The 138,831-nt window shown below is 48.4% G+C and overlaps 1 protein-coding gene across 5 annotated transcripts; it reads right to left on the reverse strand.

Moving 5' to 3' along the window:
* Nucleotides 1–21,717: 21,717 nt before the first annotated feature.
* On the reverse strand, nucleotides 21,718–117,063 carry SRL (sarcalumenin). 5 transcript variants are annotated; one of them, XM_090023115.1, is made up of 8 exons: nucleotides 116,898–117,060; nucleotides 63,281–65,329; nucleotides 57,903–58,004; nucleotides 54,851–54,946; nucleotides 41,139–41,174; nucleotides 28,510–28,626; nucleotides 27,316–27,549; nucleotides 21,718–26,171 (listed from the first exon to the last, which is right to left on the reverse strand). In XM_090023115.1, exons 1-8 carry the CDS (start codon nucleotides 116,956–116,958, stop codon nucleotides 25,360–25,362), a joined length of 3,507 nt encoding a protein of 1,168 aa, XP_089879241.1. In that variant the 5' UTR covers nucleotides 116,959–117,060; the 3' UTR covers nucleotides 21,718–25,359. The 5 variants fall into 5 exon arrangements, with proteins under 5 accessions (XP_089879241.1, XP_089879242.1, XP_089879243.1 ...); XM_090023116.1 differs by having other exon boundaries at nucleotides 57,906–58,004; nucleotides 116,898–117,058; XM_090023117.1 differs by lacking the exon at nucleotides 41,139–41,174 and having other exon boundaries at nucleotides 116,898–117,063.
* Nucleotides 117,064–138,831: the final 21,768 nt, after the last annotated feature.

Consider the following 138,831-nt stretch of genomic DNA (forward strand, 5'->3'; position numbering starts at 1 on the left):
TGATCACCTTCACCATCCGCCGTAAATCTGGCAAGTCAGTCAGCAACACAGAAGTCCTTGACTTCAGAAAAACCGACTTGAACAAGCTCAGGAGGCTGGTCAGTGAAACCCTAAGGGAGCATGACCCCAGGGAGAGGGGAGTTCAAGAAGAGTGGTTGCCCCTCAAGGGAGCGATCCTCAATGCACAAGCTAAGTCTATTCCAACTTGGAGGAAAGGCAGCAAGAGGACACAGCAGCCCCCCTGGCTTTCTAGGGACCTAGCGGACCTCCTGAGGCTAAAAAGAAAGGCCTACAAGGATGGAAGAAGATCCTCACCTCCAAGGAGGATTATTCTGCACTGGTCTGGTCCTTCATGGAGCAAACCAGGAAAGCAAAGGCTGCAACTGAACTCCAACTAGCTTCGAGCATCAAGGACAATAAAAAGTCCTTTTTTAGATATGTGGAGAGCCGGAGGAAAGGCAAGAGCAACACTGGACCCCTGCTGAACCAGATGGGGCAACTAACAACTGACACCCAGGAAAAAGCCAACCTATTAAATGGGTACTTTGCATCAGTCTTTCATCAGTCCCATGGGATGCCCATGCCTGCTACAGGACAGGGAGGTCTGGGTGAGGGAGATCCCCTGCCCTCCATTAATGCTGACCTCGTGAAGGGACACCTTAAGAAGCTGGATACCTTCAAGTCAGCCAGCCCTGACAATCTACACTACACCAGGGTACTAAAGGAGCTGGCGAGCATCATAGCCCAGCCTCTGGCACGGATGTTTGAAAACTCCTGGCGCTCTGGTGAAGTGCCTGAAGACTGGAAGAAGGCCAATGTGGTGCCTATCTTCAAGAAAGGAAGGATAGTGGATCCGGCTAACTATAGGCCTATCAGCCTGACTTCTTCCCGGGGAAGATCTTAGAAAAGTTTATTAACTAGGCCATCCTTAATGGACTGACTGACGCCAACATCCTAAGGGATAGCCAGTATGGGTTTGTTGCGGGTAGGTCTTGCTTGACCAATCTTATTTTCTTCTATGACCAGGTAACCTATCACCTGGATATCTTGACTTCAAAAAAGCCTTTGATCTGGTATCCCCATGATCACCTCTTGGTGAAACTGGCCAATTGTGGCCTTGGGTCCACCACGATCCACTGGCTGGGAAATTTGCTCCGTGGTTGGACCGGGAGAGTAGTCAACCATCATGGTGTCCTATGACCAGTGGGTCCCCCAAGGCTCTGTCCTTGGACCCATATTGTTCAACATCTTCATTAATGATGTGGACATTGGAGTCAGAAGCAGACTGGCCAAGTTTGCTGAAGACACCAAACTTTGGGGCAAATCATCCATACCAGAATATAGGCGGGTGATCCAGGCTGACCTGGACAGGCTCAGCAAATGGGTGGACAAGAACCTGATGGTGTTTAATACCAAAAAATGGAAGGTTCTCCACCTTGGGAGGAAAAACCTGCAGCATCCTTATAGGCTCAGCAGTGCTACGTTGGATAGCACTACAGAAGAAAGAGACTTGGGGGTCATCACTGACCACAAGATGAACATGAGCCTGCAATGTGATGTTGTGGCTACTAAAGTGACCAAAACGCTGGCTTGCATCCATAGATGCTTCTCAAGCAAATCCCAGGACATCATTCTCCCCTTGTACTTGGTGAGGCTGCAGGTGGAGTACTGCATTCAGTTTTGGGCTCCACAATTCAAAAAGGATGTGGAGAAGCTTGAGAGAGTCCAGAGAAGAACCACACACGTGATCAGAGGTCAGGAAAACAGATCTTACGATGACAGGCTGAGAGCCATGGGGCTCTTTAGCCTGGAAAAGAGCAGGCTCAGGGGTGATCTGATGGACACCTATAGGTTTATTGGGGGGTGACCACCAGTATCTGAGGGAACGTTTGTTCAGAGCGCCCCAAGTGATGACGAGGTCGAACGGTCATAAACTACTACAAGACCGTTTCAGGCTGGACATAAGGAAGAATTTCTTTACTGTCCGAGCCCCCAAGATTTGGAACAGCCTGCCAGCGGAGGTGGTTCAAGCACCTACATTGAACACCTTCAAGAGTAAGTTGGATGCTTATCTTGCTGGGATTGTATTACCACAGCTGACTTCCTGCCCTTTGGGCAGGGGGCTGGACTCGATGATCTTCCGAGGTCCCTTCCAGCCCCAATGTCTATGAAATCTATGAAACCTCAAAGCAAAACAATAACATCTCTCCATTAGTTCAAACTCTTCTTAAACAGCTTACTAGATGACCTGTTGTTTAGCTTCAAAAAGCCCTAAGCGGTCGCTGTTCTGTCTGCCTTTCCCAGTGAAATCAGAGAGAGACACACACAGACACCTCTTTGCATTAGCTAGCATACCACGTGCCTAGGGTTCATGGGGCTGGGTCTGTGCTGTGGGAGATGGGAAGGAGGGAATTCCTGCTTGAGCAGTGAGCAGCAAGCAGGGTAGGGGTAGGGTAGGTGGAAGCCAGGCAGACCCTGCTGTGCCTGAAGTCTCTGCTGGAGCTCCAGTGAGGGAGCAGAAGGGAGCCGCTAGCTCTGTTTTGGAGCAGAGAGCCCCACCCAGCCCAAACAGGATTCTAGGATGTTGAGGGAGTCTAGTTTATCTTAAACCAGCAAGGGGTCTGGGACAAACATTACATAAACTGATTTGGCCAAAATCAGTTAAGTCTGATAATACATTCAACCAGGTTTATCTCAAACTGGTTTCAGTCATTTTCAGACTGGTTTATGAGCACTGAACATCTGTTCTATTACAGATTTAAACCAGTTTCTGATCACTTAAACCGGTTTATGTATAATATCTGTCCCTAGCCTTGAGGCCCAGGTCCTGGTACTATGATAGCATGGTTGCAAGCATTCCCCCTCCCCCAACACTGCTGCATAAAACTGCTGCCCTCTGCTGGGGACAGGCCCAAACTGCAGGACTCTGCCACATCCAGGCCAGCTGTTACTCTATGCTGTTCATGTTGCAGTGACACCCATCAGGGTTGGGCCCCGTGTGCCAGGTGCTATAGACACATCTAACAAAAAGGCAGACCTTACCCTAAAATGTTTCATAGAATCATAGAAGTTGGGTCAGAAGGGACCTTGTAGATCTTCAAAACTGGGCTCAGATGACTCCAGCCAGGTAGGCATCAAGCCTCTTCTTGAAGACCCCCAAGGTAGGAGCCAGCACCACTTCCCTTGGAAGTTGGTTCCAGATCCTAGCTGCCCTGACTGTGAAGTAGTTCTTACGGATGTCTAATCTAAACCTACTCTCCAACAACTTATGGTCGTTATTCCTTGCTATGCCAGGGAGCGCTAGGGGAAATGAGGTCTCTCCCAAACCCTTCTGGTCCCCCCTAGTGAGTTTATAGATGGTCACCAGGTCCCCCCTCAGCCTTCGCTTGTGAAGGCTGAACAGGTTCAGGTCTCGCAGTCTCTCATTGTAAGGTTTGCCCTGTTGTCCCTGGATCATGCGGGTGGCCCTCCTCCGGACTCTCTCAATGTTGTCCACATCCCTCCTGAAGTGGGGCGCACAGAGCTGGACACAGTACTCCAGCTGTGGTCTGACCAGTGTCACGTAGAGGGGGAGGATCACCTCCTTGGACCTGCCTGAGATGTACCTGTGGATGCATGACAAGGTCCGGTTAGCCCTGCCAACCGTGACCTCGCATTGTTGGCCCATGTTCATCTTGGAGTCAGTAATGACTCCAAGATCCCTTTCTGCCTCCGTGCTCTCAAGAAGGGAGTTTCCCATCTTATAAACGTGCTGCTGGTTACTACTGCCTAAGTGCAGCACCCTGCACTGGTCAGTATTGAAACGCATCCTGTTTTTGTTAGCCCACCCCTGTAACCTATCCAGGTCTTGCTGCAGTCTTTCCCTCCCTACTAGCAAGCTCACCTCACCCCAAATTTTGGTATCATCAGCAAATTTAAACAGGTTGCTTTTCACCCTGTCCTCCAAATCACTGATAAAGAAATTGAACAGCGCGGGCCCAAGGACCGAGCCCTGGGGGACTCTACTGCCCACTTCTCCCCAGGTCGAATATGACCTGTCCACCACCCTCTGAGTACGACCCTTGAGCCAATCTGCAATCCATCTGACTGTGTAGGCATCAATGCCACAGTAGCCTATTTTTTTGATGAGGATGGGGTGGGAGATGGTGTCAAAGGCCTTGCTGAAGTCCAGAAAGAATACGTCCATAGCGACACCTGCATCCAATGCTTTTATGACCTGATCATAAAAGGCAATCAGGTTGGTCTGACATGACCTGCCCCTAATGAAACCGTGCTGGTTGCCCTTAGGCTGGCTTTAGGGATGATGCTCATCTCAGATGTGCTCCTTGAGGATCTTCTCAAAGAGTTTCCCTGGGATTGAAGTAAGACTAATGGGCCTATAGTTGCCCAGGTCCTCCCTCCTCCCTTTTTTAAAGATGGGTGTGAGGGAGCGGCAACTAGGGGCGGCCGTGAGCTCCCTAGCGCCGCCTACCGTCACGTTAGGGTGACGTAGCACCCTCAGAACCTTGCCCGCCACGACTTTGATGGTAAGATATATGATGTGGAGGCTGCCAGTTTCCCTAATGGACGGTCTAGTTGTTCGTCCCTATTCCAGACTGGGGATTTTAATAAGCGTCCTGCCTTAAGGGCAATGCGTGCCTCCAAGCCTCCCCCTTAGCACGCCCCAAGCCTCGCAGCTATTCCGGGGGACGCTTGTATGGTCCCTCGCCCCTCGGGTGCCCTTGTTCGCACTCTCGGGCACCGGGGCTCTTCGCCCACCTGGCGCCTCCTTGGGTCGGGCCCCAATCTCTGGCCCGTTCCCCACGCCCTGGGCCTATCACGCTGGCGCCCAGCCACTTGCTGGCGCCTCCCGTGTCGGCTCCACCAGCGCCGCTCACTACCGGCCCCCCCTGGGCCGGGTTCTAGCCGGCGCCTGGCTAATCGCCGGCTCGGTCTGAGTCTGGAGCACTCTCGCCGCCCTAGCCTCGGCGCCTTCGGGCCGGCACGCTCCCTCTCCCGGATCTTGGCTCTCTCGCCGCCCTAGCCTCGGCGCCTTCGGGCCGGCACGCTCCCTCTCCCGGATCTTGGCTCTCTCGCCGCCCTAGCCTCGGCGCCTTCGGGCCGGCACGCTCCCTCTCCCGGATCTTGGCTCTCTCGCCGCCCTAGCCTCGGCGCCTTCGGGCCGGCACGCTTCCTCTCCCGGATCTTGGCTCTCTCGCCGCCCTAGCCTCGGCGCCCTCGGGCCGGCTCACTCTCGCCGCCCTAGCCTCGGCGCCCTCGGGCCGGCTCACTCCCTGCGCCCGGATCTCGGGTCTCTCGCCACCCTAGTCTCGGCGCCCTTGGGCAAGCACTACCGCCGCCCTCGTCTCGGCGCCCTCGGGTGGCTAGCTAGGCTGCTCTCGCCGCGCTAGCCTGGGCTCAATCGCCGCCCTAGTCTCGGCGCCCTTGGGCCGGCACTACCGCCGCCCTAATCTCGGTGCCCTCGGGTGGCTGGCTCTATCGCCGCCCTGGCCTCAGCTCTATCGCCGCCCTGGCCTCAGCTCTATCGCCGCCCTGGCCTCAGCGCCCTTGGGTGGCTAGCTAGGCCGCTCTCGCCGCGCTCTGTCTCTGCCCTGCTCCGGGCCTTGCCCTCTCGGGCTGACTCTGCGCCTCCTGCGCTCCGTCACTGCTCCGCTCCAGGGTTAAACACCGCCCTTCTGGGCTGGGGTCTGTAACCCGCACACTGCGCCTCCCTGGCGCAATACCATGCCCAGCCGCACTGACACTAGTGCCCCCGGCACTGTGCCTCAACTGGGCCCTGGGAACCCCCAAGCTGTTGGGGAGCTCCCCTGAGGCCTCCTCGCTCCCCTACAGCCTCCCCGGTCCTCCGGATGTAAACTATAACTAAACACTCAAGCCATCTGGCTATAACATAAATACAAAGGCTCCACACGCCTAACAACTCCAAGCCCCACCAGGGCTCTCAATCCTACCTCCAGTTAGGGCGATCCTGTTCCCTGCATCATTGCAGCCGGTTAGCGCGATGAAGTAGTAGCCACTAACCCCGGCCGCTCAGCTCAGCCGCAGAGCTCCTGCTCCTGCGGCAGCCAGAAGGGAACTGTGTTTCAGGCTCTGGCCTGAGCTGGTTATAAAGGCCTGGCCCTGCCCCCTTCCGGTCATGTGACCACCTGGTTGCCCCTGGCAACCAGGCACCTGAGCTGCCTGGGTGATTGGCAGCTCTGCCAATCAGCCTCAGAATCACGGGGCACCTCTGTGACTCCGTGACATACCCCCCCCCTTAAGTTCCCAACTCATCGGGGAGGGGTTCTTCAGCCTCTCCACGAACTATCCCACCGTTGGGAATGTTCTCCTGGGGTCACCAGCAGCATCTAATTTGGGTGGCGGAGGTTTTGAGGCGCCCCCAACTCGCCTTTTACCCGGGGTGCACCCACGTGGGATTTACTGGGGTTTACCCGCCACAGGTAGCCCCCCCACGTTAGCAGCCCTCGGTATATGCCCTACCTCGTTCGCTGCTCTTCGGATCGCCTTCCGGGATTTCCACTCGGTGGTCCCCTTTCGGGTTTCTTCCGGCCGGATGTTTCGTCGGGGTGCTCGGCTCTCCTGCTGTGCTTGGGCATCCTGGAGTGCTCCCCAAATCTCCCACTGGCACCTTAGTGCCCTCTGGGCTTCCTCTTTACTCCAGAATTCCACCTTACCTCGGCCTGCGGATCTTCCTCCTGGGCCCTTAAAAATTTGGACCCAGGCCACTTTCCCCACCTTCCTTTCTATGAGGTACTTAAGTGTCCTCCACGTGACCTGTCGGGGTATCCTGGCCATATACAGACACGGCCTCTTCCCCATCGCTAGGTTCCCCTTCCCTGGGTGCGCTGCGGTGCTCTTCGCGCTGCCCTGGGTTCTCTGCTCTTGCTGGGGTGGTGTAACTACCCTGGCCTTACCTCTGGCCTGACGCCCGCGCCGTTTGTTACAGGCGTCCCCTTGTGCGTATGGCCTGTCTGGCCCTTTCACCAGGTCTCCTAAACGTTGCTCTAATTGAGCTAGGCCATGCAGGTGAAGTTCTTGCCACCGGGCCCACTTCGCCGCCCAACATTCAAAGAGGTCTACCTGGGTCTCCTTATGCGCAGCGTAACGTCCCCTGTCTAAGGGATCCTTATCCTGGTCCGGCCCTCCTGCCTGTTCTGGGTCACTGTCCCCCCCAGACTGGTCCGGATTTTCCCTTCTGGGAGATTTCCCTTTTTCTAACCCCTGGGTCTGTGGTAACTGGGGCTCTTTACCTTGGGCTCTACTCCGATTCGAGACTTCACTGAGGATTTCTTTTTCCTGCAAACGCCTTTTTGTAGCTTCAAGCTCTTTCTCGCAGGTGCCTGATCTCCTGGTGGTCTGCACTCCCCGATCCATCAGATCTTTCCCTTCTGTCTCTTTACCTTGCTGCACCCGTACCATTTCCTCGATAGTTTGGCTGCCTACCTCGGAGGACTGCGGCTGGTCACCCTGGCATGGCTGTAACCCTAGCAGCCCTTCCTTCAGGGTTTGCAACTCGTGTAGCAGCTGCCCCTGTCCTGCTAGCAGACCTGTTTCTCTGGTCCGACTCTCCGCAAGGAGGGCCTCCCATGTTTTATTCTGGTCCCTCCATTGTCCTAGATCGCTTGAGCTTCTTAGGGTTTGTACCTCCTGGTCTCTCAGGTCCTTCCCCATCGTCTGGCTACCTGCCTCATGAACCTCCTGAGCGGCCTTATCCAGCCTCTGCAGCTCTTCCCCCAGGGCAAGTAGTTGCTGTTGCAGCTGCCCTCTTTCTGCCATAAAAGATGTTACCTTAACCTGGCTCTCCACCAGGAGAGTTTCGAGTGCTACTGCCTGCTCCTTGAGATGGTCTCTTTCTATCTGCAGACCCTGCACTTGTTCTCTTAACTCCTCAGTATGCTGGACCCTCTGAGCTTCTAGAGCCCGCTGGTCTTTAGCCTCCATCAGCCACCGTTCTTGTTGGAGCTGAAGGGTTTCTAATTGAGGCCCGGTTCGCCTCAGGGTCTCGATAAGTGCTTCCCTCTCTTGGAGTTCCTCTTGGACACCCCTTAGGTAACCCTGTAGCTGCTCCTCTACAGCCTCCAGCTCTTTTTGCAGGCTGTCTGAGCTCTCCCAGGTTTGCACTCCCTGTTCTACCAGGCTCTTTTTTTCACCCTTTTCCACAAGAGCCTTCACTTTGTCATACTGCGCCTCCCAAAGCTTCCTAGACTCCTCGAGTTGACTACGGTCCTGAGCGAGCTCGCCTTGGTACTCGTCTATCACCTCTTCGGCTTTCAGGCCCCTCACCCGCCAAGCCTCCAAGTCCTCCTGAAGGATTTGGATCTGTTCCTCACGGGCCTGGATCTCTCCCCGTAAGGTCTTAATCAGGTCCCTAGACACCTCTAACCTCTGCTGTAACTTTGCCGGGGTTTCGCTGGCCTCGAGCGCCTGATTCCTCCAGCGCCCCACTTCTGCCTGCATAACACCGAACTGGTATTCCCGCTCTTGGCTCTTTTCCCTTTCGAGCGCCATCCGTCGCTCTACCTCCCGCACTCTCTCCGCCTCCTCCATTAGGAAGCGTCGGAGTTCCTTAGCAACCCCACTCTTTTTGCCCGGCGACCATTGTCGCTCCAAGGCGGCTGCTCTAGCCTCTGCACTTTCCCGCCAGATGTTGGCTACCTCTAGTTCCTGTCCGAGCTGGAGCAATCGTTCCTCCAGCTCCTCACACCTTAACTGACTCATGAGGTCGTCCATATTCTCCTCCAGCCCCTCTAGGGCTGTTACTTTCTCGGTCTCACGTATGTGCCCTACTGTCTCGGCACCATACGCTGCGGAATGGGCATCCATGCCCCAACAATGTCCAAGCCCCTCTAGGGCCGTTACTTTTTCTGTCTTACATATGTGCCCTACTCTCTCGGCACCATACGCTGAGTAATGGGCATCCATGCCCCAACAATGTCAACTACCCTAATCGGCTAGGTTCGCTATGTCCCCGTCTGGGTTCACGAGTTTTACCCCGTGCACGGCCGGTGTTCCCGGCCAATGCACCACTTGTGAGGGAGCGGCAACTAGGGGCGGCCGTGAGCTCCCTAGCGCCGCCTACCGTCACGTTAGGGTGACGTAGCACCCTCAGAACCTCGCCCGCCACGACTTTGATGGTAAGATATATGATGTGGAGGCTGCCAGTTTCCCTAATGGACGGTCTAGTTGTTCGTCCCTATTCCAGACTGGGGATTTTAATAAGCGTCCTGCCTTAAGGGCAATGCGTGCCTCCAAGCCTCCCCCTTAGCACGCCCCAAGCCTCGCAGCTATTCCGGGGGACGCTTGTATGGTCCCTCGCCCCTCGGGTGCCCTTGTTCGCACTCTCGGGCACCGGGGCTCTTCGCCCACCTGGCGCCTCCTTGGGTCGGGCCCCAATCTCTGGCCCGTTCCCCACGCCCTGGGCCTATCACGCTGGCGCCCAGCCACTTGCTGGCGCCTCCCGTGTCGGCTCCACCAGCGCCGCTCACTACCGGCCCCCCCTGGGCCGGGTTCTAGCCGGCGCCTGGCTAATCGCCGGCTCGGTCTGAGTCTGGAGCACTCTCGCCGCCCTAGCCTCGGCGCCCTCGGGCCGGCTCACTATCGCCGCCCTAATCTCAGCGCCCTTGGGTGGCTAGCTAGGCCGCTCTCGCCGCGCTCTGTCTCTGCCCTGCTCCGGGCCTTGCCCTCTCGGGCTGACTCTGCGCCTCCTGCGCTCCGTCACTGCTCCGCTCCAGGGTTAAACACCGCCCTTCTGGGCTGGGGTCTGTAACCCGCACACTGCGCCTCCCTGGCGCAATACCATGCCCAGCCGCACTGACACTAGTGCCCCCGGCACTGTGCCTCAACTGGGCCCTGGGAACCCCCAAGCTGTTGGGGAGCTCCCCTGAGGCCTCCTCGCTCCCCTACAGCCTCCCCGGTCCTCCGGATGTAAACTATAACTAAACACTCAAGCCATCTGGCTATAACATAAATACAAAGGCTCCACACGCCTAACAACTCCAAGCCCCACCAGGGCTCTCAATCCTACCTCCAGTTAGGGCGATCCTGTTCCCTGCATCATTGCAGCCGGTTAGCGCGATGAAGTAGTAGCCACTAACCCCGGCCGCTCAGCTCAGCCGCAGAGCTCCTGCTCCTGCGGCAGCCAGAAGGGAACTGTGTTTCAGGCTCTGGCCTGAGCTGGTTATAAAGGCCTGGCCCTGCCCCCTTCCGGTCATGTGACCACCTGGTTGCCCCTGGCAACCAGGCACCTGAGCTGCCTGGGTGATTGGCAGCTCTGCCAATCAGCCTCAGAATCACAGGGCACCTCTGTGACTCCGTGACAATGGGGACCACGTTGGCTATCTTCCAATCATCTGGCACCTGGCCCGAGCACCACAAATGCTCATAAAGCCATGCCAAGGGCCCTACAATAACCCCTGCTAGCTCCCTCAACACCCTGGCGTGGAGAGCATCTGGACTCACTGATTTGAACATGTCCAGCCCCTCCAGAAGATCTCTAACCCAGTCCTCCCCAACCTGAGGTCTGGAGGCATTCCCCTTGAGCCTGTCTTGCATCACGGTAGGGAAGTCCTGGTCCCTGCACAAGAAAACAGAGGTGAAGACTTGGTTAAAGAGGTCTGCTTTCTCCTCTGGTGCAACCACCAGATTGCCGAGAGGATCTTGCAGGGGCCCCACATTTCCTGGTGCTTTCTTCATCCTCCCTATATAATTGAAAAATGGCTTTTTATTATCTTTGATCTTGGACGCTAGTCCTAGCTCTATGTCCGCCTTAGCTTTCCTGACAGCCCTCCTACAGGCCCGAGCAGAGGAGGTATGCTCCTCTTTGGTAATAGCACCCCCCCTTCCACCGGGTGTACACTGCCTTTTTGGCAATCAGGCATTCCTAGATGCCCTTTGTGAGCATGGGGGGCTTTTGGGCACTCTTGTCCCCCTTTCTTCTTTGCTGGGATGGTCACCCCTTGGGCCCTGAGTATCGTCTCCTTAAGGAATGATCACTCATCTTGGGCACTGAGTTCCCTTGCTCTCGAGAACCCCAGCACCTCACCCACTAATCTCAACTCATTGAAATTGGCCCTCTTGAAGTCTAGCGCTACCGCCTTGCTGCAGGCCCTTGACACCCTGCGCTGGATGGTGAATTCCAGCAAGTGATGATCGCTATCACCCAGGTGGTCAAGAACCTGGAGGCTCCTTACCAGGTCATCACCTGTGGCCAGGACCAGGTCCAACAGGGCATTTCCTCTGGTGGGACTGTGCACCTCCTGAATTAAGTGGAGGTCCTGTATCTCGGCCAGAAACCTCCTGGAACAGTCCAACCTGGCTGACTGTTCCTCCCAGCAGATGTCTGAGTAATTTAAATCACTCATGACAACGACATCCCTTGCCTTAAGTGCCTCTGCAAGCTGGCCCAAAAATTCCGGGTCCAGCTCCTCCCCTTGGCTGGGGGATCTGTAGTAGACCCCCGTTGTTAAATCCCTCTCCCCATGGCCCCCTTGTATCTTGACCCAGAGCACTTCAGCTTGCCCCTCCTCTGACCCCATTCTGCTGGCAGAGGATGTGTATTGCTCCTTGACATAAAGCACCACACCCCTGCCTTTCCTTCCTTCTCTATTCCACCTGTAAAGCCTATAGCCCCTAATGGTGACTGCCTAGTCGTGGGATAAATCCCACCACGTTTCTGTAAGACCTATTATGTCTGGGTTTGAACTGGCTATTCTGAGGGCGAGTTCCTCCTGTTTGTTCCCCATACTATGAGCATTGGTATATAGGCATTTAAGGCCTTGCATAGCTGCCATCTCCCAATTTGGGAGACTGTCTGAACCCCTGTTTCCTACCTGGGCACTCCTTGCATTTGTCACCTGTCTTGCTCGGGTGGTGTCTCCTCATCTTCCTGCAGCCCGCTCCCCCAGCGAGGCTAGTTTAAAGCTTGCCGTACGAGTTCAGCCAACCTGGAAGAGAAGACAAGATTGCCTTTAGGAGAGAGGTGAAGCCCGTTCCACCCCAGCAAGTCCCCTGCTCGAAAGCATGGGTCATTATCTAGGAACCCAAGGTTTGCCTGGTGATCCCAACTGCATAAGCACCAGTTGACCTCGCTAATGCAGGCCTCGTGTCACCGTCCCTGCCTACTCACTGGAAGAAGAGAGGAGAATACCACCTGTGTCCCCTTCTTCTTAAGCTTGTCCCACAGAGCCTCGAATTCTTTCATAAGTAACACAGAAAACCATCTGGTGTGGAGGAGGAAGCCAGGGAAGGGAAAGATGCATTAGAAATGATTAGGAGAATTTCCCAGTCTGCCAGACTGCTAGCCTCTGCATTGTCTGTGTTGGGCAGTGTGGGCTATCTGGCCCTGTGCCATAAGGGCCAATGCACACAGTTGAGACCATTCTACTTCCCCTGCCCAAGTAAGAGTAGCATTTTGTCCTAAGTAGGCTCTTGTTCATTCAGTGTTCAGATGGGCAATTTCTGGGGAACTTGCAGGTGCTGTAGGAAATTGTGCTGATCTATCAGAAGATGGAACTGGATCAGTACCAAGGAAATGACTCTATGTGCTGTGCTGCGCTGTGCTGTGCTGTGCTGTGCTGTGCTATATGGGGTCTTGGGGAAATGTGCCAAACCAAGGTCCTGGTCAGTTTGAGTCGCTCTTGATCACATTAATTTGAGCAAGAGTAAGGTATTAGCACCAGAGCCCTGGTCACTAAGGCTGTGCGAAACTTCAGCAGACGTTTCATTTTGGAGATGTTTCAGTCCATTTTCAGCACCTGAAACCCCAAATCCAAATCAGAATGGAAGGCTCCAAAACATCTCTGAAACAAAACGGAAACATTCAAAATGTTTTGGAATGTTTCAGATGGTTCAGAACATTTTGGAGGCAGGTTTGCAGGGAAACACAAACTCAGAAGAGGGAAGAGGAAGAGAAAGAGGAAGGGGAGGGGGAAGGACTGCTGTGATATTGACATCTGAAACTGGCCAGTGTCTGCAATCTGTCCCTGAGGTCCCTTCCAATCCCAGTGCCCTGGGGGAGGAATGGAGAAAAAACATGTAAGGCTGTTTGTGAACTGCTCTCTGCCTTTTGTGAGATCTGCCTTTTGCAGCACAAGCAGCAGAGCACAGCATCTGAAAGGTCTAGGCTGGTAGCAGTAGGTAGTCTCTTGCTACCAAGTTGTAGCCAGCCATTAGCCAATCCTTTCCCACTTACCCTTGCCTACCATCACTATTGTTAATTCCTCTAAAATATTTCTCCTGGAAGCGGCTGCAGTGATCGGCCACTGCAGGCCCCCACACCAGGCATCGAGATCTGCTGCAGGGGGACACCCTCCCCGGGCAGCAAGACTGGTTGCGGGGGGGCACGTGCCCCCCTGGCTAAGACGGCACCAGTCGCCCATGAGCAAGCCCGAAGGGAAGTCCCCCGCTCGCTCCAAAGCCCCTGTCCCCTAGAAGCAGAGGCAAGTCACCCTGGACCAGTGGGGAAAAGGTGGAGGGAAAGGGGGGCACATTCCAAAGACAAGCAAGATCACCCAGAGCATTTTGGAAATGTTTGCTTTGGGTGACCAACCCTTCTCCTTTCTTGAGCAGCCAGGGTTCAGGCGGCTGATGGCACTTGTGGCCCCATCATACCATGTGCCTGCATGCACCACCTTCAGCAGAACAATGGTGCCCTCCCTGTATGAGGCATGCAGGGAGTAGTTGAGGGAAGGAGCTATGCAAGGCAGGTTCACAAGTGGCCTTACACTTCACCTTGGACATCTGGAGCAGTGGGTGTAGAAATCATGCCTACCTCTCCCTCACAGGGCACTTGTGCAATCAGTCACATTGGTGGGCTCTTCTTCAAGTGGAGGTGATGGATGAGTCTCACATGACAAGGTAGATCATGGGGGGCATGAACTGTATGGTGCGGGGGTGGCTCGTTGGGCAGGGCAAGCTCACCTGCAGGTTCATGGTCACTGACAATGGGGTCAATATGGTCAAGGCAGTCCATGATACCAACTTTGTTGGCAGTCGCTGTGTGGCAGACAAGTTCTACCTCATAGTCAGGGACGCCTTGGAGGGGGGCAGGGCTCCTGGTGATGGCGCCATCACAACCAGCCAGGTCATTTCAAAATGCAGGAATGTGGCAAGCTATTTGCACCAGAGCATCAAGGGGGCAAGATGCTATGGGATGAACAGGCAGAGCTGAGCATCTCACAACACAAAATCATGCAGGATGTGAAGACTTGGTGGCAGGGGGATGTGGAACAGGGGGAACCATTGTCCGATGCCAGCACTTCATCCACTAGCCAGTCTTCTCCACCACAGGCATGCCAATGTGGGCCAAGGGCATGGCTTCGATACTGGGGTCCAGAGGCACCAGACCCCAGCATCGGGCAGGTAGCACCAAGGCCTCAGTGGCTACCTATCTCACCAAGGATGTGGAGCCACTGCTTTGTGACCCCTGGGCCAACTGGGAAACCTGCAAGCAGATGTGGCAGGATCTGGTCACAGTTGCCCAGGAACACCTGTCCTGTCCACCAACCAGTGTTCCAAATGAGTGGGTGTTCAGCATTGCTGCGGATGTTGTGATACCCCGCCCTCATAGTCAGGGACGCCTTGGAGGGGGGCAGGGCTCCTGGTGATGGCGCCATCACAACCAGCCAGGTCATTTCAAAATGCAGGAATGTGGCAAGCTATTTGCACCAGAGCATCAAGGGGGCAAGATGCTGTGGGATGAACAGGCAGAGCTGAGCATCTCACAACACAAAATCATGCAGGATGTGAAGACTTGGTGGCAGGGGGATGTGGAACAGGGGGAACCATTGTCCGATGCCAGCACTTCATCCACTAGCCAGTCTTCTCCACCACAGGCATGCCAATGTGGGCCAAGGGCATGGCTTCGATACTGGGGTCCAGAGGCACCAGACCCCAGCATCGGGCAGGTAGCACCAAGGCCTCAGTGGCTACCTATCTCACCAAGGATGTGGAGCCACTGCTTTGTGACCCCTGGGCCTACTGGGAAACCTGCAAGCAGATGTGGATGGATCTGGTCACAGTTGCCCAGGAACACCTGTCCTGTCCACCAACCAGTGTTCCAAATGAGTGGGTGTTCAGCATTGCTGTGGAAGTTGTGACACCCCGCCGCACCTCCTTGGATCCTGGTTTGGCAGAGCAGCCGGTGTTCCTCAAGATGAACCTCCCACTGCTGGGGTTCCCCAAGATCCACATGTAGATGGAGTGAGTGCCACTATCCTCACTACTTCTGCACCTATTCCCTTTTTTTTTTAATACCATTTAATGCTCCACTCTCAGAGCTGGAGGCAACACTCACTGTATCACCAGCCAGCAGGGGAAGAACACTTTTCTGCTGAGCTCCTGTGTCAGGACAAACTTGGAGGTATAAGCTGGGATTATGGGGAAGAAGGAGGCCCCAGGTCCTGGGCATGACCTAAAACTGAACCCTGCCAGGGTTGGGAGGCCTGGCGGGACTGTTAGTGGCATGGCAGCCCCCAGGAGATCCCAGGACTGCAAACCTCCCTTGTGAAAGGCAGGTAGGAGGCACTTGAAAATCTCCAGCCACCACATACATGCACAATCCTGGCTAGAGAAAGCCCAGACCTGTAAAATCTTTGAAAGGCCTGAGGCTTGCTGGCTGCAATGGAGTTGCAAGGCTCCAGGTGAGCTGAGCTGCCTGGGATGCCATGTGCGAGGCATGGGCCGCAGTGTAGCTTGCGAATGGATGTCACCCCTAGACATCAGGGGCCTAAATAGGCAGCCTCCCACCTTGGTAACATCTGAACTGTTTTTCCATCAAAGTGTGGCGGGGAAAAGAGGGGTGGGCAGTTGGCCCAGAAACAAGTGGGTGGGAGCATGCCTGCAGTTTTGACCCCGCTGTTGCTTAACACATACACATGACATGAGTTTTGCTTTCAAGACTTTGGGGTGCAGTTTCCCCAAACCCCTTGCACCTATCTCCTTGAAACTTGGCAGGCTTTGTGCCCTCAGAAGGGGCTACTATTCCAGCAAGTTTAATCTAAATCAGGCCAGAAATGACAAAGTTAGAGGTTGTTTCGACCTTCCCCACTATATCCTATGGGCGAAATGTCGAAACAGGGTCGAAATGGCGAAACAGTTTCAACGGAACAGAATGGAACAGCTGTTTCGAATCAAAACAAAATTCAAAATGGAACACTGTTCCGGCAAAATGTCCAAACGCTGGTCCAAACAGAACACTGCCATTTCGCACAGCCCTAAATAGTACCACACTATACAGCCTGTCCATCAGTTCCCAGATCCTATGTTTCATTTTAGCCATAGGGCTGAGAAGCCCCACATAGACATGTCAGTTCCCTTCCATATTGCATTTAATTAATTTTCCCCCCTTTTTCTATCATTTTTTCCACCTTCTTATCTAGTTCTCTCCTCAAAAAAGAGGGCAGACAAGCAGCCTGACTGGCTAGCAGGGGACAGAGGTATGGTCTTAGCAGCCTGCCCCAGCCATGTTGACCACTGGTTGAGCTTCCTCAGGTAAGACTGCAGTGCTAGAGGACAAGCCTGGGAAGCCAATTGCTTGGAAATGTCCATGCTTTCTATGTGACTTGGGTTCAGTAGTCAAGGCCTGTAGTCCAATACTGTCTTGCTTTGCCAGTGAGGGTTAAAGTTCCCAGTGCACTACCCTGTTTTAGTTCAGAATAGATAAGTGTTATGATCCCTCTTTGGTTAATAATCTGAGGGGTCTTTAGACTGGGGGGTCCAGATCCACCTCCTCCACTGAATCCAAGCCTGGGATCTTGAAGTTATGGATTTTCCATTCCACTTTGTTCATCAGCCTTCCTGGGACTACTTCCCATCTAACCTCCATTTGGTTACACTGTCAGGAGTAAAACCCCCATGGTTCTGGTGGGAGCAGTGTTAATCCAATGCATAGTGTGTTGCTGAACCCTGTTCACAACTCTGTCCCCAGAACAGAAAGTAATTCTCCAAGGCTCCTTTTCCCCACCAGTGGGATACATGTGTGACACTGAGATGGGGGGCAGTATGCCTGAATCAAAGAGAGTTTGTATTGTTTTGAAGGTGTCACATACCCTATAACTTCCCTGTACTATTATTATACAGATGCCAGTCTTCCCCCTGCCCTGTCTTTGCTTCATTCATCCAGACCTCAAGCCTTATCTAGTACCAGACCTGATATGATTGTGCCTTTGCCTCTCACTACCTGGCTGGCCTTACTTTCTTCCTGAGCTCACATACACAGCTCACATCTCACACTTACTCTGTCTCGGATGCACACTCTTTCTCTCTATGTAGGTCATGTCTCAGTTGTTGGCACCTTCTTACCTTTCCATTCCAGGGTGGAGGAGATGCTGCAGGAATGTGTTGAGATCAAGGCAGGAGTGGGGGTGATCCTGGACTGCCATGAAAGAATCCAGTCTCATAGGCTCTGCTCCCTCCCCCTCGCCTCCCTAGGGTTATTCAGTGTCCTTTTCAGAATGTTTGCAGTCATAACCAGACCTGTCTTCATTCCAGTGCAGGGGCTATTCAGGCATGTATTTGCTTGACTCCAAAGCAGGCAGAAGGGAAATACATTCTGTAGCATAGAAAATAAACTTCCCCACCACTGGTGGCTCATCCCTTCTGCCAAAGGGTTTTGCTGTCTCAGAGTGGTTGCCTGGGATCATCTAATGAGGCTCTTTATAAGAACCCACAATACAAGGAATTTGTACTCCATTTCTACAATGACAAACTGCAGCATTTAGAAGCCTATGCTCAGCCTCTAGTGAATACCATGGGGAACAAGCAGCAGAAACTCATGCTCCTGCTTGCAAGCAATAACTTTGACCTGGTTGGGCTAACTGAAACCTGGTGGGACCCTACTCATGACTGGGCAGTAAGCATTGAGGGCTGTAGGCCGTACAAACATGATAGAGTGGGGGGAAAAGGGTGGGGAGGGTGTTACTCTCTATGTTAAGGAGCAATACACATCTATATTCAAGATGAGATCAGAGAAGGGGCAAACTGAGGTACTGTGGATTAGAATACAAAAGAGTCAGGGGGAAAGGGACTTGAAAGTGGGGGTCTACTACAGACCACCACACCAGGAGGATGAGCTAGACCTGGAATTCTCAAGGCAGCTCTCAGAGGCTGTACGGTCAAGGGACATGGTTGTCATGGATGACCTAAACTACCCCGATATCTGCTGGGAGTAGTAAGCAGCCAGATCTAACTGTTCAAGTAGGTTCTTAACCTGCACACAGGACCTCCACCTAACACAGGAGGTATACGGTCCCACTAGGGGAAATGCTTTGCTGGACTTCGTTCTAGCTACAGAGGGGATCTGCAGTTACAATGTAACCTAGGGGTAGTGACCATCAATTGATTGAATTCACTATCCAGTGTAGGGTGGGAAAAGTAACAAGCAGGGCAGAAGTGCTAGACTTCAGAAAGGCTAACTTCAATGTGCTCAGGAGATTAGTTAGTGAGGCATTGAAAATCAACAGCATTGGCAAGATGGGAGTCCAGGAAGGGTGGTTGTTCCTCAAGGGAGCAATCCTTTGGGCGCAGAAGGAAGCAATCCCATTGTGTGTTTCTGAACATGGATCAAGACAAATCTCCCAACTGCATTATAGATAGGCACAGGAGGAACACCAGCCCACCAACGTTCAGCACTGACCTAGTAAAGGGACACTTGGAGGGGCTGAATGTGTTTAAATCAGCAGGCCCGGATGATCTTCATCCAAGGGTGCTGAAGGAATCGGCCAGTGTCATAGCAGAGGCACTGGCACGGCTGTCTGAGCACTCTTGGTGCTCAGGTCAGGTCCCAGAGGACTGGAAAAGGGCCAGTGTAGTCCTTATTTTCAAGAAGGGGAGGAAGGAGGATCTAGGTAATTATAGGCCAGTTAGTCTCACCTCTATCCTAGGGAAAACTGATGGAAAAATTACCAAGGATTACATTTGTGGGAGCCCAGCAGGAAAAATAATGCTGAAGGGCAACCAGCATGGGTTCATAGCAGGTAGATCCTGCCTGACTAACTTTGTTACCTTTTATGACCAGGTCACAAAATGCTTAGATGCAGGAGTCGAGGTACATGTCATCTACTTGGATTTTATGAAGGCCTTCAATACTGTATCTCATCCTTTTCTCATAAACAAACTGAGTAGCTGTGACACAGATGATTACATGGATAGGTGGGTGGCAAATTGGCTTAAGGGTTGCACCCAGAGAGCGGTGATGTACAGGTCAGTATCAGCTTGGAAAGATGTGGGCACTGGAGTCCTGCAAGGCTCAGCCCTTGGACCTGTGCTATTCAATGTTTTCATTAGTGACTTGAATGAGGGCATGGAGAGCACTCTGTCCAAATTCACGGATGACACAAAATTATGGGGTAAAGTAAACATACTAGTGGGAAGGAATTGAATCCAGGTGGACCTGGACAGGTTAGAAAAGTGAGTTCTAAAGAATAGGATGCAGTTCAACAAAGACAAGTGCAAAGTGCTGCATCTAGGGAGAAGGAATCACCAACACATCTCTAGGCCAGGGGGTCAGACTTGATGACCTACCGAGGTCCCTTCTGACCCTAACAACTATGAAACCTGCAAGCAGGTAATGTCCAAGTGGGGTGGAGGCACCTGCTACTTATCCCGCTTTTCTGTGATGGGAATGGAACTGGAAATGTGAGATTCCATCTTTCTCTCCCAACTTACCCCACAACAAATAGCTCTCTGGTGGACTAGTAGCCTGACTCTAGGCACAGATGAACTCAGAAGCTGCCTTCCTGTCCTGGTGTCACCTACATCTGCAGGTGCAGTAAGGGTCTGCTCCTCCTCTCATTTACATGGCAAGGTCAGATGAAATCCAATAATGTCAGTGTAACATTTCAGTAGGTGAGAGGAAATCCCAGCTCTGCTGGCAGAGAATGCAGGAACAACTGGACCGGATAAGACTGGGCACCCATCTAGTCCAGTAAAATCTCAGCAGCAGACAGATGCAGGAAGTTCTGTCTTCATTAGCTTGCATCCTGGTCTGTAACGACTGGAGACTGAATTAATCCCTGAAATACAAGGATTACTGCCTGACCCAAATTAGCGGTAAATGTCCAGTCCCCTTTGGGATCTTGTTCAGTGTTTGGTCTCAAACAGATCTACAGTTTAATCACTCACTGTGTGACAGAGCATTTTTTTATTCAAACCTCTGCCTTTTATTTCCACCAAATATTACTTTGTTCTTGTGTTCAGCAACAGGGAGAACAGAAGGTTTAACTTCTCTAGAGCATTTATAACTTTAAATACTTTTCTTCCTTGTCCTCTCTTTGCTGTCTTCTTTCTCAGGTAACAGTCTCCATCACTAAAATCTCTCATCAGGAGAATTTTTACAAGGCCTCATTCTCATCACCCATCTCTGAACAACTCTAGTTTAGCCATCCATTTTTTGAGATGGGATGTATGGGTCAGGCCCACTGATTACAGGCATTTTAATATTCTCTTTATTCTCCACCCCATTCATTATGCATCTTTCACTGAGCCATTTTCATTGACAACCATATCACTTTCTCTGGAGATTTCAAGGGTCACCCTTAACTCACTTAAGCCCCATACACTGCCTGTCCCCACCTATGTTAAATGCTCAAGCTCTTCTAGGAATTGGTACGTCTGCTGCTGGTTTCTTCTTGTGCTTGGCTCTGATTATGAGCAGTAGAGACAGGCAGTATAGAACAGAGGGGCCAGAAGGTGCTGCTGGACTTCTTGTCCTAGGTTGTCCAACTCCCAGGTGAGTTGCGACCATACTCAGGAAAGCAGAGGGGAAGACTAAGGGAGTGTTTGACCTTGGGGTGGGATGCTTAGGAAAGCTTCTGGGGATATGTTGGACTGCTGCCAAAGGTAAGTGGAGGAGTTGGAACTAGAGGGTAGTCCTGGAAACAGGCTAGGTAGCAGCATAGGCAAATCCCACTGCTCACAGCAGAGTCCACAGCAAATCTTAGCAGAGCAAGTGTGGGTTAAATTTGACCCTAATAATCCCCTCTTCATAACTCCTGGGACTGTAACTGAGCAGTACCTGTGAGGAGCTGAACACAAAGTGAGACCTAGCAGCAAATCCCTCTATGAGGGGGAGCAAGGTGGTAATTCGTGCTCGGTAATTCGGGCTCTGTGCCCTAAGGCCCTTTCCAGGCTGGGTTAAACTATGATGAGAGATGTTTGGTGAGGCCATCCCAACCCTGCAGTTGTGTGAAACAACAAACAGACATCAAGTTTGGGGGATCAACTTACATCTAATGCCAAGCCCATTCACCAAGCCACATGTTTTCAGTGTGGGGGAAGCCTAAGAGAGTCTCCCTTTCTTTGTGGTCTTACAGGAGGGAATATCAAAATTCTTTTCTCCTCTAACATGAGGACATGGTATTGGAAAGGCTGAGAGCCATTGAATTGGGTGTCATGGGATTCTTCCCTTTCCTTCACCATCTCCCCCTTCCAGGTAAGCATAGTCTGTTTGCAGCATGCTGCTAAGCCATGAGGCTTTCTGCTAGCAGGAGGAAAATGAATGGCAATCACATGAAGGCATCTGAAGGCAGCATTTCATCTACACGGGCAGTTAAAGGCATGACCTCTGGGATCTCTTTCCCTTTCTTTTTGACAGAAATTACTGGAAGCACAGCCCTCCCTCTTGGGGCCTACTCCTGCTCTCGTAAGACATTTACAAATGTCCCAGAGCCTGGAGCTCCAGCAATCTGCGGAAAAATAAATGAAGCAAATATATCCCTGGAGTGTGTTTGGAAAACACTAGGTTTTATTAGATGGATTGATGTTCAGAATGACAATTTTATCCAAAGGCACATAATCATGAATATCTAATTGGGAATATATTACAGATATGTAAGTCCTTCTAATATGTATGTCTAGTATCCTGTTAAAAAAAGCACACAGCTGTGGTATTAACAATTTTAGTTTTGGGGGTTTTTTTTAGCAAAATTACAATATCTGCAGACTCCCCATTTTCATTACAGATGCATTTCCCACAGCTCAACAACTTCTCATTCACACCATGGGGTTGTTTGTTTCCAGTAAAGTTAATCTGGTTTCATAAAACAGAGACAGTCAGATTGGTGGCAGGAGTCTGTAGTGATATCAGACTATGCCAGGCAAAGCAAGCTTTGAACTACAGGCCTTATTAGACTAACAGTCCTTTGCTGTGGCTACACAAGTCATGTTGCATGTCAAGATGCTTGGGAAAAAAGGCTATCCAAAGTGTGTCAGACTCCTGGCAATGTTGAATTGTCTTCAGCTAACAGACAAATGCATCAGGCCATTTCCTTTATTTTCTGTCACAGTTGCCTCCCCACTTTCCTTAAGGGCCACATACTATCAGGTGGCAGTGGGTCAAATTTGGGGTGCAGGGTATACTTTTAAGAAAAAAATATTAATGTGAGTTATTATAGGAAGGCTTTATGATGAGGGGAAGACCCATTCAGGGCCCTAGCTCTGGTGCTTTGCTTTTATCTATCGTGCAAAAAAGATGACATCATCAGGTAACACACAAGAGATCATCATTTTCGAAGCCAAGCCAGCAAGAGACATTTACCCAATGGAACATCCAGGCAGGTGTTATACCCTTGACCTTTCTCTCTGCTGCAGTGATTCTGGGCTTATATCCAACTGTGGAATCCCAGGCATACCACGATCCTCACCTACCCCAAAAGGACAGTAGTAGTCTTACGACCTACAGGATGGCTGCTAGTGGGCTAGAAGAAAGGGATGACAAGAACTAGAGGAAACAAAAAGCAAGAAAAAGGGGAAGACAAAGTGAACAGGAAAAAGACAGAGGAACACAAAATTAAAATGGAAGATTTCAAACTACCTGTAATGTGCGAAAGGGGCATTAGATTGTATAGTCTGACCTCCTGCGTAACAAGTCAAAGAATTTCCCCCAGGTATGCTGAACCTAAAGATTGTAGAGAAACAAAAAGGTAAAGAACCAGCAAGAAAGATAAGGCACTCAGAAAAGTCTGATGGCCTTATTTGCTTGCCATATCTAACTCACAATGAGATGCCAGCAGCAGTGACAATATTAGCACATTTCTGACAGTGTTTCTTTTCACTAGCTACTAAGAAAATCATGCAAAATAGGACAAATGAGGGAGGCAGCAAGTAAGCTTAACAGGACAATAAAAGGTGAAAAGAAGTGGGTGAGACGCACAAAGAAGGATATGACAAGAAATGGGCTAATATAAAAAAGGAGAAAAGAAGAATAGAAGTGAAGGCAGCTCCAGTGCAGGTTTGAGACTTTGCTCCATTCTGACTCATCCATGCATTACTTCTCTCTTTTTGCTATTTTGGAAGCCAGTTTCTCTCACGCCTCTTCTTATCTAATTTAGTGCCCCCTTCCTTTCTGTGCTGTGCACAGAATCCCTCAGCATGAAACTTGCCCTTTCCGATTACTCATCTATGTACTTGTACCTGTACTCCAGCACTCAGCCTCCAGGGTCCTTGCTGGATTGACTGCACAGTGCTGCATGGTAGCACATATGAACCAAATCAAGCATCCATGGAGCAATGTCTGCCAGACCTCACCTGGATCATTTCAAGGAACATTTAGCATTGAGGTTTCAGCACAAGGGGAGCTGAGTCACTAGCTAGTGTGGGGTGTTCCTGTTGTAGCCTGAGCTCCATTTCTGTTCAGGTGTTTGGGCTGGACATATGCTGCTCTCCAGACCCATGATGTTCTTATGACAGTTTCGGCTTAGCACCTCTCATGTTCTTTTTTTTTTTTAGAAAACATACATGTCACTTCTTTTGTCTTTCTTGTCTTTCCCTTGCCTTACATGGCATGCTCATGACTTTTGTTCCCAGATGGATATGACCCACTAGTATGTTACAGTAAATCCTCCATTTCCAGTTTTCATGAAGACCAGCATCATCTCTGGTCCATGTGACAGGGAGAATGAGGAGGAAAGGCCATGTAGCAAGCCTCATGCCTTCTAATACACCATTCAACATCTAGGCCAACTTCTGTCTATTTCTTCAGTTAGTTCTTATCTCACCAACCACCTGTGCTGGGTCATTCTGACTAAGACAATATATCCTTAGTTACAAGGCCTCTTCTTTTTTCCTTGTGCTGTATTCACCAGGTACAAAGCCCTATGTATGCAGAAAGGCTGGCACTGGTTCTGATGTTTTCCAAGCAATATTCGTTTATTCTGAGACTAACAGTTTTGAGTGTTGTTGTACCAGGACCGGGAAACAACATGGCAACCAAATTGGTTAAAGTATGACTACAGTCCATATAAAACAGGCAACCTTCTACTTCCTAATCTACAGCAAAAAAGACAGGAAGAAATAAAGGAGACCTATAGAAAATCACACAGTGTCCCTGCATTTCTTCAAATAGAACAAAAATGCAGAGACCTGACTGAGAAAACATGCAACAGTGGCATAAATGAAGTTAAATTGCAAATCAATTAACCCTCTGAGCCCTGGTGAGGTCTGTGTTTGATTTGTCAACATAGAATTTCGTGAAGTTAATAGCATCTGCATACACTAAGCACCCAGCCTCTGGGAGTGACTGATGCTTTCAGCTGTTTTCTTTAGCATTCTTTTACTTGGTTTATAACCCCCGTCTCAACCAGTGGTTATAACCAGTTATCATTACTGATTCAATTTCAGTCTCTTTCTTTTTCCAATCCAGACTTCCAGATCCCCCATGAAAGCATTTTGGATCTAAAAGCGATATGTTCTTAGAGACTGGACCAAACCTATTTTAAATCTGAACCTGTGGTCCTCGGACAGAGTGGGCTAATATCTATGTGAATATTAAAACTCTCAGTTAGAGGTCAGATGTTATCCAAGTATAGTGCATTAAAGCACTGAACCTGATGGCCTACAAGTCTGGGAAAGAAAACACAGATTAGTATTAATCTACAGGGACTTATAAAACCACAACCCAATATCTGCTTCTCACCTGAGTCTCCTTCCCCAATGGTGTCCCTCTCTGATTCTCCAAGATATCAAGGTGAGTCCACCCTGCTGTCATGCCTGAATCCCTATTTCTCACTCCCTGTCTGTTATAGTGTATGCAAAGGTTGAATTGCTTGTTCCATACTTGGGAGCTTCTGTACCAGTGAAAAAGCAGCTACAACTCTAGGTCACCATTCATTTGCTTTTACTTACAGCTTACACATTGCCTTCTTGAAATAACAAAGATAAAATATCAGGAATTCACAGTTTTTACTCTCTTTCCTATGCCCACCCAATTCCCCCCTGCCATTGATGTCAATGACTCAAAGTCCTCGTACAGTAGGTCTTGCCAGTGTGGCACTCAAAGGGTTAATAAACCATGGATTTTTTTTGGACAGATAAGACATAAGCTGATTCACCAATAGGAGCACATGAATTATTACATTACACACCGTGTTATGGTTTTCTATAACGGTTCTTTGGAGTTTCGCCACAGCCAGTTGTGTCACAGGAGAGAATGCTGGGCTTTTTTCCCAAGCCAATATTTCCTAAGAGATCAGGAAGCTCATTCGTAATGGCCTTTTCAATCTTCTCCAAGAAACATCCTCCAATGTAGGAACACTGTGAAGAGAGCAGCTTGAAGCTGGTGATGGGATTGATTCCAAAGAAGTCCTTATAGGCCTCACGGTTGGGCAGGTCAAACTTGCTGACATTGGTCTTTGCCAGAATGGACTTGAAGATGTAGAACTTGTCAGGATCTTCCACAATGTCCTTGAATACCAGCTCCCCATCACTAAAGAAGGTCATTTTGTCCTTGTAGGTTTGCAAATAGCGGTCTACCAAGAGGGCATGGATACGAACCCTGATGGCATGTTGGCGGATGAAGGCAATTTTATTCTCCAACCTGTTCTCAATCACCTGATTAAGGTCTTCCAGGAGTGAAATCTCTTCCTTAAGGAACAGATCCTGGTGGGTGTCTGGCTGGTATTCCAGGGGCCAGAATGAACTGACATAGACCCTGGGTGGTTCAGTGACATTGATCAATGGAGCCAGGCTCCAAAACAAAGCTCCATAGACTCTCATGAGCTCCTGAGTGGCTAGGCTGTCAGCTTTGTTCAAGATGATTCTGATCTGAGACTCACGACCTTTCAATTGTCGAAACAGCATCTCCAGTTCCAGGCCCACATCGAGCTTGGTAGGATCAAAGACGACAAAGATAAGGTCAGCTCTGTCAATGAACCACTGGCACACATCATTGAATGGGTAACCTTTGGGAGAGGAGAGAAAAAAATCCAACAGAAATGGACTGACTTCCATATCTGACACAGGAACAATTGATTCATCTCATAATAGAGACAAGACAAAACCCACAGTATCTCAGGCCCTGTCAGACTCAGACCTGTATTGTGCAGTAGGAAGCCTTGGATTTCTCAGCTAGTAAAACTGGGTAAAAACCCTTGTCACAAATCCCCCTATTGATGCATACTCAATTGGCAATGCTGCCTGTGTTGCATTCTGACCCCAGGAAAGTCAACGAGAGTTTTGCTATTGCATTAAAAGGAAACAAGATGTCACCCCTAGGCTTAAGCTAGAAATTGGAAGGAAGGGTGTAGAGATGCCATTTACTTTGTTAATCAATGCTCTGATATATTTAACGGAGATAATACCAATAGCATAATAATATTATATTTCAATAATACACTGTAATAATTGAATATGATACAAATATTTTATGTATTTTTTCTGCTGATTTTCATCTCTGAGACCTAATTGCTGGAAGAGTTTGTATTTTTCCACTTGTATTGTTGGCCCATCTGGAATTACACCCCTGCTCATCCCCTTCCAAATCTGCCTTTTTTCCTTGTTGCCTCTACTAATTCTCCATGTTCTAATTGATTTCTAAAGCCATGGTTGACCCCATCACTGCTGACTAAGATACTTAGTCTGTGGGATAAAAACCTCAGGATTCTGCCCCAGGTGTCAGATAGATAACTGCTGTAATACTAATATTCTAGTGGAATGTATTCTATTGTATTCTTTAGCACACTGGCTTTGGCAGAGGTCTGCCCCAGACTAACAAGAATATGATTTTTAAAAAGATGGAGAAACTGCAGTCCATGAATAAATAGCCCATGAGCCACTAATCACCCCCATCCTACTTAAGTATGTAAATATTGCACCTCCAAACTAAAGATGAAGTTTTCTGCATATACTCTAAATACTGGGCATGTCTCTTAGGCCTCTGCTTTGCTGCTATAATAACCCCAAGTAGGCACACTTTTGATGCCCCTGAAATGTTAAAACTAAGCCTTTGTTGTTAACCATAAATCCTCTTCACTGGATTTTTGTTATCATCCTGCAAAAATATTGCCACTTCTAATGCTCCTTAAAATGAACAGAGCAAATCACTACCTCGTTCCTGTTGCTTGCGGTTTTCAATGATGCCCGGTGTATCCACAAAGGTGACCCTCTCCAGAAGTTTATGAGGCACTTCTATCCCGATCAACTTCTCCAAGAAGTTCTGCCCAAACTTTTCGAGGGGTGAGAAGGAGCGTGCGCTGTCAGCAGCCATCACAATACCCTCAATGGTCTTCAGCTTTGGGCCGTGCATGATGACAGTGAACTCAGAGGTAGTGGGTTCTGCCCCTGTCCAGAAAGGAGACAAGCAAAACTCAGGCTGTGTTGCAAAGTCTAAGCAACTGGCTAGATTTGGACACGCCCTCTAGCTGAGACTCCCCATGGAAGATACATCTTAATCATGAATATAAAACAGAGGATCCAAGCCTCAGTGATTACCAGGTGGTGTCAAAGCATCATGCAATGGTATGCTGCACGAGTGTAGGAGGTATTATCTTCAGGGCAGAGTCAGGGTTGAGATGCCTTAATTGTAAAAGGCATGACAGAGACCCAAATCCTGCTTTGCTTCCATACCTTGATTATCCCAGTTCACAGATCTCCGTACAGAGCTTAATTCCAATGTTCTATATGTAGCTGTGATTAGGGATCAAAGGGAGTTATTAAGAAGGTCTGGGAAATGTCATTCCAGTTGTTAAAGCAAATTAATTGGCTCAATAAAAGGAAGGAAAGGAGAGAAGAAAAAGGGCAAGTTCCCCTCATTATATGATGGTTCTGTTGCTGGTTGGTAGGTTGCCTGCACTGCAGCACTTCCTGGGTTAGAGGATCTCAGCCATGGTTCTCTGGGCTGTGGGAAGTGAGACTGCTGAAGAGGCAGATGTACTGCTTACTCCCTGATGGGAGCCTCTGGGAGTTATGAGGAGGCTGTGCTGTCAGTCTCCAGGCAGGAGGAGAACAAGGAAACCCATTTCTCTCCCTGAAGCCGCCTCTCACTGTTACAGGAGCAGGTTTCCTGACTCCAGAGAGAATGACTCAGGACCTCTTTGTCCAGCATCATAGCTGTCATGAGAACCTGAAAGGTTGTAATTAGTAAAAATGGAGATTTATGAGAATGGGGCTGAGACCAGCTGCAAGGTAGATTTACAAGTGACGTTCTGGCTGTGACTGAATGAATACGTGGACTTAGAAATGGCAATCACCAGCTTGTACCTTTGCACAGCATAACAATGGAAGAGCCAGAGCACGTACTACCTGTGTAGAGCTGGTAGGGTGTGTCATCCAGGCCTAGGAGGTAGTTTATCATGGTGGATTTGCCAACGCTCCACGGTCCCAGGAAGAGCACCATCGGCTTGGAAGTAATCTCTCCATCTGCAGGCAGGGCAAGTAACAAAGGAAGTAAGCAAACAATTTAATCTTGTGCTGCGTCAGCAGCATTTGCCCTTTTAGATCCCTGCTGTAATGAACATCCTGTACAAACAACGAGGCATTGCTGGGGAGTGTGAATGCTTAGCTACACATTCCAAGCTCATGGAAACATCCCACGGTCCCCACTCTTCAGCCATTCGCAGGAGCAGGGCAGAGCTGCTGAGCTGAACAGGGAAAGGGTCAGTGTTACACATGTACAGCCATGCTTCTTATTCCTCTGTATTTTTGCTTATCTTTTATAACCTGCCTCACTGAGATGAGAGAGATGGATTAGCCAGGCCAGCCCATGCCTATTCCAGTTACCATACAGGTTTGACTCTCTCGGCAGACTTTCTCGGTGCTGTCAGTCATGGATGAGGTAGAGGAAATGAACTGAGTGCAGCTCCTCTCCGCCCTTCGAATGCCTTCTGTCTGCTGCCTGCTTCTGCCCAGTGAGTATTTGATGTCCTGTATAAACAGCTGAGTATATGGTACCCTGGCGGGAGTGCTTTCCACAGGGTGTCATAGCACCAATTGTGGCACATGACTGGGATTGAGGCTTGATCCAGCTTTCATCAAAGTCAGTGGGCAAACTCCCACTTTGTACAGTTAGAACAGACCTTCAGACTATGTCTACCCCATAGTGTGTGTGTGTGTGCATGCTCGCTCAGGGAGGAGTAGGGATTCCAGCCAGGACATATTGCTGCTATGGTGTAGACATACCTGCATGACCAGTGTTTCTGTAGCAGTAACACATGGAAGAACCAGACTCTTCTCAGGCCTTACTGTGTTTGAGAAATCTCTTGAGCAGAGATGAACAAATTAGGCATAATTCCACTATTAGCTAGCATGCGATAGTCAAAATATCACCCAGCAAGAATTTAACTGATTCAATCCCATCTTGGATTAATGCAGACGAGTCTTGTGGGACTGACTCTTTCCAGATTACACAAGGCATTGAAGGGAAGGGTTTTTGTTTTTAATTCTACTTGAAAAAAAAAAACTTATCTGATGAATTTAGAATCAATTTTAGAGACCCCCATTTTTAAAGGCACCAGTGGATTCAAAATGTGCATGCCCCTGCAACAACTAGTACTTTTGCAGGATTGGTAACTGCAGCATAATGGCTTCTCTGTTTTGCACATATGAGTGGTCAAGTGAGAACGTTTGTGTGGAACAGATTCGCAGAATTTTGCAACTGCCTCTTTATATCTTCTTTAGAATGAAACTCAATTTGGATTTTGTCAACCACTCAGCAGTCTCTCTCGGGCTCTGGGATGTCAGAACTGCAGCTAGACAAAAGGATTTGTCATTTTTTCAATTTTGTACAACCATTTAAAATACGAAATGTTATTGTTATATAGACCAAAGTGACATGCACAAAATTCTGGAAGGGGCACTGCTTCTCAGCACTTTGTGAGCAAGGTCAATGCTTTGCCCCAGGAAGGGGATAAGTGCTGGTTCCAGTTCCACCATGTGTCAGATAAAGATCTGTCATTCACTCACCTAGTTTTCCTCCCCAGCCTTTTGAGGCCTTGGTCACAGCTACTCTCCTTCCAGCTGGTCAGATCCCCCTTTTACATATGGGAAAAAACCAAGTGGCGCAAACCCCTGCAGGCTTTGAATCAGGGTGGAAAAAAGATGCTGCTGGTTGCATAGCATGATGCAGCCCAGCATGTAGGACCCAGGGAGAAAACGTGCTGGGAGCCCCATTGAAATAATGAGTTTTGTCATTGACTCTGAAGGAAACAGGATCCAGGCCTCCCCAAATAAGTAGCCCTTATGCAAATAACTTGTCCAGCTGAAGCCAAGAGAAAGCCTTGCAAAGTAGAATAATGGTCTTGTAGGATCAGACCTGAAGCCACCTGCTGAGAGGCAAGAATTAACATCTCCTCTGGGCAGGGTGATGCAGATGCTCAGAACTTCCTAGGGTCTGGCCCTGATCTACCCAAAAGCACACAACCTCTGCATATAGGCAGAGAAAAAAATCACCCCTCCCTGTTGCTGCCAGTGTTGTGCAAAGGAGCCCCCTAAAGAGCCATACAGTTTGCAATAACTACCGTGAGCAGCACGTCAAGTTGTGCTAAAGATCAGCTGTAGCCATCATTCTCAGGTGACCCATATCATATGGCATTCCCTCCTATTCTGCTTATGGCTGGGCCACAGGTAAAGGCTGACAGGTCTGCGACAGCTGAGGCTAGCACATGTGATCCTCGCAAATTAAGCTTGTATTTTCAGTGGTAGAGATCCTGGATTTGATCTTTGCTTTCACTCATAGATTCAGTGTTATGGTAATACTTAGAAGGCTTATTTCCCTGTACTAAACTGAAGCCATGGCATAGCCTGAGCAGTGGAGGGAACATGTTGAAAATAGTTAGACATCCCATCAAATTTATCCTGTGCATATTACATATATTCATTTATGTACCATAACTCAAATAATATATAATACTCCATATAAGAATAAGTGGTTATTAAAAAAATAAAGCAAAATGTATAATGGAATGGATGTCATATTGACAGCATACACAGGGATGGATCTTGAAGAAAATCAAGGAAAAGAATGATTAAAACTAATGTGTTGTTATATTGGGAGTAGATACAAATATTTTCACTAGTGTCTCAATAAGCTTGATAGATATAAATGAATTCACCCTTTTTGCTGACTCCCAATCAGGGCAGCACTTATACACCTACAGAAAGTCCATGTGGCCTCTGAGGGTGGTGATTTAACTTCATATATTGGAAAACAGAGGGTAAGCAGATTGCCTATAGTCACCAGCAAGGCTAAGTGCTGTCAAGAGTATCAGGGTTTTCTCTCTGAGGGGGGCTAAAACTAGGAGGAAGAGGAAGACAGATTTACAGCACAGGCCCCTCACAAGGCACATTTTGTCCCCTTGACCGTGTCTACATGAGATGCTACTGTGCAGATGTTACTGGGCATTTATTTAGTACTTATAAACAATAAATAGTAACCCAAGTTACTGCACAGTAGTGCCAGTGAACACCATTTTTGTGACACTGCTGCACAGTAGCGTTGGATCACGGTTTTTGCCACAGAATGCTATCATGCAGTAGTATCGGGTTACTGCGCAGTCAGTGTCTCATGTAGACACAGCCCTTGTGCCTCGAACTACCTCAGACAGGCTTCCCCCAGCTTCTTCTCTTTTGTCTGGTTGCTCCCCTTTGCTGATCTCCAGAAGGTATTCTGTCCCATTGAAATCATGTCAGTTTTGCCAAGAACTTCAGTGGAGCCTTCACCTCCTCTTTCACAACTCCTGAATCTCAAAAAGTTCAGCTTCAAACTGCTCTGCCACTGGCATCTGATCCCTAGCACCTCACACGAGGTGTTTATCCTGCTTCACATCCCCAGTGACACCAGCTTGTGAGGTTTGGTCTTTTGTGTCTTTTACAGTAGTTGCAGGAGATGTCATTGAGTGGGATATGGAGACTCCTTTCTCCTTCTCCATCTCAATGTCTGATTTTTCTGCTTCTGCAGTGCTCCCAGATTAGGGAATGAAAGGTCAAGAAAGGCCCCTGGAAACCAGGTACACAGTCGCCACATTTATCAGACATGGCCCCACATTTGCCTTGCCTCCCCTCTGCACTGCAGTGCTCACATCAATGCTTTAATTAGAAGCAGAGCTATGGATTCTAGGGGCTGCAAGTAATGAAAAATAATTAGTTCTAATGGCAGCTACTGCTACGTGTGATCAATGCCCAAGTGGCAAAGAGGAAACACACAGGAGACCTAGGGAATGAGAATCTATCACTTGGGAAGCAATCTCAGCCATACGTAGAGCGCTGAGTTACAGGAGATCAGCATTGTTCACTGTAAAGTGCCCATGGAAAGTGGAGAAGTGATCAGCATGTGTGATCCAGCCTGTCACCCAATTCTCACCTTCACCTAATATAAAAGCAGACCATGGCATCCTGCAAATTGCAAGGATACCATAAGACTGCAGCTGGCAGGACATTTAGGGCTTGATTCTCAGAAGTGCTGAGTACCCACTACTCCAGCTGAAGTCTGGAGGACCAGCAGAACTTCAGGCAGTAGAGCTCTTCTGTCGCCTCTTAGATCTCTTCATTCCCTGCTCTGGCTCTGGCTCTGGCTCTGGCTCTGACTCCTCTCTCACATATCTTTTCCTTTCTCCCTCTTTAAACTTACAGAACAAACCATAACAAACAATAAGTATCTAGCAGCCTCTCATCCAGTGTCTGGTAGCTTGGAATTCCTACCGAATGCCAACTACATACTGGGAGTTTTATTATTTTGTGACACACTGTTGATTAAAACAGTCTGAGCAAGTAGATGGAGTTTCTAGTTCTCCAAGGTACCCCAGGATACTTTGTTGGTAACTGTCAGGCCCCCTCTACACATTACAGGTACGCACAATTAATTGTGCGATTACCTTAAGACCAGCTACTTATGCAAAGTACTTATCGCATGATAAAAAGCTCCAACCAGCTTTAAAAGTAGACCTCAAAAATGTGTACTAGCTTTATAGCTGGTAGCTATTGAGCTTTAATTTGCAGGTGTAGCAGGGTCTCCGCTGCAGCTGGAAGCCCCATCAGTTGACAGGGCTCCCAGCTGCTGGCGTACACCATGTCCAGTGTGAAACCCCTGGACCCTGAGGACTGGGCCAGCTGTGATCTCCAGGGCTCAGGGGTACATGAATCCCAGACCTAGGGCATTGTGGCTGCCTCTCTCCTCAGGGCCCAGGGGTTTGTCTCTGTTCTGCCCTGGAGAGTAGGGCTGCTGCAATCCCATGTCTGGGGGTTTCACATACCCACAAGCCCTGAGAATCATTGTTGCCTCTATCCTCATGGCCTGGGCTTTATGAACCCCTGAGCCTTGGAGATTGTGGCAATAAGGTGATATACACCAGCCATAAGGCACAATGGGATCTAATGTGCAATCCCATAATCACACCTCCTATCATGCAAGTATGGTATGGCAGGAGGCCCGATTATGTGGCTTACATATTAGATCCCATAATGCCTTTACCTACATGTGCAGAGGGGGCCTCAACTGCAGAGCAGGGAGAGTGCTTGGTGTGATTCGATTTTTGTATTGCCATATGTTTTCAGTGTGACTCTATCAAAGCTAAAGATTTTCAACAGATGCAGAGGGCACTGGGTTCACTGTATTTTCTCTATTCTCACAAGATGTCACTTTGATAAAATAAAAAAAGAAAAGCAGGGAGATTTGGAGCCACTCCAGTTAAAGGACTGAAGTCAGTGAGCAAAAGAAATTAACACTTTCCAGCCAAAAGCAAGAACAGCAAGTAATCAAACAGTTCAATGGGAGCTTGTAAGCAAAAATGACCCCAGGCAGAGCAGCACAACTTTTCACTTTAACAGAAAACTCTTCACAAAATTGCAGGTTCACCAATCAGGAGTCTCTTAGTGTTTCATTTAGTTGTGTGCTCTAAATGCGTGATGCCTCTGCTAGTTTCTGCGCTGGCATGCACCATGGGAAATCCAGCCGAATGAATTAAACCAGTGGTTTTCAACCTTTGATCTGTGGACCCCTGAGTGTCAGCAGACTGAGTCTAAGGGATCTGTGAAAGATGATTATGATTAATCAAAAGTATGTGAATACCTGCTCTTACAATTCAAAGGAGTCTGCACCTCCATTCAAAATATTTTAAGGGTCCACAAATGAAAAAAGGTAGAAAAACCACTGGATTGGACACTGGAGGATGTTGTTACAGAGCCCACAAGATAAAAAAATCTTGTGAGGGATCAGGAAGAAAGTAGAGCCAGCTGGCTACAGATAAGCTGTATTCAGAAGGAAAGGAACGTGTCTGAACAAGTTATTTTTGCCCCGTTTGACTCTGATTGGTGGACACTGAATTTTGGATGCTTATCCCCATCAATCAGAAGGGATGTTGCACCTTAAACAGAACAGATTTGTTTTGGACCAAAGCAGCATACATATGCACCTGGCCAAAGAAGGCCTCAAGCCCTGTTCACTGTCCTCATACTGAAGCCAAGTGGTAGAGAGGATTGAGACCTGAAGAAACAAGCATCTGCACCGTGTCATGTGTACCTGGTTTGTAAGAGGAAGGAGGGTAATTTCTAAGGATAAAGGGACATCAATGGGATAAAGTAACTGGAGTCATTTCTTCACTGGAGATGAGAGAATGAGAGGTCTCTCTGTCCTGCCCTTGGTGCTTTCAGCACATTTTCAGAAGTGCTTCATATGCAACAAGTCAACATGAGGGGGAAGCCATGATGGCCCTGCTTGGGTCCCCAGGACAACATTCTGGGTGATGCTCTAGGATAAAAGTGCTTCTTTTACTACCTAAAGACTCAAATTAGCATTCAGATTCTTAGCAGGGCCAGCTGAGAAAGTATATCAGCACTCAGCTGCATTTCTGGGATCCATCCCACACGCACATCTGAAGTCAGATCTTGGCCCTGTGGTATGGCCTTGAAATGGGAACTGCAAAGAAGGGGATACAAAAGAAGCAGGCTAGCTTTTAATTACCAGCAACCCTCTTCTGATATCTTGGTGTGGCTTAATAAATCTGTACTTAAGTAGAATGTGGGTATCAGCTAAAACATAGCAGGCCTAGTCCAACTGTGGTCCTAACTGCAGCCTTGAACAGCATAACACCAACAGCACTTTATTTGTCTCATGATTGATGCTTAGGCTAATCCCAAATTCAGGTGGTGTGGGCGTCCTTGCCCTCACAGGTACATGGCAAAGTTCTGGATGTTAACCTGAAGGGTCACCTTCTCTGCCGTAGGATCTCAAGATGCTTCAGGGCCATATTACACGTAAGATGTGTTAACAGCACTTGAAACATGAGCATCTACACATTTAAGCAGTAAAACCTGTGCTAAGTGTTATTGTATCATAGCAAAGATAGGACTTTTTGCAAGAGAAATATAGTTTCATAGTTTCTAGGGTCGGAAGGGACCTGAGTAGATCATCTAGTCCAACCCCCTGCCATAGCAGGAAAGAGAACTGGGGTCAAACGACCCCAGCAAGGTGTTCATCTAACCTCCTCTTAAAGACCCCCAGGGTAGGAGCCAGCACCACTTCTCTTGGAAGTTGGTTCCAGATCCTAGCCGCCCTGACCGTGAAGTAGTGCCTCCTGATGTCTAGCCTAAATCTACCCTCTGCCAGCTTGTGACCGTTATTCCTGGCAGTGCTCAGGGGAACAGGGACATCCCCAGTGTCTGCTGATCCCCACTGACTAGTTTATAACAGGCCACCAGATCCCCCCTCAGCCTTCTCTTGTGGAGGCTGAAGAGGTTCAGGTCCCGTAGCCTCTCCTCATAGGGCCTGCCCTGCTGCCCCTGATCATGCGAGTGGCCTCCTCTGGACCCTCTCCATGCTGTCCACATCCCTCCTGAAGTGCGGCGCCCAGAACTGGACGTAGTACTCCAGCTGCGGTCTGACCAGTGCTGCACAGAGGGGGAGGATCACCTCTTTGGACCTGCTCGAGATGCATCTGTGGATGCATGCCAAGGTGCGGTTGGCCTTCCTAACTGCCTCCCCACACTGCCGGCCCATGTTCATCCTGGAGTCAATGATGACTCCAAGATCCTTTTCCGCCTCTGTACTGACAAGAAGGGAGTTCCCCAGCCTGTAGGTATGGTGCTGGTTGTTCCTCCCCAGGTGCATCACTTTGCACTTGTAGGTGTTGAATCCCATCCTATTCTCATCCGCCCACCCCTGTAACCTGTCTAGGTCAGATTGCAGCCTATTCCTCCCTTCTAGTGTGCCCACATCCCCCCACATCTTAGTGTCATCAACAAATTTGAACAGGGTGCTTTTTACCCCCTCGTCCAAGTCACTGATGAAGATGTTGAACAGTGTGGGCCCGAGGACCGAGCCCTGCGGAACCCCCCTGCCCACATCCCTCCAGGTTGAAAATGACCCGTCCACCACCACTCTCTGGGTGCGGCCCTCCACCCAGTTGGCAACCAATTGACTGTGTGGGTGTTGACACCACAGTCCCCCAGTTTCTTAATGAGAACAGAGTGAGAGGCAGTGTCGAAGGCCTTCCAAAAGTCCAGGAAGACTATGTCTAATAATTTGGTGAACTGATCACAGAAGGCCACCAGGTTGGTCTGACAGGACCTGCTGCTAATGAACCCATGTTGGTTGCCCCTAAGCATGACCTCCCCTGCTGGCCCCTTGTGGATATGTGCCAGAATAATTTTCTCGAACAGCTTGCCCAGGATTGAGGTAAGACTAACTGGCCTATAGTTTCCAGGGTCCTCCTTCTTCCCCTTTTTGAAGACGGGAACCACGTTGGCTCTCTTCCAGTCCTCTGGCACCATGCCAGAGTACCACGAGTGCTCGTAAAGCTGTGCCAGGGGTCCTGCAATGACCTCAGCCAATTCCTTTAGTACTCTAGGGTGGAGATCATCTGGACCAGCTGACTTGAATACATCCAGTCCCTCCAGAAGTTTCCTAACTAGTTCCTCACTAACCCTTGGCCTAGGTGTGCCTCCCCTGGGGCCTGAGGAGGGCCAGAGGCGGGGTGACTGTTCCAGTCCCTGCTTAGGAAAATGGAGGCAAAGAAATTGTTAAACATGTTGGCTTTGTCATCTGGTGTGATGAACAAATTTCCTAACGTGTCCTGCAGGGGCTCCACATAACCCCGAACCTTCTTTTTACCCCCTGCATTTTTAAAGAAGGACTTCTTGTTGTCCTTGATCTGGGTAGCTAGTCCCAGTTCCATCTCCGCCTTGGCCTTCCTGACTGTCCCCCTACATCCCTGAGCAACTGCAGTATAGTCATCCCTGGTGATGGTCCCTCCTTTCCATTGGGTGTACGCCTCCCTTTTAGCTAGGAGACATTCCCAGATGCTTTTGGTGAGCCATGGGGGCTTGTGTGCTCTCCTGCTCCCTTTGATCCGCATTGGGATTACCTCTGTTTGGGCTTGGAGGATCGTCTCCTTAAGGAGCGACCACTCTCCTTGGACACCTGGCTCCCCTCCCCTCTGGGACCTCAGAGCCTCCCCGACTATTCTCCTTAGCTCATTGAAGTTTGCCCTCCTGAAATCTAGGGCTGCTGCCTTGCTGCAGGCCTTTGCCACCTTGCGCTGGATGGTGAATTCCAGCAGGCGATGATCACTGTCGCCCAGGTGGTCGAGCACCCACAGCCCCCCTCTGATATCTCCAGATCATATTAAGTAATATGTGTTAAGTTATCATTGGACTGCTCCAATGATAATACAAGCACAGCTAGCTGACTGTTGGCCCTGTATTACACCAAAGTCTTGAACTGAACCCAGTGTCTCTCTTTGCCAGTGGCAGACCTGGCCCACTCCATGGATCCAGTGGCAGACACAACACTCTCTCCTGGGCTTGGCATCCCATAACTCCCTCCACCTGCCATCAACAGCAGAGACGTGTAATGTCAGGGGCAGGTGTTCTCAGGCTGGGCAGTGCTGGGCATATGGCAGGGAGGGGATAGGCTCCAGGAGTGGGCGTTGCATGTCCTCATGGGTGGATGTGCAAGTTGCGCTGTGGTCAGGGGCCGGGGGAGGAGGGAGAGTGGAGACAAAGCACAGCTGGCTCCAGCCCTATCCAGAATGGACTGAGACTGTAGAAATAATTACTGTGTGACTGCTCAGGTCATTTTGAATATGGCATGATTGTGGTTACTATGTCTCAGATACATGTTAAGTGGCCTGTGTGACATGGCCCTCAGATGGGTGAGTCTTAGAAAGAATTTATGGTGTGCATTTATGATCAGAAAAAAAGCAAGGAAAACCCTGTTGTGGCCTATCTGCTCTTTGCCTCAAGTGAGCCATTCACTGAGTCTGCTGGCAAAAATGAGATGTTATGTCTGTCAGCCCTGCAGCGTGTACTCCACTCTGCCCTGTGCATCCGGAGCAGACTGACATGCTGGATGCTAAAAGGGCTGGAAGGAATCTTTGGCTTTGAACTGCCACTTGGCTGAATTGCACTCAGAAGTCTGATATCTGCTTTTGTCTAAACAGGCCTGTAAGTTCCTGCTTGAAGCTAAGTAGCTTGGACTATGCAGCAGCTCACACACCAAAAAGCTTAGACCTGGGCTAGCTCACAGGCAGTTCATCCTCAAGGCCTGTTCTGGTGCTGGGGCTTTCATAACATGAAGAAGCTTCATTGCATTCTGGTGACTTCCTGCAGCTCTGCCTGCTTCCTTTCCTCTCCTCACCTCAGGCCCTGACACTGCTGAGCTTTCTGCCCTGTCCTGGGCATGAACTCAAAAATCCTGGCAGCGGACTTGAGGGAGAAAGCTGAAGAGTTGATCAAAAATGTTTTTTTATCCTTTATTTCCCAGAATCTCTCCTCTTGACAAGACACAGTGCACTGTGGAAATTCCTGGCCATGATGCAAGATATGCAAGTTATAATCTCACTGGTGAATGCAAGGCGGTGGGGGGGGACACATAAGGCAAATAAACGACAAGTTCCACCAGCCAGCTCTGCCAGCATGTCCAAACTGAAATATTTTGGTTTTCAGGTTTATCAATGCAAAACCAAAATGTTCCACAGAAAGCAGGTGCTTTTCACAAAATTTCATGTAGTTAAGTACTGAATCTTCCCCTGAAAAACAATTTTGACAGATAATTTTTAAAAAATCCTACTTTATCCTTGTCTCATTTTTCACATGTGAAATCCTAGCCAGGTCTTCTGTTGTTGTCCCAAAAGAGACACTCCTCACTGCCTTAAACAGAGCTTAGCTGTTTACACCAAAGATTTGGCCCTAGATCTGTAAAGCATTCATTTTGCCATTATCTGTCTGGTAAGCAAAAACTGCCTTGACTCTGATCCTTCCAAAGTCAATAATATAAGCAGGAAGAATTCAGAAGGAGATCTTTTGCTGTTCAAGGGAGTCCATTTTCCCCTTCATTTTAGAGACAAATTGGTAAGTCATTTATGAAAATAAAATAATTATTTTCAGAATAATTAACAAAGTGCCTTTTAAGAGACAAAGGTAACTACACCCTTTAAAGCTGAGCTGGTGTTCCTCACCAGAATCCCTATACATCCCTTTCACAACACGGTACAGTGACAACAGCACGCCATCAGCACACAGATGCAGAAGAGTTCTGTTGTGTTCTAGTTTTGTGGGGCTACCAGTTTGACTAGCTGTGGGCTAGCAACAATAAATGACCAAATACAATGCATATAAATAGGGCAGGTCAGAAAAATTGAAATTATTTTGTCAGAAAAATGGGATTTTGTATAAATCAAAATGCATTATTTTGCTTTGGACCAGTGTTAACCTCTTTGTCCACCTGAATCACTGTCATAGCTCATGGGAGTGGTAGTTCCTGTTCCCCAGGCTCCTGTTATCTCCTCTGAGCCTTACTAGGTGCCTGAGCTACATCTCCCTTGATACATCACAGTCTCCCCCTGTTGCTGGACTGCTGCTGAGCCTCATGGCTAGTCTCACTCCCACAGAGTGGTAGTGTCTGTCTTTTTATTCCAATCTTAGACAAAACCAAATCTGGAAATATTGGAATTTCCTACAGGACAGAAACTCTACTTTTTATCAGCTCTATGCAGAATATCATCTGTTGCTGTCTTCACTTTTCCACTTCTCATTTGGTTTTTGATTAATATTATTTTCCAGTGTAGCATTAGACTGAATATTGCACAGAGAAACTGTATACAGGCCCTAATTTTGAGGCCAGAATATTGATGAGGGTGGATACAAGGACAAGGAATAGTCTGCATCTGCCTCAGATTCCATTTGCAGAGCTGGCAGTTGGAAAGACCTAGATTTGTCTTGTAAACTGAGAAAACTGGATACAGACATCAGAGAGCAAAATGACCCCCTGCTCCAGAGCATCATTTTTCACACAGCAATGCCCACCTTTACTAAGGCCAGAAGGTTCAGCCTTAGATGTTTCCTTCAATGCCAAGTGAGAATAGGATTTTCCCAACCTAAATCTCACAGAATTGCTCCTGATTCTGGGGGTGCCTCCTGTGCTCTGTAAATGTAGTGAATTTTCAGGTGTTGCAGCCACACCCTGCAAAGCCCTCAAACCACATCCTTGAGGAATTTATCCCAAAGATGGCAGTCCATGATAAAATACCTGTAGCTGAAGCCTTCAGAGTGATTTCATCCCTCACACAGAGCTTCTGTTTGCATCTGCAAATGTCTCTGACTGAATGGGACAGGTTCACCTGACAACACCTACTAAAACACTTATCCTTCTGATGCTGACTCTGCCACTTGACACATACCATGAATGTGTGGTCTTTTAGAGAGAGCCATCTAATGCAAAATATTAAGTTCATACAGGCATATAATTAGATCTAGCTGGTGGATTGGTGCACTGGGTATATAGTTTGGACAGTGGATGTGGGCTCTAGGCATCTGGCTTTGGTCAATGGGTATCTGAAAAGAGAAAGAATGATGACTTTCAGCAGATGTAGACAATGGTGAGAGGCCAGTGAAGAGGTTAGCTGGCTGCTAGTAGCATGCAGTTGGCAGATAGCGATACCAACCTGTGCCTGAAGAGGCAAGGGTGCGTCCAGGGTAAGCTGTTAGAAGGGAGGGGATGGTGAAGAGAGAAAAGGCAACATGAGTGGAAGAGGAGTGGAAGAGAGGTGGTCAATTGGGCCTGACTCAGTGAGGCAAGGGAGCTGAAGGTTGACCTTAGCCTTCTCCTAGACAGAAAGCAGAACCAACTGAACACTTCAAACACTCATGAAAGGCAAAAAATAATTAAAGGTCCACTGGAATTCAGAGTTCTTGCACTATGAGACCTCTACCACTGAGGACCAGCCTTTCCGGCAGGAGGTTTACCCAGGCTCTGATGAAAGCCCCATTCAATAGTGGTGTCTAAGGGAGGGGTTACACCTACAAAACCGAAGCTGGCTGACTTGCCTGTAGCAAGCCACACTTGAGGTTTGTTCAACCGACACACAGGAGCAGACTCAAATAAAATGTCCTGTGTCTCTTCTGCTGGGTTGCTTTTACCTGTTTCCCCTTCCTAAAATTCCTGATTGTGGAAGACACTGAGGTTAGGCATGAGGCACTCTTTGATGTCCTTACGAAATGTCTATGCATGCACAAACACATGGTAGAGCTGTCAGCATATACCGCTATTTGCTGTGACTTCTCTTCAGGCCTGTGTCTTTAGAAGTTCTATTGAGGATGGAACTTGCAGGGCAATCTCCATGGGCTACAGAACGCTGTCAACTGGTAACCCTAACTTGGACAGAATGCACCCACAGGCATGCATAGTCCCAGAGAGGGACTCTTCTCTGGAACCTGGACACTTCTGTATAAAATGTGTAAACAGTGGCCTTGTGTACACAATGGAAATGTCAGTTGTGTGGAAGGAGATGACATATCATACTTACATGCAACCACACTTCAAATTGAAGTTTTCTTTGCAAACACATCCAAGAGAAAGAACACATTGCAAACAAGATGGATTAATACATTTTAGAGAAAGACTTCAGTTTCAGCTTAAAGATTTAAATAAAATCTATTCCATGCCAGAAAATTCTACAAGTGACCTTGTATTCTGGAGAGCTACAGCAGAGGGTGCTAGCATTTTTATAACCCCAAAATGCATTGGTAGCCTTGGATGGCAATATAGGCTTGGTTCTGCTCTCAGCAGACATGGACAAAATGCTTAGTAAAGTCAGAGGAAACTGTAACCCTGTACTAAGAGCAAAATTTGTCCCACAGAATATAAAAAAATACAGGGCCACTGTTTTTAATAGAGGAGTGAAGAAGCTTACTGATTGCTAGAAATGTGTAGGAAACTTACCGTTGTATATTGGCTTACATCTTAAAAGGTCACACACATTTTATGATTCTCCTGCTCCATATTTGTCCCAGCCTCTGGGACCCATCATGAATCTTGTCCAACTGCGTGCAGCTGGGGCTGTTACTGAGCTATATCTCAGGCAATTTCTATTCTATTTTCAAATATCCTTCCCCCAACCCCTTTCTAAGGAAGAGTAATGATGGTATTTAGGACACATCAGAAAAGCATTTTAGACATCCATGCTCAGGGAGTTCGCTGTCTGCCATTTGAGTTATTGATGCAGCAGAGGTAAATGGAAACAGCCAATGTAGCCTGTAGCTTATGTAGCAGTATAACCTCGCCATGCAGGGAAATTGGCAGTAAAGCCGATGTTGGTGGGATGGTAGATGTGAAACCTCTCTCAACACTATAGTGTCATCACCTTGGCTACAAAGTCACTAGGGCCTTTTGGCACATGGGGACACCTCCTAACCTGGCTACAAGGTCTGCTTCTAAATGTTTTACAAAATACTTTGTTCACCCTTGTAATGTGCCATCCATTAGAGGGTATAAGAGAAATGTTCCATAGAAGTGGATCCTTGTCCTATTTTGTCCTGCAGAGAGCTGAGCACCCTTCTTTAAGATTATATAGAGACTGATAGTGGGAAACAATAAAAGCAACCACTAAAGGGAGGCCTGGCAAAGCCTTTTCAGAAGCTAAGCTTTGCTGACTGAGATGGTCATGCTTGCATGAGTTAGGGGATTATTTGGTGAGCTCCATGCATGTGCCTATGTGTGTGTATGAGCATGTTTGTGTTACAGGGAGGTTGTCAGAAGATAGCATTGAGAAGCAGTTGTGAGCATAGCTCAAAAAGGGAGCAAATAGAAAGAGTTCCTTGGAGCACAGAACTGACCAGAGGGGCAAGGCTTGCAAACTGTAAGCAAGCAGCTACCTGTTACTTTTTGTTTCTGCTTTGTTCAGAGCAACCAGACAATGTGTTCTTTTTAATTAAACAGGATTGCATCCAGCAATGTACCTAACTTAATCATCTTCTCCTAATGGATACAGACCTAATGGATACAGAAGGTCATGAATGCCAGCTAGCTGTTTGGCCAGGGGAGAATTGATATTTCCAGGGCACCAAGGGTGGCATCCTGTTCTTTTCTGGATGCCTAGGTATCCAGATTTGGATTTCTTTGTATCCACAAGGGACCTGTGTAGTGGTCTCAGATGCTACTGCACAAGCTCAATCAGAAAGTCTGTGGTATGTGGCTTTTTAAGACTGATGCAATCAAAAAATGCCATGTAGATGATAAGCTCTGTAAGATGATAATGCCATGTAGATGATAAGCCTAGGCCTCCAGAAAAGAATAGAATGATATCCAAATTCAACTCCCAAAGTTCTGTCTAGCAGGCACTGCTATCTGTGTGAAATATGAGAGACAATCTCTCTGGTGGCCTGTTTCTTATTTAGATCTTCCATAGCCCACTGTAAGAATTTTGAAAAGGGGTCTCCAGGACATTACATTGTTCACAGAATGGTCTGTAGAATGATGCCCTGTCTTCACCTCCCAGCTGGTGCCCTTAGGTTGTACCACTGCTTCAGAGCACCAGAACCATTCCACAGGCTGACTGAAAAGATCTTTAGAAGCAAACAAGACTTTTGCAGGGTTGCTGCTGTGGAACTGGCATGACTGAACAAGCTCAGCAGAAACTGATGAAATGTGTCCAGCAGGTATTTTATAATTATTCTTGGCAATGTCAGTTTCTGGGCTCAGACTTATGGCCCACAGGCTGGATCTGGCCCGCCAAGTGATTCTATCTGTCCCACAGCAGGTCCCCTAAGACATGACCAGCCCAGGCACAGGGGGCAACCCAAGCTGTGACACATGCGACCAGTTCCACCAACCCCGTGTGTGGAAGTGCCACCTGGTTCAGAGCACAGCCTGGACACATTTCATCAGTTTCTGCCAAGCTTGTTCAGTCATGCCAGTCCCATGGCAGCTCTCGGGTATGCTGGGAGCTGTAGTCTGTGAGGCTGAGCAGTGTGGTAATGTGGCAGCACTGGCCAGTGTGTTGGCTATCCTGGCTTATCCATCTCACATGTACTGCTGGGAGTGCTCTCCGACTCCTGGGGCTGATTCCCTGACTCCCTTAGCGCTGGGGATGGGAAGTCAGCCCAGCTGAGCTGACTTCCCAACCCCAGAGCGATCTAGCACCAGGGATGGAAAGTCAGCCCAACTGGGCTGACTTCCCAACTCTGGGGCAATCTAGCACTGGGGATGCAGAGTCAACCCAGCTGAGCTGACTTCCTGACCCTTGGGCGATCTAGCGCCAGGGATGGGAAGCCAACCCAGCTGAGCTGACTTCCCAACCCCGGGGTGATCTAGCTCCAGGGATGGGAAGAAGGCCAGATCGGCTGACTCCCAGACCCCAACACCATCTAGCACTGGGGATGGGAAGTCAGCCCAGCTGGGCTGAATTTTTTTTCCCAGCACTATGGTTGAAACATTTCAATTTTTGAAATGTTTTGACTAGCCTTGTTTTGTTTCAAGGCTGTTTTGCAGCCCTTTGTTTAATTTCTATTTTACTGTTTTGACCTTGAAATGAGTCGAAACAATGTCAAAACAAAACAGCCGGCAAAATTTCACACAGCCCTACTGCCCACTATCTGGCACCCCTGGCAGCAGGCATGGCAGATGATTCCAGGGCCAGATAAGATATGATAGGATCAACTGGCATCTCTTCTTCCCTCCTCCCACACCAAGTGGTTTAAACAGCCATGACTGGGGACTGAGGCTGGGTCAGCACCTCCCTCCAACCCCAGACCTCAACAGCTCACCGAACTCCTTAAGTGGCTCACCAGCCCAAATAATTCCCCACCCCAACCTAGTATGTAGTATGGATAACAACTTAATGTGACTGAAAATGTTAGTACTCCTGGAGCTACTCCATGACCTACTTGAATATTTGTGATGCTCTCAGTCATGTTCTTGAATACTTGTCTTGGCAGAAACAGGAGGATAGGCAAGTCTAGATGCCTAAATCCTCACTTGCTATATCCTTCTCTAGCAGGATTCCATGGGTCAGGTGAAGTGAGGGATTAGTTCTGCACTTGTGATGGAGGGGAGGGAGAAATCCCTACTCACTGAGCCAGGGTGGAGCCCTTAGTTATTTGCTATCCCTTTGGATTGGTGTTCTATTTTGTAGCTTAGAAATCAAAAGTTGGAATATGCAGATAATACAGTCATGTCATAACACATGTGCATAGCTGCAGAGCACTTTCAAAATGGCTGATTGCACAAAAAATTAACCCTGGTTAAATCACAGAATCATTGAAAGTTAAGGTTGGAAGGAACCTCAGGAGGTCATCTAGTCTAACCTCCTGCTCAAAGTGAGACCATCCCCAGCTAGATCATTCTAGCCAGGGCTTTGTTGAGTTGGGCCTTAAAAACCTGCAAGGATGGAAGTTCCACCACCTCTCTCGGTAACCTGTTCCAGTGCTTCACCACTGTCCTTGTAAGACAGTTTTTCCTAATACCCAACCTAAACCTCCCTTGTTGCAACTTGAGACCATTGCTCCTTGTTCTGTTATCTGTCGACAGTTTAGCTCCATCCTCTTTGCAACAACCCTCAGGGTAGTTAAGGACTGCTATCAAATCCCCTCTCAGTCGTATCTTCTGGAGATTAAATAAACCTAGTTCCCTCAGCCTCTCCTCATAAACCCCAGCCCTCTAACTATTTTCATTGCTTTCCACTGGAGTCTCTCCAATTTATCCACATCCTTTCTGTAGTGGGGGGTGGGGTGGAAACTGGACACAGTACTCCAGATATGGACTCATCAGCGCTGAATAGAGGGAAAGAATCACTTCATTCAATCTGCTGGCAACGTTCCTATTAATGCAGCCCAGTATACTGTTATACGCCTTGGCAAAAAGGGTACACTGTTGACTCATATCCAGCTTATTGTCCACTGTTACTCCCAGGTCTTTTTCTGCACAGCTGCTGCTTAGCCAGTTTGCCCCAAGCCTGTAGTATCACATGGGAGTCTTCCATCCTAAGTGTAGGACTTTGCATTTGTCCCTGTTGAATCTCATGAGATTTCTTTTGGTCCAATCCTCCAATTTGTCTAGGTCACTCTGAGTCATAGCCCTACCCTCCAGCTTGGTCTCAGCTGCAAACTTCCTGAGCGTGCAATCCATCCCATCTCCCAGATCGTTAATGAAGATAGTGAATAAAACCAGCCCCAGAGCATACCCCTGGGACACTCCACTTGATACTGGCTGCCAACTAGACCTCAAGCCATTGATTACTACCCATTGAGCCTGACGAACTAGCTAGCATGCTATTGACCTTAAACTCCATTCATCCAACCAATCCATACTTTCTTAGCTTGTTTGCAAGAATGCTGCGGGAGACCATATCAAAAGCCTGGCTAAAGACAAGGTATATCCCATCCACTGCTCTTCCTGCATCTACAGAGCCAGTTATCTCATCACAGAAGGCAATCAGGTTGGTCCAGCATGACTTGCCCTTGGTGAATCCATGCTGACTGCTCCTAATTACCTGCTTCTCCTCCAAATGCTTAGAAATAAATTCCTTAAAAACCTTCTCTATGATTTTTCTGGGAACTGAGTTGAGGCTGACTGGTCTGTAATCCCCCAGATCCTCCTTCTTCCCCTTCTTTGATGGGCTATGTTTGACCTTTTCCAATCATCTGGGACCTCCTCTGATCATCACAAGTTTTCAATGATAATGGCCAGACGCTTTGCGATCACATCAGCCAACTCCCTCAGCATTTTCAGATGTACTGCATCTGGCCCCATGGACTTGTACACGTGCATTTTTTAAGTAGTCTCTAATCTGTTCTTTCACCACTGGGGCTGCTCACTAGGGCTGTGTGAAGCTTCAGTCCCTGATTTGATTTGGCAGAGATTTGGCTCGATTTGGTGGCCAAATCTCCAAATCCGAATTGAATCTGGAGACCCTTTAATCTCTCCAAATTGAACAGGAACTTTACAAATCAATTCAGAGACATTCAGAAAGATTCAGCAATTCAGACAGAGACACAGCTTTAAATGTTTTTTCTACATATCCTCAAGGTAGCAGGTGGCTCGTGAATGCTGGATGGTGGAGCGGATGGAGCATCCCACAGCAGTGCAGGGTACTCCCCAGTGCGCTCAGCAGCAGACCCAGAAGTGGACCAGAAGCACTTCCGGTCCACTTCTGGCTCGGCGACTGGTGCCTCCTGGGTCTGAGGGGGCACCCTGGGTCCCCCCATGGCTGATCACCAGCCAGGGAGGCACAGGGGGGAGGCCCTATGCACTCCCCAGTGGACCCGGAAGTGGACTGTAAGTATTTATGGTCCATTTCTGGGTTTGCCACTGAGCACACGGGGGCCCCTGCCAACACGCTCTTGTTAGGATGCTCCATCCGCCCCACATCACAGTGTTCACGAGCTGTGCCTGGTACCTCAAGGTATGTAGAAAAAACTTTTAAAGCTGTATGTGCGGTCATCAGCATTGAATCTTCAGATTTGGCCAAACTGAATTGGAGACAGTGATCCGGATCAATGAATCAAATCACTATCCCTAATTCAGGCCAAAACAGAATCAAATATGGCCTGTTTCATGCTCCCCTACTGCTCACCTTCTCCCCAGACTATGCTGCCAAGTACAGTAGTCTGGGAGTTGACCTTGCCTGTGAAAATTAAAGTGAAAAAGGCATTGAGCAGTTCAGACTTTTCCTCATCAGCTATCATTAGATTGCCTCCCCCATTCAATAAGGAACCCATACTTCCCCTGACCTTCCTCTTGTTGCTAACTTACTTGTAGAAACCCTTCTTGTTACCCTTCATGTCCCTTGCTAGCTGCAACTCCAGTTGCACTTTGGCCTTCCTGAATTCACCCCTGCATGCCCAAGCAATATTTTTATACACCTACCAAGTTGTTTGTCCAAGTTTCTACTTCTTGTAAGCTTCCTTTTGTTTTTAAGCTCACCAAAGAGTTCTCTGCTGAGCCTAGCTGGTCACCTGCCATATTTGCTGTTCTTCTTGCACATCGGGATGGTTTGTTCCTGCACCATCAGTAAGGTTTTGTTAAAATACAACCAGCTCTCCTTCCCCCTCAGACTAGAGTCCCAGGGGATCCTGCCCATCAGTTGCCTGAATGAGTCAAAGTTTGCTTTTCTGTAGTCCAGGGCCCCTACTTTCCTGCTATCCTTCCTTTTCAGATCCTGAACTTGATCATCTTGTGGTCACTGCTACCCAATCTGTCATCCACTTCTACACCCCCAGCCAATTCTTCTGTGTTGTGAGCAGCAGGTCAAGAAGCGCATGGACTCTATCTGGTCTCTCCAGCATTTGCAACAGGAAGTTGTCTCCAACACTCTCCAAAAACTTCTTGTATTGCTTATGCACTGCTGTATTTCCCTCCCAGCAGATGTCAGGGTGACTGAAGTCCCCCAGGAGAACCAGGGCCTGTGATCCGGAAAATTCCACAGGCTGTTTGAAGAAAACCTCATCCACCACATCCTCCTGGTCTGGTGGTCTATAGCAGATATCCACCACAACATCATCCCTGTTGCTCTCCCCTCTGACCCTAACCCAGAGATTTTCAACAGTCCTATTTTCAGTTTCATACTGGAGCTCTGAGCAATCATATGGCTTTTTTACATAAAGCACAACTCCTCTTCCTCCTCTTCTCCCCTGTTCAGGATGCTTCCTGAACAGTTTGTATCCATCCATGACAGTGCTCCAGTCATGTGAGCTCCCACCAAGTCTCTGCTGTTCCAATCACATCATCATTCCTTGACTGTGTGAGGACTTCTAAATCAGGTATTATATTAATGTGCTCAAAGGCAGAGCACCTTAGGGAACTTGTGTTTCTTCCAGGCTTAATTTTTCTTGTGAGCGGCTGTCAAGGGGAAGGAGAGGGAGCTCCCAGCTGAGCTGCTGAATGTCCAGAGCTGCAGGGGAGAGGACATGGAACAGGGTCCCCTTACCTCGTGGCTTCCTTAATCTACCCTAGCTGGGGAACTGGGGGGAGCCAGGTTGGGCCCCTGAGTTAGAGGGCTCCATTCCTACCTCCCCCTGCCCCCAGTCATTCAGCAGCCAGCAGCAGCCAGCACGGACCTCTGGGCTGCTGGTTGGTGGGGTGCGGTGGAAGGGAGCACCTTCACTTCATGGGTTCAACCCAGCTCTCCTCAATACCCTGGACAGGGTAAAGTGCCATGAGTTACTGTTCTCACATAGGCGCATGCACATGTGCATGTGTGTGTATGTATGTTTATCTGAGAGAGATCAAATGATTTATTGTTACACTGGGGTTGTACTTCATGTTCCGCAGTGTCCCAGCTCCCAGGCACTGGCAGGCTCTGCAGTCCCAAACTGAGGCTACTTTCTCCTGTCTGCATAAGATCACATTCCGTCAATACATAAAATCTCTATGGTATCACAGCATTGTGGGCATTTCTCAGTGTTGGAAAGAAGTGAAGTGCACACAGCTCCAGCACACACCCACACTCAGATGTGAGGAGAAAGAGTGAGAGAACAATGGGTGGGAATTAAATCCAGGCAGTTTAAGAGCAAACCATCTAAAATGCCCAAAAAGTAATCATAGCTGAGCATGAGCACTTCCTTCAAAAGGAACTGGGTTGGGAGGCATGGAAATGTTATCACTGAACTAACCCAACCTATCCCAGGAGTATAAGCTATAGACAAATCCAGACGGGATGAGGTAGTGTGATTGCAGCCCACTTTCAGACTATGCTGACAGAGCAGCAGACAGGGACTTTTTCAAGTCTCTGAAGTAAGTAAGAATTGAAGTAAGTAAGAATTACTAATCACTCCCCTTTCTTCCCCTCTCTGCCCAGTAACATGTCCCTTCCCACCCCATTCCCTCCTCCCTGGCCTGCTGCTGCCAGTGTTCCTGGCTGACATGGGGTTGGGAGGGAGTTCCAGAGCCACTCCTGCCCTGATCCAGCTGGGTTGTACAGGGAGCCCAGCTCAGCTAGGGACTGCCACAGCACCAGCAGTTGGTAGATCCTCCTTGGTGCTCCCCACCAGGCTGGGAACAGGCTTAGGGAAGAGGAACCTGCCTGCTGCCACCCCAGTCTACAGCTTCCAATGCATATTGGCTGGAGTGGAAAAGGAGTGGCTCTGGCGCTTCCCCTACACCCAACTCAGCCAGGGACAGCACCAGTGGTAGGCATGTAAGTGGGGAATAGGAGGAAGGGAATGTGCCACTGAGCATAAAGGGGAATGGGAGGGAATTCCGAGAACCACGGAGAGGGCAGATTATTACCTGATTCAGGTACTTTAAAAAATCCCTGGTTGCTGCTCCTGTAGAATGGTCTGCCCACCCCGGGTGGGGGGAGGGTGGCATGAGTCACAGCTCTCACACCCCAATTCACAAAATCTTGGATCTGCCCAAAGCAGGAGCAGAGATGTATGGGGGGTGTCTGGGGCAGTACCTAATGCATGACTGTGAGTAGAGGTCTGTGTTTGTGTGGCCAGAATACAGCAGCACCCCAGGCATCATCAACTATATTCTACAGTGTTTGATCTGTTAGATTTTGCTTGGATCTTTGCAATACTAAAGGTCCAACTACCTTTATGTAAAAGTAGAAAAAGGGGGGCTGCTGGTAGACAAAGGTGGGATTTGTAATTTCATCATGATGCACAGTGCAAGTCTAATCTCTCCCTGTTGAATTTTATCCCCTCCAAGTCACTCAGTCCATCTATACAAGCAAGTGTGGGTGTCAGAGAAACCAGTAATTATACTACTGATCTTTTCAATTACTTTGGCAAAATGTAGTAATAAAAAATCCTTTTCTTGAGGCTGATCTCAGGTAGCGTCCTACAAAGCCATTGAACCTCTGGGTCTCCATGTAAAACCACTGAGGGAGGCCAGGCTCTGAGGGGGGCAGCATGTCCCACCAGATTTTCTGAAGACAAATTGTGACTGCAGGCCATTCAGATTGATGCAGGATGAGGGCTTATCTGCAAGATGCTGTAATGGCAGGTCTGTGTGCAGTGAAGAGTTATGCTTGCCCCAGAAAGGGAGTTTAGCACTGGGTGGAACTGAACACGGCCACGTGGTGTGGTGCCTGGAACTTGCATCTCAAGTGAGTGTGAGGGTTTGCATGAGAGTCATTGTCAGGATGACAAACAGGGTGGTTGGGAAGGCTTCAGCTATAGGTCAGCTCCTTGCAACAAGGCTCTGCTCCAGGACTTAGCTGTATATTAATCCTCCTGTCACCAATACTAAAACAGGAGTCTTGCTATCTTTGTTGTACAGTGGACATAGCATAAATAAAAAGGACATAGGACACACAGAACAGGTAGCAGCAGTGCAAGCATTCCCAGCTTGCCCCATGGAGGTGCCTGAGTTCTAACCTGTCTTACTGACTCTCGAGTACAGTTCAGCTCCCACAGATCCATGCACACCACAGTTCAGCAAGGTACTTAAGAACATGCTGGATTTTAAGCACATGAATTATCCCATAGTATTGGGAATTTATGCCTCAGCTTCTCCGCTGAGATGGTCAAGCAGGTGCACTTCACTATTAGTTCTTATAACACTGAACCCTTACACAGAGGGACCTGAGGAAAGAGGCAGATGGGTCACAAAGATCAGAAGAGCCTCTTCCAGCTTGCAAGCATGGAGCACTCTTCCCTCTCGTGGAAAGAGCCATGAACACCACACCGACATAATGATTAGTGGTGTGCCATGGCACAGACATCAGAGGGGACCAGCCATAGATCACCACTGACTGGCCAACTGCACGTTCCTCATGACGACCTACAATGAGCAGTTCCATGTTCTGTCACCAACTCCCTTAGCCATCAGCTGCTCTGCAAAGAGAATTTAGGCCACTCAGAGCTAAGCTTGAGCGAAACCCAACCAAAAGAGCAGTTGGCACAACCGTGCTAACTGGGTTATGTAACAGGGACTCCCAACCCTGTTAACAACATGGGGAGGGGGAACAGGAGGCAAAAGTGGGGTCCCCAGGGGAACAAGATTTTTGTGCCTTACAGGGGAAGACTACTGCAGCATCAAGCACCAGCAGGAACCCAAACCTCCAGCCCTGGGACTATTAGACAGCTAAAGAGGTCTGCAGGGCAGGGGAATCCAAACAGCTTGTTAGACTGAACAGAAACTCCTGAGTACACCTTCAAAGGTGGTGGTCAGGTGACCGGGCTGGGGCTGACCATCTATGTCTAAGCCTGCAGGTCAAGCAGTAGAGGACAGAGCTGGCTGCCAGGGAAAAGAAGGTACCATGGGGCCAAGGAATCAAGTTGACTCCTCGGAACTGTGGCAACTGTTATGGCCCTAAAGGACTTTTCATAGTTTCATAGTTTCATAGTTTCTAGGGTCGGAAGGGACCTGAGCAGATCATCTAGTCTGACCCCCTGCCTTGGCAGGAAAGAGCACCGGGGTCAGATGACCCCGGCAAGATGCTCATCTAACCTCCTCTTAAACACCCCCAGGGTAGGAGCCTGAACCACCTCTCTTGGAAGTTGGTTCCAGACCCTAGTCGCCCTGACCGTGAAGTAGCGCCTCCTGATGTCTAGCCTAAACCTACCCTCTGCCAGCTTGTGACCGTTATTCCTGGTCACTCCTGGCAGTGCTCGGGGGAACAGTGACTTCCCCAATGCCTGCTGATCCCCCCTGACTAGTTTATAACAGGCCACAAGATCCCCCCTCAGCCTTCTCTTGTGGAGGCTGAACAGGTTCAGGTCCCGTAGCCTCTCCTCATAGGGCCTGCCCTGTTGCCCCCTGATCATACGAGTGGCCTCCTCTGGACCCTCTCCATGCTGTCCACATCCCTCTTGAAGTGTGGCGCCCAGAACTGGACACAGTACTCCAGCTGCGACCTGACCAGTGCCGCATAGAGGGGGAGGATCACCTCTTTGGACCTGCTCAAGATGCATCTGTGGATGCACGACAAGGTGCGGGTGGCCTTCCTGACTGCCTCTCCACACTGCCGGCCCATGTTCATCTTGGAGCCAATGATGACCCCCAGATCTGTTTCCGCCTCCGTGCTGACAAGAGGGGAGTTCCCTAACCTGTAGGTATGGTGCCGGTTGTTCCTCCCAAGGTGCATCACCTTGCACTTGTCTATGTTGAAACCCATCCTATTCTCACCCGCCCACCTTTGTAACCTGTCAAGGTCTGATTGTAGCCTGTTGCATCCTTCCAGTGTGCCCAGGTCCCCCCACATCTTAGTGTCATCAGCAAATTTGAACAGGGTGCTTTTTACCCCCTCATCCAAAACACTGATGCGTTGTAACCAGATGGTTAACACTTTGTGCTACAGGAGAGTTGTGGAGGCTCTTGAGCAGGGTGCCAGGGGTACTCTATACTTTGCAACCAGCTTTGGTCAGGAATGTGTGGGGCTGAACCCAGGAGCCCAATGCCTGAGGCAATGGACCTGGGTTGAGGAGGCCCAGCCAGATAAAAAGGGCCAAAGCTGGGAAGGCTGAGGCCCAGACAAGGATTCGGGGGTCTGAAGAGCTCAGTGTCTGTTTGGAATGGAAGGGCCCCTCCAGGTCAAACAGAGCTATCTGCAAAGCATAGACATGGCTACAGGGGTGGCTGGAGACCACAATTATAGGCTGTAAGGCACAATCAAAGCTGTCTTCAAGTGGTAGTACACTCTGTGAAGTTTGGGGCAGAGTAGCCCCAAGGATTAAGAAAGGGGAGACTAGCCCCTAGGGCTGGACAAATAAGAAAAACACCAAAGAAGAGACTACCTCAGGCTCTGGAGACAGCCTCTTTTTCAATAAATAAATACAAGAATGAATAAAAAAGATGAAGTCATGGCAGGTGGGGGAGGCCAGGGAGCACAGGCTTGTGGGTCTGACCACAAGGGGGCATCAGAGGCCACGGTGTCAGATACCCCGACCCTGTCACAGGTTACTATTTCCTAAAAGAGGTAGGACATTTGCTAGAAAGTCCCTTGGCCTAAAGAGTTTCCTCAGCTTTCTTGCAAGCCCAGCTTATCTGGGCACTGCTGAAGTCTGATTCCATGGGCCTTGTGTGGCTGTTCATATCTGCTTCACATGGCTCCATTCCTTGCCATCTGCCAAAGTAAAGGATAGAAATCTGGTAGCTTTTTATACTCACCTTGCACAGATGTGCTGGCTGCTCCAGGTGCAGACAGTAGTGAGTCTGCCCCTGAGTCTCACCAGATAGGGTAAGGTCAAGGTACTGGTGTCCCCCTTTACATAAAAGGAAGAACTTCTCCTGATTCAGATGACAGTGTCAAAAAACCTTCATGTACACTCCCCCACACTGTCTGTGGACTGTATGAGGCCCAGCTAATGACACCTCTGTATATTTAGGTCTGCTGCCAGGGGAGCTAAATCTTTTGAATGCCATACCCTAGACTAGGCAGAATGTGACATCATGACAGTGCTAGATAGATCTCTCCTTGCCCACAAGCTTTACCTGTGATCTCATGCTGCCTCAGCTCATTGTATCTGTAGGACTGCTCCAGGGGTTTGATAGATGAGTGGTAGATCTTCCTTAGCCTCTGCAGTGTTGCTATACATTTAAAAAGGTGATAAAAACAAGGACAGATCAAAATCAAAAGTTACACACAGATACCATTAGCTACCTGACATCATCTCTCCCTTGCTTTCTTTCCTCTGAACGTGTGGGGTGGATGGCAGATGAAATGTTCAGACTGTTCTCTGCTTGGCTGCTGAAATAAGAAGTGTCTTAATGTACAGAGAGATTGCTTGTCTCAGCAAGTTTGAAAATGGACATGAAACCCCAGCTTTCAAAAGAGGAAGCCACAGAATAAAACGCTTTGAGATGTCCTAGATTAAGTTCTATAGGGATCGCGTGCATTGCTTACTCAAGGATAGTCCTATGAGCAGTAGGGCTGTGCAAAGCTTCAGGTGGTGATTCGATTCAGAGGAAACTCGCCCCAGTTCAGTGGCCAAATCTCCGAATCCGAATCAAATCAGGGGACCGATTTAAAGGTCCAAATCGATTCAAAGCTCTCTGAATTCTCAGAAAAGATTCAGAGAGCTTTGATGATTTGGGCAGTCCCCAGTGGCTGCAGAAGGGAGCTGCAGCCACTCTGAGCTGGTAAGTACTAGGGGCGGGCTATTCTGAGCTGGTAATCTGATTCAGCCAAATCGAATCAGGACAGTGATTCGAATCACCAAATCAAATCACTGTCCCCTGACTCCAAAGCCAAAGTGAATACTAGCCGATTTGCACAGAACTAGGATTTCCCAAAGTGGTGTGCAGGAGAAGGAACCCTCTTCTCTTGCCCTTGTTCCATGTTCAGAAGCCTCCTCCCTCTCTAACTCTCCTGCTGCAGCTGCTACTTTCTCCACTGCTGGTGGGGGGAAGCTCCAGTGCCAGCTGGGCTGAGCCAGAACTGGGCTCAGCAGGGGAGAAGGCAGCAGCAACAGGGTGCCTGGAAAGTACTTCCTCCCACCCTGCCCAGTCCTGGAGCAGGTTCAGGGAAGGGGAACCTCTGTCCATTCCTGCTGCTGGTGTGTATGCCCCTAGGTGAGCCCAGCTCTGGCACAGAGAGCATTTTTATACGTGCTGCAGTGGTGTTGGGTGGCGGCGGAGGGGGGGAGGCGCTTTAATTAGAACAACTCTGAGGGCTTTTATACACGTGCTGTGGGGTGGTGGGGGGTGCCCACAGAGTCACATGTATTCATTGTCCTGTGCTTCAAAATGGTGGCAGGGGCACTTTAACTAAAGCTTGTTCAATGAGCTTTAGTTAAAGCACCCCCATCACCATCCTGAAATGCGGGGACATTAAATACATGTGACATGGATACAGCTGGAATACACTAATTAGCATGCTCTAGCAGATTCAATTAATTGAGTCAGCCCTGACACATGCTAGTTAGTACACATCGGAGGAGAGGTCTATCATGTGTATAGGTGCCCCAGGAGCTGGTCTCATTAAAATGCCCTCAGTGTCTTGTGTATCACCATCCCCACACTTCAAAATGGCAGTGGGAGTCCTTTAACTAAAGCTCATCAAACAAGCTTTAGTTAAATCACCCTCACCATCATTTTGACACATGGGGACACTGATACATGAGACACGGAGGCTGCTGTAATTACAGTGTGTTGGAGCAGCCCCCCTGCACATCTACAGGCACCCTGAGGACAGAGATAGCTGTGGGGGGGGAAGAGGGAAGAGTGAGGAGGGGGTGTGCCTTTGAGCAGGAAGAGGAAGGGAGGGTGGATTTTCACATGCTTTAGGGATCCTAAGACATGCCCGCAGTCTCCTGTGATGTGGTCCAATCCACTGGATCTGCTCCTGCCTACAAGCCATTCCACTGGTATAAACCTATTCCCACGTGGTCACTCTGGACTGGTTATAGCACTTCTTCAGTTTTGATCTACTGTGACACTACCCATGAAAGACACAGAAAAGGAGCTCTTGTGGCTTTGGCATAAGATCCATTCTCGCATCACAGATACGACCTGGACATTCTGTGGAGTTTCTCTCAAGCCTTAGACTTTTTGTAAGCTTTCCATTAGTAATGGAAGACCTGCAGTAGATCCAAAGATTTGGTTCAAATTAAGGATACCACATTCAGGGATGAAATACTGGCTCCCTGATTTTAAAAGCAAAAAACTTACTGACATCAGGATAGGGTTAGGATTTCAGTCCACATGCTCCACCCAGTTTTATCTAAGCTTACAAATTTGCAAGCAAAATTGGGGAAGAAATGTCCTGATGAATGTTTATTTAATTGTTGAAACAGGTTCCTAAAGTGCCCATTGCTGTAAAGTCTGCATGCCAATGAGAACAGGCTCTCTCATGACCTGGCCAGTCCATTCTCATTTTTGCAGGCCAGAATAATGTCGTTAACAGCTTTTCCCACTGTTTTTCATCCTTCTCATGATCCTAGTTGAAAATGGGAAGAGCAGATACTGTAAACTTAAAAAATAAGTTTCTAAAACGTTGCCCAAAACTCTTCTGAGCACCAACAAGTCTTCAGGGTTAGGTTGAACACTTGTGTTCATTCTCATTTCCATGACTGTCCAGACTCTAATGTTAACATTACTCTTACTCCTCATCTGAGTCTTAAATCTGTCTCAAATATATAAAGTCAGAGGAAATTTAATTATTTAAAAGCCAAATGGTGATATCTTCAAGAAACTGCAAGAGAAGGTGAGTGGTACTAAATTTGTATGAACAAGTTTTAAGACCAAAATAGATACTGACTCTTCAACTTATTGGTAAAAACACTGTTGTCTTTTCAGAGTATGAATTCTATTCTTCTCTTGCTTTGAAGGGAAAATTAACTGAGTGAAGCATAATGGATAATTATCCATCATTCACTGCCCATGCTCAAACCCCTTAACGCCCCCCCCAAATCCTCCTCTCTGGGCCTGTAACAGACTGATGCCCACACTACACTTGGTCAGATACTGGCATTCATTCTAAGTCCATGTCCTACCCATGGTACATTCCCTTCCTCCCATCTTTTCTTAAATCTCATTATACCACTACCTGAGTAGTCATCTGCTGGTTTGTCCTCCTTCAGTTTCAGAGTGCTCTCTATATGAGTACGGTCCCTCTTGGCAGGTTCCACAACATCTTCTATCTCTTCTGGAAAGAAAGGAAAGGTAGCATGTTAATTATGTCTGCAACCAAAATAGGAAGAACACTATATGGGCTACATTCTGACTTGATCCTTTTAAGGATACTACTAAGCATCTTTGACCTTCTGCACAGTGGAAAAACTTGAACATTTAGGTTACTGCAGACTTTGGCTCTGAGCTCCATTCCTACTTCCCATCTCTCTCTCAAGTCCCAACTGAGGCTGCCAGTGAAGATAGCACTTGGTACCAATGGTGATTCTGACTTTATATTGTGGATAACAGTTTATTTGGTTCTGGAGAGCCTAGCAGCTGTACTGCTCAGTCCAAGCAGTACATTCCCTATGTAGATGGAATAAGGGATAGAGGTCAATATTATGGATGTAAAACATGCGGTTAAAAGGGGTTTTGACATTAAACAAAATCATTGTGCCATGCATCTGTGAAAGCTCTGATCAAATTGCACATGCCAGCTTGCTGGATGGGAGTCATCCTGACAATGTTGACAGTGAAGATTTCAATATTCCTTTACCTGCAGCTATTCAGACCTGACTCATAAATCTTTAATGAAAATAATATTAAACCCTAGTTTTAATCTGTCTACAAATCACACTGCCTGTCTAATCATCCATCCACCTTTGGAAGACCCACCTACCATCCATTTCCCTGCCTTACAAAAAAAAGGGGAGACGTGCAAGCTCATTAAGCAGCAAGCACTGCTGGTAAGGTCATGTTGAACAGGCACTGACCTAGCCCTCAGGGCTAGGGACAGACATTCAAAAAGCTGAACCTGAATTGATTCAATCTTTTTCAGGTTAGTCTAACCTGGCTAGGCTGAATCAGTTTGTAACTATATAAACATTCCCTTTGGACTGAGAAAATGCAGGCATATGCCTGCAGTGGCTCAGGCTAGAAGCTAGAGAGCACTAGAGCAGCCCTTCCTCTTTTCTATAGTGCTGAGCAGAGGTGGGGCAAGGTGTGGCTGGGCCCTGGCAAGATGCTCTTATTAGAGAGAGGTGTTCCTCTCCACTCCCTGCTGCTCCTGACCAGCCCAGCAAGACATTGATAACAGAGCATTTATCAGCCCATGAAGAAAACAAAAGCCTCTCTCATTAGTTCAAGCTCTTCTTACACATTTTTTCCAAGGAAGGAATGGAGGGATATTACCAGCTACCTGTTGATTAGCGCCAGAAAGCCCTGAGCAGTCACTGTCCTGTCTGCCTTTGCCCTGTCTGTTTTACACAGACACGTCTCACCATTAGCTTGCATACCACATGCTGGCTACAGTCTGTGCTGTGGGAGAGGGGAGGGGGGAATCCCTGCTTGAGCAGGAAGTACTTGGGGCGGGGGGAGCAGGAGGAAGCCAGGCAGGCCCTGCTGTGCCTGCAGTCTCTGCAGGAGCTCCAGCCAGAGAGCAGAGGGGCAGGGACAGCCCTGCTGTGGAGCAGAGAGCCCTGCCCAGGGCTGCAAAGCATCTGAGATGCTGGGGGATTCTGATTTAAGTTAAACCAGAAAGGGGTCTGGGACAGACATTGTATAAACCTGTTTGACTCAAATTAGTTAAGTCTGATACTACATTCAACCAGTTTTATCTCAAACTGGCTTCAGTCATTTTCAAACTGGTTTATGTGCACTGAACATCTGTTCTGTTACAGGTTTAAATCAGCTTCTGATCCCTTAAAATGGTTTATGTTTAATGTCCGTCCCTAGCCCAGGAGACCTTGGTTCAAATCCTGCCTCAGCTACAGCATTCTTGTATATTTTTGGTCATGTCACTTTACCTTTTCTCTGACTAAATTCCCCAGTAAAATGGGGGAGATCTTTTCTTTTTCCCACCTTCTGTCTGTTTAGATTGTGAACTCTTTGGAGCAGGTTCTGCCTTGTCCTGTGGTCCTGATTTTTCTTGAGGCCACTAGTAGTCATAATAATAACAGCGAAGGCTATAGCAGTATATGGGAGCTCAAGGCAAAACTGAGTGCACCCACAAGTGCAGTATAATGTGCATTAGCCTATTTTAGTGCACATTAAAGCATCACAAAAACCCTTGTGCTTTTGCTAATGTGCATTAAAATAGGCTAATGCGTCTTTTTTCTAGTACCTCACAATGGAGGTATTAAATTTAATGCACATTACAAAAAGTGCATTAATGAATGTGTAGATATGCTTACTGTATATGCCAGATATATAGATAAATAGGGCTATGCAAAACAGCACTGTTCTATTTTTACTTGCATTTTAACAGAACAGCGATTCATTTCAAATTTCTTTTTGAAACCGCTGTTTCGTTTCGTTTCATTTCATCAAAACAGTTTTGCTGTTTTGACGCTGTTTTGACGTTTCACCCATAGACTATAATGAAGAAGCTCAAAGCAGCCTACAGCTGTCATTTCTGGGCTGATTTGGATGAAACGTGCAGGAATGGTAGCCCCTTCTGAGAGCATGAAGCCTACCAAGTTTCAAAGAGATAAGTGCAGTGGTTTCAGGGAACCTGCACCTCAAGCTGCAGACAAGCAAAACTCGTGACATGCGTGACACTGTGTGTGTGTTAAGGCTCAGCAGGGTGACAGCTGCAGGCCTGCTAGCCCCTGCTGAGGCCGTGAAGCCTGCCAGCTGTCAAGGGGATCAGTGCAGGGGCTTCTGGATTCTGGGGCTCTGCACCTCTGGCTGCTAACAGGCAAAACTCATGACATGGGTGCTTGTGGGACTGTGTCTGTCTTGGGGCACAAGGGGGGTGAAAACTGCAGGCCTCCTAGGCCCTGCTGCAGCCACAAAGCCTGCCAGCTGTCAAGGAGACAGGTGCAGGGGGAGTCTGGGTTTAGCTTTAGCTGCTGACAGGCAAAACTTGAGTCATGGGTGGGTGACACTGTGTGTGTGTTAAGATGCGCCCTCACTCAACTGACACCAAGGCAGAAAGCAGGGCAGTTCAAACAATGCTGCTGCCTTTTATGCAGTTTTTCCACCCCTCCGCCAGAGCACTGGGATTGGAAGAGACCTTAGGAAAGGATGACAGTCACTGGCCAGCTACAGTCAATAATGAGAGCACTCCTTCCCCTTCACCCTCCCTCCTTACTTTAGTTTCTGTTTCCCTTCAGGCAAGCCCAGGTTGAGCTCTGAAACTCAAAACGTTTAAAAAATTTTGAAACATTACAATTTGCCTCATTTCATTTCGAGGCTATTTCAAAGCTCTCTGGTTGGTTTATATTTTGCTGTTTCAAGCTCAAAACAAACACAGCCCTAATATATAGGTATGTCTCCATTTTATTGTAAATATAACTATTACTGTTCAAAAAGCGTCTGAAATAACAGGGGTCATATGACAATGCAGAAAAGAACGTGCATGTGAGTGTGAGTGAGTGTAGATGCCATAGGGGCCTGAGGCAGCTTCTGCTGCGTTCCATGGAAAAGCTCCTCTGAAGGCAGGAGGAGCCCGGCTGAGCCTGAGACTAGAACACATCTCTATGAATAAAAGCATTCCCAGTCCTTTGAGTTATACTGGGCTACGATTACACTTGACCAAATAAAGAATCTCTTTTTTTCTCAGGCATAAAACTATCCTAAGAATCTCAACTGAAGCTTAGCAACATCATGCAGAGAAAGGCCTTTTTGATTTGCCAAATAAAGCCACAGAGACTAAGCTTTGATTAAATTTGGCCCAAAACATAAGCTTAGAAAGCATGTATGTTTAAAAGTGTAGCAGTAAGCAGTGAGAAAGCATTTCCCCAAGTCATAAGGTCAACCTACTGATAATCACTGACTAATTTATAGAACGAGTTTCATGAACATTTTTTAAATATTTGACAGATCATTTCTCATCATTTGCCCAGCTTACAGATAGCAGATCAGCTGCTGACTGACCATAATGTATAACCTGGAAACTCAGCAGTCCTCACTAGCTCTGTGGAGCCTTCCTGGTAATATATAGGGTCCTGATCTTCATTACGTAGTGGGTAGACAGACAGCTGTGGCCATACAGAGCTCCACTGAAATCAGTGGGGTTGCCAGCAGATGTAGCTTTGTGCTCAATTTCTACACAGAGAAGGTTCAGGGCCTAGGGCTCCTTCTCATTGCTTGGCATTAATGAACACCCAGTTCATCCTCTGACTTTCCCTCTTGGAAAGACAATTACTTGTAATTAAACAAGAACCAGTGAATACCTTCTGCAAATGAACTGCAATCTGTGAAAGGACTCAAAAGACTCATCCAAGACTTCCCTGAATAACCTATCTTTTTAAAACTGATATGGGCAAACAGAGACCACAGATCCCAATCACTGGATTCCTGCTCTAACCTGCAATTCCCAGTATAGCTTATATCCCTTGATTTAATGTTTATCCTTGGAAAGTGCATACACTGGACACTTTCTCCAATCCAGATCCACCTGTTTTGTGTTGTCAATGCTGAATCAACACAAAATGGAAATCATCAGTCAAGAGATAGAGAGATCGAGCCAAAAGGTGTTTGTACTCTTTGGACAGGGTTCTCACTCTCAGGGTAAGTGAATGGGTGTGAATCACTATCATCCAAATTGCAATGCTTGGCATCCACTTGTTCCTCTCTTTGCCCTAGTATAAATGACTGCAAAAGCACTGAGCAATTGAGAATTAGGTTCCTTTACCGTTCAATGTACAATGACATGAATGTGAGGTTGGTGAAATGTGCCAGGCTATATCTTAGGCACTGAAGTCTTGTGTCTATCTACAGGAAAGCACTAGGGAAAAATCCTTTTCCAGCTACCACCTCCATCTCACACACACTGTGCCTCCTTCATTCTTGCTGTGGAGAAACCATCTCTACAGTTGAGAGAGGAGCTGGGTTGTTGTGGCCCTTTCACTCCTTGGCCTGTGCTTAGGCTGCCAACAGGCACTCACTCACTGAGTTGGAGACGGGTACTATGGACAACTTTCTCACTGGGAAATGGGCAGGGAGTATGGCATCCCATTTCATGCAGACTATGGACAAGTTCTCAGCTGGCAATGAAACTGGATCACTGTTGATCATGTTCCAGTGCACACTAACAGTGCAGAGGTGAAAGCCTTCATATGCCTTACCTCTCCCATCCCAGTTTCATCCAGTATGTCTAGTACTGCACCTTCTAACCTTGGCAGAGCATGGGAAGCTGGTTAGAGTTACACACTGATAGCATAAGCATTAAGAAGAGGGCCATGCACATTGCATGTTTTAAGGTCTGCCAAGCTCAGCTCCACTCTACATTTGCTAGTTCACTAGTCAACGCCCTTGGCTCTTAGGCTATTGCTGCTGGCACACCTAGTAATAAAAAAGTCACACCTATTTCTCTGGGCTCAGTCTCAGCAACAGCAGGAGGAGGATTGTTGTCAGGGGTGTTGTCTGTTTCTGCCAGTATCTGCTCACCCACAGGTGGGTTTTTCACAGCAGCAGGGCTATTATTTTGAGAGTCCTCTAGGTGCTTTTCCTCCACTCTGCAAGGTCCATGCTCACAGCCTGCAGACTCAGACTTGGCTTCCTCTCTGTTGAGCTCTTCTTTGTTTACTTGGATGTATTCTTCTGTATTACTGGCAGCTTTCTGAGCAGCTTCTAGGTCAGTGTCTCCTTCAGACTCCTCCTCTGAATTTGCTTGATGAGCACCCTTTTCTTCTGGCCCTACTGAGCTTCCATTTTGGTCCTTTGACTCTGCCAGGTCAATGGCTTCTTCCTCTGACTCATCTAGGACACCACCCTCTTCCTCTGACTCTGCTGAGCCATGGTCTTCTTCCATTGAGTCTGCAAGCTTGGCATCTTCCTCTGACAATACTGGACTATCCTCTTGTTCTTTAGACTCTGCCAGGTCAACAGCTTCTTCATCTGATGCTGCTGAGTCATCAACACCCTCTTCCTTTGATTCTATCAGCTCAGCACCCTCTTTCTCCAACTCTACTGACCCACCATCTTGTTCCTCTGATGCTGCCAGTTCTGTGGCTTCTTCCTCAGACTCTATCAAGCCATCATCTTCCTTTGACTGTGACAACTTGGCACCCTCTTTCTCTGACCCTGATGGGCAATCAACCTCTTCTCCTGATTTTGCTAGGCTGTAACCATCTTCCTTTGGCCCTTCTAGCTCAGCACCTTCTTCCTCTGACCCTGCTAAACCAGCACCCTCTTCCTCTTCTTCTTTTGACCCTTTGGGGCCATCATCTTCTTCCTCTGATTCTGCCAGGTCATCACCTCCTTCCTCTGATTCTACATGGTTGTTACCCTCTTCCTCATTAGAGTCTTCTACTCCCACCTCTACTTGTTCAGGTAAGGCAGCATTTGGCTTCTCCAGATCATTTTCTAATGGGTGGCCATTGGCAAAAGTGCTCTCATTGGGTCTGTCATGATTTCCATTGCCTGAATCCTCCTCTTTGGTATGCATATCTCTGAAGATCTGACTGGTTTCTTCTGATGCAAAGACTGATTTGTCTTGGCTATTCTTATCTTGCTCCTTATCTTGAGCTTGAGATTCAGCCTCTAGGCTACCACGTTGAACCTTGCCCTCAGCTTCCACAGAGACTTCCTCTGACAGGGTCACCTCTTCCCAATGTGCTCCCAAGCCTGCTAGACCAGGTCCAGCACTAGGTGTGGCATCTCTTGATGGGGATAAGCCATCTCTGGCCTCTAAGGACTGCACATTCCTCTGGGATCCCTTGCTCATTTTGCTTTCATTTTCACCAGCATCTTTGTCATCGTCATGACCTGGATGATTCTCTGCTGCTTTCTCCTCCTCAGCTAGTTCCTTTGTACCCTGAGGGATACCCTGCCTCTCTTTTACAGATAGGACCTCGTTCTTTTCAAAATCTCTATTTGAAGGAGAATCTTGTTTGTCCTTCTGGGACTCTTCACTTGTGGCCTCTTCCAGCTTGAGTTCTTCTTCCTTGCTCTCTTTTGCAGCTTCATTCATGCTGCCTGCCTGCTGCTCTTCTGGCACTGGCTTCTCCATGCCATCATCTTCATGAGGATTCTCCACTTCTTCTTCCTCCTTCTCTACACCTTCATTAGTTTTGCTATCAGCAGCATGTGCATACTCTGAAACTGATGAGGAGGCATTTGTAATGTTCGCTTCATTGTCCTGCTCTTGGCTATTACTGTTTGAGCCATCATCAGGGTTATTTATATCACCACCTGTCTTAGGCCCATGGTCATGTGACACTTCACTCCTGTCTTGGGCTGCTGCCTCATTGCTGTCTGCATATTGGAGGAAAATGTTCTTCTTAGGAGGTAAAGAGTCTGCATAAAGTACCCCTTCTTTTTCTTCCTCTAGGGTTGGCTCTGCAGCTGATAAATGACTTTCAACAAGACTGGCGACATCTTCGGTGCCACCCGTGGCAGAAACTTGCAGTTCTAAATGATTAGAACATTATCAGTCAGTTTTATCAGAGCTTGCTTCTTCTCTTCACCTAGAAAGAGTCTACTTGTATCAACCCAATGTGGTGGTGTATTTGACAGTGAGTGGGTATGGATGTGCATGCAACCTATGCATGTGTGTACATGTGTGTTTACATGTGTGCCTGCATGCATGCAAGAAACAGACAGAATTCTGTTACTTATGTTGCACATGAAGACTCAGCATAAGTTACAACAATAGTATTTTGAGACTATTACAAATATAATTAAAATCTATCCCTGTTGATTCAAGGGGGTCATAAATCCTCTTTGATTTTTTCTTGTTTTTCATGTTCCTATCAATAAGCTGGGTGCAAACAGGATCTTTGTTGCAGAGAATAATTATATTACATGACTGATGTTTAGGATATTACTGTAGCCCTAGAAAATCTTACCAATAATTGTTCTTTCTGGACTACGCCTTTTTCTGTAACACTTGCTTTCCTTACTCATTTGTGCCCTCATGCTCTGCCCCAGCAGAAGCAGCATTAAGGAAAGATGTAAGCATATAACTTTCTTTTAAAAGCCAGCAAAGTGGCCTGGGAGACAAAAGCTGAGCTCAGAAATCTGCACTTTAAAAGCCACTTGTGTTTAGCAAATTAAAAAATGCCCTTTCCAAGTTGTTTTTCCTCCATAGCATTTTGAGGTTAGTCATTGTGGGTTTGCTATGGTGGGATTATAGATGTTCTGAGGAGAGCTGAAGGAGGGGATGGAAGGAGCTCTGGGTATCTTGTCACTGTCCCAATAGTCTGCATAAAGTCATTGCTCCAGGACGAGCAATGTCCTTTCCTTCTTAGCACTGGTGTGAATGATTAAGAGTGCACACCATGACACTTTTCCAGCTTGCTGCAGGGTCAGGGTGAGGGAGTGCTATTTATTGTGAGTGCCCCTTCATTAGGAAAACATTTGCTCTGCTGTGTAACTGAATGGAATACAATGAATTCATTTTGCATCCAGGGAGATGTCATCTGTATTTTCCATGGGCCTCTCACTGTAATTTAACATTAGTCAACAGATGCCTAAAATAAAATATTACAAGCTCTCCTGTCTCTGTTACAAACAGTTGCTGCTAGTCTGAATAATCCCCTGAAAAGTCTAATGCCTACATACCAGGGAAGCATTTCAGAGGAAAATAATTCCTTTGTACTCCAGCTGGTTGGCAGATCCCTATCAGAAACAAATACAATCCTCACCCAGGCCAAAGGGAGGCCAAATGGGTAGATCCATCAGTATCTAGGTGATGGCAACCAGGCTTGAAATGGGTCATTCCTTCAGCCTTCTCCCACAACACATTGATACTCCTCCCCAAAGCCACACTCCCAAATGCTGTGCTCCAAAATGAATGGGAGCCCAGCTATGTGTGCCAGGCCCAGCCTCACCCAGCATAGCCTTTTGTCACACTATTAGTAAATGTACTTTGGACTTACCTAGCACCACTTTTTGTCAAAAGATCTTAAAGCATTGCCTTGCCCTGCCCTGACCTGCCCTGCTCTGCCATACTCAGCAGCCAAACAGTGTCCCAGCCAGCTAGCCAGTCACAGCCCATGGAGTACAACTCAGCTCAGTACAGTTCATCCAAGTATTGACACTAGCGAGAATACTATATCCTCATATTGTTCCTAGACAAATCCCAGGCCTATGTACCACAGATCAGGTCACTTTCTTTCTCAAGGTGTCCTTCATTTCTGATCAATATGAACAGGTACTTGGTGAACATCTCTTTTTTCCAGTAGGCCTTCACTGGACATTTAAACCTCATAACTAGCAACTAACAGACAAGTGTTATACAAGGAAAGTAAAGTTTTTGGAAAAGCTATTTGTGAAAGTTTCCACACAGCCTTCTTCAAACTTAGACATTCTTGTGCTGGATTAATTCTGGGGTGTACATAAAAATGGAAGTGTTCACATCTGCAAAAGTGTAAAATCTGGCATGAGCACATAACCAGTAGTGAGCTCTTCACATTGTTTTATCTTCAGCAAAACCCCAGAGAAGTTTAACCTGCAGTGGGATGACATACTCACAGCAATAGGGAAGGCACCAGAATGATGCATGGGTAGTTTCAGCCAAAAAAAAAGTCAAAAAAATTTTTTTCAAATGTTGAAATGTTTCATAGATTTCATAGACATCAGGGCTGGAAGGGACCTCGGGAGATCATCGAGTCCAGCCCCCTGCCCAAAGGGCAGGAAGTCAGCTGGGGTCATAGGATCCCAGCAAGATAAGCATCCAATTTACTCTTGAAGGTGTTCAATGTAAGTGCTTGAACCACCTCCGCTGGCAGACTGTTCCAGACCTTGGGGGCTCGGACAGTAAAGAAATTCTTCCTTATGTCCAGCCTGAAACGGTCTTGCAGGAGTTTGTGACCGTTCGACCTCGTCATCCCTTGGGGCGCTCTGGTGAACAGACGTTCCCCCAGATATTGGTGGTCACCCCTGATAAACTTATAGGTGGCCATCAGATCACCCCTGAGCCTACGCTTTTCCAGGCTAAAGAGTCCCATGGCTCTCAGCCTGTCATCGTAAGATCTGTTTTCCTGACCTCTGATCATGCGCGTGGCTCTCCTCTGGACTCTCTCAAGCTTCTCCACATCCTTTTTGAATTGTGGAGCCCAAAACTGGATGCAGTACTCCAGCTGCGGCCTCACCAAGGCCGAGTAGAAGGGGAGAATGACATCCCGGGATTTGCTCGAGAAGCATCAATGGATGCAAGCCAGCGTTTTGGTCGCTTTATTAGCTGCAGCATCGCATTGCAGGCTCATGTTCATCTTGTGGTCAATGATGACCCCCAAGTCTCTTTCTTCTGTAGTGCTATCCAACGTAGCACTGCCGAGCCTATAAGGATGCTGCAGATTTTTCCTCCCAAGGTGGAGAACCTTGCATTTTTCAGTGTTAAACACCATCAGGTTCTCATCTGTCCATTTGCTGAGCTTGTCCAGGTCAGCCTGGATCACCCGCCTATCTTCTGGTGTGAATGCTTTGCCCCAAAGTTTGGTGTCATTGGCGAACTTGGCCAGTCCACTCCTGACTCCAATGTCCACATCATTAATGAAGATGTTGAACAGTATGGGTCCAAGGACAGAGCCTTGAGGGACCCCACTGGTCACAGGGCACCACGATGAGTGACTGCCATCAATTACAATTCTCTGGGTCCGACCACGAAGCCAATTTCCCAGCCAGCGGATCGTGGTGGAGCCAAGGCCACAACTGGCCAGTTTGGCCAAGAGGTGATCATGGGATACCAGATCAAAAGGTTTTGTGAAGTCAAGATATATGACATCAATCTCTTCTCCCTCGTCCAGGTGATAGGTCACCTGGTCATAGAAGGAAATGAGATTGGTCAAACAAGACCTACCCGCAACAAACCCGTGCTGACTATCCCTTAGGATGTTAGCCTGGGCCAGTCCATCAAGGATGGCCTCCTTAATAAACTTTTCTAAGATCTTCTAGTTTTCTGTTTTGAAAGGGGCATTTTTGGTTTCAAACTTGATCTCAGTCGATAATGATAAAGAAAAAATCTGGTTTCAAATTTGATCTGGTTTCAAACTTGATCTGATCTGGTTTCAAACTTGATCTCAATTGATAATAATGAAGACAAAAATTAAAAGAATTGGATAACCTGAAAACAGGTTATGAAGCCAAAGATGTTGGGTTAATGAACAATGATTTGGGGGAAGGATTTTTTTCATTTTTCAGATTAAAATAAAATTAACTCCCTGCAAATTTGCCACGTTTGTTCCACCCAGATTGAATATTTTAAAAATATTTTTTATTTCAGTAAGTGGTGTAACTTCCTCAGCCTCAGCTCAAGCAGATCCTGAGTTGGCAGGGTCCATGTGAGGGCTAGTGCTCAGCTGTGGTTGCTTTGGCCACCTCTATTGGCTCACACTAGTCAGTCCCTTGAAGAGAAACTCTTCCCTTCTCTTCATCATGGGTTTATATTTTCAAGGTAGGAAAGGTATGCAAAGGGAAAGTAAAGCAGGGGCAGTTGCACAGTAGCAGAGGGCTGCCAGACAGGTAGGGTGGGAACACTGAGGGCATGGGAGGCTTCAACAAATGGGGGAGGAAGGGGTAAAAGAGGAGCAAACCTGCAGAGCCAGAAAGGAGAGAAAAACAGAAGCAAGAAGAGTAGGTTGAGATAGGAGGAGATCAGGTAGGTGTGGAAGAGAAGCAGGAGTAGCCGAGAGGCGGATCAGGGTGACCAAAGGAAGGTCAAATAGCCAGACTGTAAGGGTAAGAGGGACAGATGGGGAGGGTCAGACAGGGTGGAAGGAGCCTCTTAGATGCCTCATGGGTGTGCTGAGCTGGGAAGGAGCCAAGCCAGGTCACAGGATATGCTATAGCTGGTGCGAGTCTGTCAGGGAAGAGCATGTGGAGCTGCCAGCCAGTGCGTGTAGTGACTCCACTATGCATGCCTGCCACCAGTGACATCAGTGCAAATCCTTCTGCTTAGAAAAGCTCCTAGATGGGATCTTTCCAGAAGGGCCCTCCGCTTTGCTCTTTGCTTCCCTACTGCATGGTCCAAAGTAGCCTCGGCCTAGAGACCTTCAGGACATGTGATGAAGATGATCTCTTTGGGCAGACTTTTGGCTGAGGGGCATTGGGAAGGGGCTGTTAGGGAGAACTGGAGGGAAGAGGGGTACTGTGTTTTTTTACCTCAAAATAAATATGGGGCAAAAAAAAATGTTTGCCATTTGGTCTGGTAACTTGCTGCAGCTGCCTGAAATCACAGGCAGCATGAGACAAACCAGGTGCAAGCAACAGAGGAAAAAAATACCTTGAAAGGATTAAACCAGCATCTAAGTTGTGAATTCATTTGCTGCTACATATTTGCCTGTGACCTTCAAGGTGCTATCTAAGGTCCCACCCCCACCCAGTTTCTACCACCTTTTCCCTTTTTTCTCCCTCTGTGATCTTTAAATACATCAAACGTCAAATTGTGCTGATCTGCAGATGGTCACCTGATGATCACTTTGCAGCAAAATGGGCCAAAGGTTATGGGCTTAACACCCTCTGACATTCCTCATCCCAGCTAAAAATATGTCTAGCAACTGCATGGTGGAAACTGAAGCAGCAGCTCCTTCAGACACAAAATAATAACAGGAACTAACCCATCGGTCACCTTCCCTGCTAGGGCTACCCCACATCAGGTACACAATTGAGTCTATATCTTACTATCAAAAATCACAGTTCAGACAATAGCATGTAATGATGGCCTCACCATGCATCAGCTGGGAGGATACTCGACCTTCCCCAAGCAGATGGTAGAGAGATGGGAGTGGGGGGAGGGGAGCAGGGTACAAGTAAGAACATCTCTCAGATGTGTCCTCCAGGTCCATTGTAAAATGACACTTGGTATATCCCAGGACTTGGAGTTCTGTACTGTATGTTGTGGTGCCAAAGCGCTGAGTGCAGTTACAGCACCAAGAAGTTATTTAAGAAAATGTACCTTGCTTGGATCACCTTGGGGACTAAATTACAACAGAAAAGAAAGGCTGCCAGATAGCTGTTTGATAGCTCCCAAGAACTTTGTTGAGCCTCTCTTCATGCCCACCCTGTAACATGCTGCTCTCCTTCTCGGGCTAACTTTGGAAACAGCAGGGCAGAGAATACTAGCTTCCAGACTCACACTCACCAACACAACTTTTCTACCACTGCTGAAACAACTGTGTTTCAGTCATAGTCACTGTGGCCATGCATAGTTGAAACAATTATGCTTCCCTAAAATGGAAGAGCAGACTTACTGCCGCTCAGAGTGTCAGCTGGTCTGCTGTAACAGTTTTGTATGTCTGCTTCTATCCCACAGTAAAGTAAACTAATCTGGGGGGGCGTTAAACTAGAATGAAACAGCTACTAAATTACCAGTTTAGCTTCCACTTACTACTGGGGAGAGTGGATGCACACAGAACATAGCACCTTAGGGCATGTGTAGGTGATATGGGAGTTAATGTAAACCACCCAAAAATGTTAATGTGGCTTTTTTTTTTTGGTGTGGTGCATTTTTTTTGCACAAATAGCAGTTTTGAGCGAGTTAAGCCTCCATCCGTCATTCCCCACAGATGTCAGTAGAGGGAGTCAAATACCAATTTACCCCCTAGAATGTCTTTCCTACTGTATAACAGCAGAAGGCGCATGTGAACCACCTGGGCTACCCAGTCCCCACCCCTGGGCTCTGGTTGGGCAGTCCTGACTCTCTGGGAGTCTCCCCTGGGCATGGGCATGGTCACCCCAAAATCCTTATCACTTGCACCCACCTATGCTCATTCGGTCTGCATACACAATCGCAAGGACCCCATCCCAATTCCAAAATACAAGCCACGTGGGTTAATCCTCCCCTCCCGTTCGCTCCTTTCCCTTCCCTTCCACCTTGGAATCCTTCAGTAACGTAACAGCTTAATAACTACCTATATCATAAGAGTAGCAGGTGGGTGGGTGTTTGTTGCCACCCGGTTGGTAGGGGATTGCTGCTTATGTGTTGGTGGTCTTCTGTGTTTTTGTTTGTTTGCTTGTTTGTTTTGGACTACATTTCTCAGCATTCCTGAGCTCACTGATCTTCGTACAGTTTCCAGTGGGAAGATGTGTTGTGAATTGTTTTATAAATGTTTTTGGAATGTTTTTCAAAATGTGGGTTGCTGTTCGGCTTGTCCCCATGCCTTTCAGGGGCTCAGTCAGGTGTGGATGATGGTGCATAATCCCCTCCTCCCCACAAACCACTCACAGTCTAGAAAAGCAGTAAACCCCTAGCCCAGTCCTGATTTCCTCCCCTTTTCCCCTTCTGTCCCCTGACCGTCCCCCCTTCTGCACCCCATCCACAACACCGCACACCCCTGTAGACAGATACAGATTTTAAAGCGTAAAAAAAAAATGAATTTATTTTAGAACAAAGCACTCCTAGAGGTTGTTGTCAGAAATGTATCCTGCAAGGCAATTGCGCACAAGGACCACTCAACCAGCCTCTCCTTGAGGATATCTCCTCAGTCCCTGCACTGCTGCCCCATGTCTCTGTTGTCTTGCCACTGCCTGTCACGTTTCTTGTTCCCATGAGTCCTTGAAAATCTCTCCACAGCTCTCACAGATATTGTGCATCACACAGGCTGCCACAATAAGGGGTGTTAGATTTTCTTGATCCATGTTGCGCTGGCATGTAAGTGCCCTCCATCATCCTTCCAGTCGGCCAAACGCACATTCCACAGCCATCCTGCAACTGCTGAGGCAGTAGCCAAAAGCCAGCTTCTGCAGGTCAGTGGCATTCCCTCCGTAAGTCTTCATGAGCCAGAGATTTAAGGGGTAGGCAGAGTCCGCTAATATAACAGGGGAACAACAACACCACAGAGCACTCCCTCCTCCACACCAGGTGCATAGCGTCCTTTCTCCACAACGGCAGCCAGAGGGGAGTTTCGGAGCATGCTGCTGGCCCACCCTGTAAAAATGTTCATGAAACAGCTCCATTGGTCCACCATGGCTTGCAGGATCAAGGAGGCATATCCTTTCCTGTTTGTGTAAAGCCTCCCACTCCTTGCAGGGCACAGGACTGGGATGTGAGTGCTGTCTACAGCCCCCCACGCAGTTCAGGAATCCCTTCTCATTAAAGCCATTTATGACTTGCTGTGGATTCACCAGGCAAATAAGGAGATGGATTCTAACAAAATTAAGCAGCTGGCATACCTCACAAGTCACCTGCCCCACTGTGCAGGCAGCCATGCCCAACTGGTTGGCAATGTAGTGGAGGCTGAATGGGCTGGCCAGTTTTACGATGGCCATTGCAACCCTTTGTCTCATGGAATGGCCCAACACATGTTTGTGTCCTGCCTCGTGATGTGTGGGCCCAGCATCGAGACAATATGGTAGAATGTCTCCTTCTTCATTGGGAACATCTCCAACCACTGCTGGTCGTTCCAAGTGGTCAGGTCAATACGCTCCCACCACGCTCTCGCGGGCCCACACTATGCCGATTCTGCTGGTCCGCCTCAGGTTTCTCAACAAGAGCCCAGTCAAATTTCACTTGGTCACTTTGCTCTGTGTGTTCCCCTGAGTACCCATTGTATCTTCTTAACGTTGTTGCTGTTAAAACAGGAGCGCAACTTGCCGCTGAACAGTGTAGTGTGCTACTCCTACTGAAGTGTTCCAACAGTAATCCCCAGTTAAACAGCATTTGCCGTATTGCCACATCCTCCTCCTCCACCTCCTCCTCATGTTCCATGTCCTTCATCAAGTCCTCCTCCTGCTCCGTGTCCTCCATCATGTCATATACTTCATCCTCGTTCTTCATTTTGCCCCTCTCCCAGCAGCAACCTCTCACCCATCTGCACCAAGCAGGGTGGCAGGGACTGTGTATGTGTGGTTAGTCTGGAGCTTGGTGTAGCTGCTTTTTCAACACTTCACCCCAGCACCCTAGGGCATTGTGCCTTCTGCACGAGCTTTGCAGCCACTGGTGTTGTGATGTAATCAAGCTTGCAAACAAAAAAAATATTTTGCCTACTCCTCTCCTGGCTATTCAAAACTTTTGCCAGTTTAAGGGAAAACATAAGGCTGTGCTTCTGTAATAAAATTATTTTGCCCGAGCAGGCAGTTAGGTATCAATGATTTTTGCAGGCATCCCAAAGTACAAAAGCAGTTGCATCAACGTAAATGGGAAGTTTCATTCCATCTTCCTGGACTTTAAGAAGGTCTTTGACATAGTTTCCCACCACATTCTCTTAAAAATAACTTGGTGACTGTGGCATTGATACCTACACAGTCAGATGGGTGGCAAATTGGCTAGATGGTCGCACCCAGAACATGGTGGTGGATAGGTTGTTTTCGACCTGGAGAGATGTGGGCACTGGAGTCCCCCAGGGCTTGGTCCTCAGGCCTGTGCTATTCAACATCTTTAACAGCAATCTGAATGTAGGCATGGAAAGCACTCTGTCCAAATTCATTGACGACACCAAGGTGTGGGGCGAGGTGGGCACGCTAGAGGGGAGGGACAGAATCCAGCTAGATCTAGACGGGTTACAGAGGTGGGCGGATGAGAATAGGATGGAATTCAATGCAAACAAGTGCAAGGTGCTGCACTGAGGGAGAAGGAACCTGCAACACACTTATAGGCTGGGGAACTCCCTTCTCAACAACACAGTGGCAGAAAGGGATCTTGGAGTCATTGTTGACTCCAGGATGAACGTAAGCCACCAACGCAAGGAAGCGGTCAGTAAGGCTAACCGCACCTTGTCATGCATCTACAGATGCATCACAAGCAGGTCCAGGGAGGTGATCCTTTTTCTCTGTGCAGCATTGGTCAGGCCACAGTTGGAGTACTGCATCCAGTTCTGAGCACCACACTTCAAGAGGGATGAGAGGGTCCAGAGGAGGGCTTCTCCTATGAAGAGAGGCTAAAGGTCCTGAACCTATTCAGGATCCACAAGAGAAGGCTGAGAGGGGATCTGGTGGCCGTTTATGAATTCACCAGGGGAACCAGCAGAAATTGGGGGAAGCTCTGTTCCTCCAGGCACCACCCAGGGTTACTAGGAATAACGGCCACGAATTATTAGAGAGAAGGTTCGGGCTGGACATCAGAAGACATTACTTTACAGTTAGGGCTGCCAGGCTCTGGAACAGCTCCCAAATGAAGTGGTACTCTCTCCTACCTTAGTGGTCTTCTAGAGGAGTCTGGACAAATATTTAGCTGGGGTGATATGTTCCCAGCACCTGTTCCTGCCTGGGGTCAGACCTGATCTGTTTAGGTCCCTTCCAACCCTAAGTACTATGATACTATGATCTACACACGCCCTTAAAACAGTAATTTTCTCCTCTGCTCCATACCCACCTCCCAAGATGTAATACTAATAACATGCCAGAATGGGAATTAGCATCCAGGACTAGAACTGTTGGGGACAGGGAGGATGGCAGAGAATGGAGAGCTCCCCACCCAAACCATTCAAGCATGGGCATCTCTTTCCAGTTTTCTCCAAGGTCTTTGGCTCAGGTCACAATCGCTCAAGAGGGCTGGTGCAGTGGGGCTGCTTCAGTGGTGCCCGTGGTTAGTTTGAGCACTCAGTAACTTGTGCTTAGTTTCTAGAGTTGGCTGGGAATTTTCTGCTGACATGTAGCATTGTTGGATTTTGGGAGGGGTTGGGGTGGGGATGAAAATAGCTTTTCTGCCAAGCTTAAATTGTTCATAAGAAAATGATTATTTTGCTGAATGTATTTAGTATTCTGTCAGGAAAATCCAAATGTTGGGGTTGGCTTTACATTAAAATCAACATCCCCCTAAACTGCCACGTATGGTGGGAATTTAGCTCAGGTACTTCTTGACCTTAGTTTCCCCTAGGCCTAAGCAACTTGGCTAAACTGTATTGCCATTGATATATGGTTATCAAGCGTTCCCCTGATGCACTGTTGTTGCTCAGCCAGAAGGAGAGGCTGTACTGTACCCTTGAATATACAGCCTGGCCAGGGAGCCTGGCCAACTTCCAGGAAGAGTGCTTCTAGTAACAAGGACACTGAAATATGGTGTCGGACTGTGAGGAAATGCTGTGGCCCTTCCCACCACAGGGATCTGACAGAAGCTTTAGGTGCTCTGCATTTCTGAAACCCAGAAATTAGCAGCATCAGCTTCTGTACCAGACAACTGGAGCAACCCAGATGCAAGGTCACTTCTAAGTACATTCACTGGGCCTTATTCTCTGAGCCTCAGCTTCTCCTTCCATAAAATGGGGCTATTGGTGCTTCTCTGCTGGGTTTTGCTGGGCACATCTGCATGAGAGGTTTTACTGTGCAGTAGACTGATCTATTGCACAGAAAAGCATCACTATATGACTGTGCACTGAGCTACTGCACAGAAAAATAAGCTAATGCACAATACATCTACTACCTGTATATACAGGTAGTAGATGTACTGTGCAGTAGTGCACATGTAGATGCTGACCAGGAGCAAATTTGCTCCCAGTCAGCCAGACCAGCAGGGGGCAGCCTCGGAGTAATTGTATAAGCACCCAAAGATTGTTGACTAGAAACTGTCCAGAGTGTAAATGGTCTTGGGTGTGCGCTGTGGGCTTGGGGTTTGCAAGCAGCCATCTAGGTACCCTATTGCGGGGGTGGGGAAGTATCAGTCAGTAAGCATCTTCTGGACATGGTGCTCTATCCACTGCTATTGGGGAGAAGGTGAGGAGTGTCCATGGCGCACACACCACATGCGCCCAGGACATCATCCCTGGCCAGGCTGAGCATTTCCCCCTCTCCAGAGACCCCTGCCAGGCTGAACCTGTCCCCTCTGAATACCCCTGGCACCTAGTCAGCTGCATCTGGAACCTACAGCTCTCCCAGACTGCTCCAGGAGGTCAGAGCAGGGCAGGAGCAGTCCCGGATCTGCTTAATCCTATAAGGAATAAATCTGCTCCCAACAGGGTGCATGGGAAGATGCTTTTCCAGGGCTGTACTGAAATTACTGTGCAGTAATCCAAACACCATTAATTGCACCTGTAGATACACCTACCGTGGGCTACAATGAATGTATTTCCAGCAGCCAGGCATCCTATGCTTCTATAGCTATAACACTTCATGGAGTTTACTTCTCCTCCTCCTCTGGCTATAGAACAGAGGTGGGCAAACTATGACCCTTGGGCCAGATCCAGCCCCATGGTGGCTCCCTTGGTTGTGCCTGGCCAAGGCACGGTCCAGCCTGTGGCACGTCCTGCTACCCCTGGGCATACAGTGGGGCTGGTGTGGCTCTGCAGCTGGACTGCATTTCTAGGCAGCCCAGGTGGCAGTGGCTCTTTCCAGCTGCCACTGCCACTGGCCCCAGCCCCATGGTATTGGCGGGGACCCATGCACACTGCTTCAACCCCAGCCCGCTCCATGTCTGCTCTGGACCTCCTGCCCATGCTGAGCAACAGTGGGGGCCAGGCAGAAGCTGCTGTTAGGCACAGGGGAAAAGCAGCCCTCCCTCTCACTGCTGCCAAGCCCTTCTTGCTGCAGCCACCTGGAGCCCATGCCTGGTCTGCCCTGCAGCTTCTCTCCACTGCCACCTCTGCCCCACTGCAATGACAGCAGCGGAGAGGAGCTGCAGGGCAGCTGGGATGCAGCATCCAGTTGGCTGCAGCAAGAAGAGCCCAGCAGCGGCAAAGGGGAAGGGCCACTTTTCTCCCATGCTGAGTAGCAGCTTCTGCCCTGCCACTGCTGCTGCTCAGCATGGACAAGTGGGCCAGAGCAGGTGAGGAATGGGCCAGAGTCAGGGATGCATGCCTGGGTTCCAGCTGATCCTCTCCAGCTGCGGTGAGTCTGGAGCAGGTGTGGGGTAGGCCAGGGTCAGGGCTGGGGCTGTGCGCAGAGCTGCTGCTGGGCGCTGGTGGCATGGTGGCAGGGAGGAGCCACAGGGCATGCAAGCTCCGGGCTCTTGGAGGGGGCATGAGTGCTGACCAGGCCATGACAGTTCCCCAGAACTGACTATGTGGCCCATGGGCCCAAATAATTGCCTTCCCCTGCTGTAGAAGAATGCTGTCTATGGCAATGACACTCTAAATAGGTCTTCTGTCCTTGGCACTATACAGACCCTAAAACCAGACCAAGTAACCCTGCCAAATATGTATTTGTTTCCAATTCCAATAGCACTAAGGCTGCCGAGGAATTTTTCCTTCAATTTGGAGCTACAGGCTGAAAATGTTGAGGACGAAGGAGGGTCTGGTCCTCTATACAACAGACTGGAACAGGTGGCTGGGCTAAAGAGACACCCCACCAACAGAAATAGAAGCATAAAGCATAGGGTAGGGGACACACAGCAGAGAAGGAGCAAGAACGGACATGCTCCGTTTTACTCTGCAGCAAATACTGTGCCCTCAGTGTGACCAGCGAGATATTCTTGTCACCAGCAGCTAGTTTAGAGATCAACATGTCTGCAGTACACTGTCATTGGCACAAAATACAGAAGTAAGGAAAAAAAATGTTACTGAACATTGATAAAGAAGTTTACCAAGGCAACACTTCAGGAACTGATCTGAAACAAAGCATTTGTCTCTACAGCCAAAGAGGCTCTGAGTGGCTAAGCAAACCTGCATCATAGCTTTGCTTTGGCAAAACCTCACTAGGTGGATTGCAGTTTTTCAAAATCCGAACTTATAGTGTAGGGTCAGAAGGGACCTGAGCAGATCATCAAGTCTGACCCCCTGCCATGGGCAGGAAAGAGTACTGGGGTCAAATGACCCCGGCTAGGTGTCTATCTAGCCTCCTTCTGAAGACCTCCAGGGTAGCAGCGAGCACCACTTCCCTTGGAAGTTGGTTCCAGATCCTAGCCGCCCTGACAGTGAAGTAGTTCCTCCTGATATCTAGCCTGAATCTACTCTCAGTCAACTTATGGCCATTATTCCTTGTTACTCCCAGTAGTGCTTGGGGGAAGAGGGAGTCTCCCATTGCCTGCTGGTCCCCCTTGGCAAGTTTATAGGTGGCCACCAGATCCCCTCTCAGCCTTCTCTTGTGGAGGCTGAACAGGTTCAGAACTCGTAGCCTCTCCTTGTAGGGCCTGCCCTGCTGCCCCCGATCATGTGAGTGGCCTCCTCTGGACCGTCTCAATGTTGTCCACATCCCTCCTGAAATGCGATGCCCAGAACTGGACGCAGTAACCAGTGTCACATAGAGGGGGAGGATCACCTCCTTGGACCTGGTCATGATGCATCTGTGGATGCATGACAAGGTGCGATTAGCCTTCCTGACCGCATCCCCACATTGGCGGCCCATGTTCATCTTGGAGTCTGTAGTGACTCCAAGATCCTTTTTTGCCTCTGTGCTGATGAGAAGGGAGTTCCCCAACCTGTAGGTATGCTGCTGGTTCTTCCTCCCTAAGTGCAGTACCCTGCACTTGTCAGTATTGAATCCCATCCTATCCTCATCCGCCCACCTCTGTAACCTGTCCAGATCTGATTGCAGCCTGTCCCTCCCCTCTAGCATGCCCACTTCTCCCCACATCTGTGTCAACTGCAAATTTGAACAAGGTGCTTTTCACCCCCTCATCCAAGTTGCTAATGAAGATGTTGAACAGTGCGGGCCCAAGGACCGTGCCCTGGGGGACCCTGCTGCCCACATCCCTCCAGGTCGAAAGTGACCCATCCACCACCACTCTCTGGGTGCGGCCATCCAGCCAGTTGGTGACCCATGTGACTGTGTAGGCATCGACACCACAATTTCCTAATTTTTTAATGAGCATGGGGTGAGAGACAGTGTCGAAGGCCTTCCTAAAGTCCATAAAGACTACATCCACTGCCACACCTGTGTCCAAGGATTTTGTGACCTGGTCATAGAAGGCCATCAGTTTGGTCTGACAGGACCTGCCTCTAATGAACCCATGTTGGTTACCTCTAAGCATAATCTCCCCTGCTGGCCCCTCGCAGATGTCCACCTGGATAATTTTCTCAAATAGCTTCCCCAGGACCAAGGTAGGACTAACAGGCCTATAATTTCCTGGGTCCTCCTTCCTTCCTTTTTTGAAAATGGGAACCATATTGGCCCTTTTCCAGTCTTCTGGCACCTTGCCAGAGCACCATGAATGCTCGTAAAGCTGCACTCAACTCAAGTTGGTTGAGATCAGAATTCATCTAAAATTGCAGTTCTGGGGAAACTTAGCTTACATTTAGAAAATGGTTCATGTAGAAAAATTATGGAGGGAGAGAATTTTCCAAAATGATGAAATATTGCATCTCACCATTAGCAGAACAAAATATTTGACTAAATTTTGAAATGGCATTTTCATTTCCAAACTGACCCTTAAAAATAAAAGGATAAAAAAAGTTTTAGGGAACTCAAAATCCCAGGTGTTTCATTTTGTTTTGGATGAAGAACAAAGCATTTTAGGTTGACCCAAACCATCCTCCACCCCCATTTTATTTAATTTTCAATTTGGCCATTGAATTAAATAATCCATCATTTAGAGAGTTCAGATGTGAATCCAATAGCACTAGAACTCCTAAAGCTGGGGCAGGTGGAGAGATGAACCCAGCTTAGACCTACCTTAGACCTTCCCTTCCTGTTTGTAAAGTGCTCTTTATCCATCTATTGCTCTCTACAACAATAGCTAGCAGTTTGAGCTTGTTCCCTTTGTGCTGAGAAATATCCCTTTACTGACAAAGTATTCCTAGTTTGGATTTTTATGACGACTCATAAAACCAGGACTTGTTTTTCTTCTTTCAAAGCTATTTGTGCCTCCTGAGTTTTTTATTAAGCAGTTATATTCCAGATATTAACCATTCGATTAGTGATATAAAAAAAAAATCTCTCCAACACACTTATCCACCCACCTGTTAACCAAGGATGGTGGAACATAAAAAGCACACTTCTCACCAATCCTGACTTGGATGACCTCCTTTCCACAAGGTAATAAACACAAGATCATGAGGCATTCAAAGAATATCTTTTAATACAAACAAATTGAGAAAGGAACAGTTTCTACTACCAGAGCTTAATTTTGCAAATTAAAAATCTTCCGGTGAATATGTGTGTTTTCTGTCTCTAATTTATAGAGGATGTTGTATCCCTGTTATATATGTGGGCAGTGCCTAGGATATGGTGGGAACTACTATATTACAGACATGCTCATGAAATAGTACTAAAGACTGTCAGTGATTCATATGATTGCAATTATCAGTCAGATGGAAAGGCAATGACCTCTCCTGTGACCTTTGACCTCCAAGAGTCTCAGATGCACTCAAGGCTGACTGCTCAAGGATTTTCTACCTTCATGTCATGAATGTGATGCCAAAATTTGTGTGCTGCTTGATGCATATGCTCTATTTTTTTGTCTCATATACTAAACATGTGAAAGACTCTGCAGTCTTGATTTGCCATTGGTCATGTCTAGTCATATCATTGGATATTATTCCAGACTAGAAACTTTTCTGGCCTCATTAAGAAGATGGCAAGCTCCAGTGAATTTCAGGACCAGTGAGTACTTGAGAAAAGGTCCCATTCACTATGGTCCAGTGGAGGGTTTTCTGGATGATTTGACCACATCATCTCTGATGAGGATGATGACAGTAATGTTTTAATGATTTACTGTATGGAACCCTAAATAATTGCTGCCCCCTTGAGACAAGGAACTTGTGACTCAGTCTGAAATTAAGAATTGCAAGGACTCAAGGAACATAAGACCCAATCCCATCTTATTTGCATCATTCTTCATATTTACATCTGGTCCAAATATTATAGTTACAGGAGCAAAAGCCTGGAAGGGACCTCCTGGGGCTTGAAATCTAGCCAACTCCAGCCACAGGCCACCACGCAAACAACATCCACCCAAAGAGGTCCACAATAATGTTCCTTCCACCCCATAGCCTTCACACCACAACCACGGAGCACCTGGTAACAAGAAAAAGCTTACAGTGTGCCACAGGAAGAAAGCAAGAGAGACACAGGTGCAGCCAATGCCTTGCTCACTGCAAAGCAGAGAGATGTTAGGTAAATCAAGACTTTTTTTTTTTATGGAAATAGCCTTTTAAACTTACAGGAACATTTTCTGTGAAGGAATTTACACCTCTTCTCAAAGCAAAATGAATCACAAATGCATATTTTTTTCCTTATTTGAAGTTGTCTTTTCCTCTTTATGCCCTATTCCCCCGCTGATGAAGACAAAGAAAAAATAATTTAAAAAAGGATTTTTTTTTAATAGATGAAACATTGTTGATCATTTTTTGATTCTTTCATGGAAGATACTGATCATTTTTCAATCTTCCTCTTTATTATGATTAGAATCAGGCACAGCCCAGGCTTCCACCCGGGTCACTAACTGGAGTCCTTCCAGGTGTTCTAGGATTTAATCAAGATTGCCCCCCTGAATCACTCCATTTCTATTGTATAAATAGTGAAGATCCAGCCCTTCCTTCCTCTTTTAAGGGACAGTGACCTATTGCAGGACCCCTGATCAAAATAGGCATTTGTTACTTTGCACTGGAATGTCTCTTCCTCTCACCTGTGTACTCTGAGCCCTGTGGCAATTGGCTTCTCAGTAGTGGGGAGCTGCTGAATAAGCATCCCCTACTGGTCTGCCTTATGGCCAACATACTGTAACTTCTCAGTGGATGCATCTACACAAGATGATGACTATTTAGTAGCCCAATACTACTGCGCAGTACTGTTGCTTGGCAAAAACCTTGATGTGACACTACTACACAGTAGTATTGGGCTACTGCATGGTAGAATTACAAAAAGGGCATTTGCCAGCACTACTGTACAGTAACTCAGGTTACTGCACAGTTATTTAATATTTGTTTATGGAAGTACTAAATGACTGCACAGTAATGACTATGCAGTAGCATCTCATGTAGACACACCCAGCATGAACCAAAGGCCCCTGCATGTGTTCCAGCCATGGAGACGCTAGAGTTGTTATACACCCTTGTTCAACCACTGAGGTTAGTCAAGATGATGGCCACTCCAGGTCTCTACCTTCCAGCCCCCAGAAAGCCAAGGCCCTCTTCTTCTCAGGACTAGAGCCATAGCAGTGCTAGAGAGCAGCTGGAGCTAGAGGAGTTCCATACACATGATCAGAGGCCTTGTGAGGAGAGGCTGAGACACTCTTCAGCCTGAAGAAGCGTAGGCTGAGGGGACTTGGTGGCAGCCTATAAGTATATCAGGGGTGTGCATCAGGATCTGGGAGAATGTCTGTTCACCAGGGAACCCAAAGGAAGACAAGGTCAAACGATCACAAACTGTTGGAAGACCATTTAGACTGGACACAAGAAAAAATTTCTTTACCGACCACGTCTCCAGAGTCTGGAATAGACTCCTTCCCCCCCGAAGTGGTGCAAGCACCTACACTGGACACATTCAAGAAGTGTTCGAGTATCTTGCTGGGGTCATATGACGCCAGCTGACTTCATGCCCTTTGGGCAGGGGGCTGGTCCTGATGATCTTGCGAGGTGCCTTCCAGCCCTAATGTCTAGGAGTGTGGTTTCCTTGTAGCAGGAGAGCCTGGTAGATGCATCTGGTCATAGAACAGAGGAATGGTTGGGTGTCTGCAAGTAAATGGCCATAAATTCTCCATTTCCTCCCCTTTTATTGACTAAGTTTATAGGACACTCAAGCAGTTATATACAATGAGCAAAGTAGCTGAAAGCCTCCAATCTGGTGTTCCCAGCACCAGATGTTTTACACGCTGAGTAAAATGAGGTTCACTGATTGCTGGCCTGTGAATTAAAGCTCAAGGGTTTGGTAAAATCTACCCTTTCTTAAAGCTGAACACCTCAGTGCCTGGTTCAGTCTGGCCCTGGGTTATCCTGGTATTGGGCATGAATTTAGTAGGTCTCCTCCCTTTGGGGTTAGCCTGAGAGCTATGTTCTAACCAAGCTTCCCAAGATTTGCCTCTAGTGTGGCTTGAACATCAGGGGCAGGGCACATGCATGCATGTCATTGATTCCATTGTATTGCATGCAGCTCATCATAATCCATGTTGCTGCCAATCAACAATCTAGCTGTGGAAAAGGCCAGTCATGGAGGATTAGCCTTATGATTGTGACCTTTCAGGAATATTACAACTGTTTCCAGCTAAGTCCCTAGTGAGTGGGATTCATGGGATGTAAAGATAGAGGGTGGGGGTGGGGAGAGGAAAGAAAGGGGAATGGAGACATGCTGGTCAGACAGACACATATCAATGAGCTACTGTGTGTGTTAACATCCCTGTGCCACTCAGAGTAGTATGACTTTATGCTGGGAGCATCATCCAGCCAAATCCCAAACCCTCTCCATAGTCACCGAGCAAATAATAGGGGAAGAGACACAAGCAAGGTTTGGAGAGTCCATGAGGAAGGGCAACAAAGAAAAAGGAGAAGGCTCTTACTCCATGAATGTAAGATGGAGCATGCAGAAAGGCAAGGAGCAGCGAGCAGGACCTGGACTTATAGCAAAGGCTGGAGCCAGTTTAGGAAGGACGTGGAGAGAAATTTTGAACTGGCTCCTGCAATGAACAGGGAGCTGGCAAAGCTGTTTGAAGGCTCATATAGAACCACTGACACTGACTGTGGAGGGTGGGGGACTTCCCTCTACATTTGGCCTACCGCAAACTCCAAGTTGGATGAATCAGGCTCAAGGAGAGGACAGACAGTTAGGACTGGGGGACAGGGCAGGGATGCTCCATAGAACAGGGAAGGAATTTGCATTTTTAAGGTGAAATCTTGCCCCATTGAAGGCAATAGGGGTTTTATCAGGTCTATCACTTACTATCAGTTCTGTCAGTGACTCCAGGGATGCCAGGATCACATCCACAGTTCCAGGTGTGACACCATGTTTCTTTCCATTATTCTGATAAATGACAGCTCCAGAGGCTTTTACTACCTAAAATGATAGTGCCAGTGTGACAATGAATGAAGACACCCCAGCCACTGGACAGTTTGGGGATATACATGTGTGGCCCCGTTCTAAGGATGTTCCTCAAGTCGGAGCCAGGCAGTGTGTGGGGAGAAGTGGGGCAGAGGAAGTGGGACCCCATTTCCTGGGACAGAGGCCAGAGCACTGATCCTGCCTTTGCTCCAAACAAAGACACAGATCAACTAACAGAGTAAGGAAAGAATCCCTTCAGTGACCTTTCTAGTGCTGGCAAGAATATCTGCAGCAGTTACAGCTGGGCATTGTGTTTCAGTGCCAGTAACACCCCCATCCCAGCACATGGGTCCTGACAAGTGATATGAACCAAGCAATCCGTCTCACTGTGACGAACTGTGCTCACTGCAGAAGCCAAGACTGGGGGGAGGTGCGATGTGGAGTCAATAATCCAGAGCTCTCAGACATTTGTATTGGATAAAGTGCTCTGATGCAACATTAGCCATCAATATTATGATTATGACCCCAGCTGACTTCCCGCCCTTTGGGCGGGGGGCTGGACTCGATGATCTTCCGAGGTCCCTTCCAGCCCTAATGTCTATGAAATCTATGAAATATTCATCAGGGCTCCATTTGCCTTGGAATAGAGACATGGCAGTGCTGAGAGAGAAGCATGGAGTTATGGTCTCATTTCCCTCAGGGTTTCTGTAAGCACCTCTCTGTCCTGCTGAGAAGCTGGTTGATCATTTCTTACAGTATCCCAGCCCCTTGTAAATTAGTTGACATGCCTCTGACAGAAGTTGCCCATTACAGGGGGCATATTCACACCACAAAGAAAAAGCCTAGGAAGGAAGCAGCACCTTCTCACTGAGGAAGGCTAGTGTCCAGTCCCAAAGGAAGGAGGAACCATGGCCTTTAGAAAAGGGCTGAGATTCAGACAAACTGGCAGGGGGAGAAGCTACCGCAGTCTTCTTGTCACTCCTCTAGCAGCCCCTTTGCTGTGCCTCAGTTTACCATTTGAACTAGTGAGGCCATCATAGTCAGTTCTTTACAAGACACTTGGCAGAGACACCATGCTGTCTGAACAGGACAGAGCCGGAAAATACATCTTCCACTGGGAACCCAGGGGAGGGGAGGGCTTGTATTTAAAAGTGTTTATCAGTGTTTGATTAACCTGATAGAAACGAACAACTCATTCTCGGAGGGCTCAGGAGAGAAGCAACCCTGGAGAAGGGATGGAGGGTGGCACGGGACAGCTTCTTAGCAGATCAGAAGTAGGACAACATTCCAGAACGGGAATCAGGAAACCCAGGGGTGTGAGGCTGGATTCACGGAAGTCTGCAAAGCATGTTGAGATCCTAGTAGAAAAGACACTAGAGAACTGCAGAACACCATAGGGCAGCTTATAAAGAGCCTATATGTGGTTTGTTGTTACAGTCTGCACCAAACAGCAGTACGGTTCACCAAGCACAGGCTATGGGAATTCACCCTGCCATCCACTCAGGGCTGTGGCTGTGGCTGAGTCAAGTTGGCCCACGGGCACTGCCACAGGCAGGCACAGAGGGGCCAGCCTGAGCTGGGCAGTGGGGGCCAAGCCCTTCTCAGTGGGTTGCGGCTCAGGCTGGGGCCCTGGGAACTGTGCAGCAGGATTGTTTCAAGCTCCCCTCGCCCAGGCTGGGTGGCGCTGCCATGGAGCTGCAGCCAGCTGGAAAGAGCCCAGCAGGGCTGGCCCAAGCCAGACCATGGGGCCAGGGCCTTTTCCAACTGGCTGTGGCTCCATGACAGCCCAGCCCAGCATGGGCAGTGGCTGGCTGAGCAGCAGCATGGAGGCAATGCCACTGCAGCTGTGGGCAGGCACCTCAGCAGGTGGTCTGACTGTGTGGGACATGTTAATCATTCCCACAGCTGCCTGAGCCGACTCAAAGGCACTAATGGATCCATAACCCAGCAGCCGCCTACTACAGAGGCCTGGGTGCCTCCAGCCACTGCCACCTCCCCACCCTCTGCCAGGAACAATCCTGCAGCACAGCTGCCATATCTCCAGCCTGCTAGGAAGGGCCCAGCCCCCACTACCCAGCCCTGGCTGGCTCCTCCACCCCCATGCTCAGCAGTGCCTGTGGGCCAACCTGGCTCAGCTCCACAACCCCAACCCCAGCCTCAGCCATGAGCAAGGCAGGCAGATGGTGAGTCCATGCTGGCTGGCCGGCTCTAGCCATGCCCCCATCCCCACCACTGTACAGTGAGGGAGAGGTACCGCCAGCTCTGCCCTGGCCAGACAGACCCCAGCTACAGTCCCTGGGGGGCAATAAACCCACTTTCTGCCTGCTTAGCCTTAGGGGGCAAAGGGGTGTGGCCAACCCTGCTGTCTAGAACAGACAGCCCAGCCCAGCCCAGGGCAGAAAAGCATGCTGGGGGACTCTGGTTTAACTTAAACCAGGCAGGGCCCTGGGACAAAAGTTCTATAAACTGGTTTGACCCTATTCAGTTAAGTCTGATACTCTGTTCAACCAGGTTTATCTTAAATCAGTTTCAGCCATTTTGAAACTGGTTTGTGGCCTTAACTTATGTTCTGTTATAGGTTTAAACAAGTTTCTGATTACTTGAACTGGTTTATATGCAACTTCTGTCCCTAGCCCAAATGCATTCATTGCTTCCCCTGCTCAGCAGCCAAACTATAGGGGGACAGGTGAAAGGAACATGCTAGTTGGTGCAGGAGATTTTTTTGTACTTCAGTGCAGTGGGAAGTTGGCTGTAATACATATGGGAGACTGGCATAGGGATGGCAGATTTCAAGAGGGAAGGAAACAGTCATGGGATGCTGTACTGCAAGAGGTAACTTCCCACAGCTCCTGCTGACAACAGGCTTCAAGCTTTCCCCCATGTGCATCTCTCTCCCATCTCACCACAGGGGGCTACCAGAATTGTTTGCCTTGACAAGCAGAACTTTGGGCTCTACCAAATAGATTCCTTCTCTTTATGCTCCCTTCACAAGAATGAAGAGGATCTCCCCATCCCCTTCCCTCTTCTCCACTACTGGCAAGTACAGTAGGCTAGCAATGTCTTCTCCATGGATGCCCTCCCTGTTGCTGGCCAGTCTGGCAGCTCTCTGGCCTGGGGCAGTCAAACCCCAGGACAACTTGGAATGGTGGTAAATTAGAAGTCACCGCATTAGAGGCAATGGAGCTGTGGTGGCATAAAAGCTCTGCCAGTTTCTCCAAATTGAGCATGTTGTTACAGAGCCCATGGGTTATAAGAGCAGCACTTTGACCTTGTACTCCTGCAGCATTTTGAACAACAGCAAGAGAGAAGTCCAACATCTTGAGTCTGCTCTTGGGAGATGAATGGCATAATAGACATCTGGGAACAAGGACTGAGGACACAGGGCTGTAAATAAAGACCCCTTCATCAGAAACGGAGGCAAAGGAAGGTGTGATTTAAGTCAAAAAGTATATGTCATCCTAGGTCTTACTTCTGCAGTCTCCAGAAGTAGGGTTCATGTGCAATACATTTCACACCCATTTATTAATTTAAATAGCTCAGGAATTGTCAGAATAATGCAGAAAAGACAGAAATTAAAAATACCATATTTTCTCACATACAATACACTTGGTATATAATATGCACCTTGTTTTTGAAATGCAAAATGAAGCAAAAGGATTTTTCCAGAGTTATGGCTACACAGAGCAGGGTCAGATCCTAATTTTCATCTGACTCACCCTCTTTCCTGCTTAACTAAAAAGCAGAAACTCTAGCTGCTGCTAAAGAGACTGATCTCCATGGGTAGATCTATGATTTTTGAAAAGAGCCAACTAGTTTCCAGTGCTGTAAAATAGGAGAAGAGACGCTAGAAACAGCTAGCAGACAGAAAAATTGCCCTAAGGAAGGTTAACTTGATCAGTGGCATATCAAGATCATTAAAAAGGAGACAAACATTAATACTTGTGGAAGGGAAAACAGTGCACCATTAAGTCAATTGACTCTTTCAGCTGCCTGAATAGGAATGCTACAGCTGCTCCACTGTGGAGCAGAAATCAAAACTGGGTGCTTCTACCCTGCACAGAAAAGTCAGCATCACTGCTTAATACACGTGCCCAAATTTTGGAGGCAAAGGAGTGTGTGTATGAGAGAAAACACAGACCTTATTGAATATTCTGGATTTCGGAAAAGGCCAAAAAAATAGTCATCTCATACGATGAGGAAAAAACACTGTCCACACTGTGAAAAAAAATAGTTATTAACTGTCAGAAATAAACATCTTTAAATCCTCTGCTCTGAATATTTTTTATCCAAGAGTTTGTAAAGAGCTAACAGAGGAGCTGTTTTACCCACCAGTGTTTGTAACAAATCCCTGAACACTTAAAAAGTTCCAGAGGACTGAAAACAAGATAAAGTTATAAGAAAGGAACATAAAACAATCCAAGTTATAGGCCTGCCAATCTAACTTTCATCTCAGGCAAAATAATGGAACAGGTGATGAGGAACTCAACTGATAAAGAATTAAAACAGGGTAGTATAATTAATGCTACTTTCACAGTTCTATGGAGAACAGATGTTTTCAAACTAAGTTGATATAATTTTTGTAAGATAATGGTCGAGGAAAATATAGTCCTCCTCTAAGGCACTCGAGTTAGTACTAAAAGGCATTGTGATTAATAAGCTGTTAAATCAACACCACTCATATTACATGGATTAAAAACTTGCTAACTGATAGGGTTGTGCAAAGCTTTGCATCACAATTTGGATTCAGAACCGAATCACTAGAATCTTTAGGATTTCTGAATCGATTCGGAAATGATTTGGCAATTTAGCCATAGGGTATAGTGGGGGGAAAAAATAAATCAATGAAATATCTATAACTTCGTTGTTTTCTGGCTGATTTGGATGAAACTTGCACAATTGGTAGCCAATGCTGTGGGCATGAAGCCTGCCAAGTTTCAAAGAGATAGGTGCAGGGGGTTCTGGAAAACTGCACCTCAAGCTGCTGACAAACAAGACTCATGACATAGGTGACACTGTGTGTGTGGTAAGGCACAGGGGGGTGAAAACTGCAGGGGTGGTAGCCCCTGCTGCAGCCACAAAGCCTGTCAGCTGTCAAGGAGATAGGTACAGGGGGAATCTAGGTTCTGCACCTCTGACCACGGGCAGGCAAAACTTGTGACATGTGCGTGTGTGCACTCTTCCTGGCGCTGGGGGCTCTGCACAACATGCCAGTGTGCCTGCATGATCCTCCCCTACAGCCTCAGTCTGGTCCACCACTGTAAACAACAGCCAGTCAAAATAACTTAGCTAGCTCAACACCAACAGCACCAGCAGCAGCAAAGGTATTGAGGCATACAGCAGTGGTTACCACCTGTGCAAGTTTCATCCAAATCAGTCAAAAAACAACAAAGTTATAGGTATTTCATTGATTCCTCATTATACTCTATGGCCGAATCAAATTTAAAAAAAAAAGCGATTCAGATCTCCGAATCAGATTGGATGAATCTGAGTAAAGTAGTTGCCTATTCACACAGGCCTACTAACTGATGAACCTCAAATGTAGCTATAAATGAGAATCAGAAGTGAATGGGTTTTGAGGAAGGGGGTGGGGGGTTTTGTTAATAGGCTCCATAGGATTTGTTCCAGGCCCTACACCATTTAACATTTTTATCAAGGACATGAAAGAAAACATAAAAAAAAAAAAAAAAAAAAAAAAATCACTCAGTTTGCAGATGGCCTGAAGAGTCAGAAAATAGTAAATAATCAAAAATAATGTGATGCTATCACAGAGCAATCCAGATTAGGAACATGCAAACTAGGAACAAGCAAATGGTATTTATTTTAACGTGGCCAAATGTAAGGTCAAGCATCTGGGAACAAAGAATGCAGGCTATGTTTGCCAGGAGACTATTCTGAGAAGTAGAGGCTCTTAAAAAGATTTGGGTCATGGTAGACAATCTGCAGTACATGAGCACAGAGCAGGAGGTGGTGGCTAAATAGGCCAAGGTGCTCCTCCACTGTAGAGGAAGGGGAATATTAAGTTGGAGTAGAGAGGTTGTCTTGTGCATTGGCACAGAGACAATCATTTCCAAAACATGGTGTCTAGTTCTGGTGTTCCTGCTTTAAGAAGGATGTTGAAAGAAGTGAGAACCTGAGAAGAGCCCTGAGAATGATGAAAGGGCTGGAGAAGGTGACTTGGAGAGAGAGACTCCAGGTGCTCCAGCTATTTAGCCTATTGAAGAGGAGGTTATACATCTCATCCTATAAGTCTCTTCATGGAGTGGAGCAGAGGGCTCTTTAGTACCAGCAGAACAAAGAATAACAAGAGCCAATGGCTAGAAGCTGAAGCTAGATACTTTTGCACAAGTAGTTTTGTTTTTGTTTTTTTAAACAGTGTGAGAAGAATCAACTCACCAAGGGCTGTGATGACACCACTGTCATTAGACTTTGATTGTCCGAGTTCTCAGCTGCACAGGAAAATTTGTGGGACCAGGAAGAAGAAAGCAAGCCAGAGGGTACATGGCTTAGCCAACAGCTTAATGCAGAGTTAGTCCTGGATTGCAGTTTGGAGCACTGTTCCAGTGAGGCAGCAGCGTTCCACTCCACAGCCCTTCATCCATTTTTTATGTCACTGTATTCAAAAGTCAAAGGGACAGTGGCTGTGCTTCAGAAAGAGTGCCAGAGAGTATCCTGGATAGTACCCGACTTGTGTTGCAGTGGTTTGAACACTATGATGAGAAGTCAAGAGAGATGCAGATTCAAGGCCTCTCTGGATATAGGAAGCCCAGGCAAGTGCCCTGCCCAATCAGCTATTCAAGTTAAGATATGGGAGGCCCTACTCCTTCCCATTTTGTTGTGCACTGTGGGTCCCAGAGGGCTTTGTGTGCAGCATGTGTCCTAGGGCTAGCACCATGTGCAGAGCGTAGGATGTGAGCTACACATGGGGCAATCCAGCATATGCTGCATGTGGGTCAACTTGAGATCCATAGGCAGCACCAGGAGCCAGATGATGGGACTCTCTGGGCCCAATCCAGCCTGTGGGCCATCCCCACACAATTCGTCTGGCCCATGGACCAATCCCACATCACTCATCCAGCCTGTGGGGCCAGATGCATTTGACACCCCTGTGCTGAACCAACAGAGCTAATTTTAAGACAACATAAATGTGTTCACACAGGGGCTTGAACTAAAACTGGTGTGTAGCTAGGCTCAAGGCAGAGGTGTAGCAAGCCTCTCAAGCACTTGGGGCAAAGATGGAGGGGTAGGAGGGAGGGAAGAGGGAAAGGAATCTTACCTGCCAGGGCTCCCCTCACTTGGGTGGCAGTTTTTACTGCTACTGTTGTAGCAGCATGGGCTCAGGCTGCTGCCACGGAGGACCAGGCTGTAGTGTGGGCTCCCTAGGGGCTGCTCCTCATGCCCCATTCATCCCCCACCCCTAGGGCAGGGCTATGCTTCCCAGAGGCAGAGGGCATAATTCCACAAATCATTCCACTACTGGGCATGGGTGCCAGCCCCTCTGGTTAGGCTGAGCCTGCTTTGTCAAAGACTCCTGGGGGGAAGGAGTCATACTGGTGCCCCTCCTAGTTGGATCCTGAGGCTGGTGCCTTCCGCCCCCCAACCCCTAGTTACACTACTGGCTCAAGGAATTGATCCTGACCATCTCTTCTTCCAGCCACCAGTTCCCCTTTCTGTGTTTTCATTCATTAACAAAAAGATGGCTTCCTCATGCTTGTTTGACACTAAAGCAAGCCTTGTGAGTGCAAGCTTTTCATGTGTGGCAAGGCAGCAACAGGAAAACCAGTTTGGACTCCTCTGTTCACTGGGATCAGATACTGTATTCACCCCTAAGGAATTCCAGGGCCCAGTAAATTCCTCCTTGAGATGTCTGCACTTGGGCTGGAGTCTGAGTGTCTGCGCATGCAGTAGTGCAAAGTTACACCTTTTACTGTTACATGACTCTGGAAACTCATGTAGTAGCCACTTTAACTTCCAGCTGAAGTTCTTAGAGTGTGAAAATATCCCCGCTGCACTCCATCAGTATTAATCCCTATTTACATATGGGGAAACTGAGGTATACAGAGATGTTTTGTATCAGAGAGAAAGTCATAGGTGAAGCCCAATCTATTACCTCCCAAGCCTGTTGTAACTGCTCAGCACACGTCTTTCTCCTCTTAAAATTAAAAGAAAAATGGATATGCCATGCAGCTGCAAATCTTCATACCCTTGTGACTGGGACAGTGCATCCTTCACTGTCCCTTCCAACATAGCCATTGTGTTTCCAGACACCCAATGCTCTGGGAATGGACTCCCAGCATGTCTCCAGAAATGGTTATGGATTACAGGTCTGGCTGCACCTAGTCAGAATTCAGAAAAGCCGATGGACATTTAGGAAGGATTACTCCCCACCCCCTTTAAACATTATGCCACAATTCTAAATTTGGTTTATAATGAGTCCCAAAAACAGCCCCTTGGAACAAAGACCCCCAAAGCAGCCAGATGCTGGAACATAAATAAAAGAGAACCCAAATCCTCTTTCAGGGTGGTACCAATTCCAGATGCAATCAGTCAGTCTGCCCATCTGTATATAGCATTCCCCAATAGACTGAGGGGTTCAGAGCTGTTTCACTAGCAGCTCAGAGGAGCTGCTTCTTTAGCTCAAATGCCAGGGTATATACATTCAAAGCACGAGGGTCTGAGTCCTACCAGAGTCCTGGCAAGAAGCCTCACAGAGACATGTGTGAGTTTAGTACTCAGTAGTTGTGACAATGCCAAAGGAATCCAGGGCCATTGGGCTTGACAAGGAGGGACAGCCCCTGCTCCTAGATCCTTCCTCAAATGCTCCTCATGCTAGGTTTACAGCACTGGCAGGTGGAAGCAACAACAACAAAAAAAGAGAGGAAAGCACGTATAGGCAGAAGAACAGGAGGGAGTGACAGTCAGCAGAAAGTTGGAGGGCCACAGTGTGGCATAGCAGCTCACCACAGACACTGGGTCAGGTTGGTGGGCCCCCTGGCAATTCCCACCCAGAGTCTGGGAGGGAGGCAATGGGACAGTCTGCTTACAAGTGTCAGGGAAGCATCTTATAAGCCCACTGCAAAGGTGCTGTGAACCATTTGAGCACCATTAAACATACTGCATGGCCAAAAGCTGGTTACTAATGTTGGAGGGACAGGACAGGCATATGGACAGCCCCTCAAGGTACAGAAGGCTCAAGAAAGCAGGCAGAGGGAGTTGCAGTATTGGATCCAGGGTGCTGCTGAATGGGAAGCAAGGCATATCATAGACTCTGCATGTGATTTCCTGTACCTGGATATGTCCCCATGAAAGAAGCTGTATTACTGCTACTGTGCCCCAGGATGTCTCACAGAGACTAATGGAAAGATTTGAGAGTCCCTCCAAGGTGGGCTCAGTGCAGCACTGGCTGCTCATTCTGGTGCCTTCTGGATTATTGCTGTCTTGCTGCAGAGCCAGAAAGCAGGAGTTATAAGCTACCTGTGCTGCAATATGTAGCCAAGACCCTGGCTGTAGTCAGGCTGCATTGAAACCTTGCTGTGTCACCTCAGGAAAGCACACAAGGCTTGTTGTAAAAGTGACCATTGATTTAGGGACACTGACATTCAGATACTGAAATCAGTGCCCTCAGGGCCGGTTTGCTAAGCTCCATCTGCCATCAACTCCAGATGGACATTTAGCCCCTCTGAACAATCAAGCCCAATGCATCTCAAACTGGGAGTACAAAAACTAATCTTGGAGGCCATCTTGCAGCTGGAGGCCTTGACCTCCCTGTGCCTCAGCTCCCTTTGTGTCCAAGGGGTGATGACCCCTCCCAAGGGGCTGAGAGGCTCTATCGATTCACCTTGGATGGGGCAAGCACAAAGTGGTAGAGAAGTGCAAAGCATGTTGGTGAGCAATGTCACCATAGGAACAAAAGGGGGAAGCACGATCCTCAACAGAGAGGCTATGGTGTAAGTAGCAAGAACTCTTAAAAGGGGGAAGCTCTCACCATGTGTGAGAGTGAATAGGCAGGTATATCTACACCCACTCATACCACTCTGGGGAAGGGGTCTACCCCACCTACTCAATTCCTTCTCACCCATGCCAGCCTGGAAATGCAGTAGAGAAGCCACTCCAGGGTCAGACATTGCAGCCAACTTCAAGCACCAGAGACCAGTCTCAAGAGCAGCCTCCTCACTGCATTGCTAGGTTTACCTTGTGTGAACAGGAGCAGGACAGTGGGGTGCAGTTGAGTATGTGCCTGAGAGCACCGGATCCAATTGATCTGTCCCCCCAGAGAGACTCCACTCTTGGGAAGCACTCCTTCCAGGGGTCCCCATAAGCCTCAAGTAACCCATGCAGAGCGCCCTCAGTATCATATACAAAGCCCGCATATGTGCACTCATCTCCCAACCCCAGTACCCTCCGTGACACGCATCTCCTCCAGTGCCTCAGTGACATGCACACCAGTTCTCCAGAGACCTTCAGTGACACATGCTCAGCTGCCCATTGGCTCCATATAGTGACCTGCACAGAGCTCTCTTCTGGGGATCACTAAGTGATGCACTCTCAGCTCCCCTCAACCCTGGGTCACTTAGTGACATGTACACGGCCCCCACTGCCAACAGACACTCTCTGCTCCCCACCACCAACTTACTCAGTGACACCTACCTGGGCAGCCCCCTGTCCTCAGTGCTCCACTATCAGCTCTACCCACAGGGCTCTCAGAGAGAAGCATGCAGCTCTTTTAGTTTTCTCATGACGAAGAGGTTCCCCCCTCGCCTCCCTTCCTACCATCTACCCCTACATGCACCGACTGCCCTGGCACCTCTGCTGTACTTGGTTAAGTTAACAGGCTGGGCTAACGTGGTCTTCATTCTCTCTTTTATTAACCAAACTTACTTGTTCTCCAGAGCTCCATTTCCCCAGCACCACGAATGCTGCATGCCCCTGGAGGCTGGGGGGGCACAGTGAGCTCCCACAGACTGCAGTGGCACTGGTGGTGGCAGGAACATAGCAGAAGCAAGCGGTGAGCTCCCACAGGCTGCCACAGCACTGTTGGCAGGGAGGGGTGGCGAGCACCAACCAGCTACAGATGCCACCGGCAGTGGCGATGGCAGCCAGCGGCGATCAGGAATCGCTGGCAGCAAGGGAGGGGTGGCATGCAGCAACCTTCCATCATTGGCAGCGACTGTTTGCACGGGGTGCACCACCAAGCTCAGGGTGGGGTGCATGCACACCCACATACACCCCCTGTGCATCACCAACACCCAGAACTCTGCTCACTGTCCCTTCCCTGCCCAGCCCAGCATGTGTGTGTGTGGGGGGGGTGCATTCCTCACCTGCCTTGGAGAAGTCTTCAGTGTCTAGAGGGGTTGTAGTGGTTAAGCCATGGCTCATGTTGATATTTTGCCCACATTTATGCTATGTCCATTAGTTGTCTGAAAAATCCTGCCTCATCCAAAAGGAACTCTCCCAGCTCCTGCTTCTTCCTCTGAATTCTTGCAGTATCTCACATACATTCTTTCCCACCACAGGTTGCTTGCTATTGCTAGGACCCTATGATATCATGTGACATTCTTTAAATAGGAAGTGGGTTATGTGAAAAGAAGGGTTGTGTAGGCACCAAGAAGGGAGAACAGAGACTGTACCAACCATAGATCAGTGGCCACATCTACACGAGATGCTGACTGCACAGTAGCCAGTGTTATTGCTCAGTAGCATTCCCGACCAGCATTTTGACGATTTAGGCCGGAGACTCAGATTTGATTCCCAGCAACCCTGGGCAAACCACCTTTCTTCACTGTGCCTATTTGCCCAGTCTATTTAGACTATAAACTCTTCCATGGGGCAGGGAATGTCTCTCCCCATGGGTTTGTTCAGGTCCTTGTGCAATGGCAACTGGATCTTGCAACAACTTGGGGCTACAGAATGTCACTTGTAATATGCTTTAAAGAGGGTAGCTACACCTGCAGTTTCACCAGCTAAAACCAACCCCAACCATTCCAACTGGCCTCTCGGGCCCTGACCCCACAGCACTAATACCTACAGGGGTATTAGTCGCTCAGGATCTCTCAGAACAAACAGACTATCAGTTACAAAGGGAAGTGTCCTTCTGTCTTGAAATACTCCTGCAAAGCCATGCCAAGCCAGGCAGTCACACAGAGCTGGACATGTTACTATTTTATGTAGACCTGAAGAACATAGTTTTAAGAGCACTGGAGTCATGAGAGGACCCAGTCTGTGCCCAGATAGGCAGTGCTGATGCACAAGGGGTTCACATGAACCCCCTGACAGGATGCGCTCCCCACTCAGGCAACAGGCAGGCAGGAGCGCTGGTGCCATCCCCCAAAGAGCTGGTGGAATGCAAGCACTGCAGCCACTTCTGGGAGCACTGCAGCCACTTTCCAGTCGGCAGATTGGCTGCAATTGACCCCTCCCCCCAGTCAGCAAGATTGGCTGCAGGGGACTGCATCTCCTGGTCACTGACTGCCTGCTGGGGGGGCATATGCCCCCCCCCCCCCCCGACTAAGGTGGCACCAGTTGCCCATAGAGACAGAGATGTAATTACTTCTCAATAGCAGAGACCTGAGACTCCCTATCTCCCTGCCTTCCACCAATCAGTTAGATGCCTGCCATGGCACCTAACTATGATCATTAAGTTGTCCAAAATGCTTATGTTCTCCCCATTGTTTTATCAGATTCTTATTGATAAGATGATGCCCCTTGGCAGCTCCCCATGACACCAAGTAGGAAACCTTAAACTCTAGTACTGAGGAACTGAAGGTAACTCAGCAGCACTCACTCCTCCCAGTAACTCAAGTCTTATACCTTAACCTCTATCCCCAATGCTTTTTTTTTTTTCTCTCCCACCCCTCTTTACACTAAAATAGATGCCATTGTGGGCAATCAAAAGAATCTCCTTACCCCAAGCACCAGGTGGGCACCATTTAGATGTGCTACAACTATTTGGGCTGGACAAAAGAGAATGTGGAGGGATCCAAACAACACAGTTCTAGTTAGTCCTACTCAGCCATGGCAGTCCCTGAACTGCAAGTCTTCTGTGCTTTTTCAGTTGTAGGCCCCCAAATCCAAGTCACATAGGGCCCAGGGGGTACACAGTAGCATGGGGAGGCAGTGGGGGTAGCAGCACGGAGTGATGAATGGCAGCAGTGGCCACTGTGTGTGAGCCCCCCCGCAGCCATTCTGTTTCATAATTGGTTCTAATTAGGCAAGAGGCTGCCCATTCTTGCCCCAATGCCAGGGGGCACTCTCTGCTGCTCCAATCCTCCCCTACACCACAGGCCAAACCTCACAGATGGCATCTAGGTCTACAGCCAGACCAGGCTTAGCCCTCATTGTCCAACCTCATTCATACACACATTCATACAGCCCTCCTCTCACACATCAACAACTTGCTCCCTCTCAGAGCATCCCTCTTAGGCCATAAGTTTTATCTAGCACACACCTTGGGTGGAAGACATACCATTTTTTGGGCATCTCCCACAACCTTTACTAGGGTAGTAGCCAGCCAGTTACCTAACCTGGGCCAAGCTTGCCCTGGCCCCTCCCAGGGCAGCTCTATACAAATCCACATACACAAACATGTACACTGAGCTCCCAGCCCTCTGGTTCCCCCTCCCCTCACTGGGGCTCCACATCTCTGCCTCCTCACTAGGGCTACAGGAATCCCCTCCTCTGTGGCAGCTCAGATAGCCATAGCCATGCCTGGCCCCAACTTCTACCCACAGTGAAGTGTGGGCTAGGGGTTATTGAGATACCAGCCTGGTGGAAGGTGGATTGGGGTAACTGGCCTGGCATTTCCTGGGGGCTCCCATGACACTGGGAGCCCCACCAGACCACCCACACCCAGCAGGGTGCAATTTTAGGTCATGCCCAGCACCAAGAACCTCTACTCCTACCTGAAAATATTCTAATCAGCAATCCAACCAAACAATACTTCTACCCTCTCTTCTAGAAGACCATCTGCTCTGTTTAAATAGGCAGCCAGTGTTTCAAAATGGCTGCCACAATCAAGCACCTGCTGGCTGTTTGGCTCAGCCCTTAAAGTGGCAGGTACTAACAGTGCCCTGCCACACCCATCAATTCCATATTGATTCCATATTCTTTCCCCTACCCATCAGTTTCCACATCAAGGTCTGCCATGGGATCCCAGTGAAAAGCAGTTGTCTCTGGGGTGAAAAACTGAATGCTAAACTCCTGCCTCAAAGGGTACTGCAGACATAGTAGACTCTATAACTTAGTTTTCCTTGGGTTAAACATGCAACTAAAGTGGAGGAGGGGAGCACACAATGTGTCAACTGGATTGTGACATCAGAGCCCTGGTTTCCAGTGGCCAGGAACATTAGACTTGCAGGTAAGATGCAATGTGTTCTGGTTTTGGAGATGTCAGACAACATAAAGTCACCACTTAACATGACTTTGACCTAGCTCTGCATAGTGAAAAACCATAAAAAATGTGATCTGCAAGCTAGTGATAATGTGCATGGGCTGGACTAGCAGAGAGAAGTACCAACCAGATCTGGAGTGGGCTCAAGTGAGCAAAGAGTAGGACAAGGTATGGACAGGAGTTATGGATCCTTTAATTCAATGAATAGGCTCCTACCACAGCAGGATGCTACAGGCACAGAGCAATTTGGAATGGACAGGTCAGAATTATCAGAGGAAGGAGCTGAGCAGGTGGAAACTGAATCTCATGGTGAAAGGAGCAGGGAAAAACAAAACTAAATCAGGAGTCCACAGGCACTTTTGCTTCTGTTGTCAGCATTGCTTTGGGGCAGGGGGGACAGGCCAATGCAATGTGACCAATGCAAGGGCATGAAAATCAGAGCCCATTCTTCCTATAAGTCATCGTGTGCTTAGCCGTGACATTGGGGTGGTCAGTGAGCTACAACATCATAGGGGAGGTGCTCTGTCTCCTGCTGCTACCCCCTATGTTGGACCAGGACACTGATGCTCTTTCCTTTATCATCCATTTCTGTAGAGCAGCAATATTTGCAATGGTCCTGTTGCCATAGTTTCATGGTAAGCCCATGTTGTAGCCCTTCCTACAGAGGAGAAGCCAATGCATGAGACTGAAGGCAGTGAGTGCGAAGCTCCGTAGCACAGGAGGTGCCATAAGGACCATCTACCTTAAACAAACCACCTGCTTCCCTGATGCCTGAGTAGCAGAGAAACCACCTCCCCCAGGAGAGCAACAAACAACTCCTCAGCGCAATCAGTCAACAAAATACCCACTCTTCACCCCAAACCCTTCCCTCAAACTCTCACCAGACTTTAGAGAACAACAGCTGGATGTATGGGATCTGAGGGGTTCAGCTCATGGATGTATCAGTGATTCAGATGAGGCTAAAATCCAGCCCATGCTCTCCCTGAAACAGCTATCAGTGGAAAGTGCTCATTCACAGTATCTGTGCTGAGATTACACAGGGAGGGGGCTCTCCTGGGCTTCAGTACCCACACCACACCAAATGGGGAGCTGTGCCCTTGGGCTGTAGGTTGTGGCATCTGTGCTGGAGTCAAACAGGGAGAGGTGTCCTGAGGGCTAGGGTAATGGCTTATCCTAGCCCAGCTGAGTGAGAGCTGTCAGTTTGTTAATACCACATGAATTTCCTGAGATGAAATGCGTATGGTTCCTGGGCTTCCCTGTGCACTGTCTTGCCCATGCCCCAGTTTGGAGCCAGATTGAGTGCTCAGAATTAGTCCCTCCCATTGAAATCTGTGACGCTATCTCCGGTTACTAAAAGCTGTTGTGCTTAATCCTTTTTGACTGAAGGTGCCAAATGAGCCATCCAACCAGGACTTGCCATCCAACCAGTCAAGTCCCAGCCTCACATTCTGGCACTCAAGGTCTGCAGTGGCTGGAAACGACCCACCCACACACTCCAGCACCAAATAAGAGAAGAAAAAGCAAAAAGCCCGTATACACAGGCTCCATTATTGTCACCTTCTGCTCTCCCAGGTACAAGCAGCCAACAAATTTGGATATGTGAACTACTGAGTACTGGCCCCATCTGAGAATAGCCTCAGGGCAGGCAGGGTCTCTGGAAAGTAACAGCTATTTTTCCTCCCCCTGCTCAAGCGAAATGCCTCCCCTCTCCACGCACAAAATGTGGACCCCATCTGACAACAGGTGCCTTTTACCTGGACCTGGGGGATACCATGGACAGAGCCAAGTCACACAGCTCAAACCCACCCATCCCCCTCTTTAGCGACTGCCAGAGCACTTCATCCTGTGGGATGATCAGCAGTAACCAGGTGCTTTCTCTTGGTGGGATCCATCCTATGTTTCTAGGGTCAGAGCTTAGGGCAAAGCTCAAACTGTTCTTCAAGGCACAGTGACCTTGGTGCTAGGGTTGCTTAGTGGGCATGAAGGACACAGGCCTCCATCCTCAGCTTGACCACAGGAAGGAGCTGGTAGAAAGTGCATGGTGAAGACTAGCAACCTGCTACAGATGGTACCATACACATGTGTGGCCGTGAGCCTGCTGACAGGGCAGGACTAACACATGTGTTACAGCTCTGTGGGGAGCCTGAGGAGCCCAAGCATCAAGAAAAACTGAGGGGAGGTGGGACCTCATCCCTTGAAGGCAAAGAGAAGCTGAGGGCAGATTGCAAGGGTGGAGCCACTTTAAGAGAGGCCACTGGGTTTGGGGGGTGATGAGTGTCTCACACCCAGACACCCTGGGAGTGACAGCCACCCAATAGGGGTCCATGGCCTGCCCTGAAGTCAGGACAACTGTAGTATAGGCACCTTCCTCTGGAGGGAGTGTTTCCTGTCTTCGTCTACTATGAAACCTGAATGCAAAATGCCTACTATACTTGGGCATTCAAACTCCCCTGGCACTTGTGGGAGTCAGAGCCCAGGCCAACAGCACCCCCAGTTTCCTGTGTGGTCCCTGGCTGCTGGCCATCCACCCCAGAGGTGGCTGAATTTCTAGGCTGCTGTATGAATATGGTTTGGATAGACACCAGGACACCTGGGCAGAGGGTGCTATGGGGATGAACATCACAGCAGCAAGCAAGAATGAACTGCTGCCCATTGCAGTACATCTGGTTTCCTCTTCCTCTAGCATGAAGGCTGCTGCTGTTTAACTACAAAGAAAGTGAAGTTGCTCCCAAGAACTGGCTCAGTGAATTACTAGGCCCAGCCAGTGCTCATGAGGTTAATGAGACAAGATTTGTAATACTTGTTGAAGGGCTGAAGAGCTGCTCTGTTTTCCTGAAAAGTTTGTGGGGAAATGATGTCTGGAAACTAGCTCTAACCATGCCTTTCACTTTAAACTCAAAGGAGCTAGAGAAATCACTGCTGCAGGTTACCATTGGAAGGACCTTGCACTGCTGCTGCTGAAAACCCTGTCACTCATGTGTACCATATGTACCTCCTGAGTGATCTGGCTTGGGCAAGATCCAGCAGGGGGACTCATGGGGAAATCCCAGGAGATGCCAGTCAAACACTTTAATTGATCCCTGCTGGTCTCTAGTGGCAAAACAGTAGCTGTTGCTTTGTTCCAAAATCTGTTTCACCTGCTGGAACTATTAGGAATTGTCTGAAATTGTTCAGCTGGAATATCCACTAAGAGAAGGTGACTTGTCCAGGGACACAGGGAAATGTCTGGGAAAGCAGAACACACCAGTGGTAAACACTCAGCATGGGACTGCCTGCCGGAGGGAAGACAACTTTTGGGTGAGGGAGATGGCAGGATCCTGAGGGGCAGCTGGGTGAGGGTAGAGGCTTGAGAAAGGAGTGCTGGGGTGGAGGGGATGAAGGCTCACTAGCTGGGGGGTGCCCATGGTTTTGCAGTTCTGCAGCATAATCTAAACTGTCCTTGAGTTGAAGGGCAGCAAGTTTGGGAAACAGAAACACTTAGATAAGCAGAAGTGGCTGATCTGTGAATGCTGTGGCTGAAGTGACACTCGGGCCAGGGACAGACATGCAAAAAGCCAGAGCCTGAATTGATTCAATCTTTGCAGGTTAGTTTAACCTGCGGAGCTTGAACTGATTTGAAGGTGGATAGACATTCCCTTTTCATTCCAGAAATGTAGCCACATGCCTGCAGTGGCTCAAGCTAGAAGCCAAGGGGGCATTAGAGCAGCCCTCTCTTCCTTTTCATAGTGCTGAGCTGCAGGGGGAAGTGTGGCCAGGCCCGGGAAGGATGGTCTGATTAGGGAGGGATGTAAACCCCCACACTGTCCCGGACTTTTCCCTGCTTGCTGCTCAAAGGGTGGGGAGTATTGCCAGACCCTGCATCTGTTGATGATACTGACTCATTTCTAACACCTTTCTCTGTCCCCTCTTGAAGACTGACAGATTGCAGCCGGCAGGTTGCTTATCAGAACAAAGTTTATCAGTCCATCAAGCCCTACAAAAGAAAACATCTCTCTCATCAGTTTCAAGCTCTTCCTATCTACAGAGTGCATTTGCAAGCCACTAGTTGTCTGCCTTTATTCCTGTGAAATTGGAGACCCGCACAGACACCTCTCAGCATTAGCTAGCATGGGGCAGGGTGGGGGTGGGCATAGCCTGAAGCTGGGGTCTCTGCTGTGGGAAAGAGGTGGTAGGGGGGATCCCTGCTTGAGCAGCCAGTGGGGAGGGGGTGGGGGGAGGCAGGGGGAAGCCTAGCAGCTGCTGCAGTCCCTCAGCCAGCTTAAGCAGTAATAGTGCTCTGGCTAGGAAGGTGAGGGTCAGGGCCAACCCTGCTCCAGGAAGGGGTCTGGAGCAGAAGTTTTATAAACTAGTTTGACCCAAGTCAGTTAAGTCGGATACTACATTCAACCAGGTTTCTCTTAAACCAGTTTCAGGCATTTTGAAGCTGGTTTATGTGCATTGAACTTAAGTTCTGTTACAGGTTTAAACCAGTTTCTCATCACTTAAGCTGGATCATATGTAACTTCTGTCCCTATCCTCAGTCTCATATATGACAAGAGAACTGAGCCAAGGTAGAGGACCCTCTGCTGGGCTCTTTGACCTGGATGACCTGGGAAACCACTTTACTTTGAGCTCTCCATGGTTGGGGAAGGCTCCTGTCCCTCAGGCACATGCTGTACTAAATATTTGCCTTTCAGTTATGTTCTGCCTCTGGAAGGAGGATCAGGGTTTACAAATGGCCTCCCAGGAATCCTAGCCACTCCTTGTATTCCCTCTCACAAGTCAGCATCTTTGCAAGATGTCACCTTTGTTATGCAAGTGAAGCCAAGGGCCAGTTATGTTGGCATGAAGAAGTCCCCAGGGCTGGGTGCAAGCTGAGTGTCCAGGAGACCTTCCATATGCCCAGTCTCTGGAATCCAAACCTAGCTTGGGGTCTGAATTTCCCAGCTGGTTTTTACAGTATAATGAACCTCAACATGTCCAGTAGCTTCCAGTCCAAATAAGAATTCTACAGCTTGAGACCTTTCTGCCATCTGTGGGCAGAGCTACAGCCAGGGCCTCTCATGTTCATTGCACCAATAACTAAACTTCACACCAGACTGAGAAATTTAACAAAATCCAACTCTACCTTCCCTCTCTCCGTGCACATAATACTTCTCTCACTCTGTATGACCCTCATCAGAAGTACCTTCAACCTAAGCCAGAGGACGTGAATACATATTCATTGCAGCCATTGCCCTTTGACTTGTGTTCATAACAAACAGTGCAAGTGAAATGGAACTGACTTGGCACTGCTTAGATGAAAAGATGAGAGACCTCCAAGAGACACTGGGTTGACAGTGGGAGACCTCCCTGGGCAGGTGGAGAATGGAGGAAGGGTACCAGTGTCTTGAAAGGTGGTGCTCTTCTTTGCTGAGAGGTAGCAGTGATCCAGTGTCCCAGCTGCAGTGTATCTGAATAGGATGTCCCCAAGCATTCCCCACCTCCAGCTCCTACACGTATGTTCCAAACCCAGAAGGACATTGGAAAAGATGCTCTGGGGTGTCCAGGCTGAGAAACTCTCAAGACTTGGGTCTCCATCACACTTGAGAGCAGTCACTGAGGCCACCCCAGAGTGTCCTTATTGGCATGGTTTCAGATTTGGAGTGGGTGGCAGGGCATGCTCAGGGCTGTCATGGCTGTGCCACACCAGTGCCTTGGTGTAGACATGCCTTGAAACACCCCAGCTGCTATGAGTCATCAGCTCTCACAGCACCTGCTAAAACTAGTGAAGGTTTTAGCCAAGTCCCAGCCCCATGTTACCAGGGACACTCCCTCCCCTCCCAGCCTTGCTCTGCAGTGCTGCTGAAGTGGAATGGCAGGCAACTGCATGAGCAACTTGAGATGGTGAATCTTCCTGTGGGTGAGAGGGGCAGTGAAATGCTCTGTGACATTGTTTAGTTCCTCCCCTCTGAGTGGCCTGTTCACTGTTTCTGGGGGAGAGACTGACAATTAGGAAGCTATAGACACAGGAGAGCTTGGGGCCTCTGTCCCCTTAAAGGGCATCAGTAATTTCCATGGAAGCCATATATGGGAGATGGGTCCAATGGTGCCATTAGCCCCAGCATAATGTCCCAGGATAACCCACACCACATCAGGCAGGTCCTCCACAGCCCTGTCTGGTCCCTGTTGGGTCTCCCCTTTGGGTACCATGCAACCACTGCTTCAAAAGCGTCAGAGCTTCTTTCTTCCTCCTCTAAAGGGGAAGTTCCTGGCATGAGCAAAGAAGCAGAAGGAAATAGTAGCCGGCATCCCAGCTGATAACAAGCTTCACTGACATTGCACCTGTGAATCCAGCTCGGCTGAAAATAAACCTGGATTAGTCAATTATTGGATAGCACACTCTGTCATGGGCTCTCCATCTGATCCTAGCACTCAGCTGGGGTCTTACATATACACCTTTTTCACAGTAATCTTTAGTGTACTATACTCCTCCTTTACTACAGCAGTTCCAGCCCAGTCAACAGGCCTACAAGCCAAGTCCCATATGGAAATGTCTCTCTCAGGCTACTAGAGAACTAGTGTTTTCATTTGGAAGGATCCAGTCCTCACTGATTGTGTCCCACTCTGCTTCTGAGAAAAGCCACTTCTCAGTCTCGGACCTTGATAGGGAGCAATGGTCAGAGCAAAGGGAAGAAAGGTGAGGCGATATGGTGTGTAGTTAACTTATCCTCCCCTTTGCTGCATTAGCGACTTGGCATGCCTACAGGAGAAGGAGAACCTGGGCAACAAAAGTTGTTGGGAGTTCACAGATATTGAGTATTATTTTTACTACCTGCCAGGGAGAGGCAGTGGCTTCTCAGTGCAGCCCTTCCCATCCCATCTGCCATGGGCAAATCTAGGGTTTTGAAAAGGAGGCGGGGGTGCAGATGATGTTGTATATCATCACAAAACATTATTCTCCAGGTAAAAAGAACACAGAAGCTTCATTAATATGCTAGGGGCCTAGGGCTATATTATACAGTTCAAGATTATAGCAAAAACATATATATAACTTTACTGGAATGTGCACAAATTTGCTGTATCATATTATGTATAACAATACAACAAATTAGGCACAAATAATAGATATTGTTTCTTTAGTCCTGTTGTCATTAGAATTAAATGTGCATCTCTTTCAGATTCATAAACCATAATTTAGATGTCTTGAGCATCTTGACAGTGCATCCAATGCTCTGCTGAAAGTTATTTTCACGCCTGAGTTCATGTTCACCTGAGTTAATGTTCCCATACCTGACTTAATGTTTTTAGCTAGAGTTAAAAACAGTTTGCAGGTCTGTGAAATAGGAGCTACAGTAAGAAGATCAGAATTAAGACATTAAGACAGCAGAATTGCAGAAGAAAGGATAGCTTAATTACTGGAACATCAAGACCATTAAAAAAGGAGACAAAATCATTAACACCTGTAGAATGAAGAGTTTAGAAAGAATCAGGTACATTATAATGAGCCATAAAGTCAAGTGGCTTCCTTGCTGCTAACTGACTAGAAATGCTGCTGCTATGGTTAGGCAGTTGGTTTTAAACTTTGGGTGGAGCAGGAATCAAAGAGGGGGTGCGACTACAGCACTGCCTTGAAGCAAGCAGGTTTGGAAAGGTGGCTGCTGTATGCCTTGTCCTCATCATCTCTGCCAGTAGGTGGCAGCATAACAGAGACTGCTGCATTAATTAAGACATTGTGCATTCTACTTCTGCTTCAAGGAAAAAGCAACCATACCAGAGAGATGCAAAAGATTTTTGATGATATTTTTTATTGAGCCAAGTATACAGTTGGGAGAGAGATTTTTTATTGAGCCAAGTATACAGTTGGGAGATGCTAGACAAGCTTTTGGGCACAAATTGCCAGGCCCAAAAGCATCTCTAATATTTTTCCCAACTATATAGTTGGTTTTATGAAAGATATCAACAAAAAAACCTTGCTTCTCACTTTATTTCGAGAACCATCATGAGCACAACAATATTGCAACCCTACTATGCACTAGAGACGTCAGAATTAATGCTGACTGGAAACCATGCAACTCTCCTCTCCTCCAGAGAAGAGCCATTTAAGCTAAATGGCACTGTTTGCCATACGAGCATAAACTGGTTACAGATGCATTGACACTGGAAATGCAAAGGTTTCTATCAGAACAGTAAGGCTTTTGAACAGGCTCACCACAAGAGCAGTGAGTGGGAAGAAAACACAATCTTTTTGAGAGGAACCTCACAACCAGCAGTTTTAAGATGGGCTTGACTCATGCTAGAAAGGTATTACACAACATAGTGGCTGCAACAGCAGGGGATGGGACTAAAGAGCTCCATAATGTGTCTTCTAGTCCCATGTCCCTCTGCTCATTGATAGACAGATAGACCTATTTCTCTGCTCCAGAAACTAAGTGCCAACTGGGACTGCTCAGATCAAGTTGAAACACTGCAGCCAGACTTTCCATTAGAGCCTTGGTGTGCACCTGTTCCCTGCTCCCATGTCATGCTACCCTTTCCATGGACTGACAGCAGTGACACTGCTTTGCCATTAGACAGGTGCACCAATCTGAAGGTGCCATCCCTCCCAACCAGCTTTGAAGGGAATGACAACCCCTTCAGAGAGGGCTTCTGGTGAGATTGAGATGAGTGCATTGGGCTCTGGGCTCTGCATGTCCCTGCTTTAGGTTTTGATTAGGTTTTACTCTTGCTGACACAAGGAATTGTTTGGGGAGAGTCTTAGATGTTTTTCTGAGAGAAATTTCATGCCTGTTGACATCTTCCATGATCAGAATATCACCCACCCTGGATAGTCCCCAGGGACGCATCCCCATGAGCAGGAACATTCATTCCCTGGGGACAATTAGAAGCAGCACAAATTTGTGCTGCTGCTAGTTATCCCCAGGGAACACCCCTGCATGCATGCTCTGGAGCACAGCAAATTGTCCTGGGTGGTGTACAGAGAGGCTGGGGCCAGCACCTGGACTGGCCCCAGCAGCCTTATCGGGGGTTCTGGGGGCCTCCCAGGGCTCCAGTGGTGGCAGTCTGGGTGCACAGAGCTTGGCCAGCAGCCAGCGTGGCTCTGGTCAGCCAGGCTACAGTTTTATGCGGTGCATACTGCAGCCATGTGTGTCACACTGCTTTTTTCTGAGGGGTTTTGGTTTTTTTTACACTGGATCTCCCAGTGTCAAAAAACCCACTGCACTGCTAATTAGCAACATGAGGATATCCTGCGTGGGCAGCACATGCAGTTTGCATCACTGCAGATGGATCTGCAGCACTGCAAACTGCACGTGTGTGCTCATCTGGACACACTGCAGCAATGCAACCCTTTCCCATCTAGGCTGCCCATCTGTTCATATGCTTTTTAGGCCCTCCCTTCCTAGGGTCAGCTACACATGCCCTAAGCACATAAGCCACAAGACAGCCTCTGAAAGGTGAGAGCCTGCAGAAGTGAAGGGAGCCAAGCTGACAACCAGGCTAGTCCCAGCCCAGCCCAATAGCTTCTGTGATCACAGCAAAAGATTTTCCTGCCCTGTCCGTATGTTGCAATGTGACACCCTGTGGTATATCCCCAGCAGCTAAAAATGCAGCTGCACTGTAATAAATACTTGACTAGAACACGTGACTTGCAGAACTTCTGTTGAAGAGAGTCAGGTTTCTTTTTTCTTTTCTGTGTGTGAATTGCCTACAAACTCCTTATTTTGCAGAACTCATTTACTCTGTGGAATTTTCATCACCCCCACAGCATGAATAATTCCTGATCTATTGGTTATGAGCAATTATTTGCTAGCCACTGATCTCTAGCATTGCAAGTTTGCGTTCATTTTGCTCTGATACCTAGACCACACTGGATGCATCTACATGAGATGCTGCTGTACATTGGTTTCTGTGTATTTATTTAGTACTTATATAAGCAAGTACTAAATAAATGTGCAGTAACTGCAGTTACTGCACAGTAGTGCCAGCAAACGTCTTTTAAGTGACACTACTCTGCAGTAGCCTAATGCTACTATGCAGTAGCATATTAGTACTGTCTGTGTTGTGATGCACTAGTGCACAGTAGTAATCTGCTACTGTGCAGTCAGCATCTCATGTAGACGCACCCCCTATGTTCTTTTTATACCATGACTGAATAAGTATAATATTTCCAGTCAGGGCCCTGGAACAAATAATCTTATTTAAAGTTGATCCCTGTGAGTGCTCTTGTTAAGTTGTTCTTGCCATATGAAATACTGCCAGTGAACCAGTTCACTGGGACTTCCAAGAAAATAGAACACAATTGACGTGCAAAATGGATCCAACTTCACACTGTGGCATTGCCTCAACTGTAGTCCAGTGATTCTCAACCAGGGTATCACAGCACTGTAATAAATTAAGTTTTTGAAATGGGATTCTGTTCAGTTCACAAAAATTATGGAGGGCTGTCTTAAATATAATGGATGTGCCTTAAGCCTAGAAAGGTTGTGAACCACTGCTCCAGTTGCTACCTGTCAAGCATTGTGTCCCTGGTTTTGATCCTCCAAAAGCAGGAGTGTCAAACATGCAGCCCACAGTCCAGATTCAGCCTGCAGAGCCATGTCATCCAGTCTGCAGAGCTCTTGGAAAGGCCAGGAAAATGGTGGCAGGACGGTGTTAATCCAGGGGGGTCCCTGAGCCATGACAGGAGTTCAGATACCCATGGGGTTAATGCAGCCACTGCCTGTCCCACCAGAGGTGGGTACAGATCTGGAACACACGGAGATTTGCAGCCTGGATCCAGCCCAGGTTGACACCCCTGTCCTAAAGTAACATATGTCCCCATGGCATGGCTCTGCCTGCCATTAATGGTAAGACCATATATTGAAATCTATGAGTTAGCTACTGCCCACAAAAGTACTGAGATGTTGAACTCAAGTTGAAATGAGAGATGGACAGGCATCTAAATCAGTTAGGCACTTCAGTGCCTTTTTGGATCTGGACTCTGACCTTTAGATAAAGCAAGAAATGCTTAGACTTTAGGTCCATTCAGTCACCACGACAACCATTCAGGGGACTTACTAGTTTCATATTAGGTTTGCCATGGGGACCCAGTCCAGACTTTAGCAGTAGCCATAATCCATGTGATATGGTCCACAAGCACCTCCCTTCTGAATCACTGTCACAGTAACAGAGTACATTATTTTAGCTTCACAGGAAACAGGAAAAGACCCTTTGCCGACACCTACATTGACCATGCTCCCCCCTGCCCCATCTCCTGTTCATGTAAGACCAACCCTACTGTTAGTCACCTCTGTGGAATGAGATCTTGACCACTCCTCCTTAAGAGCAAGTTGAAAAGATCAAAGGTCCACCCAAAACTAGGAGCTCATTAGGCACATCAATTTTGGTACCCAACAGCACAGGAGGATGTGACGGGTCCAGCTTAGCATCAGACTGCCTTCAATTTGCCAGTCGGAACAACCAAGTGCCCATTTAGAGCTGGGTCAATTGGAGGCAGCCTTTGGCATGAATCCAGAGACACAGCAAATGAATTGAGCATTCTGCTATTCTTCCTAGCAAAAAAAGAAAAAAGAAAAGAACAAGAGGAATTTGCTGCAAAAATGATGGGAAGTGTACAGTTTTTTCCAATTTACATGATTCAAATAGGGCTTTTCCCCCCTGAAAGTCTTTGCAAAATATTTTAAACTGAAATTTGTAGTGAAAAAAAGTATTAAAAAAAAATCAACATTCCCATTTCTTGAAATGTCAGGTTCTGGCCATAAAAAAACCTTTCCATATCATGTTGATAAAATTACAGTGAAAAATGCCGTCAAAAATTTTGTGAACAAATGAAAACTGTTGAAAGTCAGCTGGTTTTTAAAATAAATAAAAAAGGATTGTAAAATGTTCAACAGCTGTATTTGCTGCTCAGCTCCAACTATTAAAAAGCCATGATCTCCACTCCACTTTAAGAGAACCCTTCCTGAGGGTCATCTTCATAATCCTGATCTTTCATTGATATTGTTACCTTGATAGCACTTACTTTTAATTTCAAATTTAGGTTGTTTTTTAAATGTAAACCCTATGGGAGGCAATAGAACCATGCTTGCAAACTGAACCACAGAAATATCATGTAGTCAACAAACTGACAATATAAAGGAAAATATTTTTTCTATAATAGCCCATCAAATATCTCTAAAAAGAGACAAAATTCCCATAAATTAAGGCCAAAAAAAGAAAAGGAAAGAGGGAAAAGGTCAGTTGGGAAAGAACCTGGGAATACAGAATGAGGAGAGATTCAGACACCTCAGTGATGACCAAAATATTATGAAGACACTCAAGGACCCACTCCGCTTCTAGGCCCATAGTGAAGTCTTGAGCGGAAGGCAGGCTAATTCTACTTTTGCTCACTGCAGTGTTAGGTGGCAGGAAAGGCTTAGCACTCAACGGGTTATACTCACCCCATCCCATGGAAGATTCACCCCATGCCCTGGGCTGGATCCAAACTATGGGGCTGCTTGAAGGCTAGATTTAGGTATGGTGGTAGTGGGATAAATGGTGGGAGATGGCAGCATTAATTCTTACATTGTCCAGCATTGGAAAAGACCTTGCAGGTATTTTTATAGACTGTAATTAGGTCTCCCCTCCTTCCAACGCTCCTCTTTTCCAGATTGTGTTAAATTAACTGCCTTCCTCTCTCTTCCTTACATGTCCCATCTCCCGGTCCCTCAGAACACCAGCTTTAGAAACGATTACAGACAAGTCACTTGTTAAAGGTTCAGTCCACGTCCTTTCAGCTACCAAACTCCTCTGAGCCCCATTGGTCTGGAGGTCAGGCTAAAGGCCCTGGGCAAACAAGCTTTCTCGTAAGATTACACCACTTCTTTCTCCGTCTCCCTAGCTTCTCTTTCTTTATATTCATAGCAGGGATCTGGCCAGGAAGGTGGCTTGGAGGAGCTGAAACAGAGGATCTGCAATTAATCAGCTTGAAGCAGACAGTCTGTAGGGATAGCCCCAGGCCATGTGTTCTCATAGAGTTCCTTGTTCTGCACCGGAAGGAAGTGACTGTCTCTGCATCATCCCATTGCCAGACCCAAACAACAGCATGTACAACTCATCCTAATCCTCAGCTGGAGCTTTTGATCCTGACTGAAGTTAGCTTGGTTTTATTTGCACCTCCCATGAGCCTCTAACCCCTGGGCCATAATTGCTCAGTTCCGTCTATGCCTGGGACTCCCACAAAGAAAGTACAGCTATAGGATACCAGGAACAATACCACCAGCACTTCCTGATGGAAATGATTATCACTGAAGGCACAAGTACAACCTACATCTCCTACCATGTTGCAAATATGATGATGAGATCCAAAATCTACAGCAACAGAAATGTGCAAGAGGCATTGATCTGACGATTTGCTGAATTCACTGGGATTTTCAGGTGACAAAGAAGATGCATTTAATGCAGCTCCTCTGAATTTCTTTTGATATTTCCAACTCTCTCTCTCTCTCACACGTGCACACACACACAAGCGGTGCAATGAGATGTATAGACAACAAAAAGGATGGGCAACTGAAAGCTATGGGATGTGCTGCAGGCCCAAGTGAGCACATGTGTATAGGCTATTTTGTGGCAAGAAAGGAGCAATTATTTGAGACCCCTGAGAAGCTTTGGAGAAGCCAGTTCCTACCTCACAAAGCTACTAGCCCTGGGGGCAGATTAATTTCTCATGCTACAATCCCCAGCCCCTGAAGCAGAGTATGAAGGGCAGCTCCCTGCCCTGAAAAAAGGAATTATGAGCCACATCGCTATATGAAGAAGAGTAACCCCATGGGAGGCATCTCTTTCTAGATGTGGTTCCCAACTGTAGAGCATCCAAGTTTTTCCTAAATATAGGAACACTAATCTCTCTCGTCTCCTTCCCAGCCCACAAGAGAATTTCCCTGGATCTGCTGCTGACAGAAGAAAAGGAGAAAATCACATGTCCCTGACTTGACGTCTCACTTGATGCCAAGGATTTTCCTTCTCTACTTAAAGGCTGTAGTCCAAAGGCAAAAGGACAAACTTCTCATGAATGACATTCTGAGCCAGCCATACAATATAAGCATGACATCAGATGGGTGAAGCCAATAGGCTTGCAGTATGCAAATTGCCCAAAGTTGACTGCCACCATTTTCCTGGCCTTTCCAAGAGCTCTGCAGACTGGATGACATGCCCCATTAAGTTGCACATTAGCATGGGTGGGAATCTGCAAGGTGTGAAGGGGCAGTGGCTCTTTCAGGTAGTCAGCAAAGAGTCTGTTTAGGAAGGGAGTGGGAAATGAGGTGAGCACACTTGCAGAGTGGGAAGTTGGGGTAAGATAGATGGGCAGCCACAGAGAGCTGTGCAGGAGAGAAGAGCAAGTCTATGTCATGCATTAGGGGCTGGGGTTTCTAGCGAGCACCATGGTTGTGTGCAAGGAGGTCCCTGAGCAGGCAGGTGTTGGGGGAAGGCATTAGAAGAATATCTTCTGCAAGCAATCAGAGCCTACACTGATAAGCATGTGACTAAGCTGACCACCAGTCAGATTGCCGAAGAAACAGATGCAGACTGTGATTAGAGGTAACAGGTCAGGGATGAGAAGAAACCCAGGATGCATCTCTGACACCTCCCACTCAGTCAGAGCAGAAAGCCCCCTCTGCCAGCAATATGGGGTGCAGCTTAGGGCCTCCCCACAAGCAATGAGAAGTGGAGTGCAGAGCTCTATGCAGTCCCACCATAGCATAATGCTATGGTGGGACTGTATATCCCTCTGCAGTCCACTATTTATTGCCCAGTTCATCTCCCACTGCACCTGCTCTCACAATACATGTGCCCCCCCACCCCAGCACATTGCTGCCATGCCAGTAGGCTCAGCTAGTGCCAACCTGCCCTGTGCTGGACCTGTCAAAGTAGGTCTCAATGACAGTGTCTCTCTGCGCTAGCACTAGCATGAGAAGAGCTGCGCCATATCCTCCCATTCTAATACTATAAAAGCCTAAGTCTGTCTGTCTCTTTGTCTCCCCCTAAACTTTATTCACATTCTGACAGAAACAGCCAATCAGAGTGCTCCAAGTGTGGGGGAGCACCACCAGGATGCTGAAGCCGTGCCAAGGACCCGACAGAGGGTGGGGGAGCCGAGGCCAGCAGCTCTGGCCTTGGCTCCCCCACCCCGCTCCCTGCAAGAGGGAGAACAGCAGCAGCACGGGGTGTAAGGGGGTGGCACAACATGCCAGCCCCCTCTGCCCCCATCATCCTTGATGGGCAATTGGCTAGTATTCTTCATATCAACAAAGCCTCTCCAAGGTCCTTGACTGGCCAAATAACGTTCTCCTCTCCAGTGCTGAAAGCAGCAAGCCCAATATGCTTCTGCAGCACAGGGCAGAATGTGTAGGGTTACCATTTGTGTGGGTTTTCCCAGACATGTCCTCTTTTTTGGGCCCCCGTGCTGCATCTGGGGGGTGTTTTCAAATAAGAGCAAATGTCTGGGTTTTCTGCTCTCCCAGGCTGGCTGATTGGGGCTGGAAGCAGTGGGCAAGGTGATTGGCTGTTTGAGGGTCATGTGCTCTCCATATCCAATAAAGAGACAGAGAGAGAGAGAGAAAGAGACAGAGTGTTTGTGTGTGAGAGCAAGCAAGCAAGTGGGCTGGTGCACATGCAATGTGGGAGCTGCTTGGACAGCAGGGCTGGGGGAGGCAGAGGTCTGTGGGTCAGGAGTGAGGGGTATCGGTAGGGTTGGGGTGGCAGAGACTGCAGGTCCAGAATGCAAGACACTGGCAGGGCTGGGAGAGCAGGGGCTGTGGGTCAGGAGTGAGGGGTACTGGCAGGGCTGGGGGGGGCAGAGGCTGTGGGTCCAGAGTGCAGGACACTGGCAGAGTGGGAGGGTCAGGACAGGGGGCTGCAGGTTGGGAGTGAGGGGCACCAGCAGGGCTGGGGGGCAGAGGGCTGCAGGTCTGAAATGAGGGGCACCATCAGGGGGCAGGGCTTTGGGTAGGGAGTGAGGGGCACTGCCAGAGCTGGGCGGAGGGCAGGGGGCTGCAGATCAGGAGTGAGGGGCATGGGGGACAGGACAGGTGACTATGGGTTGGATGTGCAGGGCACTGGCAGTGCCAGGGGGCTGCAGGTCAGGAGTGAGGGGAACCAGCAAGGGGTGGGAAGCAGGGTACTGTTTGGGAGTGAGGGGCACTGTTAGGGCTGGGGTCAATGGATCCAGAGTGGGGGCAGCAGCAGGGCTGGGGGTTGTGGCTTGTCAGTGAGGGGCAACAGAATGGGCAAGGGCAGGGCACCAGCATGTCACTGCCCCCCCTCCCCCTAACATCATATCCCTCCCCCCACCCCGTGACAGGTGTCCTCTTTTTTGGACCTGGAAATATGGTAACCCTAAGGATGTGAGAAGCCTGCACAGGCGTCTGCAGGACTCCAGCTTTCCAGAGTGCCAATGAGCAGGGTGACTTTTGCCAGAGCAAAGGGGTAAAGGTGGAACTGATGGATGCACCTCCAGAGGTACAGATGTACCTGTGGCTCTTCTCTTTCCTGGAGAAGCCCTGTCCCAGCGCTTGAGTCTTCCTGACCAGCCACTGCCTGGTTTCACAACCAAGGAGAAAGACCCTGCGTCTCCAGATGCCAAGCTATAGTCTTTCAGGCTCAGTGAAGCCAAGAACATTCATGCCATGGAACATATTAGATGGGAAGACAACAGGGCTAATCTAGGCCTAAAGGTACTTGGGATTTCTCTTCCCCTCTCCCCTCAGCTCCTTTTGTTCTTATGAATGATAGAGGATGTCCTTAAAAGGATAAAACTCCTGCTGCCTGTCTCCTGTGTGACAGGGTGAGAAGGCAGCAGCTGTGGATGGCCTTGGTGGGAGAGGCTGCAAAAGCAGAGAGGGAGGGAGATGAGGATGGGAGGGTTGTGAGGAGCTCAGTGTCCAGTTACAAGGCTATTTCCATTCTTAGCCACCTCACAGCAGCCTGGAATATGGAGCCCCAGCCAGTAGCAAAGTGAGACCAAATTAACTCAAGGGCAAGCAAGGGTAATGCTGACACACACCACACTGCTGAGATTGCCCCCAGAAAGGGAAGCCCATCAGGAAGGCATAGCCCACCCACCACACACTGCACAGGGGTCTGTGGAGGGGGGCCCTGCAGTGGCATGGGATCCCTGTCCCACGCAGGGCGGGAGTGGGCACCTGGGCCAAGATCCCAGAATTCTGAAGTGCACCAACACTAGCCCGGCACAACCACATTGTCCTGGGGAGGAAAGAGCAAGGACCACCCCACACACCCCACTCCCTGAACCAGCCCATCCCTTGCCAGGCTGCAGAACTTGGGGGCCCAACAACTGCCTTGCCCCAGTGTGACTCCCACTGCTGAGATCTCCCCAGAGTCACTGATTCCCAAGTGACCCCCAGGCAAGGGCATTCAGGCTCTGATTAAGCGTGCTGCCTACCTACAGCCTGGGAAGAACTGAACAGATGTATCAAAGCCTCCTTGATGCTTGCTTATATACAACACTGATGGCACAAAGGACACCCCCCATGCCCAGTGGCTGCAGGACAGACCTGCTGCATTGTGGCAATTGTTCCCAAGCACACGGGAAGCTGCATGCTATTATTCAAACCGGTCCCCCTGCTCCTCCAAGTACCCTGGGTTCTCTTTCTGCACAGAAGCTCTGTCCAGTCCTTTCTAAGTGCTCTAACAACCCCTCACATAGTTAGAGTGCCAGCTTCAGGTAGCATCAGTTGTAGGGGTTAACCCTCCCCCAAATCAGGAAGACTTGAAACAGTCCCTCTATTATGCATGCACAGCAACAGGCAGCTGGCTGAGAAAGGCAGGGCAGAGGCAAGGAAAGGGAACCCCAGAATGCACAGTACACAAACCCTTACAGTTTCCACTGGGTGCAAAACAGCAGGGAGTAGGGAGGTATCTTACCTGCAGTCCCCAGGAGCAGCAGAGACGCCACACAGCAGCACAGCAGGCTCAGGCCCCTCATGGTGGCTGCCAGGAACTCTTTGCTGCTCTGCACCTCTATTTATACAGCAACAGGGAGAAGGGTATGGGTCACAGTCACTAGGGCAACTGGGCAGCAGCCCAGCCCTGCGCAGATGATGCCTGCCACCTGGCTTCCTGCTCCTCCTACAGCTATGTGGGGCCCCTTCCCTCAATCTGGGCTCAGGCAATAAATGTGTCCCTTTCTCATTTGGAGCTCAGGCACTGAGAAGCTCCCACCCTCCACCCCCTGTCATTCAGCTCTGTCAATAACAGCCAAGGTGCTGATGTCCTGGAGGTGACAGCCGCTGTAGGAAGAGGGCTGGGGAGGGAAGGGACTACAGGTCTGCACCCTTTAACCACAGTTCTTATATGGCAGTGCTCAGCACTGCATAGACGGCACTTGTCAGAGGTGCATAGAGAACAGAGTGTGCGCCTGAGAGCATGCCACAGACATGGACAGTGCTGGGCAAGGGCAGCACTGAGTCCCTGGGGATTGGGTCATATGGCTGAATTAGCTTTGTCCAGCCACACACACAAGAGCAATCAGAATTGATGAGGGACAAATCAGAAAACACTGGGCACTGGGGCAGCCCTGCCAGCTGAGCATCATGTTCCACTGCTGGAGACAGGCTGGCCGAGCTCAGGGGTGCTGCTGACAAGCCAGTCAGCACCCCTTCCTCCCCCCACAACAGCAGTCCACATGCCACTGACAACAGCACACTGCCCCCAGCCCAGCCCACCTTTCTAAGAAGCCCAGGAGGCGTAAACATCTCCCAGCTGCCACCGCTGCTGACCCCAGCCCCACGGTACTGGCAGAGACATGTGCACACAGTCCTAACCCCAGTCCCAATCCCAGCCTACCCCATGCCCTCTCCTGAAGAAGGCCCCCTGTTACAGGCCCTCATCTGCAAAAAGGGCAAGGCAGGGAGGAAGTCTAGGAAAGTTACAGGAGGGCACCAGCTGGTGAGAAAGGGCATCTTGAGATAAGGGAAGAGTCCAAGTGGGTTGGTATCTGCTCCAGGAGCAGAAAATGGGGCAACTTGATAAGGACCAAACAGCTCAAGTCAGGGCAAATAGACATCGTGTAGTTTCCATTTTCATCTGGAATGCTCTTTGCACTACCATTTGGGAAAAGGAGCAAAGATGAGTTGTTCTGGGCTCAGTAGAGTGTCTGTATTCATCATTTTGGGTCTGAAGAACTTTTAACACGCAGGTGGAGTGGATCTGCTGCATTTGCAGAGGTAATCTGCTCTGTTCGTGTGTTGGATGCCCAACACAACACAAGGCTTTTAACTGTCATTGTTGTTAACTGTTCCACTGCTGAGTGATCACAGCCTGTGGGAATGCCGAGGAATGTCCATTACCGTAAGACAAAGTACTGTAAATGGCAGGCCATTTGGGGACCAGTGGGCAGTACAACACGGCTCCAATCAAGGAACAAACTAGACCAGGAAGCCTGGCAGAGCTCAAAGGGCATTCTGCCTTATACTGAGGGTAAAATAAGCTGATGTAATCCAACAGGGTGTGCAGAGACCACCACTGAAGAATTGAGCCCCCCGGTGCCCACATAATCATGTGTTGACTCCTGTGAGCAATATTTCAGCTAGATTGAACTAAGGAGAATATGCTGTTATACCCTAACTTAATGTCTGCTACAGAACTATGTGAAAAAGCTGAGTTAATGCAGGTAGGTGGACTCCAAACTACCTTTGGCATAACTAATAACCACACCAAAGCAATGGTATTAAAAGAAACTGATAGTGGGCTCTTTGCAATGTTGGCACTTCTCCAATGAAAGTGTGAGCCAGCAGGAAAAGAACGGAAGCACATCTAATTAAAAATGCAAACCACAGCATATAGGCCAAATACCAGGGACAACACGCCACAGAAACCAGCCATAATCATTTACACATTTATTGTGACCAAAATTCAGTGCAGAATGATTAGATGTAACAAAAACAAGTATTGTTATTTTGCAAAAGCTTGCTGGTCTCACAGCAGAATAGCTTGACATACAAAAGCAGAACATATCTAGGAACATACAAAGTTCCAGCCAGTAATGTAACTAGGGGTGGGTTAGAGGAGCACCTGCCCTGGGCACCAAGTTAGGAGGGGCACTGGAATTGCCCCCCACCTCCTCAGAATATTCAGGGCCCACTTGATCCCTGCAGGGTTGACTTGAGCTGTGGTCCCACACACACATGTGGCAAGAAGTCCTGCTCTGACCCCTCAAAATCTGTGCCCAGAAGTATACTCATGCTAGGAACTGCAAAACAGTCCCCAGCTGCTGCAGCTGGCACTTTAAAAGCAACAGACAGGACAGGCAGAGCACAAGGTGGCAGCAGCAGCTCAGCAGGGGATTATTTAAGAGTTGCCAGGCCATGGTTAAGACAGCCCTGCCCTTCCCCACTGCTCTTGGAACCACCAGTCCTCCCTCTTGCCTCCCCTGCCCTTTCTTAGAACCCCTGCAGTCTGCCCCAGCACTGAGAACTGTGGAAGTAGACACACAAGAACATGTCTACAACAACATTTCACCAATTCATGTGATGCATAGAATGGCCCAATATTAAATAGCTAGCAAGAGCAATTCTGCAGAGACAGTCGACAGAGAAAGCCTGCACTCCTCAAGTATGAGAATATACTGGGTCAACAGAAAGCAAATTACTGCATGTACCAGGACTCCGGACAAAGGACATGGTGTCATAGTGTCTAATGACCTGGATTTCAGGTGAGTTTCTGACCAATTCACAAGTGGTTCATACTAGCAGTTCCTTTTAATATGTTAGTTCAAGCATTCCCTCCTATCCCATCACTTCCTTATTATATAAACAAATGAGATGACAGAAGCTAACATGCCATTGGCAACAGACTTGTTTTCCTGGCACATTCAAGGAATCACTGCTCAGGACAAGCACTTGAGAGCTCTTTCGGGACAGAGATGATGGCTGCAGAAGCTGCAAAGGATGGCGTGGAAGGAAACCAGATCAGCAGGGGCAGTGTAGGCAATCTGATTACTTCAGGAAACTACTCCTTCTGGGGTTGTGACACATTCCTCTGCCCTGGCAGCTGCCAGTGAGCTGGGGGTACCTCAGGGCTGAAGGTGAGCGCTGTTGGCACCCCAATGTGTGTACTCTTCAGATTCTGCCTCCATGGGTGCCCAGTTATGCCAGCAGAGTCCAAATGGCATGGGAGGTGCCAGTGCAAATGCATGTGGCATCCAGGTAGTGGTGGAGAACAGCTTCCGCAGCTCCCTGCAGGTATGTCTATGGGGGGTTAGGGGGGCAGAAGGGGCACAGGCCATACTTTAGGCAGTGGGGGGAAAAAGGGATACAGGCCATGCATTGGGCATGAGGCTGGGAAGGGGCACAGGCCATGCATGGGCGGACAATGGTGATGCAGAGGGGCACGTGCCCCCCCCCCAAGACTTCTACGCCCATAGCAGGGCACAAGGCTACAGCCAAGCCAAAGCAGCTTCAGGCAAGAGCCACCTCCATGGTCATTGCCTCCAAGGCAAGGTGCCTCCTCCACACCTGGCAGCAGCAGGGGGCACAACTCTGTGACGCTGCCACTTTCATACCTCACCATGGTGGAACAGAGTTCCCTCCAGTGCTGGATCCCACTTCCTGAGCCATAGAAGTGGCTACGGCCCAGAGCTGGTTCGGTTCTGCTGCAGCCCCACACCCTGCTGTAGGCACAGAAATATGGGAGGGGCATGCCCCCATGCTTCACCTGTGCTCCCTTGCCTTCCCCACACCCACTCCCTTCCTCACACGCTGGGCAGCTGGGGGTGGGGGCAGCAAATCAGGAATGAGGGGCACCAGCAGTGCCAGGGGACTATGGGTCAGGAGTTGGGTGTGGGGAGCTGTGGGTTTGGAGTGAGTGGCACCAGCAGGGCTGGGGGGGGGGGCTGTGGCTTGGGAGTGGAGGGCAACAGCACGGACAGGGGCAAGACACAGACATATCAGGACTGCTCAGCACCACAAAGCAGCAGGTTGGGGGAGACAGCTGCAGATGGACTTGCATCCTGGTGAGAAAAGGGGGCAGGGGGTGACTCTGATTTTCTATGATAAAAAACCTCAATTCAAGCACAAAAATTTATAGGTATTTAGAATTTATTTTATTTTAATGATTGAAGTACTGGTAGGTTTCCAAACTGCTATAAAATTGTAAATATATCAATAAAACATTGTGTTCAACTGATCTCTCTCTCTCTCTCTCTCTCTATCTAGTGAAGTTTCATGGAAAAACATGGATTTGAGATTCTTAATCAGCAGGCCTGTGTGAGTCGGCAGTGATCCGATCTGGCTTCGGATCTGGCTGCTTCGGATGGTCGTGATCTAATCTGATCCTATCCAATCCGGAGCTCTGGACTGGGTTTCCACCTCAATCCGGCCAAAGCGACTCCAAAGCCTTGGAGATCCAGCCATAGGGTATAATGGGGAATCAATGAAATATCTATAACTTTGTTGTTTTTTGTCTGGTTTAGGTGAAACTTGCAGGGGTGGTAGCCTCTGCTGAGAGTATAGAATTTGCTGAGTTTCAAAAAGATCAGTGCAGGGGTTTGGGGAGAACTGTACCCCAAATTCTTGAAAGCCAAACTCCTGTCACAGCTGTGTGTCAGACCACAGGGGGGTCAAAACTGCAGGGCTGGTAGCTCTTACTGAGGCCACAAAGCCTGCCAAGTTTCAAGGAGATCGGTGCAGGGATTTGGGGGGAACTGCACCTCAGGCTGCAGACAAGCAAAACTCATGCCGTGGGTGACCCTGCGTGTGTTAAGGCGCAGCAGGGTGACAGCTCCAGGGATGGTGGCCTCTGCTATGATGCCTGCCAGCTGTCAAGGAGATTGGTGCAGGGGGGCTCTGGGGCCCTGCACCTCTAGCTGCTGACAGACAAAACTTGCGCAAAGTCTGTGTCCGTTTTGGGGCAGTTGATTGTACTGAGTCTTTCCTCTCCTTAGCCTGGTTTTGTAGGTGCTAATTGACGCTAGTTAAGTCGTTATGTAGTAGCTAGGTCCTGTGTACTGAGCTGGTCCCTGAGTGAATTGTGACTGATTGATTGGTAACTGGGAACACAGCAGTTTAGCAGCCATGCCTGCAGCAGTGTCTCCCCTCGGCGCCCCAGGACCAACACAGTCAGTCCCACAAACACCCATGGCTCGAGTTTTGCTTGTCCACAGTTCCCCCCAAATCCCTGCACCGATCTCCTTGAAACTTGGCAGACTTTGTGGCCTCAGTAAGAGCTACCACTCCTGCAGTTTTGACCCGCTGTGGTGTGACACACAGCCGTGACAGGAGTTTGACTTTCAAGAATTTGGGGTACAGTTGTCTGAAAACCCCTGCACTGATCTCCTTGAAACTTGGCAGGCTTTGTGGCCTCAGTAAGAGCTACCAGCCCTGCAGTTTTCATCGTGCTATGTTGCAACACCTAGATGTGACATGAGTTTTGCTTTCAAGAATTTGGGGTGCTGTTCCCCCAAACCCCTGCACCAATCTTATTGAAATTTGTCAGACTTCATCCTCTCTGCAGATTCTACTGTCCCTGAAAATGTTATCCAAATCAGACAAAAAAGAACAAAGTTATAGATATTTTATTGTTTCTCCATTATATCCTATGGCCAGATCTCCGAAGCTCTTCGGAAAGCCGAACCAGGTGGTGCTTCAACCCAGACGTGCCGCTTGGACCTCAAAGCGTCCGAAGCTTCTCCGGATCCGAAGCTCTGTCCGACACCTCACACTGCCCTAGTAATAGAGAATTTGCTATTTTTAAACAGAGAAAACCAGGACCTTGCTAATCATCTTCTCCTCCAAGCACTTAGAAATGTCCTTGAGGACCTGGCCTATGATTTTCCCAGAGACTGAGGTGACACTGACTGGTCTGAAGTTCCTCAGATCCTCCTTCTTCCCCTTCTTAAATATGGGCACTATATTTGCCCTTTTCCAGCACTCCAGGACCTCTCTCAATTGCCATGAATTTTCAAAGACGATGGCTATTGGCTCTGCAATCACATCAGCCAACTCCCCTAACACCCTCGGATGCATTCTGTCTGGACCCAAGGACTTGTACACCTCCAGCTTTTCTAAATAGTCCCTAACTTGTTCTTTCACCACTGTTGTCTGCTCATTTCCTCCCTAAACTGTGCTGCCAGGTGCAGTAGTCTGGGAGCTGACCTCACCTGTGAAAACTGAAGTGAAAAAGCATTGAGTACTTCAGTCTTCTCTGCATCATCTGTCACTAGGTTGCCTCCTCCATCTGTAAAGGAACCACACTGTCCCAGATCATCTTCTTGTTATTGTAGATACCCTTCTTGTTTCCCTTCATGTTCCTTACCAGTTGCAAATCTAGTTGCACTCCTTGATCCCTCCTGGATCCTTGTACATGCAATGAAAATTGCCCTTTTTTGCTATTTAACTGTTACAGTTTACACATATGGGTTTTTTGGGCAATTTATATGCCTTTTTGCAATTCAAAGTAAAACTCATCCCCATGTATTTTAGTTTGGATCAATACAAATTAAAATGATGCATCCATGGGTCCATCACATGTAAATTGAAATGTACTCAGTGACATGTAATGAGCCCCTTTGTCTACCAGATGCCACTGCAATTTTTTTGTAGTGAGCCCCTTTGTCCACCAAATGTTGCTTCAATTTGCAGATAGGAGAGAAAAAGGATACCTGTAATTTTTAGGTACTTGTGTGCAATGTGTTTTTTTCGGATGCCAGGTGTTGCAGTTTAGCCAGCCCGACATGAATCAATCTTCTGCTCACCTGCACAAAGCCCCCCACACACCCCCACTAGCAATGCCCTGGCCAGGGTGACAACAGCACCCTCAGCACATAATCTGTCTCTAGTTCCATCCAGGAATGAAGAACTGCTTGGGCACCTAAAGGGGGTGCCCTGTAGTGTTTTCAATTTGCCCTTGTGAGCAAATGGCACCAGTCCTCTCACAGGACTGCAGCCTGTAGCCTCCACACTTCATAATTTTTTTCCCTTATGCTGGCTGCTGCCCTGGTCATGATTGCACAAGCTTACCCCACAGTCAAACCCAGGGGTGTTCCTGCAATGGCAGCAGGCAGCCCTTACTGACAACAGTACCATCACCCCATAATCTGCCCCTGGTTCCATCCAAGAATGAAGAATCACTTGGCTGCCTAAAGGGAGTGTTTCCACAGGTGGTTGGTCCTGGATGGGGGTTTACCAGTTTTGCCCGGTTTACAAGTTTTACAACCCTCTCTACTTGTCTGTCTGTCAACAGCTGTTGATTTGGAAGTGATGAAAACAAAGTCAGGAAGCCTGGCTTGATGGCCTCTTAATGGCCCACACTGAAAGAAAAGAAAATAGAAAAATGTATTTACATAATTAACCATTGCTGATATATTAAGCATCTTTTACATAAATTACCAAACCTCACAGCATTTACAAGGTAACAGTAATCAATAAGCAATACTCTTCAACTTTTAAAACCGCAAGCAATAATCAACGACTTTTATAACAACAACTTTTATTACAACAATTTTTATAACAACAAACAATAAAAATAGGCATTGATTGTTTAAAACAACAAGCAAGCGATAGTCAATAATCAACAATAGTCAACAACTTTCACTGCAGATAAGCAATGCTATTTTCTGTGGTTCCAAGCTGAACTGCCCTTCTCTCTCCCATTCTCGTGAATGCTTCCTGCCACATTGCCTGGACAACACTCAGCCACAGACACAACGTGCCTGTCTGGCAATCTCGTGCAACCACACCGCACAGGTACTGATGGCACTGATGATCCTATCTGTCCAGGCATCGTAAACAGGCTTCCTGTCTGATCTGTGTTTTTTCAGTGGCAGCAGTAGTGTAACAAGTAGAGCTGAAAATCAAGGAATGAAGGAAATTAAGCCTTTTTGAGACCTCTGTGCTTAGCAAATCAGGCAAGCAGATAAAAAGCGGCCAGACAAAAATGACCAAGAAGGGCTTGCCTGCCTGTCCCAGTTGTTGGACTGCAGGCCCTGAGCAGCTGCCAACAGCTTCCTAGCAGGGCCTCCCTGCTGTACATTGCCATGCACCTCCCTGCACTGCCTAACTCACTGAGTCTTTAAAGCAGTGTCTGACTCCAACCCAGCCACCACCCCACACCCCTTCACCTCACAGCCCATCCTAATTGCAGGTGTCAGTTCAGATGAAAGTTGACTTAAAGGTTCCCCAGGGCTTTACATACCTGTTGTGGAGAATGATGTCCCCAGTAGCTCCTCTTTGGAGGACTATTCAAGGGCCAGTACTAGTGCTCTGTCATTGTCTTGCTTGCTTGAGGCAGCACAACTCAGACCAAACCATGGTTGACGATGTCTCAGGAGAGGAGGACAGCCCAGAGACCTCTGATCATCTCATTGCTTGGTGTTTGAGTACCTACATTAGCAGATGAAGGTACCAATAATACGGCACGTTACGCACAGGGGTGCCCTCATACTGAGCTCTTCCTACTTCACATTGGAAAGCAGCCCTCATAATCTTGGCCTTCACCCTGCACTGGGCTACTGTCTTGTTGTGCCCATGCTTGGCAACTCTCCTGAACACAACCAGGTATATAACTGAGTTAACACCTCAGTGTCCCCCAGCACCCACACCAGGCTCTTAGTCCTTGTTTTACACACCCTCATTTGCTCTCTTTTTTCCCTGGCCTGCTCTCTTCTCTCCTCAGTGTCAGCCATCTCAGATCAATAAGTGGTACGCATACCCAGGCAGCTGTGCCCTTAATTTATAGGTCTTCAGGTGACCTTGTCAAATAAAGTTCACCCCCCTCCACCTTATTTTTCGTGAACAAAGTTTGTACAACAGACATGCTGGCACCATGCTGGCAACTTTGTTTCTTATGGGCATACTTGCTTAGTATGGTTTTTTGCAATTTTTGGCACCCAAAATATCTGGAAGGTATAGCTAATCAATGAGCCATGTACTGACAGGTATGCCAACCAGGGTCACCCACAGGGTCCCTTTCGGGCCATGGCACAACAGAGGGCTACCAACCAGTGACCCACGTGTCAAGACACTGCTCACAGTTTCTTACATAACAGGTGAGGCAATGAATGAATGAATGAAATAACTGCTTTTCTTCTTTGAGTGGGCTCCCAAGCACCCCCATCCTCCTACCACTTTTACTTTGACCAAGGCATACATAAGCCAGACTTGAGGCTTCTGCCTGTGCCAGCACCAGGGAAGGGATGTGCATGGTCCCAGTTTGTTGGTGGGAGCCTTCGGGCAGGGATCCCTGCTACTGGTGTCTGGGTCAATGGGTTACAGTGTCTGGGTCACTGATTTTGGCAAAGGTTCTTTTCCCCCATGTGACTCCCCAGAACCCCCCTGGCTATGGCAACAAGCCATTCGGAGCATGCCATTCACTGGTGCCAGTTGAAATTGCAACATTTGCACCACAGAAAATATATTACCAGAGCACAGCTCCCTACACTTTGTACAAAAAAGGCCTTGAGAAACCACTGCTCCCTTCTATCTTTCACTAAAACATCCCTTTTCGGCATGCTGTGGCTGAATTTTCCACCACCACCCCAAAACACAGTGGTTTTACTGAAAACCTGACAAATGGTGTTCTGTGAGCCTGCGGGACTGTTAAGCATGGCCTCCCACTTTACGAATATCAGGTCAGTTCTTGCCTCACCAGGTATGAATGCACTAAATGAAAATTGAAGTAGAATTAGGTTTAGGATTAGGATTAGGATTAGGATGGCATAACCACACCACCCTGGCCTCTTGTTCCCACAAGAATAGCACACACACAAGCATGAAAAAGTTCACAACTTTATTTATCATCCCATTTCCTTTGCCCAGAGCTGGGTGGGACCAACCATGCTGCTCACATGCTGAGGCAGGCGTTGATTCCTGTGGCAATGTTATCCTCGGTATAAGTGGTTATGGTTGTGTAGCGCTGTGACAGGTACCTGTCCAGGTGTTGGCAGAGGTTGCATGGTGGGCCAGACTTTCCCTCCACGTCATCACAGTTAAGGGTCTTGAACCAGGTGTGCATAAGCTACCAGCAGAAGGAGCAGCACCAGGGTATAGTGGCTCAGGCAACCTTCAGCCTGCACAAAAAGCTCATTACGCACCACCCGGGGCACAAACAGCAGTGGCACACTCTAGGCACATTAGTGTCACAGATGGTGACTGTTCCCGGGGCACCTCCCAGGAGAGGCTCCCCAGAGGGGATGGCAGCTGCACAGCAAGACCCTCACAACAGTTGTCCTGCAGCCCTGTGCAACCTGATCCCAGGCACTGATGGCTGTGCAGCAGTAGAATGGAGCAGAGCAGTTGTTCCTGCATGGTCAGACAGGGGAGTAGGGAAAAGTGTTCAGAGTGGTGGTAACAGTTACCTAAGGCCATCAACCAGCAAGATGCTGGCCACAGTGGACCAAGATGAGAAGGGGTGGGTGTGGGGCTCATCTGGCAGCTTCCTGGCTGCCAGATCTGACCAGTTGACTTACCATTCTCACTGGACACCCCCATGCACAGCCAAGCCCCAATCTGAAAAAAGGCAACGAACAGCACTTGGGGTAGAGCATCTTATCTGTGAAATGTTGCAATGTTTTACAAAAGGCCGTCTCTTGCTTCTCTGCAAAGCCAACTTCTATACACGAGGGAGAGTCTAGCTCAGGGTCCTGAACACCTGAATGCCTCAAGGTCACATGCTTAATCAATTTTGCTTAAATATTAATTATGTTTAAATATTAAAATCAAAGTTTGCATGTGCCTGACTGAGGTTCAATGTGCGTTCTGGCCAAAGAGAGGGATTTATATATTATCCAGGCACTTTCTTTTTCAGTGTGGGCTATTATCTCATGCTCAGGCCAGGCTCCCTGGCTTTGTTTTCATAGATTTCATAGACATTAGGGCTGGAAGGGACCTCGGGAGATCATCGAGTCCAGCCCCCTGCCCAAAGGGCAGGAAGTCAGCTGGGGTTATAGGATCCCAGCAAGATAAGCATCCAATTTACTCTTGAAGGTGTTCAATGTAGGTGCTTGAACCACCTCCGCTGGCAGACTGTTCCAGACCTTGGGGGCTCGGACAGTAAAGAAATTCTTCCTTATGTCCAGCCTGAAACGGTCTTGCAGGAGTTTGTGACCGTTCGACCTCGTCATCCCTTGGGGCGCTCTGGTGAACAGACGTTCCCCCAGATCCTGGTGTTCACCCCTGATAAACTTATAGGTGGCCATCAGATCACCCCTGAGCCTGCGCTTTTCCAGGCTGAAGAGTCCCGTGGCTCTCAGCCTGTCATCGTAAGATCTGTTTTCCTGACCTCTGATCATGCGCGTGGCTCTCCTCTGGACTCTCTCAAGCTTCTCCACATCCTTTTTGAATTGTGGAGCCCAAAACTGGACGCAGTACTCCAGCTGCGGCCTCACCAAGGCCGAGTACAAGGGGAGAATGACGTCCCGGGATTTGCTCGAGAAGCATCTATGGATGCACGCCAGCATTTTGGTCGCTTTACTAGCCGCAGCATCGCATTGCAGGCTCATGTTCATCTTGTGGTCAATGATGACCCCCAAGTCTCTTTCTTCTGTAGTGCTAACCAACGTAGCACTGCCGAGCCTATAAGGGTGCTGCAGGTTTTTCCTCCCAAGGTGGAGAACCTTGCATTTTTCGGTGTTAAACACCATGAGGTTCTCGTCTGCCCATTTGCTGAGCTTGTCCAGGTCAGCCTGGATCACCCGCCTATCTTCTGGCATGGATGCGCCCCAAAGTTTGGTGTCATCGGAGAACTTGGCCAGTCCACTCCTGACTCCAATGTCCACATCGTTAATGAAGATGTTGAACAGTATGGGTCCTCATTTGCAAAACAGTATTTCTTCATTTGCAAAATGAATAGCAGTTGACAAAGGCACCTGTAGAGGGGCTTGTTAAGCTTTTAAAGCTACAAAAAATCTGTTAAAACTGCAGATTGGCTTTGGAGGTTGTTTGGGACAAAATTAAATGTTGGGAGCTAGGAGGAGCATGGCACAGGTTGGCATCCTGGCCAGGCACATGTGGCCGGATGCAGAACTGACAGGGCCCCATTTGCTGTTAAAGCCAAATGAAAGTGCTCCCAGGTGTCCATGTTAGGCACCCAAGTGATTATTAAGTCCCTTCAGAAAGCAGGGGCTGATTAAGGGATGGCATGACACAGGGGGTCACCTTGGCCATGCACATGTGAGGGGCATGATGAGGCTATAGAAAACTTGGATGACTGTACCCTGCCATTTGCCTTCAGCCACTGGCACCAGTGGTGCTATTATAGTATGGGGCTGTCCATACAAGCAGCCAGTGTTGGACCTACCTATACCCAATTCCATTCCACTGCACCACCAATTACAAGGTACCCCTGTTCTGTGCAACAACCCCTCCACCCACCATCCACTTATGGGGAAATACTCTCTCTCATTACCGCTATATTATTGAAGCAAACCAGGGAATGCTTAGATTTGGTTACATCACCCAAAACCAGGCATTATCAACTCTTCCCAATAAAGAAGGCAGACAAGAATGAGAAATAATTTTTATTAGGCCAGACTATTTAATTTCTTGACAATGAAATACAATGGATTGACAATGGATGCCCACTCCCCAATTTCCTGTATAAATAGTAGCATTGCTAAATAGGTACCCATCTCCCATCATATGCTCTTCTTTCCCTGCCATGCACCCCACTGTCTGACCCACTGTTCCCTGAACCGTAGTAGTGCTCTTCTGGACCTGTTGGAATTGGGGCACCCCTCAGTCACTGACACTGTGGGTGGGGGAACAGGCTCACTGCAAACCTAATGGATCTCACATGCAGTCTCCCAAGAGAACCCACTTATGAATCAGGAGCTTATCCATGCACTTAAGGAACTGTTCCTTAATCATTGTGCATCACCTAGAGATCTGCACAGCATTGCAAAGCCAGCTTCAGAAATTGGTTTGTGCAGTCTAGAAAATCCTTTCAGAATTCCCTAGTCTTGGCTGTGCTTTCTGTCTCCCTCTATTTAGCTTCTCTAAGGACATCCTGGACTTTAATTCACAGCAGTCATTCATGATTGTGCGGCCTCCACCAAAGACTCCATCATGCATCACTGCCTGCAGCAGAATTCATGCCTTCACTCTGCTCCAGTGTGAGCTGGTAACAGGAATTGGAAAACAAAGTGTTCATGCTCAAAGATCTCATCTCCAACCGTTAAACAAAAGACTAACCCCTGCCTAAGCTACTTGCAGAAACCCCACAGCACATTCACCTCAGTGGAAATGAAATATTGTATGCCTGCCATAGTGCCACAAATGGATAATATGCCCATTTCAAGATAGTTACAATCCCCAGTCACGGATCCTCTTGCATCTCCAGAACAAAAACCAATCTTTGGGTCTCAGGAACTTCTGCCATGTCAAATGAGTCTGGGGTGGGGGAGCACAGTTCCATGCGATGCATTGCCTTCCCCCTCTGTGCTCAGTCCCCAAGGTATCAAGGAGACTGGTTACATGGTCAGAATAACTTCTTCTTGGCTTTCCCCATCCACCAGCTCCTGCAAGCAGTTGCTCCACACCTCCAACATATTGCCTGTTGGAATCTCAGAACAGTCTGTGGTCTCTTGTGTAGGTATGCTCTCCTGAACACCTGTCCCAAACAAATGGAGGCAAGCCTCCCCTGCGTCCTTGGCAAGAATGATGGACAGCATAGAATGGTGCAATTGTACGTGCTGCTCCAGAATGACACTTCTCATCCTTCGTCTAATGAAAAGCACATTTCAGAGCTTTGATCTTTCTGTGGCACTGCATCCAGTCCTGATTGTGTCCACACACCTTCATTTCCTTGGCAATTGCCATATACGCTGACTTATTCTGTCTACTTTCCAGCTGCTCAGTGATCTTTTCCTCCAACCAAATATTTATTAAGTATTTAAGTTCCTCCTCAGTCCAAGTGGGGCCACAATTTAGAAATGAATCAGGCTCCTGCTCCATAGCATACGTATGTGACTTGTTCTTTGGTGTTGACAATGAGAATTTTTTTGTGACCAAAAGAAGTCAAGAGAGAGTCAAGACAGTATGCTGCCACCAGAGTACTGAAATGCTTTCTGGGAAAGTTTTTGAGCTGTTATATAGACACATGTTTAAAGAACCTTTTCTGAAATTCTATGTATGCACACCTATGAAGGTGAAAACTGTGTCTCAGTACCAACAGTCAGGGGAACTTGACCAAGTGACTTTTCAAAACAAAGCACTGGTGATATGTATAGCCTGGCCCAAATTGTTCCCATTTTCCAGAAGGATGAAGCATAATGGCTTGCTGCCAATCACACCCAAGCGTCTTTGCTTGGTAGCTCTTCCTTCATACATGCATCCCCTTCCCCCACTGTACCACCTATCAAGCACTTGACTGTTCTGGTGTTTTATTTGGTGTGAAGGGAAGGAAAAATCAGGGTTCATTCATTCAGTGTTTGGCTAAGTACCCCACTTTTTACTCATGAGTGATTGACAAATTTCAGGGGGTTGGTGGGGGGAGATCACCCGAAACCCAAAAACCAAGTTTTGGGAGGGGACTGGACTACAGGAGCCTGGTGTGTTCAGCAACAGAAATGTAGCAGGGGTGTTAATGATGCCCTATGCCAAAGCCAGGTGTGGGCTGATTTCAGACCATAGTGACTGCAAGAGGACTTGTTGGTTCTGGTGTCTTCAATGCCTCCCATAGGTTCTGCTATGCTAATGGGAGCTATTGAAACAGTGCTGGCCCCACACACCCACATTTCAACCATGGCTTATTCCAGGCTGAGGTACATTTATGGGGTGATACTTCTTGGACATTCCTATTCATTGGTTTAGTAAATGCCAGTATCTGCACCCCAGGGTGTATGGCATTTTCTGGGGTCATCCTAAAACCCACAAGTTCTTAGTGGGCAAGTAGTACAGGACCCCCCACCCCTTGCTACAGGCCAAAAGCTCTGCCTATAGGCAGCACACAGCCTCCTGAGCTGTGTAAGAATTGAAATGCAAATAGCAGGGCAGTTGTAATGCTAATAGATTGTATTCAACAGCACTAGCTATTCAGCTAATCCCCCTAGTGAATCTTGGTGGTGCTGTGTGCTAAACAGCCACCTGCATTGTGCTGCCAACAACATAGCTTCAATGAAGCCTGACGGAGTGAGGAGGCCCAAATGGAGTTGTATGCCCTGGTAAAGGCCTTGGATGCAATTGATACTGTAGAGATGCAGCTACTAACCGGGGCTGTGTGAAGCTTTGGGTGGTGATTCAACTCGAAGGAGATTCAGCCAGATTAGGTGGCCGAATCTCTGAATCCGAATCAAATCGGGGACAACTTTAAAGGTCCAAACTGATTCAAAGCTCTTCGAATCTTCAGAAAAAATTCAGAGAGCTTGATGATTCCGGCAGTCCCCAGTGGCTGCAGCAGGGAGCTGCAGCTGACTCCAAGCTGGTAAGTACTAGGGGTGGAGGAGAGGACTCTGGGGGAGGGGGAAGGGGACTATAGGGGGACCCCGTGCCAGCCCCCCGACCCTCGCCCACTCCCCCAGCCCCCCCTTCCCCAGCCCCCCCACAGGTGCCCCACCCACCTCAGCTCCCAGCCCTTTAAAAAAAGCCCCCTGCTTCCCCCCACTGCTCCATGCCACATGGGGGGGGCTCTGCATGAGCCCCCCAACCCTCCCCTTGCTTCCCCAGCCCCCCACGGGTGCCCCGCCTGGGCCAGCTCCTGCCCTTTAAGAAAAAAAAAACTGAGAAAAGCCCCAGAATTCACCACTCCTGCAGCAGCCTCGGGGCTTTGGAGGGTTTGTGGAAGAGCCCCCCCCCCCCATGTGGCATGGGGTAGTGGGGGGCAGTGGGGATCACCCCCCACCAGGCATGTGTGGGTGCATCTACATGTGAAATTAATGCTATGCGGGTTTACTATGCAGTAAACTCACTTTGGGTAGGCGTCTACACATGCAACCATTTGAGAGCAAATTTGCTTCTCATGGCAGTAGCCTAGTTTCATAGTTCATAGTAGGTAGGGTCAGAAGGGACCTGAGCAGATCATCAAGTCCGACCCCCTGCCATGGGCAGGAAAGAATACTGGGGTCAAATGACCCTGGCAAGGGGTCTCCAGCCCTGGAGCCCTCCTCCAGCCCTGCTCCCACCCTCTCCCATCCCCTGAAGCATCCGGGAGAGCTGGAGGCTCTGGCCGCAGCTGCCTGGGGCCAAGGGAACACTTTAAAAGCCAGCCACATGCAGTGCTCCATGGCCACCTGTGTTTCTGGTCTGGAGCAGGCTGCATTCTGTTGGCACAGCGTTCTATGACTCTGTCACTGAGCCTGTGCCTAGCGTGTGATGGCTGCTCCACCCCCAGGCCCCAACAGTGATGACCTATGCTGCAGATTTCTGTTTGCCATGGCACTCACTACACTTCACCGCCACAGCAACCACCGTCTGGCCCAGGTCAGTCTTGGCCCTGCTTTTCCCCTCTGTGCTGTGCAGACACGTGCCCAGTCTCACCGCTGTGTCTGAGGTTCCCTACTCCTACATTGACACCAACCAACCCCTGGCCCATTGCCCAGACCCCAGCAAGGACACTGACAATGTGTATGTAGAAGATGCCACTGGTACCATCCATGAGCTCCTGGGGCTCCATCCCCGCTACCTGTGCACCCACTCAGCCAGCCAGGACTGGGAGCTGCACATTGTCCAGCACACTTGGGACTACAAGGTTGATTCAGATCAGGAGCTTAAACCTAGGTTTTCCACCTCCTGGGGAATGCCCTGAGCAGTAGGCTGTGCTGAAGTACGTATTGCTTTATGCTTTTACCACAAAAAGTTTTAATTTCATGGAAAAGCCATTTCCCACCCAGTCCAAGTAGGCTGTCTCACAGAGAACCTTCTCATGGCGCTGTCTGGTAAACGTCACTTCACAGCTCAGGATTATTCTGCCAAGGAATAGCAGAGCCAAAGAATCCCTGAATCTCCTGCTGCTCTGAAAATAACTAGTAAAAAAAAAAAAAAACAACCACACAACACAGTCTCTCTTTTTTCCCCACTGCCAGAGCATTGGGATGAATTACAGTGACAGCTATTTCTTTCCTGTCGTCCTCTTCTGTCTTCCTGTAGTATCAGTACATTACACTTAGTCCCATTTTAATACAGTCCTCGACTGTGAGGTCCGAGTGTCTGTTTATGAGCAGGGTCCTGGTTTTCCACAGTGCAGACCTGCCAGCAGCAGGTCAGCCTCAGGCAATTTGATGGACCTCCCTGCCCTGCACCGTTTCTCCATGCCCACTTCAGGAGTGCCCAGTGGGTGGCCTGCCAGTTCAAGTCCCTGTGCTCCTTCTGCAGGTCCTTGTGGAAGATTCGCTCACACGCGGCATGGCAGCTGTCACCAAGTAGTAAGTCTCCCTTCCCCAGAACTGAACATTTTTTCTTTTTTCAAATTTCCATATTCCAAGCCAAAATCAGCCAAAACAATTCCAAATCTGTGAATCAGTTCAGAACCATAAGTGGCCCTACTACTGGCAAACATCCTCCACTCCCATCTGGGGTTTCAGATGTTTCCAAAACCTTTGGCAGGCATCCTACTTGCAGGCCCAAGCCCAGAGGCTTGGGGTTCAGATGCCCCCAAGTTTTGCTTGCCCTCAGCCATATGGCCACAGGAGCAAGCTAGGGAGAAGTCTCCCATTTCCATAAATAGGCATAAAGCCAAGACCTTCCCATGCCAGCAACTAAGTAGGACTGGAGTTCACTCAGAAACATTTTAACACAGTCCATTTGCTCAAGTTCAGTGTGATTGCACTCAGGAGGTACCTACATTCCCACAGGGCAGTCTTGGTGCAGGACATAACCTGGTCAAAACGGGTTGTTTGGGACCCCTTATGTTTTGTCAGATGTCCATACAGGGCCGCCTCCCTTGTCATCAGTCTGACTCCTGTTACTTCCTCAAGGAGCCTGCTTACCTTTTTCTACACTGGCATAGGGGCAGAGCCAAAAGAGGTGGTCAACCATCTTGTTCTCCCCTTGACAGCTTGCCCTGGGGCCGCTGGGTCTAGACTTTCATCTCTCTCTGCACCTTCACTGGGAGTACGCTGTGAGCTATGAGCCAGTTCAAGCCCCTGTGGTCTTGTCTTAGGTCCTTGAGGAAGATCTGGTCCCAGACTGCCTGGCAGTCATCATCAGGGAGCTGCTCCCTGTCTCTGTCTCTGACTGCCTTCTGTATCTTTCTGTGGATGGACATGGTCTCTGGGCTTTCTTTCTGTAGCCTGTACCTGCTCCAGAACTTGTTCAGCACACTGTAGAACCAGGGGTATTCCATGGTGCATGGTCTCCCTCTGGCCGGCATGTACATCCACCATGGTCTCAGGAGGTGACCTGTAAAATACTTGACAAGACAGGCTGCTTTGGTTGCTGGCCCAGTCACCAGCTTGCAGATCTGGCTTCTGTATTGTGCCTGCAGGAACAGATGGATGTCTCGCATCCCCCTGCCTCCAGCCTTTTTCTTCTTGTACAGGGTCTTCCTTGCCACCTTCTCCATTCTGGATCCCCAGAAGAAGGCACACATGGCTCTTTGCATTCTGCAGGTGACACACTTGATTGAGGGGAAGACCAGTACAGTGTACAGAAGCACTGGTAGCAACACTGCCTTCGTGAGTGCCACACACCACCCATCCCCCGCCCCCATGGAGAAGTGCTGCACATGCCACAGACCCAATCTCTGCTTCACTTTGGCCTCCTTCTCCCAGGCCCTCCTTCCACTCAGTTTGGGTTCAAACTCCACCCCAAGGATCCTGACCCTGTCACGGGGGACTGAGACCATCCATGGCCAGGCAGGTGCTCTTGCTCACGTTGAGCTTGGCCCCTGTTACCACCACATAGATCCATGTGTGTCACAGGGCTCTCTCTACTGCATGCTTATTTTGGCACAGGATGTTCACAACCACCAAGATCCCCATTTGGTCGGGGGTGAGACAGGGCTGCCCCCTCACCCCCCTCAACCCTATCATCTTTAACCTGGCCATGGAATCACTTCTTCAAGCCATGGTTGGTGGCCCCAGTAGGCTTGACCTGTACAGCCAGAAGTTGAGCGTCCTGGCCTTTGCCGACGACCTCGTTCTCCTCATCAATGCTGCCACCTAGTGACAAGGACAGTTGAATGAACTGAATGTAAACCTGAAATTGGGGTTTGGACTAAAGGACTGCGATTGGGGTAGATGAGGGTGGAGGGAGGGTGCACAGGGGATTATTGTAATGGGAAGCACAGGTTTCTTAATGAGGTTTTAAGATGTGTGATGGAGAGCTTATAATAAGGATGTATATATATAAAAATATATTTCTCTCCATATATAGAGTTATTTTAAAAGAAAAAACAACAAATCTAGGGGGAAGCCTAGGTATTTAGGGAGAGGGTCCTAGGCCTAGGCCCAGGCCCATCTGGTTTGTGTATTAATTGGCCTATGCTGAATTGGAACCTCTGGTCTCAACTGTTGCAAACAGAATTGAAATTCTGGTAGCTCCCACATTGCTGGTGGCAGAGACCTTGAAGCAGGCACCAAGTGAGCATTAAGAGCAAAACTCCTAGGAGAGTCTACCCAAGTGTGGAGCAGTAGTGTCAGAATTGGCAGTCCCTTGCCTAATGTCAATGAAGAAATCATCTGTAATCAAAACAGATTACAACCAACCTGCCAAGCAACCTGGGTAGAAAAACTAGCCATACCTTCACTGCTCCTGTAACTGAGATGGCTCTGCAACTGTATGGTTGGAAGACATCTGACCTGCAGCTTTTCAAGGTAAGAGGGTTTCTGCTCCCATCTGTTGGAAGAACAGCTACAGAACTGCTTCATCTGCATAAGCTTTTGTACCCAGAACTCCTGATGGGCAGAAGTCCTGGGGGATAAGGAGCTTGCTGCTCCATAATTTGATAACCGAGGAGAAATATAGCTACAGAAGAGCAAAAGTAAGCTTCATTTGTATAAGCTGACCTTCCAGAATTCTTTCAGTGACATTTGGGTATAACCATAACTGAGACAAACACAGGGTTGGTTTGGTATTGCCAGGCAGGAAAGGTTCAGAGAAAGGTAGACGGTTTATATTTTGTGGCAATGACTATGCTCAGAGATTCAATATTTGGGTTTTTCTTTTTCAAGGATCTTAGACCAGGGTTGTTGAACCCGTCTCACACTGCCTCTGAATTCTTGGCCCTTCTAGGATCTCTTCAGGCTAGATGAACCAGCTCTACAGCCATATCTGGCCCACAGATGGTATGCTTGGCACCCTTGTCCTAGATCTTCAGGGAGCTATGACGGTGGTGCTTTGCTGGAGTCTCAGGGGAGAGCAGCAGAGCTGAAATCTGCCTGCTAAGCAACAAATAAAACTGAAATTACAGTGCCAGTGTTGGCTACTGTGGCCTCAGCACAGGATCAAGCACACAGGCCTGCCTGAGTGCATAGCAATGCTCTGACACCCACTGCCTGCTGATGCCAAACCACAAGTGGGGTGGGGGAAAGTGATGTGGTAATAGGATGTTTTCTACTGAGCATTCATGCCTGCTGGTGTGGGCCCACATTAAAGGGTGAGGGCTGCAGTTACTATGGGGAAGAGTTTTTCTTATTTACTTAGATTGTTGCTTTGTTTTCCCAGGTTACTGCTCTTCCCTTTCCGCCTCAGAAAGTTTTCTAGTTTTGGGTACAATCTTAGTGCTTGACAGAGGAGCGCGCTGCTGCTTGTTTGTGATCTCAAAAATTCTGGCCGGGGGCAAGCTGCTGTGTGTGTTTTAAAAGGAGCTCCATAGCTAAGTGAACTCAGCCCTTATTGCCATTAACAATGCTTGTCCCAACGGCTGCAATATGATGATACTTAGTTCATACAGAAGGTATCAGCAGGTAGTGCAAAGTTCCCACCTACATTATATGGCAACTGTCCCTAAGGGCACATGCACATCTCCTCCACAGTCACTCAGCAAAATGTGACTCTTGGAAACAGCATGCTTTGCTTCTACAGTTGGGAAGAAGCCCCTTTACCCAACACACCTTTTTCTAGCATAGGTTGCTAGTAAAAACAGTCCCCTGTCCTTTTCTCTGCCCTACTTTCTTTACCAAGTCTCCATCCTTTGAGAGACAGGGACATAGGCAGCACAATGAACCTGATATCCCAATCAATAGAGCACTTTGGGGTGGCCTCACTTGCTTTCTTGGAGCAGGTGACATATAGCTGCCTGTGCCAGGGCAGGCCCTCTGTGGCACAGTGCTGGGGGTGATTACAGTACACCCTCATTTTCTTGGCCATGGCATGAGGCCCTGGCCAGTCCCTGGAACAGCTGGGATCAACCCACTCAGCAGTCCATGCTCCACCTGGTGCTTTCTACAGCATTGTTTGGGGCTGGAGCAGACATGGCCCAGGGCCATAAGCCTGGAAGGGAAATGAGAGGCTTTTCTGGCCCTCAGAGAACCAAATCATTTTCTGATCACTGACACTACCACCCCCTCCTCCTTCTGCCCTTCCCCCACCAGGCTCCCTCCTCTGCTCCCAGGTCCTGTCACTCACCTCAGAAAGGGCTGATTCAGCAGAACCAAGGAGGGAACAGGAACAAAAGAGGGATGGGGCCAGTGACCGCCAAATGCTGCCAGGAAAACCTGGAAAGATGAGGCACTGGAGAGGGGGAGGAACAGGCAGAGCCCAGGACCAGGAGGATGGGCCAAGCAGAGGAGAGGGAAGAGGAGAACTGATCTGCTTCAGCTCATCCGCCACTGCCCGTTGTGTAGAGCTGGAGTGCAGGTGCTGACAAGGACAGCACTGGGTGCCAGGCCTGGAAGGGTTAAGAGCAGCCCCTGTTCCTCCTGCAGGGGAAAGGGAAGTACAAGGTGCCACCTGTTCTTCCTGCTAAAACTGACCCTTCTGGCTGGGGCAGA

This window comes from Crocodylus siamensis, chromosome 12 (assembly GCF_052110815.1).
Source record: "Crocodylus siamensis isolate JL-2025a chromosome 12, ASM5211081v1, whole genome shotgun sequence".
Classification (NCBI taxonomy): domain Eukaryota; kingdom Metazoa; phylum Chordata; order Crocodylia; family Crocodylidae; genus Crocodylus; species Crocodylus siamensis.

Coding starts and splice junctions, on each gene's coding strand:
- SRL (XM_090023115.1), bottom strand. CDS start 116,958: ATGAGGGGCCTGAGCCTGCTGTGCTGCTGTGTGGCGTCTCTGCTGCTC. Junction 58,005..63,280: donor GACTGAGCCCAGAGAAATAG/GTGTGACTTTTT, acceptor CTTTCTTTCCAG/AAGAGATAGAAGATGTTGTG. Junction 41,175..54,850: donor GAGGCAGCATGAGATCACAG/GTAAAGCTTGTG, acceptor CCCTTCTAACAG/CTTACCCTGGACGCACCCTT.